This window comes from Hippoglossus stenolepis, chromosome 15 (genome assembly GCF_022539355.2).
Source record: "Hippoglossus stenolepis isolate QCI-W04-F060 chromosome 15, HSTE1.2, whole genome shotgun sequence".
NCBI classification, from domain to species: domain Eukaryota; kingdom Metazoa; phylum Chordata; class Actinopteri; order Pleuronectiformes; family Pleuronectidae; genus Hippoglossus; species Hippoglossus stenolepis.
In genome coordinates, this window is record NC_061497.1 from 15787670 (window position 1) to 15930559 (window position 142890).

The 142890-nt window shown below is 41.5% G+C and overlaps 2 protein-coding genes and 2 long non-coding RNA genes across 5 annotated transcripts; 2 read left to right on the forward strand and 2 right to left on the reverse strand.

Annotated features, from left to right (window-relative positions):
- Positions 1-19659: 19659 nt before the first annotated feature.
- LOC118122652 lies at positions 19660-20542 on the reverse strand. The gene is made up of 2 exons (XR_004698485.1): positions 20403-20542; positions 19660-20176 (listed from the first exon to the last, which is right to left on the reverse strand). It is a non-coding gene; the product is annotated as an uncharacterized LOC118122652 (long non-coding RNA).
- Positions 20402-52570, forward strand: cpeb4b (cytoplasmic polyadenylation element binding protein 4b). 2 transcript variants are annotated; one of them, XM_035179513.2, is made up of 11 exons: positions 20402-20540; positions 21411-22648; positions 33355-33445; positions 38439-38489; positions 43227-43250; positions 44524-44694; positions 44929-45018; positions 45339-45457; positions 45604-45718; positions 46585-46766; positions 47802-52570. In XM_035179513.2, exons 2-11 carry the CDS (start codon positions 21458-21460, stop codon positions 48027-48029), a joined length of 2262 nt encoding a protein of 753 aa, XP_035035404.1. In that variant the 5' UTR covers positions 20402-20540; positions 21411-21457; the 3' UTR covers positions 48030-52570. The 2 variants fall into 2 exon arrangements, with proteins under 2 accessions (XP_035035404.1, XP_035035405.1); XM_035179514.2 differs by lacking the exon at positions 43227-43250.
- A 1912-nt stretch (positions 52571-54482) lies between these two features.
- On the forward strand, positions 54483-89120 carry nsg2 (neuronal vesicle trafficking associated 2). The gene is made up of 5 exons (XM_035179327.2): positions 54483-54827; positions 55127-55302; positions 67436-67546; positions 84900-85010; positions 87703-89120. The coding sequence occupies exons 2-5, from the start codon at positions 55174-55176 to the stop codon at positions 87898-87900; spliced, it is 549 nt and encodes a 182-aa protein (XP_035035218.1). The 5' UTR covers positions 54483-54827; positions 55127-55173; the 3' UTR covers positions 87901-89120.
- LOC118122554 lies at positions 66980-69113 on the reverse strand. Its single transcript, XR_004698474.2, has 3 exons — positions 68985-69113; positions 68472-68693; positions 66980-68059 (listed from the first exon to the last, which is right to left on the reverse strand). It is a non-coding gene; the product is annotated as an uncharacterized LOC118122554 (long non-coding RNA).
- Positions 89121-142890: the final 53770 nt, after the last annotated feature.

Sequence of the window (142890 nt, forward strand, 5' to 3'; positions counted from 1 at the left end):
ATATCATTTAAAAAAAACCAATTATATCTATATATATATCTCAGTCTGGCAAATAAAGCAAATTACCGTATTTCGTAAAATAATTGATTTGTCAAGATAAAGAAATTGTAGTTTAAATATGCATGATTTATTTGATGATTACATATTGTGAAAAGTACTTAATTGCCCCTAAAAATAAGTAAGTAAATATAAGTATCGATTTTAAATAGTATCTTTGCACCATATACGTTTGTGTTGTGCGTCTCCTCTCCTCTCTTCCTTTCGACCCATTACCAGATGTGACCTATCACAGGCCCCATCTGTCTAATGCACCTCATATCTCCAGTGGTGCCATCTCCACAACAAAGTCCAGGCTGGCTCTCTGTCTATCTCTCTGTCTCTGTCTCTCTCTCTCTCTCTCTCTCTCTCTCTCTCTCTCTCTCTCTCTCTCTCTCTCTCTCTCTCTCTCTCTCTCTCCCTCCCTCACACACACACACACACACACACACACACACACACACACACACACACAAACACACACAAAAATTTGCCACTGATTACCCCTCACTATCTATTGTATCTCTTACAATCAGCTTCTTCAGGCGAGACCCAACATGTGCCTCATGTCCTTTCATATGATGCTGCAGTGATAGTGAGCCGGCGTCATTGTACATGAACATTAGAGGACATCACCTGAGTCTGTAACGTTGTGCAAGCTCACAAATTTAGCAAGTTTTCCACCTAGATGGTGTTTTTACTGTGAGGCTGGCTTCATTATTTATTTATAGGCAAAACTCAAACCTCGATTAGGACTGACCTACTTATCTTTTCGGATACCAAAGCCTGGCGTTTCCCTTCACTATCTTTCCTCGAGCAGACTCTTTCTGCAACTCCTCCCTCCATCCCCCTCCTCTCCTCTCCTCTGAATCCTTCCCCCTTTCCGCTTTGCGGGCTGTCACACAGTCACTTCTGTTGCTATGGTGAGGCTGTGGGTGCGAAGATGGAAGGCCGTGTATCCAAGACCACCACAGACAGAGAGGGGAAGGTTCGGGTAATAGTGATGTTGATGGTTAGAAAGAGGTGGAACAGAAAAGCAAAAAAATGGGGCAGGATGAGTCGGAGACAGCAGGAGGTGAAGAAAACAACGGAGAAAGAAAACCAGTCAGGTTTAGGGTGCAAAAGTGAAGAAGATGAGTGGAAAAAGTCTGTGAATGTGAAGGTTGCAGACGACAATTTAGTTCCACCTGTCCTGAAACCCAGTTTGAGGAACGTGAGGGCGTATTGCTCTCCTCTTTCTTCACTGCTGCTGACAAGGTGCCCTTGAGCTAGGCATCCAACCACGTGGAATGAGATGGTGTGTCAGCAGCAATGTGAATGAGGCTGATGCTGAGAAAGACACTGAATCCTCGGATGATGTAAGCCATGCCGCCATAATGTATTAGATTAAGCTCCCACAGTTTAAACAGCACACGGTGTACATGCTGGATAAGCATGTTAAACAGGAGGAGGAGGAGGAAAGAGGAAGAAGAGTGTCACTGTGGTGATTCATCAGTGCCATCACGTTCTTCTCTGCGGACTGTGTGGCCTCAGAAATAACCCCCACGTCCCTCCTTCATGTTGTCATGGTAATCCCTCCATCTTCTTTTTGATACCTATGGCAATCAGAGGCATCAGGACACCAAAAAGAAAACGAGGGACGAGGGAGCAAAGATATAAATTGTGTGGAGTCACATATACAGATACGCTGCGGGGGAAACTGCATCTCTGAGTGTGAACTGTACAGACATTGTTGGCAGAAGCCCGACTCAGAGAAAAACAGTGTCAGATGTTTTGAGTCAGTGACTCGTTCCTGCATCGGCAAGTCTGCCGTAACCTTGACACGCCGGTGCTGAAAAACAAAATGGCATCTGTGTTAGAAGTGACAGTGCAGTTTCGCTTTCACAAAGGAGCTTCTCAGGAAGTGAGGCTGGATGCAGCGCGTGTGCAGTTCTCGCTCTTTTACGGCCCTGCCCGTCTTCCCTCTCTCTCCTTCCCTCACACACATACTGCCCGTGTGTGTGTGTATTAATGTTGTCGGAGTCTGGGTGTGTTTGTGTGTTGTAGTTTTTAGGGGCTTCAGAGGCAATCCTGTCAGGTGCCTATGTGGGACAATAACCTCCTATGGGGCCTTTTTAGATAACCACACACTATCACATGCACATGCACACAAACACACACACCCACACACACACACACACACACACACACACACACACACACACACACACACACACACACACACACACACACACAAATGGATATGAACTGAAGTGGAACAGCAAGGTCACAGTTATTTTCCGGGTGCCGTGACACCCTCCTGAGAAGATGATAAAAAGCAGAGAAAGAGGGAGAGGAGAGAAGGGGATATTTCTTCATAAATGATGAGTTCTCCTTGACCCCAATTATAACAGTGGGATCAGGTGATTATCATTTTTCTGTGAGAGAAAAAAAAAAGAAAGAGAGAATGAGTTAGACGTCTGCTTTGCTGGGAGGGTTGCAGCCACTGGAGGATTATTAACTGACTGAATAATAGCGATGGACAGAGAGGAAAAAAAGGGCAACTGCTTTCACAAATATTTAAGTCATATATAAATTGTCTCCATTGTGGTGGGCTCTATAGAGGCTGCAATCACCATTATGTTTTCCTGATATTGGATGAAACAAACCACATTGTTACAGAGGCTTCATCCTCTTAGGACCATGCATATCTGCAGAAAATGTCATGACATATCTGGACATTTGTTCATTTTTCAGATGCCTCGTGCAAATGTTGCTCCAGGGAATAGCCTGACCTGATAATAATTGCTTGGCACAATCCGAATGGTCAGGACGTCACCAAAATCATTAGACGTCACTCTCTGGAAAAGAGGTGCACTCTTAACCTTTCACTGTGCTTATTGAATATCTACCACAATGACTTTGTGAAGTCTAAAAATGGAAGATCCTTGCTCAACATCTGCTTTTGGGAAGTCAAACGCTGTGTAGCCTGTTTCATGTAAAAAACAAACACCTTGTGTAACCTCAGAATGGCTGAAAGGAAGGACTTCTTTGTTTGCTTTGAAAAAGATAAGTTACGCAACACAGAACAACCTTGACGAGTTCTGGAACATCTGTAACTTGCTGAAGGAAAATAAACTGATAATAAACCGATTGCTACTTAAGGCTGTAATTTGTTTTTGTGAAATGATAAGAGTTGTTCTATAATAATTATTAATAATCACAATATTATGATATTTGTATTTGTATATGTACATATGTATATCTTTATATTTGTATATATCTATATGATACATGTTAGATGGAATAATTACTGTGATATGGTAATTATTTGTGGTATAACTACTATTATGACTATACCATTTTAAATACTACTATTCAGTATTGTATATTCTACTTATGTTTACCTGTATGTGCCTTCATGTTCTATGTTGTTCTATGGACTTAAAAAAACATTGTCATTAAAAAATATAGATATTTTTCCTCTTTTACTCACTATTCTTCTGAGATGTAGTTACCTCCTAAACTGAGACATCAAACTGACAATCCCAGAGAGAAGATGCTCAAACATCAAAACATCAAGATGCCACTGCTGCTGATAGAGACTGGATGGACATGAAAATATGCCAAATTATCGGCTTAAATCCTGCTCAGCATGGCCAGGCTCTGTTATACAAACACACCATCATCCCTTCTTCGTGCCAACCCTCCCCCCTACATGCGTGCAGATAAACTGCTGCCTTATGACCTTTGCTCCACTAAATGCTCCTTACAGATTACAGATCTGGGTGCTGCATTGTGTTATTTGACTTGTATGCACCTGCTTGTGGGCTTCAAACCGTGTGAGTCCACAATTTCTAGTTCTTTACATGTGTCACATCTGCTTGGAAGCGGCGATGTGTCACTCAGAGTTCAACACCAGCTTTGACAGCAGCATCGGAAGTGTGATAGACTAATTGGATGACAGCACATCTGGTGATTCCAGGCTAAATAAAGAGATGACTTATACATTTCAGAGGGATTTTTCGTCTTTCGGGTCCTTTGAGCAAGATTTTGTACTTTCCCATTGCAGAAGAATAGAGTGACTCAGTGACTGAACAGGCAGCTATTAGAATCACTATAATACAAGAGTCCACAGCCATGATAGCAGCTCTGTGAGGCTGCACTTAGGCACAGCACTGCCTTCGAGTAAAATACTAACCCTGACAAAGGTAATGTGCTGATGTTTAGCAGGTAACATTTAGCACGTACAACATCCTAGTTTAGCCTGCTAACATTCGCTAATAATCACTAATCATTAAGTACAGGTGAAGCTGATGAGAATGTTGTCAGTTTTGCATTTAGGATATTTAGTCACAAACCAAGGTTTTAGTCAAATTAGAATTTGGAGCAAATGATGGTGCAGACAATATGGGGAATTAAGGAGTTCATCCTCCAGGGACCATGAATGTCTTAACCAAAGTCTGATCGTTTCAATAGCTGTTAAAAACTAGACTGTATATAAAGATGGACAACAAGTCTCCACTTTCTCCCACTTCCCAGAAACGAAGACAAAATTTCCTGGATGCAAACGCTGCCATGTCGGGGGATGGAGCGGTAGTATCGAGGTCTCACTAATATGCCGATCGACCAATCGTGAGTCCACACAGTGCCAATACTGGGCCAAAGCCAAAATGGATGTGCCAAAACTGGACCAATCAGGAATCAAACATACCGGAAAAATGAACATGTAGATATACATCAAGAAGTACCTGAAATGACAGACACCATCTTTAAATTTATTTAACATACTTTGACTTTTTATTTTTTTCCACTAACATGGAGGAGGGTTTTTTTTAGGACCTACTGTATATTGCTGCTCTTTAAACAACAACACCTCTAAACTAAAATGATTTGATGAGTTACGTTTAAAAAAGATGTATAAGTTTGGGGTTAGTCAGGGTTCGCGTTTGCATCATGCTCATTTCACCAAAACAATGGATGCTGTGTCTGTTTGCAGCACAGTGTCTGGATATGTTAATAAAAGCCAAACATCACCTCGTGCCCCTGCACCACCTGCACTTTAATGTTCAGCTGTTTCTGCATCGTTTCATCATCCACAACAAGAAAGTTGATGTTCAAAGGAAGAGTTACAAACATTGCTTTATAGTGCTAATGTTTATTTCTTTATTTATTCAGCATGGCAAAGAGGTGCCACAAGAAACTAACACAAGGCAACAGATCATGTTTGATAAAATTCTTCTGCTCCAACAAAGGACGATGCCTCTTACTTACTGCAGTCAGTGGTGTTAGGGAGAGAACTAGAGCAATCTGTTTGGCTCAAGCTTGATATGTAAGTGTTTGTGTTGGCAGTACTTGGCTTTAATAGCAGTGGTGGCCTGTTGAGTCGAAATATCTCAGAAATGATGAAATTGATGATCCACTGACTTTCCAACTAATGGCTTATATTTCCACAACCATTAAATGGATTGCCGTGCAATTTGGTTCACAAATATATGTCTCTCTCAGGATCAAGTGTAATAACTTTGATTACCTGACTTTCCAGACATGAAATACCTGCAAGGCTAACCGTTTTCACATTAGCTTCATCTGTAATTTGCAGCTATATGGTTTGAATTAGCAGAAGTTAGCATTCCGCCATGCCATAATAATGTTCACTACATTATGGTGAACAGGGTGAACATCATACCTGCTAAACATCAGCATGTGAGCATTGTCGCTATCAGCATGTTTGCCACATTAGCATTTAACTGAAAGCACAACTGTGGCTGCAGTACAGCCTCGTCGCAGAGCTAATAGCATCATGTTTTAATGTTGGTGCAAAGCAGGAAGTAAAAATTGCAATGCATCACGTCTGCAAGGATCACATCGTACTGTTAATTGAAAGGATCAACTCAGGAAATGATTTCTGATTTTAAACAAGGATCCTGGTGTCTGTGTCGATCTCTCTTATGCGTCTGTGCACGTGTGTGTTTGTGTGTTGGTGGTGGTTAAATGGCTGCCAACAACTTGGCAGAGCTCTGTTTAGACCTCGCTGCGCATCTCAATGACTGCAGACACACTGCAGGAGGAGAGCGTGGTCCACACTGGCAGAGAACTCAGACTCATCTCTGAGTTTGAGTTCCTGAAAATCAAGGTGTGTGTATGTGTGTACTTATATCTGTGAGGACCAGGAGCATGGACGTTACAGAGTGAAGACATTTTCGGGAAGCGAGGACATTTTGTCCGGCCCCCACGTACTCAAAGGACTATTTGAGGGTTAAGATTTGCTTTTAGGGCTAGTGATGTTAGGGGTTAGGGTAAGGAGTTGGGAAATGCATTATACCAATGAGTGTCCTTGGATAGAAGTGTGTGTGTGTGTGTGTGTGTGTGTGTGTGTGTGTGTGTGTGTGTGTGTGTGTGTGTGTGTGTGTGTGTGTGTGTGTGTGTGACCCGCTGACTGATCTCTGTGATATTCTGTGCCTGCTTTGTTCTGCATGTCCAATGTCATTATGGGTAATTATCTGTCTAAAACAAAAACGATACAGTGACCCACGCAGGTTATTAAAGGCCAGGATGTGACAATAAGCAGCTCTTCTCTGTGAGTGGGTGAGTGAGTGAGTCCATGCATGTGAGAGCAGACCCTCTCTTCGGTGTATGCATGACTTGCATTTATTCATGCTATGATTGTCCTCACTGTCCTCTGGCAAACCTCTTCAAATGTTTACTGCCTTTGCACACAGAATTGTACGTGACCCCTCACACAGCCCTAGCTGCGAGCCGTCGGGTCACGTTATCTCTGCTTGGGGTTGCAGATCATGCAGCAGCCGGCCTGCGTTTGCCGCTCCCAGGGGAAAACCTTTTACAACTTTAACAGTCAACTTTTGGAGACTCCAAGGCAATTTTCGAATAATAAAACATTATATGGTTGAGATTTAAGAGTGAACAGCCAAATCGAAAACAGCAATCACACATTAATTCAGTGTACGGAAGTAACCATTAAAAGTGAGACACAAAGACAAAAAGAAATGCTTTCAACCTGTCATCTCTTGCTGCATTTCAGAAACATTAACACCATCATCTTTTTTCTGGTCAAAACAATCCTCTCATATATCACTACAACATCCTCATTCATGTAGCGTTTGATCATTTTAAGGCTTGTTTCATTTTATGGTGCGGTGCCCGTGCTAAACATGCCTGTTTGGAATGGGCCATTTACCTGTGGTATTGCTGATGGCTGCTTTATTGAGCAGCAAAAGTAACCTGCAGTTACTGAGCTGTAAAGACTAGCTGCAGACATACTGTAGGTGAGGACATGATGGACTCAGCGCGGCTGCACACAGATCTATCCAGCTGTTAACTCAAAGTGTGGTGAAGCTCAACTCCGTCTGCAGAACCCTCAGCTGGTGAGTTCGTATTTTAACTTCAATACTCGAAAAAAACTAATACTGAATTTATCTCCAACTGGATTAGGCAGTTAAAGCAAGGGCTGGCAATCATGGAAAAGCTAGCTAGAGCACTTTGATAGGTGGGTGGGTAGTACCTACAAGTAAATGCATATGTACAAATTGCATGACCAAATTTTCTAGTGTACTTCCTTGTTCCCCCCTAGAAATACACCTGCCACATTTGAAGTAGATCTACAGACAGACAGACAGATTCCTCACATGAAAGGAAGATGCGTTGGCGACCCACAACAAGCCCCAGGCATCGCTGCAGTTTCTGTGAATTGGGAGACAGATTTTCTCTCCGATCATAATCCTGTAAAACAATTATTCAGCAGAAATTCCCAGAATATCACAACCTCCTTTCAACGTTCACGTGTGTCTATGTACTGCCTCCTAACCCACCGGTTATGCGTTCCAACTGTGAGTTAGACACATGGACAGATTATCAAACGTGCATTTCCAAGATGGCACCCATTCATCCTACTGAAAGTTGCTCACCCACTGTGCACATCAAATAAAAAAATCTCTCTTCCTGGTTTGCTCCCTCGTTCACATCCTGCACATCCACAGCCTCTTCTTCCCTCAACCCACCAGGTGACATTTAGCCCACCTTAGGCCAGGGAACGTTTTTACAAACATGTGAGGAGAAATAATTGAATTTGTTTCCAAGTATCCTGTCAACATTTGGGAGTTGGGAATATCTTTTTTTCATCAGCTGCTGTCTCAGTTATTCACCAGAACAAACTGGCAGCTCTTGAGGTAATAAAGCCGAACTGAGAGCGAGGGATTTGTCTCAGCGTCACATAAGCTACAATAAAGACTAAAACATACAATATAATCTCATGATCGAAACCAACGACTCAAACATGACAACCTGGAATGATCCCTGAAGCAGGTGGCGTTCTCGTTTTCCGAGAATATGCAAATTCATGATAAGAAAAGCAGCGAGCATGATTCGGTTGAATATAGAACAGAGGTGAAGACAAGCTGACTACTGCGTGGCTGTCATCGAGGTGGCTGTGGTTGACTTGGCAACCAAATCTCTCTGGGGCTTGTTGGGATAGAAACAGGCTGATGATTATTTAGATCTTTTTTAACTTGAGCATCTATTCATCTGCAAGCTCATAAGTATATATTAGGTTTTCCCTGCTTGAACATATCTTTAAGTGTGTGTTTCTGCAAAGATTGCCGTCAAAATACGATATTTTGTGACCAGAGGAATTGCTACATCAAAATGTAATATGTTTACCTGCTGAATTACATTGTTCAATACAGCTCAGCATTTAAGAAATGGGACTTTTGCTGCTGCACTTTACCTGAGCATCCACCCACGGTTCTGCAAGTTATATTGGATATATTTTCCATCTAACAGTTCGCTGGATGTTATCGTCATCATTCAGTGGGTGCAAAACCCTGCTTGTTGTTTCACTAAAAGCCTGAAGGACATCGTTGCATGACATCAATTTCAGTTCCTCCAGCACCACCGCGTCACCTTTCCTCTGCTTCCTCCTCCTGCTTCTCTTCTCCCCCGCCCGCTAATCGCCTGCGTTTCTCCCTTACCATCCTCCTCAACCCTGTCATCCTCCTCCTCCTCCTCCTCCTCCTCCTCCTCCTCGTTTCATTCTCTTGCTCTCTCTCCCTTGACTCATCATCCTTGTCCTCCCTTCCTCTCTATCGCCCTTCTCCTTTTGTATGAGATATAGGACCTCGGGGACTCGAGGCTGCAGTAAAACAAGTCTGATGCCTTCAATATGTCCTGATGAAAGTCCTTGAGCAGCAGGATAACAGAGACCCACCTTTGGGATGACGCACATGCGTAACATACAAGATCGTTTTTTGCTTACAAATTTACCCGGTCAGTGCTGAACAGTGACGGTGCCATTCAGACCTCTATCAGTGCCCCATAACACAATCATTAGAAAACTGCCTTGCTCTTGAGCTAGGTCTTTTTCATTTGAGTGTATGTACATGTGGGGGTGGTATATGGGTGGACCTCTCTGATGTCAGGCAGTGAGCGTGTTGAGGCTGCGTCTGTGAGGTTGTAAATGTTTGATGGGGTTTGATCCCACCATCTGTCCACTACTGCTGGCTCAGAGAAAGAGTGTGCGGAGAGACTGGGTTAAAACCGGCAGCACGAACACAGACAGCGATTTAAAATAAAACAATGTTAGATTGTCATCGTGTGAGCAGAATTACAGAGGACTGGCCGCTCATCTTTAAATGTGCGATTAATGCACATGCAATGCAAAATGCACACAGCGAATAAGCCTCACGATTTAAGGTGGCAGGCCTGTAACGTTTGCATTTTGTATCATTTACGTCCTTTGTCGATGTACAACATGAATAAACATAGATCGACAGTACAGAGGAAAAACACAAAATGCTCTTTGTCTCCCTTAACACCACAATAGAATCTCATTATCATGTCCTGTAACGAATTCACATCAACTCCACAGAAAAAGATTTAACTCTGCAAAGCTACGTTGCCTCGATGCTTATATCCAGGAGAGTTTCAGGAAATTTTGGGGAGCCCAGTAAAAAGGGCCCTATGTCAATTTATAATTTCAATGTTCCAATGATTGCTTCTGTATCAAAATGATAAACAAATGGCAGACTGTGCATAAACATAAATAACAGGAAAGAAGTCAAATTTGAGTGCAAACCTCCACCCCCATCCCAGGCCCGTCAAGCACACACATTTAGATGCTCTGGTTTTCAACCAAACTACTAAAATTACAAAGCTTTTGAAAGAACGACAGTGGCATGGGGCCTCATGGGGGGGGTTTCCGACCATGGTTTTTGTCGCAGCCTCCTGCAGACAATCATAGATTTTAAGGGGCTTCTCACAATAGTGTTGTCCCTGTGGATTAGCCATTCTCTGGGACTTCCTGTCATCTCAAGCCACCAGGCCTGCTTTGCTTACCTTGTTGTTACGCTCCCCTGTTTATGTATAAACCCTTTAGATGCTTCAAAACTGAATCCTCAACCACATAAGAGAAAACACAAGCTATTGTGTTTTAAAGCAACATTCAAACTATGATAAAAACCAAACATGTGATCACGGCTTTAAACCTAAACCAACTGAGGAGATCACACTATAACATTTGCTATCGATCTACAGTATCTGCTGTCAAATGTTCTTCTGATATCACCATTGCAAATGACGGAAAAAATATTCAGACTCTCTGAGCAGTTTGTTTAGAGAGTGATTTTGTGTGATAAGCAAATATGCATGAACGCACAAAAGGCCATTTTGTTTGCATGCATGCAGGAAAGCAGTCACGTTGCTGTGTGCCTCCCATGACCCCAGAGGCTGGTGACAGGCCGAGCTCCCAGCCACTGCGATTTTAACAGATTGATCATCCATGTGTTATACTCCAATCAATGGCTCTAACTACCAATGGGCCAGATTGCGAACTCTTTATTCCGAGGTCAATAAACACAACAGATCCTGGGGGGCCCCGAGGGGTTGGGTTGGGTCGAGCTGGGTTTGGGGGATCAATCTCTTCACTAAAGGCCTCTGCCTCATACTGCAAAGGTCACAAAGTCTTTCTGCTTGATAATAATGCTAACGCAGCTTGTACAGCAATCATCACCAGTCCAGACATCAAATAGGATTAACGAAATCCTGTAAACTCCTGTGACCTCATCCGCATCCGCGACCTTCCTCTTACAGTAGGCCTTCCTCCGATCAGTTTGGGAACCTCCCAGTCTGAAGATATTGTCTGAGATCAGCGTTTCGATGGCAGATTTAAGAAACCACATGCACCTTGTATTATGCAACTTTGACCTCACTTTCAGAAAAGCCAGCAATGAAAAGGAAGCACCGCTCTGCCACACTGCTGAAATAATGTCAGTGATCAAGCGTTCTGGTGACAGTACTGACAGGGAAAAACTTCAATCCAACTGTCAAATCTTTTATGAGCCAAGTTTGAGAGAAAGTTGAGCGAGACTTCCAGTTCATTATGACCAAGAGCGATAACCTCAGTTAACGTTTGACTTGAAGGAGCTCTAACGTCCAAAGGGACCGTGGCGAGGAAAGAAACATCCTCGATGTGGAAGAGTAATTAACACAGAACAGTCTGGCTCTCAGCATATAAATCTTTGACAGAACGAATCACTTCTTCTTTTCCAAGGCTCTTACCAACCTCCCACTGATTCCTAATATAGACGACCATGCCAAATGAACCTGATAAAACTCATCACATTAAAATTTCTCGCCGGGCCTGACAATTACCACAATATGCATTTATGAATTTTCTGCGTTAATATTATTAACGGTACATAAATCTTTGTAGAAAACAGCTTCAAATGAAACACTGAAGGATTTCCTCATGCGACAGAGGAAAGAGGAACAGTTTGCTTCATTGAACAGAACAAATAAAAAAAATATAAGATAAGAGCAGAAATGAAATAATATTTAGCATGTAACTTTTTCCCCAAAGGATAATAATTCATTCATTTTCATGTTACTTTAATGATTCTGCCAACTGCCGAGTTACAATATATTCGAACAAAAATGTAGCGTTGATTAGAAGCACAATGTAACAATCCCAAAATTAAATAGATGGGGAAATTATTAATATTCTTCTTTACCACTGATTACAGTGATTAAGAAGGGAATGTCATTTAATTCCACAGCTCACTATTGAGGTGAGTAAGGGGGTGATTTTGGATTGTCAAATGAATCAGTGGACAGTAAATGTTAAATGTTAAATCTATAAAGAAAAAAGGAATGATGGGGAGCCGGATTAAATAGGTGAGTGAACAGAGGCTTGGGTTCTCTGCAGCGGCCGCAGGGTTCCAAACAACCCGGCTCTTCGCGGCATGTCTTCCCTGCTCTCTCTCCTGCTTTCACGTTTGGTTTCTCTCCTAACGACAAAGGCCGACCTCAAAAAACAGAAAACAGTGAGTGATTTAAGGACACATTACTCTTGAGGCTTATCAATGTTTTGCATACCACAAACAACATCTCGTTCCATTTGGGTGGCAGCGTTATAGGTCAGAGGCAGACGGCTTACAATCAGGCAGTGGCTTGATTCCACGATTTGATGCAAGTAGAAAGTATACAGTTTATGATAGTGTGACGTGGCCCACATACATATAGTTACAAAACAAACCTAATTAAAGCTCACAAGTGATGAGTTGGATATCAAAGCAGTGTGTAGTTGCTTTGCTTTTCCTGCATGTGACATAAGGCTCAGTCTTAAATTCTTTAATTCTCAACACATAGTTGAAGAAACTAAGATTTGGAGGATTACAAAATAGTTGGAGGGAGCGACATATTGTCTCGTCTCGAAACCTGATGCACTAGATTTAGCTACATCCGTTGGCTGACACACACTCACACACAAACAAACACACACAGACACACACATCACAGTACATCACAGTATCCTCGGAGGGACATCTGTGTCAACTGATAAGAGACACTTGGAGCTCCACCTTAAAGTTTAAATGATGTGGCAAAAAAACTCAAGAAACCTAAACTAATTTTTTCAGACACACAGTCTCTCTATAGTTGTGAGGACACTTCTCATTGCCTTTCCTCACACCCTAACCTTAACCATCCCAACTAAATGCCTAACCCTTACCTTAACCTAAACCTAATTTAGTGTCTTAACACATGTCTGTGTGTGTGTGTGTGTGTCTGTGTGTGTGGGTGGGAGTGTGTGTCACTAAAATGTCCTCACAATGATGGTATTGAACCATAATTGGCCCTCATCACTATAGAGAGACATGCGCGCACACACACACACACACGCAAAGGATATGCTTGATATCTTTATAAACAAACAATCGTGACACAAGCACACATTAATTTTCTTTTTAGTGACCCACACTTCCACCCACACACACAGACAGACACACACACACACACATACACACACACACACAGACACGCACACACACATGACTTGCAGGGCTTTAGGGAGGACTTTCCATTATTGATGAGGCCACATGCTCTGTACCCTTATTGGGGTAGGGGGTGGCTCACGTCTGCTTGACTCAGCATTCCTCTGTCCATTGGTTTTTATTTTAGCCTGGGTCAGCACTGCAAGTGTGCATGTGTGTGTGTGTGCGTGTATGTGTGTGTGTACAGACACACAGGAAAAGAGAAAACAAGAGGGTTAGACACACACAATGAACCACTCCAACGCAGACTAGACAAGACAAGAAACAAGCCAAGACAGAGAGCAGCTCACAGGTCAGTGGACAACAAACAACAAGTCTGATGTGAAGATCAAATTTCATCCTCAGACCCTCAGAGCTGAAGAGGTTCAGGGGATCAAGGCCTCAAGCAGCCTCAATACACAACGTTTTCTTTTTAGAGTGAGAGTTTTGGTGAAAAATGTTCATTGTCCTGGTCGTTGGGCTGAGTCTGAGAGTTGTGGAATTTCTCCAGCCGCACTCAAACAACGATTTCACCATAAACTCATTGATTCTGGATTGTATTATTACATTACAATTCATATTACAACACTTTAGTAGAGATTTGACTTGATATGCGACCTGAACGTCACATTTCAAATACAAAAAAGCAGCTGAAGACAATCACACCACCTCATCCACCCGGCAGCTGTTGTCTGTTGTCCTTGCTCCTTTCAGCCTGTCCCTCAGCCAGACTCATCAGCCATGGAAAAGTGCCCAGGAGGTAAATGAAACCGCTCCTTCTTTACGGGCACGGTCCCTCAATTGATTCCACACACATCTGTGCACATTCTTTAATTACACACACAAACACACACATGCACACACTTTATGGCCCTTTGGCAAATCAATCGTTTCCAATTGCTTTTCTTGCAATGATTGATTACAAAAATAAAGACCCAAATATATGAAAATAAGCGGAAGAAGAGTCACTTTCACATGTCACGAACATTGAATGAATGAACAAGTAGTGCAAATGTGACATTGCCATGGCAACAACAAATTCATACAGAGCAGACTATGTGTAGATATGGATTCTCTCAAGAAAAAGAAAGACATTCAGATACAGTTTCTGTGCATCCTTGACCCAGTTTCTCTTCGCAGAAAGATCAACGACATTTTGGGTAAAACAAGACACTGTGTTCTCAGATTAATATAAAATCTGCTTTCACATATTCATCCATGAAAGTTTGGCATTAGTATGTGGAGTTCTCATCTGATTGTCATGGTTACCACCAGGGCAATAAAAGATTAATTTACCAGCACTATGTTTTTATCCCACTATTCTAATTTTGACAATTTTCTGTTTAGTGCCACTTTAAATTTCATATTTTTTTCACAGATTCAAGTTAATAAATTGTTAAGTGAGTTTTTGAAATACAAATTTTCAATCTCTTGTCCTATTTTCTTCTATGAAGATGGGAATCAGACAGAAGTGAAGAACCGACAAAAGAAAGAAAGAGCAGATTTCCCAGTTTTGCTCAAAAAGTACAAAATGTTGTAATTTTAAATATGTGTCAACTCACATAACCACATATTTGCTCAATTTTGCGCACACACACACACACACGCACACGCACACGCACACTCACACTCACACTCACACAGACACACACACACATACATACACACACCCGCGCATGCACGCACACACTAACACACACACACACACACACGCACACACACACACACACACACACAGACTGCCACATCACAGACCCCCAGCTGCTGCTCTGCTGTAATTTATTATCCCTTCTGTACCCAGCGGAGTCATGAAATCAGCCTGGCCTTTATGACACACACACACACACACACACACACACACACACACACACACACACACACACACACACACACACACACACACACACACACACACACACACACACACACACACACAGAGACACTGTCTTTTTCAAACAGTCATCCTGGCTCGCTACCCAGCAGAGACCTCTGTGACTTAATTAGTATAGCGTCCCCACAGAGACCACAACAGGGCAAAATGCACTGGACGGATGAAGGATGTGAACAGTGTCAGGCTGTCAGAAAAAAAACCACTGAGGGGAGGAATTGTTCTTTAATATATGGATAATTATAATGAAAGCTTTTAGTTTATATTGAAAATTATTTTATTCAGTTATGAATCAGTTAGACTGTGGTAGAAATATGAGAAATCTCACTAATCGCCTAGGTTTTTGTGTGCAAAGGCTATAAATAATAGTCTTGAAAATAAAGCTCAAGATCATTTAAATCCCACCTATATGTTAGTGATACTCACAAGGTTTTATTGTAGACATTTCAGAACAATTTACATGCTTTTATTTGTTTTGCATCCATCCCTCAACCATGTTTGCCTACTCCACACCCCCTCATCCTCCTCTCACATATTTGCTTTTTGCATCATCTAATTCAACCCCCCCACCTCCTGCTCCACCTTGTACTCAGAGGTCTTTGTTGTGTCCCAGAGCCACCCAGGAGCATGTCCGCACCGTTTTGTTAGCAACATGAACCATCTCTGAATATTTCATAAGACATAAACACAACATACAGCAGCACATCACAAGGCTTTGTTCCATCGTTCAAAACTATATCCCCCTGTAACGGCAAACGTGCAAAACTCCAGATAATTTGCACAAATACAATAACTGCGGGGTCAGGACCTCGTATTTCCCAAATGTCAAGTTAGACAAGAGTTTGGCTCGTCGCGTGAATAGGCTGCTCAATTTCTATTCTTTTTTTTTATCCATCACATTAGCAGGCACATGTTCAATTGAAATTTTAAGATATAGGCCATAAACATCGCATCTTATGAGCTTAGCATGTGCACGTATGCATTTAACAGAACACTCGCACCCACAAAACACACGCACACACACACATGCACTCTGGGAGGAATTGCACCATAATTATGCCTAAGGTAGAGTCGATTAATTTTTTAATGGATTCAATGTTTTATTCATAGCACCTATCCAGTCTTGGATATGGCACAGAGCACACACACGCGCGCGCGCACACACACACACACACACACACACACACACACACACACACACACACACACACACACACACACATGCCCACACACTGCCAGAGAAAGAACACATGGTAAAACTTGCTATTAGCTATTTCATACAGTAGACAAATTACACATCTCAGTAGCATCACAGAGTACCATTTTCGACTGAAAATGTAAATACAGAAAATGTACATTCCATTAATATGTATCCCTTTTCTGCTTTGGGCCTTGTTTTCATGTTGTTCTGGACACGGACGATTTGATAAGACGTTTGTGAGACAGCGAGTGAAAGACAGACAGCGAGCAGAACGAGGAGAAGGTGTTGTCTCCAGAGTTAGGCCAGTCAGACCGGTTATTCTGTCCCAGAAATCCATTTACAGTACAGAGCTCTCCGTCTAATCATCCACCCCACTGAGAGATGAATACTGTGCCCTATGCAGGAGACAGTGTAGAGCTGGAGCACATTTACGACTATCAAATGTTGCTCCTTCCTCCTGCTGCTTCTCTCCCTCCGGTGTATGGTTAAGAATTCACTTGAACACTTTTGCTTGTTGAACAGAGATTAGAAAATGAGGAGAGGAAATGGAGGTCACACAAAGGAATGATGGGAATGAATGATATCAATGTGGAGCTGCTATGCAATAATAATTATAATGTGGAACATAGCTGCTGCATTATTACATAATTATGATTAGACGATTAAATTATTTCACTTTAAATTATATTAGTCCAGAGAAAATAAAAGGACAGGAAATTTTGCACTCTAAAATCAGAATTCAGCCTCATAAAAAAGGAAATGATTCATTTGGAAGTTAAAGAGATTTGGGCTGATGCTGCTCCTTGTAAAACGTTTTCCTTCCACCCAATAAAATCAAATTGGATTCCAGATTAGCCCAGCCTGGTATCACCAAGAGACATAAATAACACGTACTTTTCCTTCAGAAATGTTGTTTGTTATCGCTATTTGGGGATTTTTGGTGTTTTTTATGTCAAGGTCATAGACGAGCATCAAATGAGGAATTAAAACCAAACTTACTGGAAAACACTTGAACAAGCATCAGTATTGTGAGAATTAACTCAAATGACTGACACCAAAAGAAAATGTTATTTGATGTGTCTTTTCACTTTTTAGTTTGGCGCATGTCCCATCCACTAACATGGAGGAGTTGGGGTTTATGACAGCCAGCCACCAGGAGGCCATTGAGATACTTTGGCATCACTTTTAGGATGTTGATGATGTAACCCCTAACCCTTCCCCTGTACCCTGTCCCCAACGCTAACTAAACCAAAGAGGCGTTAAATCAAACGTGAAATGTATGTAATTCCATGATATGACGTTAGGTGGACAAATTGTCACGTTTACATTACTTGAGGTGACTGTTGCTGGGGTTTAGGGAATGGTCTGTCTTGGGAAACAAAGGACGTTAACACAGAAACAAGATCAAAATGTGAAATTTGTCCCTAATTAGAAAATGTACCTTTATGTTTAGCATCTAATTGTAATTGTCAAAATAAATGACCCACTTGTGAGGCTACACGTTCCTCCAAATTCTATCTCATGTGTGGCTATTTGCACAGCTCAAACCAATTTGTTGCTATCAGATATCAGTAATCTATTTTTTTTAATCGGATTACTTCAAGCCGGTCACTATACGGAACCCTGCCAATACCGGCCCCCCCACCCTGCCCACCCTTTCTGTACACAGCCGAACACTACAGATCCCCTAATTTATCACCGTCTCCCAGCTGGACTTGAAGTGACAGATTTATTAGATAGCCATTTGCGGCTGCATGTAGCACTGCCAGTTGAGGGTCGGTGAAACTGACGGAGTCAAAGCTGTTTGATGACCTCCAAGTGATAATGACCGTACAGCGGAGAAGGACACAGAGGAGGACAGAGAGGGAGATAAAGAGATGTGCAGAATGGTGTGGGCGGGAGATAAAGTCAAAGGGTTGGACAATCAGACATCCTTCTGAGAAATCGAAGATGGGCAGATCTCTGAGCTGGGCTATGTTGTGATACACTTTAGTGAAAGTATCGTGATATATTACATGTTAAACTATTGTATCAGCAAATGCTATATGGGAATCAGAATAAAGGATAAGGAATAATATCAGATAAAACGCTCGGATGGTAATGCAAGTTTTTAAAGGAGGTTATCGATGGAGAGATTCTAGGGGGAGTGTGACATTTTAGGGAAATCTACGTAGATTTGTACCGCTCTCCTGTGTGTCCGTTACATAAAGAGGTTCAGCCAGCAGGCAGTTAGCATAGCTTAGCGTAAAAGACCAAAGAGGCCCATGGAAAGAGCTCGTCTTACTCCGTCTAAAGAAAGGTCAAAACAAAGGCACGTCTACAGCTCATAAAGGCCTCAGTTGTTCTCCTGTGTAGACACCACAGACTTGCTGTTCTTCAGTTGTACTAACTTCGAGGATGCAGAAATTCTTCAATAATTTAGGCTCATGTTTTTTCAATCAGATGGAATAACATGAATGACGTAATCTTTCCATTATCCTGGAAAGGACCCGTAATAATATGCACATTGTATATTGTGTATAAATTGTATTGTGCATTGTATACAATGTAATACGTACTGTCTATATATTGTATTGTATGTCTACATTATCTGTACTAGCAGAGTGTCACCATTAGCTGTAATCAAACTTCTTGTGTGTGCTAACTGGCCAAATAAACCTGATTCTGATTCTAACTGCGCTCACACCGCACACGCTTGCGCCTCTATGCTCTCGCTCAAGGGGCACGTGACGACACCAGCAATACTCAGCAGTAACTACAACTATGCAGCTATGCTACTGGAACTAGCGATGCTACCAAAACTAGCGATGCTAATGCGCATCTTGGGCGAGAGCGTGTGCGCAGGAACGCGGTTCTCAGGCAGGAGGATAACAATGGACATTGGGGCTTAAATCATGGTCTAATTGACGCCAATTCCAGGCGAAATTTGAATGTCGGGCCTTACAGACACTTAGGCGACACCCCAGAAGCAGTATGAACGCATTTTATGTTTTTTTTCTGTATTTTCTTTTATGTTTAAAGATGTGGTCACCATTTACTTCAATTGAATTGGATTTGGCTGCAACGCTGTTATCCATGAAACTCCAAACCTGTTTTGTGGACCCAAACATGTCACCCACCCCTCCATCGGCCGAGTGGTGAGTAGATAATGACTGATCTCTCATTTTTGGCTGAACTATCTTTGCGTTTTTGTAATGTGTTGTACGGAACAGAATGACAATGCTCAGACATTCCCCTTTATATATATATTTATTTTCTTCAAATCCTTTCTGCTGTGGCACACGGGATGCGTGCTGTAAAGCAGGTCATTCCCACTCGTGCATGGAGGGAGCCTGAGATTAAAACGCTCGGGCCCTGGTTGCTCTTTTCCATCCTTTCGGGATGGGAGGTGCAGATCTCAGCTTTCTCACGACCTGGTACCGGCTGCATCGGAAAAGCACACGACCGTGCAGCAGCAGCGCTTCTCTTTTTCTTTTTTTAACAATGATTCCGACCTCAGTGGGCGGGGCTTACGGATGACACGGCTGTGCTATTGGTGCGCGGCGGTGAAACGATGAGGAAATCGGGCGAGGCTGCCGGCACGCCGACCAATCACACGCCGAGGTGTGGCTCTCCGGGGGCGCGGCCGCGGTGAGAGGGGGCGGCGCCAGAAGCGGAAGTGAGTCTCGGCTGATCTCTCGCTGTTATTCGGCCACGGTCGGTTCCAGGAGAGAGGGGCAGCCAAGAAAACGCACCGGGATCGACTTGGCTCTGCGGGATAAACGACAGAAAAAAAAAAGAATTAAATCAAACGAACAATGAACCGCATCGAGTGAAGGCTCGTGACAGACCCTGCGGCCGAGTTGATTCCACACACTGCCACGTTAACAAAGCTGTTGGGTGATACGGTCCAGATCTGAGGCTGTGTCATTGAGCAGGCAGGACACGTCAGGAGAAAAGGGAGAGAGAGAGAGAGAGAGAAAAAAAAGGAGCTGACCGACTGCACTGTACGAGTCAGCCTTCAAATCCGCCCGTGGAAAGCTTCCCCTGCCTGTTCCACGACAACACCTCGCTGTCAGCCGGAGGGAAGCGTCTCGACAAAGACATCGCCCGGGTCGAAGGTGGTGATCAGAAGGTGAAAATCCCATTTTTTTCCTTCTCTTCTCTCGCCTGTTATCCCAGGCAGGCTGTCCGGCTAGCTAGCACCCGCGCTAACGCTTAGCTAGCTAACGATCACGACGGGTGGACTCGCTAGCTTGGCATTTAACTCGCCTCGTTCGTTTTGCGAAACCCGCTCGACTCGACTGTTCGCCTCATGAGAGAAATGTATTTATGAATAACGTGGCGTGACACCGCGTATTAGACGCGATGCGAGTAAAGCAGACGAGTGATCGAGCTACATCGGATCAAATTTGAGGTTGGACCGGCAGCTGTCAAACAAGGTCGAGTGATTCCAGTCGGAAGTGTCGCTGTTCAAGTCTAATTTATTCGAGGGTTATTCGTATTCACAATCATTAGACGTTGTATTGTGGGGGATGGCTTGTCTGTCAATTGGGTTGCGTTAGGAAAAAAACGTCTCTGAATGTGTGTGTGCATGTGCGTGTGTGTGTGTGTGTGTGTGTGTGTGTGTGTGATCTCGACACAGCAGTGCTTCTAGCTCTTCTGGTGGCTGCCAGCAGCTCAGCTGTAGTCGAGCTGGCAACGTCACGGGGTTATAATTAGCTAAAGATGCGATGTTAACTGGTTTGCTTTTGTCCACGGCTCTGCAGTAATAAGGTTAGATTGTTCAGAGCAAGAATGATCTCATTCATGACAATGTTCTGTGTGATTATCATATGTCTAGGGAGCCTCTGAGGGAGTCGAACAGACCCCAAGAGGTATAAATATGTATAAAATGTCTGTGTCCATGACTTGGTTGTATGTTAACGCCTTGATCTGAAGGGGGGACAAGAGGGGCCAGTTGCTAACTCGGTGCATGCCATCCTGTGTGCTCTTCTCTCAATAGGACCGAACGATCACGGGATAGCATTTGTGTGTGGGGGGAGAAAACAAATGGGGGATTACGGGTTCGGAGTCCTAGTTCAAAACAACACTGGCAACAAGTCTGCATTCCCGGTCCGAATCCACCCGCATCTGCAGCCCCCACACCACCACCAAAATGTGTCGCAGAGCCCTGCTGCCTTCATAAACAGCACCACAGCCGCAGGGAATGGCACCACGGGAGGCTCTCCCTGGCTCTTCCCTGCCTCTGCCACCCACAACAGTGTGCAAGACGAAATCCTGGGGGGGCCAGAGAAGCCCAAAGCACAGCAGCAACAGGAAATGCAGGAAACGCAAGAAAAGCAGCAGCAGTTGTCCCCTGGGAGTCACCAGGAGGGTGGAGGCGGTGGTGGGATCATTTCAGAACTGGAAAAGGCCCGGTCAGAAGAAGGCAAGACAGACAACGGCACGTCTGAAGGCAGTAACGGAAAGGAGAAGCAGCTACGTCTCGAGTCTCCAGTCCTGGCAGGCTTTGATTACCAGGAAACGTCTGGTCTCGGGGGAACCGGGCAAGTCCAGTCCAGTGCAACCTCGTCATCGCTCACTGGCTTCAACAACTGGTCGGCTGCCATCCCACCGGCGCCATCAACCATCATCAATGAGGACGTGAGCTTCTTCAACCCGGCCTCTGCCAACAACGGCCCCCTGCTGTTCCAGAACTTCTCACACCATGTCAGTCCAGGGTTTGGTGGGAACTTCTCCCCCCAGATAGGACCGGCGGCGGCCTTGTCCCAGCACCACGCGGCTCCCCCGCCCCACCCCCACTTCCAACACCCTCACAACCAACACCAGCAGCATCGACGCTCCCCGGCCTCTCCACACCCTCCACCGCCCTTTCCGCACAGGAATCCGGCTTTCAGCCAGTTGCCGCATATGTCCAACAGCCTGAACAAGCCCCCGTCCCCCTGGGGTCCTGCCAGCTACCAGAGCCCCTCTCCCTCCCCCGGCTCCTCCACCTCCTGGAGTCCCGGAGGAGGCTACAGTAGTGGTGGTGGTGGCTGGGGAGGGTCTCAGGGCAGAGATTATCGCAGAGGTCTGAACGGTGGGATGACCCCCATCAACTCTATCTCTCCACTGAAGAAGACCTTCCCTAACAACCATGTGGCATCCCAGAAGTACCCTCGAAACAGTCCCGCAGGCTTCAACCCCAAGTCCTGGGTGGACGAGGGAGTTGGCCGCAGTGATAACATCTTCCCCTTTCAGGTCAGTTTACCTCTGAATAGCCTCATTGTACGATTTAGAAATAATTCTGGTATAATATTTCATTCTATTCTATTTGCATTTTATTCTATTCTATGTGCTTATTATTAAACATTAACATTTTATTTATGTTAGCTCTTAATTTTATCACCCTATGCACTGTAAATGCTATTTTTAGAGATGGGGGAGGGCATGGATTTACATGATGCGTTTGTTTCAGCGTCAGCGTAGAAAGGCGTCGTTGGGCTCTGTACCTCCACAGCTGTATGTCCCTGATGATGACTAATGTGGCTCTGTCACTGCAGTGGTGTGTGTGTGTGCCACGTATACAAGCCGGGGGGCTGGAGGGAGGAGTCGGGGTGTGGGGAGTCGAGGAGTGATGGAGAGAAAGGGATGGGGAGAAATGGGGGAAAGTGAGAGAGGGTGCGAGGAGAAGGATCCCGGGGATGGACCACGTAAAAGACAGACGCCGAGATGAAAAGACAAAAGTAGATGAACCCGGGAACAAGAAGACACCATTATGGGATGTCCTTTATTCCATTCAGAAACAAATAGAACGAAATAACAGAGGTAATATTGTAGATTGAAGGACCAAGCGCTTTACCCCTTCAACGTAACGGGGTATCAATCCATTCTATTCAGTGAAATGGAGCCTAATGATTTTTCAGGATGACCACTTAATAAATAACCCAGGTCAAGGCAATGCCTAGCAACTCGTTTTCAAGAATACCACCCTGCACATACTGTAATTTTGAAAGCTGGAGGCCCACACAATGAAGACGGCGCGAATAATTGTATCGTCACATGTAGAATCCGCTGATAGAATTGATTGAAAGAGGTAAAGGGAGCACGGATATGGATTCATCTTATTGATCTGGCTCATGATTAATTGTGTCGGTCGTTACAAGGAGGCGGGGGTGAAGAGGGTAAGGTTTGCTATTGGCCAAGCTCAGCCTGTTGACTTAATGAGAGGTTTCTTTCAGTATCATGAATATTCTCTGTCTTTTTATCTTCGGACAATGTGTCTATCCATTTGCTTAATTTAAGGTCAGTCATAGCTACGTGGTCACAATCAATTACTCAATGGGATCTTGGGTGGAGCAGATAGTGTTAAATTGTCTGAGTGATTGCCTGCCTCTGTTTTGTCAATTTTCTATCAACAGCTCAACAACATTGGGCTAATTGGGCTTAGAGACCACCAGTAACAGGTATAGCTTCATTTCCTGGCCTCCTCCATCCGCGGAGGAAGTCGTAATCTCTGGTTTCAGGGAGACATTTTCTTCAGGAATAATAAAAAAAAATTCTCGAAACAAGCAAATTATCTCAATTAGAAATTTAGAAAGCGATGCTCGGTTTGACCTTTTCAGGTATTTTCTTATCTTCACTCGCAATTACTGACTCAGAGCGCAGCACAGGCCAAGCAGTGAAGGACTTTGTACTGACATGTCTTGACATGCCCTGAGTATTTTGTGCTGAATAAGTAGCAAAGCTTACCTCTGAGCAGCAATTTACCAGCAGATAACAGCCTAATTACTGTTGGTAGTCATGGGGTTACGATCATACCTAATGTGTTTTCCATTATTTAGGTCTCATTCATATTTATATTTTAAAGTCATATTATCTCTGTATATTTTGTCAACTTTGACAAGCATTATATTTAAATATAGTTCAATAAAAATGTAGCAATTAATAATTGTAGATGGGAAATAAAAAGGGCCTTCAATTTCCACCTTGCTCACATATTTGCTACAGAACCATGATTCTGCATCCATTTTGAGCAGCAGCAAGTCCCTTCTGTTACATCCCCATATCAGATTTAAGCTTAAGCGAGCATTACTGTGGCTGCAGCATGTTGCGCTCCCTCGTGCTTCAATCAGATCAGCTCAAGTAGCATTGTCCCTCTGCCCCCTTGATACAAGGGCAGATGGAGGATGGGCGTAGAATGACCTTACACTGCTTGTGTGTGAGTGTCATTGTAGTCTAGCTTAGAAAACAATATTAATATGAAGTTTTGTCTGTGCATTGACATGTAGCCCTAAAACTCTTAGACCTGGGATTGCTGAGTGTGAGGTGATAAATAAGTTCCATGATTTAGGATACACACAATTTTCTACACAGAAATGCCTCCGGCGGACTGATTTTTAAAATTCACCAAGAACTCTACTCTTTTAATTTCCCTACAAAATCCGACATCTCTGCTCCTGCATCTATGCATGTGTGAAAGAGATTATCAAATTAGCAAATGTGTGCACATTTGCTCCAGTTGAATTTTTTTCAACTGGAGCAAATGTGTTTCCACATCACTGTGTGCTCCCAAATGTGTTTCTCAATCATTTTGCCTACAGTATGTTCACATCTTCCACTACCGTCTGGATTAATGTCACTTTTAAATATTGACTCACATCATACAATGCAACAGCTGAGAAGCATTTACCACATACACTTAAGAAATTAGGGTTTGGTCCAACTAAGGTGTCGATGAAATGTATAAAATTATGATCGATATATCATGTGTTGACAGTATTGTTATTCTCTTCTGTAAATTGATAGAAAAATGTGTCATTTTTGGTCCGTGCAGACATTGATCGTGTTGCAGCATTGAAGCCGTTACTGTAGAAACCCCTGTTAAATTATTACACAGTCAGCCAGTGTCAGGTTTGTTCGTCAGACGCCTCCTCTGTAGTTCACTCTGAAAGATATCTTTGTCAGGGTTTGATTTTGACTTTCATTTTCTGGATCTGTATTTAGATGTGACATGAAAATTGCCACGTCTGTGGGACCAGTTGACTTGGGCCATTTCCTCTTTACTCACTTCCATTTTACTACCACTGCTGAAGAAGGGTTTCAGTCAAAACTGTTTGCTCAAGAGCTTTGTTTTACTTATAAAAAAAAAGACGGCAGTCAGTGGTGCTTGTCAATGTTTGTCAGAGATCATGCACTGTTCAGATGACTGATGACACATGTTGCCTCACACAAGGCAACCCCCCCAGGTTTGGTAATTGAAATACCGTCGCTCCTGTAACTCTGCACTAAACACACGCCATGAGGAACTGTTGTCACACTATTCCAGTAGCCGGCTCCAACTGCCTCACATAGTTTCCATTTTAGCACTGACACAACAGATGAAGGCTCAGTGGCTTTTGACTTAGAAGCCTAATTGTTCTTCTTATGTACCATCAATGTTAGTTCATTGTAGAGTTTGTTTATTAGTTAACTTTTTAAACAAATGTGATTGCAAAACACAGCGTTAAATCCGAAAGTTAACCCGCATATAATTGTACCTCTGAAACATTGCCATTAAGATGCTGTTCAGTAGATATAAGCGCATTTTAAAGGAGACATTATGCCTACTTGAAAAGGTTTACATGCTCTAATATTAAGAAAAATACATCACTTTCCTCAATCTGTCCATTTCGGCTGCCCCTCTTTTTAGCCTTTGTCTGAAAACGTTTGGTGTAGCTCCTTTCTCTTTAAGACCTTTTGGGGTGCAAAACTTCCTTTACCATGGACTTTGAGGCTTCTTTTGCAGAGCATTTATAAGTACGAAAAGACGCATATAACATATACTGATATATATATATATATATATATATATATATATATAACATATTAATATGGTCACTGTGCTGCTGTATGACAGTGCCTAGCTGCTAAAGCTAAGATCCCTCATTCTGCTAACCTTCAGGAGGTTTGGCATCAGTGATTTGTGTGTAAATTAGCAAATGTGTTTAGACCATTTGGTGGGTAGTATCCAAAATGGTGTACGGCACCATGGCACATGTATGTGCCAATGTTCCAGCACCATTGCTGCTGCTGCGAAAAGCCCTGCAGTTGCCGTATTAGAGCAGCTTTAGCATTTACGTTGGGCTCTTGGCCAAACAGTCTGCCACTAAGTGCTAATGCACTGGTCAGCTGGTAGTTAGCTTTAGATCAGAAATGTGTACTTTTTAATGCCAGGAAACCCTGTTCCACACCCTCCTGTATCTTTCTCTCTCCTTCTCTTCTTCCTCACCTGTGATATTCACAGTCAGATGCCTGCTGCTGTGTCAGGTGTACTAGGCTGATTTGGATTGGTAGATTTGGCCAGTGACCATGGTAAGACCTGCAGTGCCTGAAGGCGAGTAAGCCAGGACAGGATATTGTCTCAGTAAGCTACCTAAGTAACCGATGGTTACGGCTACATCCTCACTGTTTCTGTAGCTTACATATACATACACCGCAGACTTATACAGGGCCGTTCTATAAAGATATGTTATTAAAGTGTTTCTTCAGATCTGCAGTGGAAACACCTGCTGTCTGAATGCTTTACCATGTGTATCTGTAACATTACTCTGTCACAGATACACATTTCCCGATCAGATCACAGTATGCATGGTTACAATGTCTTAGTTCATACATGTGCATATATTCCGAATATCTTTGCTGACGGCTTTCAAAAAGAGCAAATTAATTGAAAAGCTCATTTATTTTCATAATCAGACCTGCCGAGGTTGAATTATCATCACGGGAATAGTCAGTGAATAAGTGGGAAAGTTGAACAAGAGTTAAGCCAATGTTCCCATTAGCTGTTAGGCTGGTGAAAAAATGTTTACATTTAATCAAGGCGCTTGATTCCTTTCAGATATACCTCCTTCCCCTCATTTATGATGTGTACATGCAAATTCTCTTGCTTACATGCACATCTACCAACACTCTGAACCATTATGAGGCCGGAGGTTTCAGTCATTACCTCAGTGGTGTTAAATGAGAGAAAATGTTTTTTCTTTTTGGACTAATGAGCGGCCCAAGCTGCGCTGGCAAGAACACAGCTCTGCTGCGCATACAGCCTCATTGTGCCCTTCTCACACCCTTGACGCTCTGAAAGAGAGATTGTGTGTGTATGTGCACATTCTCATGTTTGCACGAGTCCTAATTAGTCCCTGGCCTATGTCATCCCCACATGTGTCTTAACAAAGGTAGAAGACAAAGCACAGTCCAAATGGAAGTGTCATAATGTATTTAGCCTAGCTCATTGCATACAATAAAAGAGCCAGTTCAGTGTAATTCCCAGGCAGTGCAGATACTGCTGGAACCCAGGCCTCTGTCACTCCCCAATTGTACGCATGTACACACCGTCCACCGCTCCATTCAGCTGCAGCACCAGGCAGCAGGTTGTTTTTGACAGTCGGGGGTATTTAATGTCATAGCAGGCCTTTGAAATACTTAGACCAGGAAGAAACATTATCACAAACATCAAAAGCTCAACCTGCTTCCCTTTCCTGCCCCCTTTTCTTCTTAGTTTTTTTGTACTGCCTTGCTTCAATACCCGCTTTCCCTCTCTCTATCATCCATTTTCTTTCATCGCCACTTTCCTTTTCCCGTCTTTGCCTTGGGCTTCCTCTCTCCACGACGTCTCGGGGATGTGATCAGAAGCACGGAAATGTAAGGCGCTTTATTCCGGCGATGAATGTTACATGGATGTCGAAAAAAAATCACACTCCTTTAAAAACCTCCTATATTCTTTACATCCTTCACCCCGTTACTTTCCCAACTCTTTCACTTTCCCTCGACTTCCATTTTTCATTAACAGGCAGGTGACACGGAAGATTAATGTTGGAGTTAATCACCTACAGTATGCTGTATTTAATCATGCTTTGCAGCGCTACATGTCATCAAAATCAGTTGGAGGTTGTCCTGTCTGTTTTATGGTGCCTAAGATTAAAACCTGTCTGAAGGAGCCAATTTGCAGTTAATCTCATCTGCTTTGTTACTTCAAACATTTTCACTTTTATAGAAAAACACAAACCACTACCTTGAGTTCCCTGAAGTTTGGATATAGAGTTATCTGTTTTTTTATTGACGATTAATGATTTATCGAGAAAACTACCAACAGATTTGCATAATCCAGGGACATAAAGATTAGTTCGGTGCACATTTAATGATTCTGGGTAAAACAGAAATGGCGACAGGGCTCGCTGGAGGCTGCATAACGCCAATCAATGCAGACAGTCACAGGAAGAAGGTGTTTTTCTCGCCTTTTTGATCATTTCACCTTCAACCAGACTGTATTATGCTCAGTGTTGTGTTTATCCAGGAACACTGGGCTACATTTCACTGCTGCCTGTAAATAATATAGTATGTCATGCCATGTTTTCTTTGTTTATACCTATGACCTTGGGTTCATATGGGCAAGCTTTCCTAGGCACACAATGACATAGACTACCCCTGTAAATTGTGTGTGTGTGTGTGTGTGTGTGTGTGTGTGTGTGTGTGTGTGTGTGTGTGTGTGTGTGTGTGTGTGTGTGTGTGTGTGTGTGTGTGTGTGTGTGTGTGTGTGTGTGTGTGTGTGTGTGTGTGTGTGTGTGTGTGTGTGAAGGCCCAGCAATCTGTCGGGGATGAGTGCTTTACTGGTCAGCTGGCCAGTTGTTGAGAGACGGAGAGGGAGAATGTTGGATGACTCTGATGATTAATCACCGTGTGCAACTCTCCAGGCTAATGCTTAGCAACTGCAGAGCTCCAGCCAAGCTTCCAGCTCGCCATACTCGGCCCATCTCTAGCACAAAATGAATTATTTTTCTTCTGAAACAACACAATAGGATTACCCTGCAACACTTAAATAAACTGGTACCACAATCTGTACAAAGGCTGCAGATAAAAGGAGAACTGCAACTTGCTGTGTCTTTTTTTTGGTATTTGTTTTGGATTACGTGTTTTGTGTGCTTGCCTATACTAAGATATACTCTCCAGCTGGGTGTACTTGCCACAATAACCAGTCCTTCACTTATATCTGCTTTGCCCTCTCTTTGAATGTTTAGTTTATTTGACCCGCAGCAATAACCTAATTCCACATATTTAGGTTATTATATCCACAGATACTGAGGCGGATATGAGAAAATAGTAGACACAGACTGGCTTATATCCCTGCGTTGATATTTGTTTTGAGGGAGAGTGATCACTGGGTGTGTTCTTCCACCATGCCATCGCTGTTCTAGTCGGTTCCTTCAGTCAGTGTGGGATATCTACGTCAGTGTTTTTTAAATGCCTCTAAAACACACGTTTGGTTGTTTTGGCAGCAATTGTGCCAGACCTCCATCTCCAATCTGCGGTAGATGAGATAGCAGAAGGAGCTATTGAATTTGGTGAGCCACTGTAGACGGCACGCAGTAGATACCTGCCGCACCATTGTTCATATGCTTCACTGATGCAGATCTGTTTTGCTGATCCCTGTAGCATTTGACTCCGTGTTCATGGTGTAACATAGTATGCTGTGAGCTTTTGTCTCCCAGCTGGTTTTTGCTTTTCGAATGATCTCCTCAGACGCTGGCCTACAGTTTGTTGCGAGGGTGTGACCTGACCTGGGCGTTGGACAAATACTAGAGGTTAGGCCCAGATGCAAGACAAAGCAGTGCCTGACAATACAGATTACTAACAGGTTGCTTACATGTTGACAGGCGATTTCGGTAACTCTTGTGGGCCAAGGCTCGTCAATTATCAGTCAGGCCAACGGCAGATTTGATCTTGCAGTCTTGGTCTTAGGGAGTGTTTTCTTTCAGACATTTCAGGAGAGGTGAATTTGACTTAAACGATTTTATTTTGACTTCTCTCCCCTTACTTTAATTGACATGACTTGCACAGTGTCATGGTTTATTCCTCTTGTGTTTTGTCAATGTGTTGGTTTTAATCCGGGAACCTGAGCCCACAGTCGTCACTGTTGAGACTGCTGCACAATAGACAAACAACATCTCTCTTTAACAATGAGGTCCCCACGTAAACGGTTGCTATACTCACTGACAAATAGGCTACACCATTACAGAGTGATGCTCTTAGTATCTATATAGTTTGTCCACAAGTGTTCATGAGGCTGTGAGACTGGCTTTGATCTAAAAGTTCATCTCACCTCTCAGATTTGTCTGTCAAGTGTTTTTTTCCCCTAAGCTAAACCAATTCTAAGTGAATGTTTTTCTGATTTAAATCTGATTTTAAAAAACTGAGCTCATGGCTTTCATGGTGTCAGGTGACATGGCTTTTATATTTTTTAAGCATACATCTTTTTAGTTCCGCAGCCTTTCTGCGATCTGATCCAAAGCTAAATGTGAATAGTCTGGGGTTGACATTATGTGAAATGATAATGGCTGGTTTAGACAATTTCTTTGACGGTATCTCTGCAACTTGTTCCTACAACTTAGTATCACTTGAAAATGTCAAAAATATATTCTGCTTTAAGGTGACACACATCGGAGAATGACTGGAAAAGAAATGGGGAAGAGACAGAGGATGGAATGAGACAGTCAAACACGTGAAGTTTAGGGCACATTTAGCACAGGGAAGGACTTTTTTCCACCAAGGAGCACGAGTTGAAAAATTCAGGAGAACATTAGAAACTGTAGGAGTGTAATGAAAATATATTAAATAATTTGTTATTGCTTAAGAAAGGGATCAGACAAAGAAGTGCTTTAAACTGTATAATCAGAACGAACAGCTCTATAATAATTCGTCCTTCTTAGTTCTTAACACCAGACAGTCTGTGCAGTCCTTTTAGACTTTCAGGACATCACTGGTCCAGCAGCTGCTTTTTGTAAACAGGTCATCTGGCCTATTCTGCGCTCAGCCAGTGCTTCACAGCATGACTGGGATCAAATCTGTGTACTGAAGACCCCTCCAAGCTGATCTGCATCAAGTCCTCTCGCTGTTTTGGACCTTTGCTCTAACCAGTGGATCAAGTGATTTAAAAAAAAAAAAAATATATATCCAATGGACCACATTGGTTCGTCACAGTGACTTATCAACTTTTTTGTTGAAAGAAAAAAAAAAAGCAGCTTGGGATGAACTTTATAATACTTTGATACTACGAAAATGTTCTCCAATAACATTAAATGAACGTTAAACATTGCAAACATCTATTTTTGGTCACAAATGAGTTTCGAGCCCTGTAGCATCAACTGTAAATGTAAATAAGTAGGGTAGAAATTCCAGCAGCATTGTCTACTGTGGCTGTGTAGAAGGAGCCCAGAAGCTTATTAGTTTGTTAACTAGCTGTTGTCAGTCAGTGGCTGCATTTTGTGGGGGTTGAGGTGGAGTCGAGTCAGAAGCCTTATCACCAAGGCACTTGGAGAATGTGCGAGCGTGTTTGGGTAAGGGCACATGTTTTTGGTGCGTGCGCATATTTTGTGTGTACACATTGGCTGGGTGTGTGTGGTATGCCAATGATGCCCTTGTTCTAGGTGACAAAGCTGTCCCTCAACAATTGGCTTGGCTCCTGTTTGTTTCACTGTTGTCTTCTATTATTGTGCCTCATTGGATGAGTGAGTTTGTTGCTAAGATAGAGAACTAGTCAACTTAAATACACAATACAAAAGTGAAAAGGGGGATTGTGCTTAGCTAACAAATCGGCACAAACCAAAGAAACAATGTAACAGTGACAACAAAAAAGATATGTACCCAACAAAGAAACCAAATACAACATTGTTGCTGATGCAGCAGTATAAAAGCCTATGTTTAATTTAAATGGTTCAGACACAGGGCACCCGGTGGCCCCCTGGTTGTACGGAGGCTTGAGGCCTCCTGCAGCGTCCGCAGGTTTGTTTCCAAGCGTGCCCTTTAAAGTGTGTCTTCCCCAATGTCAAAAATAAACACAAAAAAGGGTTCACACACCTGTGCCACAGAGATGTCTGAGGTATTGTTTGAGCTCCTGCTTTGTGGCGTGTCAGAGTTGGCCAGAGGCCCAGACAATTAAAGCAGAACAAAATAGAATGTCACTCAGTAGAGCGCATAACTCCGCAAGGCCCGACAGTCCCTTTAAATCAAATCAAGCCAGACAACATTTCACACACTCATGGATATTAGTCCTCTAAATGTGCCCGAATGATTCCCTGGGAAATCTGTGAAAATGTCCGAAAATCTCAAAGAAAGGCATCTGCTCCTTTGTCTGGATTTCACGCAAAAATTGAATGAGTTTTTTTAGGCCCATGTCTTGTCCTTCAACAAGTTTGGTGGCAATCTGTTCAGAAGTTTGTGCGTAAACCTGCTGACAAACATCTAAAGATGTAAAATAAAAACTGTCTGTCCCAGAAGCAACGTCTTTTTATAAGGTTGATCTAAGTTTTTTTTTCAGTTTTCATGATGCAGAATATATGATTACTTTAGAATACCAGTGATGCTTATGTGAGACTGGGACCTTCTCATAATGTGTTTTGTTTGTCATTCTCACGATGTAGGTCAATGCTAAAAGGGTCAGATCTTAAATATAGAGGGCAACGTGCATTTAAACCCTCACAGTATTCTGCAGTACTTGCATGGAAGCAAGGTAGAGAGAAACGCACACTGCCATAAATGAAGCAATCTTTTGAGTTTTGTATTTTTCTCTGAAACAAGCCCAAACAAGAACAAAGTACAAACCCATTCCATATGAGGTGGAAAGCATCTGGGTTTATTTATTTTATTAATGGCTCTATTCCTTGGTCATAAATATCCAGGCTTGGCTTAGAGTGAGAAGTAAATGTTCTTGTAATAATGAAGATGAGTGCTGCCTCTTCTGCTTGCGTTGGTTTGCTCCTCGATCAGCTTTTGTGAACTGAACCGGTGTTACATTAAAACAAGTAGATAAATGTGCCTGCCCCAGTTGTTCCCGTGGAGCTGCTCCGTGGCCACCTGGAAAAAAAACGGTTAAATTGACTTTGAATCATGTGCAGAAAAATTTGAATGCGCTCCTCTTCTTTATCTCCTCTCTTCAGGAACGCACCAGGTCCTTTGACAGCTTCAACATGAACACTCTGGAGAGCTCCCTGATCGACATCATGAGGGCCGAGCAGGACACCCTGAAAGGTGAGCACGTCAGCCGGCAGTTAACAACATGAAACACTAAGTAGTTTTTATATACAGTTAACAACACACATGTAGTGATCAGATTCAAACATCAGTAAGAGCAAAATAAAACAAGATTTAACAGGTCATGCATAAACTATATTTATTATCAGACAGGAAATAACCAAATGTATTTAGATGTCCCTATGTTTCATACAAATTTATTACATTATTATTAATAGCACTCTTGCACCTCCCACACTCATGGTTCCCACGCATCTGGAAATAACTGAAAATTTAGAGTGTCCTTTAGTCATGGAAATAAATAAGTTGATAATCTCAGACCTATCCAAGATGCAATCGACTCCTGCACTTTGTGTGACCAATTTCTGACCTGTATCGCCAGGAAAGACTCTTGGAAAATGTCCTGGAAAGAACCACAAAAACGTTTTCCTAAAAGGAGTGGGAACCCTAAATATTCATCCAAACTATGTCAACTCATTCAAGGTGACTTTCAAAATTTAACTGAACCTCCAGAATGATAATAAATCCTCCAGAAATAACCCCAAACACTTTTAATAGATTACAGAGAATTATGGCAAGAGACACATATTGAATTGTAAACTGAGCCTACGCTGATAAAAATATAAATATAAAGATGTGTGTCACAGTTGTCTCTCACAGGCCACGCATCACGTAGGAGCGTTACGCTTGAATTAGAGCCGGTAACCACACACACATTCACACTCATTCACGATCTAACACCTCAATTTTTAGCAGAGGAAATCGTCCTCCACACATCAGACATTTTTTTATGTTATGATCAACAACAATGAAAAAGGTCATTCTGTGCAGCGCGCGGCTCACGCCTCTGTCCTCCTCCTACTTCCCTTCCCAGTCTGAATTTCAAAAGAAAAACCACAACAAAAAGTGTTTGCTCACTTTGACTCATTTTGAGAATCCACCTGAGCACGGTTTATGGTAGGAAGAATACAGGGCTGATGGCTGCCGGGGCCTTTGTGTTTAAGAGGAGATTTATGTGAGAGATGGAGGGATGCCAATCCATCTCAACTGAAGTGGTTGGCAATCATTAGTTTCTAATGATCACAGCTGCTGAGCCTCAAAATCTGATGGATGATAAGTTTTCTCAACACAATGACTAAGTTGTTTCTGTCTAAAAAAAAAAGTCTGACAGCTGTGATATACATAAATGCACATTGTGGTTGTTTATCCGTTAACATCACGTCACCAGAATGAAGATATTTTCAATTACAAAGAAACATCTGGTGTGTTTGCAAGGTGCAATCTTATAGCTTTCAGTTTCAAGTTTGTTTTGTTTCTAGGTGAAAGTGAATCACTCTTCACGGGCTCTGAAAGTCGATCCAATGTGGATTTAATGAGTACTGATGAGCGTTTATAGACATGTTGAGTATGTGTGCTTTATATTACAAAGCAGAGTCTGACATGGAGCATAATCTATTTGAAATTGAATTATAACCGACTTTGGTTATTGATTAACAGAGACAAGCCAGTGTTTGTTATTGGCTGAAAGGTGTTGGGCAACACTTGCTCAGTGGTAACCCAGAAATAGGTTATTGAATTCAGCAGGTAGCCGCTGTTGTTTTATCGTTAAGTGTTTACAGTAATTATTGACTGACACTGAGCATTGTGACCAGGGTTATAAGCCATTGTTCGAGGGGGAATTGCTTGTCGGAGTAGTTCTGGGAATGATCATTGTTTGATAAGAAACACATTTGATTTCTCAAGGGTGGGGCGCGGTGCTCGAGATAGATTTGCTACAGATTAGTTTAAGATGTCTGCCATATTTCTTAGGAGTTTCCTCTCCTAATCCTTGATAACAAGCGATGCACAGAAATGTTTTATGGTGTGGTTGTCATAATCTATCAGCGAGCTAAAGCACCAGAAACGATTAACTCGTGTGTCTGTGTGAGCTCAAACCTCAAAATGAAAGATCTCAAAATGGCAGTGACAATAAAGTTTTCTTTTTTCTCTTTCTGTTTTGAACATTGAAATGTTAAGTGTCCAGGAATGGAAAATCAAAGATAGGGCCCCAGAACTCCTTTACTCCCAATCTCAGTCACAAATTTTAGTAAATTATTACCTGTTTAATAATGCTGCCTCTATGTGTTCTACAAAAAATGCGTAGACACACACACACCAGTTTCACTACCACAATACCATGGAGAGTGAAAAGTCCGAGACCTTGACACTTCACTGTCCTATTTATTTCAGCCTCACACCCACCGAGTTCAGCCACGTCCAGCTGTGAACTAATGTTCCGCTGTCAAACATTAGTAAATCTTCCCTCAATATTAAGAGAGGAGGACTGAAGTTAACTCGCGAGCCACGTTCTTTGGTATCCTAGATCCAACTGTGCTGGCACAGATTCCAGCGGCTGTTAGATCTCAGAGCGGGGCACCAGGATAAAAAAAAAACACGTCTTCTCAATTGAAAGCACAAGCTTGAGGAAAAGACTGACTTCTCTGTTAGCGGTTTATCTGTGACTCATCATATCAGTTTGTCATTTTTATCTTTTCAATCACTCCTCATTTGTCTTGCTTTTTCTCCATCTTTTCCTCAGCCATCGCTCCTTCAGATTTGTTTCTCGTGCAGCACCTCATTCTTTACTGCATTCACATGATGCATCATGCCTGATCCCCTTCCAGATTCCCTTTTGTCTTGTAGCCTTTGGCATGCTGCAAAATATTATACTATTTATTACTCCTTTTCATAATTATAGTCCAGACTTGGCAGTGTAGTGTAGCTCTGACTTCAGTGAGTTCTTCCCTTTATTCCCTCACAGCGAAGTAGAAAGAAAGACATAATTACACCACATTTTCTTTGAGCGCCGACTCCTCTCCTGGCCGACTGACTCCTGCTCTCTCTCTCACACACACACACACACACGTACATGCACGCACACAAATGTAACAAACAAGGACAGTGTGAACACACGGGAGCAAATTTTTGATGCACATAAGCGAAGCACAAATTTCTCCTTCCAGCGGAACATATTGAACAAAGTGAGAGCGATGAGGCCAGGGAAATGGGCGAGACAAAATGTCTACAGTAGAAGTGGCTTTGAATCGCTTCCAGCATTGTCCTGACTGACAGAAAGGATCTCTCTGTTCTGCCACCACACACACACACACACACACACACACACACACACACACACACACACACACACACACACACACACACACACACACACACACACACACACACACACAGTCACACACACACACACACACACAGTCACACGGCACTGTGTGGTGTGTGCTTGTGCATGCATGTGCTTTAGCTGTTAATGTACATGTATGCAGCCAACAGCATGCAAATATGGTTCACCGAGCGGGCACGCACAGCCCTGCAGACACCCGGGGATGTGCTGTGCTCTTGCGCCTGAACATAAAAGCCTCTCAAAATCCAATGTGTTGTGTTCTGCCCAAATGGACTTTGATTCTCGGGTAGTGCACATATCAGCAAATATAACTGGACTGAATTACAGAGGGAGATAAAGTGGTGAATTCTGCAGTGCAGTCGGAAGGAATTGAGCTTATCTTGTGTTATCTGGTTTTGGCTGGAGTCCGTGATTTAAGCTTGATTAAGCCAAACGTGCCGGTAATGTCCATATTGTGATGACAGTGCGTTAATGTATGGAAATCTGTATTGTAGTATAATAGCTGATTGAGCCACGGGTGGTCTGCCCTGGTTTCTGTTCTCTGTGAGTCCCAGTTCTGTATTATGCACCACATCTACTGATGACTGTGGGGCTCAATAGACAAGGTGTGGGGGAGGGGCCAGCAGATTTCCATGTGACTGAGGCACTGGAATGCACCAATCACAGGGCGGTCCATACCCGTACAACAATGGTTGTACTATTTCAGCTCTTTCATCTCATTATCCCTCTGCAGCAAGCGGGCCTTGCATAACTTCGAAGCTTGTTTGGCATCATAACATGTATTTGTGTGGGTAAGTGTGTGTGTGTGCGTGTGCGTGTACGTGCCTGGCAAATAGCTCCATGTAAAATGTATGATTTTGGGCTCAGATGAGGAGAGAGAGGCACAGATAGGGAAATGGAGGTCGATGAGAGGGAGAGGGCTTGTTGGTGTCCCACAGATGTAGCCTCTAATGAGATTGAAGTGGAAACAACACTCGGCTCTCTGCTGCCACAGCCGCACACATTCTGCATTAGCACTTTAATACATGCTTCTATATAAGCCAGTTATATAAAACTCAAATCGTGTCATTTTATTTTGGAGAGTGTATGACCTGTGCCTATCAACAAAGTCAGTCTAAAGGCACCAGGACATGAATAATCACTTAGAGCACAACCAATTGAAAATCTGCCAGTATGAGCATTTCACAGACATATCAGTGTATATATATATATATATATATATATAAGCAAACTATACAGTAATAATAAAGGGCTTTGGTTTAATAGTGTTTTCTTTGTCTTTATAGTTATTTATATTAATGTTTATGGTTAAACTGTAAAATATCAAGATTCAATTATGTTTACATGCCATACAGGCTTTTTTATTTGACCTAACTCCCAACATATCGGTATCTGAAATTTTAACTTCCTGATGGTATTGGCATCGGCCCCTAAAAATCCATAATGGTCAGGCTCTATTAACAAGGTCACAACCTTTTGCCCAATTGGGAGCAGGCTAATTTAAAGTATTACTGGTTCCATGCCTCAGACTGTTTACCTATGATTAATGTGATTTTCATTTTATTATTTGTTTTATCACAATCATGGACTCCATATAAAAATATGTGTCTGCATTTCTCCCACCCTGAAATAGAGATTTTTGTATAGAACAAGGTTTCCGCATAAAAAGTTTCTTACGTAAAAAGGAGTAAAGTCAAAACTTTCCTAAAATGGCTTTAAGGCTTGTTATTATGTCAAAACTCATGTATCACATTTAGTCATGTGTTGGCTCCATCATCTTAAATATTTGTGCTCTGTCTCCCTGTGCAGGTCGTCTTGGGTTCCCTCATCCAGGCGGCGACAACCCTCTGCCCCTAAATGGTACGTATGGTGACCTACTCACGTGGCCATTGACGTTATAAATTAGAAATTAAAATCATAAATTATGTGAAAACTTAGATAGCTTATTTTTTTGTACAAATTAAATTGAAAATGATCAGAAAATATTTTTGAATAAAGGTTAAGCAGTGTCTGACCCCCTGTGCCCATGAGCTTTATGAATGTCTACATATAAGGAAATGGTAGTTTTTCACATTTGCGTGATCTTCAGTGATGACCTTTCCCTTTGTTTTGTAATGTTTGTTGTGTCCTCCCCTTTCATTTGACTTCTGATATTGCTTAGTCCCTGGAACGAAAGAGTAGATGGGGAGAGGATCTAGTGATTTTTTGTTTGATGCCAGCAAATGAGTAGCTGGATTTTAGGGGGGCGGGTAGGTTGGATTGAGGGAATAGAACTCGAAAGAAGAATGGCCTCAGGATGGGACTCGCTGTATGTGCACTAAAACCGTCTTTAATGTAAATACCGTGTTATTTTGGTTTTGTGAGACATTTGCCTTCATTTGATAGACACAGTACAGAAGCAGACAATAAGTATTAAGGAGATGATGATGATGATTCAAACCTGGGATGTTGTTTGAATTTGGTCTGTATCTTAGACCACTGTGCTGCTGTTAATCCCTTCATTATAAGGGTTTTTGATGACCTCCACAGAGGGGGCTATGTTTTCGCCCTTGTCAGTTTGTTTGTTCTCGGTTGGTTGGTTTGTCAGCAGGATTACGCAAAACCTACTGAACAGATTTCCATGAAACTTGGTGAAAGGATGGGACTTAGGCCAAGAAAAAAGTCATTCTATTTTGGGATAGATCCGGACAAAATGTTTTTATCACTTGACAAGTAACTTTTTTTTTGGGACATTTCACCAATTTCCCAGGGAATAGTTCATGGATTTGGTTGAATAAATCAGGCACATCCAATTGAATTTAAGTATGTGCCATCCTAGAAGCGAAGGTCTTCTGTCCTTTGTGTTCTACTTTTGAATACAATCATCCGTGCCTCTGTTAATGCAAAATATGATGAGATATACAGCCCATTGAATTTGTGATAACTCACTCTTTCAACCCAGGTAGTGTTTCCTCATATGGTCAGGTTGCACTGAGCGAAAAAAGCCTCTTAAATCGCATATAAATATCTCTGCCTCTCTGAAATGATTGGAAAAAACATTTGCCAAATCCCCTTGACATGTGCTGCGGTTTCCACAAACAGCAGTTTAATATTCAGCTACCTCCACCGTGCCCTTGCGCAATCTCATTCTCTTTATCGTTGTGTAATTGTGTTGTTGTCGCTTCTGCCTTCTGGTCTCGGGTCAGGATGTAAAACAGGAGAGGCCAGTAGTTTCTTCACAAGATTGCTGGGTCACATGGTGAGATCACATGGTCAGGAGCTGTCATCAAGCCCTGAAACAGATGGTGCCAGCGGATAGAGGGTTGTGCACACCGCTCTTTCTCTCTTCCTCTCTCTCCTCTCTCTCTCTCTCTCTCTCCCGTAAGCATACACAGATTGCATTCCCCATTCTCTTGATCTCTCTCTCGCTCACTCTCATTTTCTCTCACCCCCACACAGCTTTTTATCAGCTTGTTTCTTCATCTCTTCCAATCTATTTTCTCTCTCTCGCTCACTCGCGCACGCACACTCACACACACATCTTTTTATAGCACCCTCTGCTCTCCTTCAATCTGCTTTCCTGTCTCTTTCTGTCCGTCCTCTCTCTCTCTCTCTCTCTCTCTCTTTCCAGCTCTCTTTGACCTTCTCCCCCAGAGTTAATGTCCATCTGGGTTGGAAAGTCCACGGAGGGAGCTGAGGATTATTGCTTGTGTGTACTGGCCAGTTCTTCATCCTCTCCGTGTTCTTATGCGCTTTCAGCTGGGTCGATGCTTTAGTCTCTGCAGCGTCCATATTATAATACGTTTCACTTCGGCCCTGTGCAAAGAGAAATGATTTCCCAGCGAGCGTATTAAGTAGATTCAGTAGAAGGAGCGACTTTCTGTGTACGCATGTCACATTGAACCACATAGTGTGATGACATGTTTGGAGGCAGAAAAAAAGAGTCGGATTTTTGCAGGAATCAAACAAAAAAGTGTCCGGGTTCTTGATATTGATTCAACAAAATGTTTACCCTTAGTAAGGAGTTGTTTTTTTTTTTACTCGTGTGTCTGTTTATTTGTCAGAAGGATTATGCAAAAGCTACTGAACCGATTTTCACCAAACTTAGTAAAGGGCCTTCGTCTAACAACTTGTTAATCTTTGGGGTGGATGAAGGCATTTTGTTTACTTTCTTTAACATTGCGAAATTACACGGCATTGATCAAGATATCCATTAATCCTCAATATAGCTCTTTATATTTTGACTATAGGAACTGGACAGTCGTGTAGGGTTGTTCTGCCTTGAAAGATGTATCTGCTCTACTCAGAGACATTTTAGTTCCCTACATAAGAAGGTTAGGTTTTAATCTCTGGTGGTTTCTTTTGTTGTTTCTTTTTAGTCTGCACAAAAGCTGTTGGACAGATTACCACAGAACTTGCGTGGTATGAGTGCCACACTAGTTTTTGAAACACATCACTCTCAGTGTACAGAAAGCTGTGCACTAACTTCATTTTCTCCTCAGATCGAATGCTGTATAGATTTAGGAGATGCCAGGGTTCACGACTGTTTTCCCCCAAACGCCGCCTCTGGTTGCCATGATTACAGGGCGAGCACACATGGAGCTACCTGAGGAAAGATCAAGAATCCTAATGTCAAGCGACAGGCACATAGCGTCATGTATGTGGGGGTGGCCCTCACTTTGCCTGCTGCCCCTACTGCCTTCCTTGGCCACAGGGCTGCTGTCATGTTTACTCTGCAAACAACGGAGGCTACAACGGTCAATGCTCGCTCACTGTCATAGAGGCTTTGTGTTTAGGCTTTAGGAGAACCAAACTTTAACTTTGTGGATCGTGACATAACAACTCTTGTGTTATTACTTCTGTCAGCCCCATTAAGTTTCTTGTTGGATTATAGCAACTGACTCTGCTGTTATCTGGGTTGCATATAGTCTCTGTTTGTGCTATTTGAAGCATTAGATGCTGTGTAGTGTCTTGGTTCACTGAAGCAGAGGGTTATTGGTTTTAATTTGACTCAAACTGGGTGAACTGGATACGTTTCACAGGTGTTTATTCAGTGTTACGTACACTACAAGCAATTCTCCTTGTAACTGGCCCTGAGCATGTTTCTATGCATGCCTCACTTTTTCACATTTCCTCTGCAGGGCCCGACGCACGTGACCTTGACTCTAAAATTCAGCAAGTCAAGCCCCTCTTGAGGAACTTGGGGAATTTGTTTTCCCTTCGTTTACTTTAATAACTGAAATGCATTTCTCATCTGCAGCTATGTTGATTTGAATATTTCTGTTGTGGATCTGCAGCGTTTAGATCATGTTGTTTTTAAGAACGGAACGTAAGAGTAAATGCTTTAAATCCGTGACATATTTCCAGTGTTTAAAAAAACTTTGTCGTGGTCATTTGTTTTCTCCTTGAGAAGCCTGCCTGCTGCATGTGAGGAGTTGTGTTTTGCTGGAGTCGGCAGCGTCATGGCTATTTCTTATTTGCCGGGTAGAGTTAAGGTTACCGTGCTATTTCTGTCAAGGTTACCAGGGTTCAGAGCGGCCTGCTTCGGGGAACTCGGTTCAGGAAAGTCACAGCACCAGTATTTTTAATCTCCTCGGAAATCTATTTCCTATTTAATTTATTTCAGTTCTCACTTGCCCTTTCTAATGTTTGTATTCCAATGTCTTTTTATTGTTATGAAAATGATTAATTATATTCATTATTGTTACTATTTTCCTCAGCTTTGTTATACTGATCTGTCCTTTGTCATCTTTGTTTCTTACAGTAGTTTATTTTATCTGTTTTGATAATGAAGCAACTTTATTTGTATATATTACATTTTATTTATATCATTAATCTCTGTCCTTATTTGAATGGGGATTTCATGGGGTCTTAAATTTGAAAAAAGTCCTAAATATGTTCTTTGAATGCTACTTCTGTCACACTTATAAATTCTGACATGTTTTCGAGATATATATTTTGGTGGCTTTTATACAGTTTGTCATGTCTCCCTTTATTCTAGTTCTTTCTCAATGATACAGATATTAGCATGCTGTAATAAAACTAAAAACAAGACCAATGTGGAACTGATAAATGATCACAGATAAACACCCCAGTCAGAATTTATACACTTGGCTTGGCTGTAAGAAAGACCGTGGATACCTACTGTCTCTTGCCACGTTTGCAAGATAACGTAGCGTATCAAGGGTTATCTTCAATTATAGGCAATTGTAAGTATTTCCGGGACTCTGATTACTCCCTTCATATCTTTCCTTCTTGACATGGGTCTTGAAAAGGTTTTAAAAGTCTTAGATTTAACTGGTTGAAATATGCCGGAGCCCTGGTGAGAAGCATGCGATAAAACTGTGGTGTTGACATGTTCAAGCTGCAAGTAATTCACTGCAATGTCCCGAAAGCAGAAACTGCACGTCATCTTTATGCTCTAGTCAGTAAAGCAACATGTTGGCAGTCGCACGGGCGGATAATGATTCACAGCTGATTGGTAGAACAGAGGACAGGCAGGCAACGGATCATCCCTCAGCTGTTATGAACCATGTGGCACTTTTATTGGAGGTATAGTGTATAACACGTCTTTTAATAACCATACTCTCCTTTGGATTGTCCTTATTCCACATGCAGCCAGGAATTATAGCAGGAGACGAGGTAACATATAAGCATGGATATGTTATGTCACTTTTTGAGCATTAATCTTGATCTGATATTTTTGACTTATTTTGTCATGTTAAAAATGTTGTGCTGTTTATGATTTCCTTGGTTACCGGCCATTGGTTTTGCTGCTCATATGAATTTTGAATGGCCCTGTGCTTTTGTTATTGTACAGTGAAGTGAAGTTTGTCTGCATGATTGTGTCGAGCCTTGTCACGATGTCGTGAAACGATCTTTTGCATCTTTCATCCTTTTGAACTTGTCTTTTCTCGTTCAGCTTAAATCTGAATCTTGTCACACGCACATTTTTTTGCAGGATTGTTAATTCAATGCAAGTGGTTGCCGTCACATTTAGCTGAAAGTTAATGAGGCACACACAGTGTAGTTGGTGATTTACACACACATGGCCGACTGGACACACTCACACACATCACGTACTGTAAGCTGAGGCTAACTCCCTTGCATAAATCTTTATAAAGCAGCTCAGAGTGGGTTGGTTGGGAGCAGGAACAGGCCAGGGAGGGCTTAACCTCTCCACACACACACACACACACACACACACACACACACACACACACACACACACACACACACACACACACACACGCACACACATGCACACACATGCACACAGTCCACTGTGAAACTATTCACACTGCCTCACTGAGATGACTACTGTGTTTGTCCAGTTCTCCAGGGACGGCACAGTTGCTGCGGCCATGTGTGAGTCATGTCACCAAATTAAGAAAACAAGACATTTAGTCAGAAAAACACATAACATGACATTCTGTGCTCTTATTACTTTTAGTTTTTTTCGATCCATGTGAGTGCTTATGGTATGACTCTCAATACAAACTGTAAATTCTCAATGCTACAGAACTGGATTTTACTCATTTTTATGTATATATCAGTTTCTCCTGTGTCACTCGGCACTCGTCCAAAGTTTTCATAATAGTACATTTGCAGATGTCAAAGAGTGGTAGAAATATTGATGTTGTGGTTTTAAAGCCACACACTGCTAAAGGAAATAGACAAATGCTGTATGTTTAAATATGGCCCCAACAATGTGCATTACATAATACAATTGTTGTTGAAAAATCTAAAATAAAGGCTTTGCCTGTTCCCCCTCCACCTATCGCTTGGTGACAACAAGTAAAATGAAAGTGCGATTGCACAGGTGTCGTTGCTGCCTAGGTGTTACCATGACAACGCCGACCCCACCATTACCTCAGGAACTAAACCTCTCCTGCTCTCCTACACTCTCTTCCAGGCCACTCCTCTCTCTTCCCCATGGAGGATGGTTTCCCCGATGACGAGCGTGGTGATCAGGGTCTCGCCGGACTCGGATCCCCACACTGCTTTCCGCATCAGAACGGCGAGCGCGTCGAACGCTACTCACGCAAGGTCTTTGTCGGAGGACTGCCCCCAGATATAGATGAAGGTAAAGTAAACTACATCCAAAAGGATTTAATTGATATGCCACACCAGTCAATATTTACAATGATTTAAACATTTAGAGATTGGGAGAGGACGGCACAATATAACACATCATCTAAAAAAGGATCTTACTGTAAAATGAATATAATCTTGAGACAGGACTTTGCATTTAAATCTTCTTCTGTGCTTCCTTTTAAAAACCTGCCTGTGAGTAAACCTTCTGTTTGCTTTATTTCAGATGAGATTACAGCCAGTTTCCGGCGTTTTGGACACCTGTTTGTGGACTGGCCTCACAAAGCTGAGAGCAAATCCTATTTTCCACCCAAAGGTTTGTGATATCATGAAACATAAGATCGTCAGAGCTTCTTCATAGTGTCTGTGTTGTGTATTGACAGAACATCTTCCTTCATGGGAGGAAGACGGGCAGATGATATAACATTATCAACATGTGATACATCTGTTCAGTGTGGTTCTGTTTCTGAAGCATTTGTTGACTGTATCTGGACTGTTTGTCTGTAAAAGCTCATGGCCTCATTCTGTGAATGCAGAATGTCATGATCTGTCACAGTAATCAGTGCACAGATATCATGATTCTTCTGGTCCCTGGCAGCATGAATAACCCTGCTGTATTTTTTATTTTATCTCTAGGCTATGCCTTCCTGCTGTTCCAGGATGAGAGCTCAGTGCAGGCTTTGATCGATGCCTGCATCGAGGAGGACGGCAAGCTGTACCTCTGTGTGTCCAGCCCCACCATCAAAGACAAGCCGGTTAGTGGAAACACACACACACTAACACTCTCACATCTCTGGCTATTTCCACTGAGCTCTGTGAAACTTGCGGCGATGACTTTTACTCTATTTTAGTTGCTGTTCATTTCTAGAGCTGAAACCTGTGGGTTCTGTGTGTGTGACAGGTCCAGATCCGCCCGTGGAACCTGAACGACAGCGATTTTGTCATGGATGGATCTCAGCCTCTGGACCCGAGGAAAACCATCTTTGTGGGAGGTGTCCCTCGTCCGCTCCGAGCAGGTAACCTCCACTTTTATATGTTGATCTTTTTACACAAGAGTGTATTAACAACAAATGTGTTTATAATGACAACAGGTTTGAAGTATAGTGTGGATTTCTGTGTTTTTTGTTTTGTCATTTATCTAAGGCCTTAAAATGTTATTTTGCCTTATTTTCAATAACCCTTTCCATTAATCTCTACTTTTTTATACTTTTGCAAACAGTATGTTTATACACAAATAGGCCACACAAAGTAGCCGTCCCTCACATCTTATGCCTCATTTCCTCCCAATCTTTGAAGTGGCAGCTGTGGGCGAGATTCTTCGTCCTGTAGGACGCTGCAGTGTTGATCGGCTTGTATTCATAATAAACATTAGATCTGCAAGAAATTTGAGCTTAAAGAGTGGCTGACCTGAGCTGGTCCTAACAGGAAGTAGTCCGAGGCCGACTGTGCTGTGCATTTTATTCTTATCATGCGTAGCGGGTCTTTCCTGCTGTGTAGAATATTTGAAATATATTGAACAAAGAACTTCCATTTGACTTTGTTTTTAACAAATTATCTCCCCTCACTTTGAATATTCAGCTGCTGTAAAGAAAAACACAAAAACTTAAGTAAATACATTTGTTTGAATTTCTTGCAGCCATTTTAGCAGCTGTCTTCAATGCACCACCCTCATGTCTGCCCCATCAAACAACCCTCATAATGTTCCCGTGTTTGTGTTCACTGGCTACACAAGTTTATGTGTAAGGTCTGTGTTTGTGTGCGCACATTTTTGTCAAATTTTGCCAGAAGCTTTGTTGTTGCGCTCGTTATTCCCTCTGTGCGTTAAACTTGTTTTTGTGAATATCTTTGCTCATCCAGTTTTTAATTTTTTCCTCCTGTGCAGTGGAGCTGGCCATGATCATGGACCGCCTGTACGGCGGAGTTTGCTACGCTGGCATCGACACAGACCCTGAGCTGAAGTACCCCAAGGGAGCGGGGCGGGTCGCCTTCTCTAATCAGCAGAGCTACATTGCTGCTATCAGTGCTCGCTTTGTACAGCTGCAGCATGGAGAAATCGATAAACGGGTGAGCAGAAAGAAAAGAGAGCTCAGTGTTTTTCAGTTCCCACACTGTTTCTCTGAAATTTCAGAATTTAATGTCTCCCTCTTCTTATTTATTTTCTATCTAAGCTATCTACAGTTCAAGTTAGGTTGGATGAGCATACATGAGAAGAATAGGAACACACAGTGTTGTTAGTGGCACAGAATAACTAAGATTCAGTTAAATACAGTCGGATGATATTTGGGAACCGTGCTGAAATTGTTCTGCAGCAACATATCCATATTTTTCACAGAAGACATGTTGACTTGTCATAGGGGAGAAAGCAAAGCTCCAATACAAACCACATGGAACTGAAGCTGCTGAATGGAAATCATCCATCCTTCATTTAATTATTTACACCCGTGCTTGTCTTACATGTCAAAATGTCCTCTGTCAAAATATCCACGCACTCCGCCGCCCTCCCCGGTCTGCTGCATGCACTGACCTTGCAGTCACACACACAGTACAATCAGTACACACAGTATTATGTATGTGCCCTTGCAAGCTAATGCTAACAATGACTTACGACACACTGCTGTCAGCAGCCGAGGAATTAAAGTCATATGTGCAGGTGTGTTGGACATCTTACAGTGGCCTGTAACCGACCCAAATATTGTTCACATTTGCATAACACGACATTGAGCCTGTTAATAAGAGAACGCTGCCTTTTTCAGTTACATAATTCATGTACATATGTGGTTGACTGGACGTCTTGCCACATTCTCTGGCTAATAGCAGAACCCGGCTATGGCCAGCTATGATGTCTCATAACTTTTAAAGAACAATTCCAGTAGTATTCTATGTTGCTGGGCACAAAAAAGAAAACGTGTAAAATGGTTTTGGAATTCGATTTTCTACCTCCAGGCAGCCATCTGTTTCATTTCCTCATTTCCTCAGTTTTATTTCTGTACATGTGCTGAACAACACCTTGAGACATGGAATAGAAGAACTGCAGGATACAGAAGCAGGGAGTGCTAAGAAAATAACATGGCTGATGAAATGACTCCCTCCTGATTGCAGGTGGAAGTGAAGCCATACGTGCTGGACGACCAGCTGTGCGACGAGTGCCAGGGAACTCGCTGCGGCGGGAAGTTTGCACCGTTCTTCTGCGCCAACGTCACCTGTCTGCAGTACTACTGCGAGTACTGCTGGGCGGCCATCCACTCACGTGCCGGACGGGAGTTTCACAAACCCCTGGTGAAGGAGGGGGGCGACCGACCCCGTCACATCTCCTTCCGCTGGAACTGAGCAGACGACAGAGAGGGAGAGGCAACAGGGGAGCAGGAGGGCAGGTAGTGCAGGAGTCGCAAATCATTGTACAAATAAATGCACTTTTCTGTTGCTGGTTCCTTTTCGCTCTAATTTTCACCAAACCTGTTTTTATTTCTCATTTCTCTTTTTTAAGTTAATATATATCTATATTTTGAAGATAGAAAAGAAAAACTGGAATTATACCCGAATATGTCCAGCAAGGAAAAAAGATGTGTAACATCATTTTATTTATGCGTTTGATTTTTGAAATATTTTTATTAGTTCTCAAAAAAAAAAAAATCATATATAGGAAGGTTTGAGGTGTGAAATGGTACTCTGCTATTCAATTGGATTTTTTTTTTTCCTAAACTATGTATTTGATTTTGATACAAGATGTCCCGAAAACAAATACTCTTCATGTGACATTTGGTTCTTTTGTAGCAGAGCTGTTGCTTTTTGTTTTGTATCGAGTCTCCGAAGCAGCATCTCATTGGCTGTTTGATTTCTGAGAGGTGCGATTACGTTTTCTATTGATACAAGAGGCTCCAGAGCAAATGTGAATTGAAAAAAGGTGTTGCTAAAGAAGAGTGCACTTATTTCCAGTTTTTAAGAGTGCAGATACACTTTATGAGACCCTTAGTTGTTTAACCAAAGCTGAATCTTTAATTAACTTTGAAAAACACAGAGGGGCCCACTGCAGAAAAAGAAATCCATTTGTTTTCTCTCTCCCAAATCAAAACGTTTTTAACCTCTTTTTTTTAATTTTTTATTATGATTTCCAAGTCCATACAGATGTTTTGATGTTACTTGAAAAATCGCAACAAAATTTTTAGCAACACATATTTGGGTTTTGATCTCCATTTTGACATGCAAAAACTAATACCTCAAACTCAGCTGCTAATGTGCCGAATACAGGTTAAGAAAGAACGAAAGAAGGAATGAATGAAAGAAAGAAGGCGAGCATCATCACCTGCTGCTGTTCTCCTTTCCTCAGAAGCGTTAATCACAGGGAAGTGACGCAACAGGCAGTGTGACGGGACTGGTACCGTTTTGTACTCACTTGCTTCATAACCTCCTTATTTTTGTAATCAAACCAAGGGTTGTGCGAGGGACTGAGCAGAGCATCGTACAGCATCCAGTGTATTAGGGGAATGTATGGCGTAGTGAGGCTACAGGAGAAGACAGGCTAACTGCTAAACAGATAAATCCAGCCCCACTCCCCCCCCCTCCTCATGTCTGCCTGTGGCCTCTGCTGCTAAGCTAGCAGCTAACAGAAGGTAGGGCCTCGTTCGCGGATCAAAACCCACTTTCTGTGTCTGCACACAGCGGAGCTCGGATACAGATCTTTCAGGACTGAGGTCAAGGTAACTCCTCGACAGGGCCGGTCAAATGGCCGCCTTTTTATTGCAGTTTTCACGGGGGAGGGGCCGCCGCCAATCGGTAGTCGCCTTTCATTATTTTTCTTTTTTTATCCATTTGTGCAATTCTCCCAAGTCTTTGACAAAAAAAAACAAAAAAACATTCTAGTGCGCATCCAACAGTCAGCTACATTTAACGAAGGAAGCAATTCAAACTGATTTCCAAATAGTCGGCACACATTTGAGTCATGGAGGGTTGTGGCCTTTTGGGGCGAACCCTCTATCCTTTCTCCTGCCAAGTTAGTCCAACTCAGCATCCAGTGTTTTTGAAGCATAAATGAAGATAGTCTCTGCAGTGTGCTCTGCTACTACACGTGCAGTCCGCTCTTGATAACTATGTTGCAGGTCCAGTCGGTTGTACCCAGTGGCTTTTGGGAACCAAAGATGGCTGTGCAGTAGTGGCGTCATACTGTAGCTCATTTCTTGTCTAGATTTTTACTCTTTATTTTTTCTTTTTCATTTCCTCCAGGAGGTTTTTTTTCACACAAACCTTTTTCAAAAAAAATATGTCACTTCTGCCCAGTTTTACTTCGCTGTCGAGCCCTGATGAAATCCAGCAAACCAAAGATTGGCCTTGGAACATGATATATTTATATATACACACACAGTATATATGTATTTGACAGTGCAGACAAAACCCATTAAAACACCAGAGGAAAACCACACAGGGCTTGCAGACACACACACACACACACACATAAGGCCTCACACTCTCCATAGCTCAAAGTGGAGGTGCACACCGGTCGGCATAAGTTCCTTTTTTATTTCAAATAGATCTGCACGTTTGGGGCAATTCAACATCAAGTGCACATTCACGCAGCGAAAGTAAAAACCAATCCTCACATTCGTTTGACACGTTAGGTCACTCAGTGGCATCCTTACTAGCCGAGCATTTAAACATGTCAGGGAGTCAGTACAGAAACTTGATAATACACACTAGTGAGAATCCTCATATCGGCGTGGTGTCGTCGCACCAGTTTTGCACCCTGGACATTAGTTTTGTGGGTGTGGTGGGTGAGCATTTTAGAAGTTAAAACACTTTGTGAAGAATTTGCTGTTAAATGAGATGAAAAAAAAAAAGATTATTTTATACATGGCCTGCTGATTTTTGGTACAGTGTTTTCTAGCTAAATTATTTTGTCATGCACATATAAACATTTATTATGCACTACTTTTCTAAATATTTTTTCTTTTTCCAACAGTCATTTTAGGCACATTTTTCACAAATGGGGAAACTCCTTTTTGCAATACCTCAATTTTTCACATTGTGAAAGGTAGCTTTTGTACTTTTGTTACTGAGAGATCTGCATATATGGAAATGTTCATTTTAAGAAAAAAAAAAAGTTGAGTGATTTCAATATATATTATTTTCAATTATGCTTTTTATACATTTCAGTGCTGAGGAATCTTTACAACTAAGTGCGCACTTGTGTTGATGCGACTTCAGATCTGCAGAGGAGAGACCAAAGTGTATCGCTGTCTTGGTCTTAGCTTTTCGTACGCTAGATGTTTCCAGTCAATCTGGTCAATAACAGCATGGCGAGAAATATATAAAGGAAAAAAAAACAAGTTGTAATTTGAAATTGATGTTAATGTCTCTAAACATGGCTATACTAGTTGGAAATGGTAACTTCTGTCTTGGTTTCCTCTCCATAGATGGAGCATAACTTATTATAAGGAGAATGCAAATTTGGTTCACGCTTAACGCTGAATCTCGTATCACAAGGATGGATGTTTGGTGTTTAGATATTTTAATATTTGAAAAAAGTATATATATATATATATATTCTTGAACTTGCCAACTAGCACCTATTGTAATCCGTAGCATGCATGACAAAAAAAAGAGAAAATGACAAGTACATGAATTAGCTATTAAAATTAATTGTTGTGGTGTGCACCAAATGTTTCTCAACTATTAAGTTGTTAAGGACACCCCACCCGATCCCACTCTCACCTCACCTCACCCTCGTCCCCACCCGACCCACTCGACCCCTGCTCCCTTTCGACACGTGTTGATCTCCTCTCCCCCCCAATCGCAGACCTCTGCAGGATGCACATGACAAGAGATAAGATATAAGACGAGAAACAAGACAGAATCTCACTTTAAATCGATTTTTTTGGGAGTGCATGACTTTGAGCATCCTTATAAGAACACTGTTTAAAAGACTTGAGAACTCATCCCCGCTGTCTGTCGAGGCGATCTTATATAGACCTATCTGGAGGAAGGGGAGCTTAAAGACTTGAATGTGGTAAATGTTGCAAGTTAACTTCAAGTTGTTATGTGCAATACTTCTTTTGAACCTTTTTCCAGATAAAGACTCTTTGCAATGTAATTCTTTAATGCCATTTTTAATTGCAGACATTTAATTAAAGAAGATGTTAATATGTTTTTCACAGTCATTTTCTACTGTTATTGTAATCCTTTTCATGCTGGTGTTTGTAAAAAAGAAAAGAAATCAAACTATTTGTACTAATATAAATAATTGAAGTTATTTTTAAAACATTAAAAGGTTTTGTGCTCATTTGCTTATTTTGTTTATTTTAAGCTACTGTGATTGATTGCATTGTAATTATTAGGTCAACAATGTATTTAGCTGTTTATTGGTATATTTTTAATTGGAATGTATAATTGATTTTTATAATTTTGATCAGATTTTTGTTATATTTTTGAGGTGAAGCTTTTAATATGTTAAAGTGTCTAGTTTTTACTAATTGCTATATTGTGCTCCACAATATATGGTTCACATTTTCTGAAGGAAAATAAAATATTTAAATATTTGTCTGTTGTTACTTAATGGCAAGATTTCAATAGTTTTTAACTGTGTATGGGAAGGTTGTTGTATTTATTAATAGCATTTTTTTACTTAAGATATCACCTTAATTTTTATTGTCATTTCACTTTATAAGTTCCTATTTTTGTATTTTCATTTCTAATTAAGTTATGTAATACGGATATGTCCATATTTCTAGGAGTTGGTCTGTAGAAGTGCTAGTGAAACGAAAAAGAAAAATCTAATGTTATTTAATTGTTTGCAGCCAACTATTTATAACAGTATGCATAATTTTTAAATATTTGTAATGTGAAATGTTGAATGAAATAAATCTTAACTGTGATGAAAACTTGTGCTCGTTGTGCTTTTTTTATTTGCTAACTGCGACAGGACCTATCTGTCTGTTGTAATGTTGTGTAATATTAACGTATGAATGAGCCGTTTAGACATTGACACAAATCTAACGGTGCTCTTGCACGTATGCGCTGGAGGTTGGGGTGAATTAAGTGTCATGTGTTACAGAACTGCATTGTTACTTGTAGAAGTTTCAGAAAACCTCAAAGCAACAGCCAAACAAATCCAGTTATACAAATGCCCAAGCACAGCCATGGTAAACCACTAGAGGTCAGCAAAAGCAAAGATGGTGAAAAGTAGTTCTCTGAAACTAAATCCGCTCTCTTTTAATTAGGCAAGTAAATCAAATCCAGTTTAAACTTTATATCCAATCAATTGATTCTGATTTCATTCTTCACTATGGAAATGTTATAACCATAGTAATAGTCAGAAGTAGAAAACAATAATCTGACCTTTCAACATGCAGTTCACATTCATATGTAAGTTCTGTAAATATGTGTGCACTCCGCTCAGTGGAGTAAGAAAATAAATCAATAACTGATAACCAGGCATGTGAGCTCTCATTCAAAGTAAGAGTGCAGACTGGGTCATGTGTTGTTGTTTTCTCCAATTCCAGGAAAAACAGAATAAACTGAGGGAGGGCTCAGTAGCACCACCTCCTGGCTACATCTTGCACTGTGAGGGATATTTCATTTAGCAGTAGAGTCTATGGGAAGTATTATGTTCTCTCAAAGAAGATGAAGAAGAAATGCAAACATCTAAGATCCAACAGGTGGATCAACATTTGTGTTCCGACACTTTTGTGCAGACCAGGTATATTTGTCTCTAAACTATTACTTGTTTTATATTGTTTTGATTTTAATTTTGAGGATTATGACCATATAACATCTGAACTGAGGGCGTCACATTAGATACGATTGATTTTAACATTTCAATACTTGTGTTTAAGGTCCTACATGTCTTTTTTATGAGCTGTGAACCTGCTGTAGATCCCTCAGGTCGGCTGGAACAGGTCGGCTGGTTATTCCCCAGGTGACAACTGGTGAAGGTGCCTTTAACTTTTCTACTTAAAGCCAAAGGAATATGTTGCCAAATCACATTAGAGGTGTTCCAACACTATCATCGTTTAAAACTAAATTGTTAACAAGCTTTTCGGGTTCAGCTGGTTTTAATGTATCATTGTATTTCAATTGTATTTGTATTCCTTTCATTTGGTTTCATGCATGTTATTATTTTTGTCCCTACTTTTTTATTTGTGTTTTTGTTTTTAACCTGTGTCTAATGTTTATCTTTCCACTTTCCCCAGTTTTTTGAGTAAAATTTACTTCTGAGGAAAAGACAAAAAACAAAAAACAAATATCAAATAAACTATTGATCTCTCGCTATGAAATCCCAACAACATTCCTATTTCTCTCACGTGCACATCTGTCTTTTCTATTGTCTGAGTCACAGGTAATCGGATTATAGATAAATATTTTTTTATGCAGACAAACAATGTTCAACACCAGCTTTCTGGATGCGTGTTACTAATCAAACCGCCAGATGGCGCTGTGGCACCAAAGAGAGTTGTTTTGAGTGCCATGTGTTTCACGCTGCTTTCAAGCACTGTGGGAAATATCGATTGTCTGACTTGTTAACGCATGGAAAAACGTGTCGGGCGTGAAGTTCTTACATTTGCTGAGCCAGAAATTAAAGACTGATTAGAGGAAACAGATCCGTTTTATTATGGGTCGTTGGGAATTAAATTTACTCATGTACCTCACAGTTAAATTTGAGAAGCAACACAGAAATCTGCATGTGTCTTCTATCTTTCAAATCACAAAGTAACACGATAATAAAACTGTAAACAGGTGTAAATAGGTGTCTACATCATTCCCCCTAGTGGCGGCTGCAGCTGCTGGGTGTAACCGAGCAGCACAGAGGAGGAGGCTGTGTTGGGATTAGGGGGTTGGGCTGCCTGCTGGTCGGAAACCTGCCGCCACACTCCCAGTCTGTCTCCGCCGGAGCAGCGTCGCTTTCCCGCAGCATCAGCACCAGCACCAGCACCAGCCTCCAGCAGCAGACTCCAGCATCAGCATCAGCACCAGACTCCAGCATCAGCAGCAGACTCCAGCATCCTCTCCTCCTGCTTCCCACACACACACACACACACACACACACACACACACACACACACACACACACACACACACACACACACACACCCACACTGCCGCAGCGCACAGCAAGCAGACGGACAAGGACGAGCCTCTGTGAGTAACTACTTTTAATCAATCCCTATGTTATGAGTCGTTCCTCTGCGTGATTGATTTAGATTCCATCGGAGAAGGTTGTTTTTTTTGGTTGGATGGCAAATAAAATGTGCTTTTTGAAGTGTTTACCTCCTCTAATCAGACGCCAGTTAACCAAAACAGTAATTTCACAACATGTATATTGTGCTCGCTGTGCAGTTTGAGGCTAAAAATCATCATTTAATAGATCTGTCTTTAGGTGTGCCAGGTTTAAGGCTCTGAGGTAAAATCCTTTTTCTCCAAACACCCCCTCTGTTCAGGAGCAGTCTTCGGGGAAATAAGGGAGGATATATAAGGCCAGTGAAAGATGGTGAAACTGGGGAGTAATCTTCAAGACAAAGGGGCCAAACCTGTGAGCGTGGAGGACGGCTTTCAGAATGTGCCCCTCATCACTCCACTGGACGTCGGCAGCCTGCAGAGCCAAGCACCTGACAAGGTGAGAGACCAGAGAGAGAGTTCCCCCCCGCGTGTTTGTGCAATGGGTCTGCTGCTTTGTGTCTTCCTCTGTTACTGTTTACTCTGTGTTGTCGACCCACCATCCTCACATACTTTTATGCTGAATAACACCCCCCACCCCCAACACACACACACACACACACACACACACACACACTTTGAGTCATTCACACACTCATTCATCTGCGCCGTCCCCCAGCCGCGTCCTTTGTTTTCCTGCTGAGATTAGGAGACAGATTTGGTGCCAGACAGGCTGTCATTTATCATCTCGACATCCCATAGTAAGTGCACCGCCGCACGTTAATCCAGTTACCATGGTGGCTCTGCAACATGGAGAGCTGACTGATGTTTCCATGGGGTCGGGACAGAGAGCTGCTCTGATTGCACATTATGAAAATGAATGGATTTGGACAATAGGCTCTGCATGTGAACATATGGAATCTTTATTGTTCACTCACTGGGTGACAGTGTTTGGCTGGTTTCAGGGAAACAGTCATAGTTTGATGATTTTACATCCATATTTCTACACTGAGCTACTGACTGATTATTGTAGGAAAAAGAATCATAGCATCACTGCACAGGTTAGTTGGTTCTCGTCTAATTCATAAAACAGTATTTGAGCCAGTGTGCTCGGCCTAGAGTCTAATTGGACAATGGATCCATTTTGGTGAATCAACCCCAAATCCTGCCAGTCAGTGTTTTTACCCTCACTTTTAGCTTTTTGTTAAACTGGATTAATTCAAAATATAATTTTTGTTTTGGTAGGAAAACATGTTCAGCAATAACTTGAGATTTGCTGTTCGCAAGAAGAAATACAGACCAGAACTTCTTGTAAAAATCCTCACTTCAACAAAGCTTCCATGATATTGCAAAAAAATGATCAATTAATTGATTAGTGGACCATCAAGTGATTTATCAAGATTCATTTTTTTCTAAATTCAGCTTCTTAAATGTGAAGATTTACTGCACTTTTTCAATTCAAAGGAATCGTTTGACATATTTAGAAATATGTTTTTTTCACCCCCTTGCAGATGAGAAGCTTCATATCTGATCAGTAAGTATTGGCCCCTTGTTTCCAGTGTGTATGCTAAATGCTAAGCTAACTGGATGGGGGTCGTGGCCTGATATTTACTGTACAGATGATGATGATGAGAGTGGCATCAATATCCTCATCAAAATCTCAGCTAAAAAAAGATAATGTAATGTTGAAATGTTCCTTTATATGTATTTGAGTTTTGGACTGTTGGGCTTTTTTTCTTTACTATTTTCTGCCATGATATAGACAACAATCAATCACTTGATCAAAACAAACCTTTACAGAATAATTCACAATGAAAAGAATAGTTAGTTGCAACCCTGCATCACTATTGTTCCCTGAAAAAAAAAACAAGAAATACAACACAAAAGTAAAGATGTAATCCTGCAGGACTTTTTACATACAGCAAAACTCAAAGTATAAAAGGCTTTTACATCATTGTGTCAGCCGAGCACCTGGGTTTCCGGCCTCTGAGAAGCACAGCAGAGCAGGGTCACGTTCTTTGTGTGACGGAGACCAACTGTTAATATGTACCGGAGCTCTTTAAGTGGTTTTTATTGTCGAGGGGTTCACAGTGAAGTCTTAAAATAATCCCAGAAATGTTCGTTCACTGCAGAAAAACACAAAGAACATTCGGAACGCTTACTCTTGTTATTCTGCTGACAGAGGCACAGTCGCTTTCTATTTCATATACCTGTTAAGTGGGGAGACTTGTCATCCACCACACACACACACACACACACACACACACACACACACACACACACACACACACACACACACACACACACACACACCACAATGTATCTTGCATTTTTAAGGAGTGTGTTGTGTCCAATGCAGGCGTGTGTGTGTGTGTGTGTGTGTGTGTGTGTGTATTCATAGAGCTGTCAGTCAACTTACGCTGATTAAATCTGTCCCAGTAGACACAAGAACAACACCACATACTGTCATCACAGCTACACACACACACACACACACACCTATTGAGTGATGGCTCAGGGGTGTGTTTTGGTTTTTACTGATATACAGAGAATAAACTTAAGGCAGGTAGTAAATACAATTTATTTGCTCAGCACTTTTTACAGATAAAAGTCACAGTGCTTTCACAGAACCACATAAAAAAAAGATAAAATCACAATAAAAAAAAGTCAATAAAATAAAAAAACACAGACCTAGGTGTAAACAGATTACCTCAAGGCTCGTCTGAACAGATTTGTCTTTATATGCCTTTTCAAACACTATGGGTGCAGGCAGAGCAACAGAGCTTAGGTGTCACGGCCTCATGAGCTCGGTTACCGCGGGTCTTTGAGCGTGTGCGTGGGACAGACACTGAGTTTAGCTGATCTGACCTAAGACATCGAGCTGATGAGCGAGGACGGAATAAATCAGCCATGTATGCAGGAGCCTGTGCAGACCTCTGCAAGTAAGAGTGAGACTTTTAACCTGGATCTTAAATGTAACAGAGTCAGTGAGGAGATGTGAGTAGAGAGGTTAATGTGAGACTGTCTATCTGACCTAGAATTTAAAGTGATGCCCTCAGGCCGAGGGTTGTAGACTGAATCAGTAAAATAACTCATCATCCCATCTTCCATCAGGTTACCGCCTTGCTTTCAGTTGCCCCCATTTCACATGTGAAGAAGAGCATGTTTTTTTTTTTTTTTCTGTTGGAGCTTTAATGTTTAATGTTTGTTCACTTGCAAATATGAGACCACAACACAATGAGATTTAAAGGTTTGAATGCAAATGGATGTATTGGATGTCGAGGACACTGGGGGAAGGAGTTGAGGTGAGGATGGGTCTGGGAGGATGCAGTGATGAATGTGGTGGAGGGAGACTCAGAGTGGGGGCTAGTCTCGGGCATGGCTAGGGATGAGGAAAGACAGGATGAAGGGATGTGGGCAGGGATGGGAGAATAGAGGATGAAGGGATGTGGGCAGGGATGAGAGAATAGAGGATGAAGGGATGTGGGCAGGGATGAGAGAAGAGAGGATGAAGGGATGTGGGCAGGGATGAGAGACGAGAGGATGAAGGGATGTTGGTATGGATGAGGGAAGGAAAGGAGGGGATGTGGGTATGGACAAGGGAAAGAGGATGAATAGACGTGGGTATGGATGAGGGAAGGAGATGAAGGGATGTGGGTAGGGACGAGGGAAGGAGATGAGGGGATGTGGGTATGAACAATGGAAAGAGATGAAGGGATGTGGGTATGTACAATGGAAAGAGATGAAGGGATGTGGGTATGGAAGAGTGAAGGAGGATGAAGGGATGTGGGTATGAACAATGGAAAGAGATGAAGGGATGTTGGTATGTACAATGGAAAGAGATGAAGGGATGTGGGTATGTACAAATGAAGGGGTTGAAGGGATGTGGGTATGGATGAGGGGAGGAGGAAGGGATGTGGGTATGTACAATGGAAGGAGATGAAGGGATGTGGGTATGTACAATGGAAGGAGATGAAGGGATGTGGGTATGAACAATGGAAGGAGATAAAGGAATGTGGGTATGAACAATGGAAGGAGATGAAGGGATGTGGGTATGAACAATGGAAGGAGATGAAGGGATGTGGGTATGTACAATGGAAGGAGATAAAGGGATGTGGGTATGAACAATGGAAAGAGATGAAGGGATGTGGGTATGTACAATGGAAGGAGATGAAGGGATGTGGGTATGAACAATGGAAGGAGATGAAGGGATGTGGGTATGTACAATGGAAGGAGATAAAGGAATGTGGGTATGAACAATGGAAGGAGATGAAGGAATGTGGGTATGAACAATGGAAAGAGATGAAGGGATGTGGGTATGTACAATGGAAAGAGATGAAGGGATGTGGGTATGAACAATGGAAGGAGATGAAGGGATGTGGGTATGAACAATGGAAGGAGATGAAGGGATGTGGGTATGTACAATGGAAAGAGATGAAGGGATGTGGGTATGTACAATGGAAGGAGATGAAGGGATGTGGGTATGAACAATGGAAAGAGATGAAGGGATGTGGGTATGAACAATGGAAGGAGATGAAGGGATGTGGGTATGTACAATGGAAAGAGATGAAGGGATGTGGGTATGTACAATGGAAGGAGATGAAGGGATGTGGGTATGTACAATGGAAAGAGATGAAGGGATGTGGGTATGAACAATGGAAGGAGATGAAGGGATGTGGGTATGTACAATGGAAGGAGATGAAGGGATGTGGGTATGTACAATGGAAGGAGATGAAGGGATGTGGGTATTCCCTGCAGACGAAGGTCCAAGCACAGAGAAAAGTGCATAATCAATACAGGTTGAGGAAAAATCTTGAAACTACAGATTTCAGATGTTGCTTAAAATGTTTGTTAAACCACAAGGACTGATCGAACCCCGACATTAGTTGGAGCTGTAAGAAACTTCCTCAAACATCCATATACCTGGAGCCTGAGCTCCTGCGATGTTACAGCCGCTGACATTTGAAGGCACAAGGGGTCGTTTGAGGTTTGCTGTTCCGTTGACTATCAGTGAATTTCTACATGCCTCAGGAGACGCAGGCAGAGAGATTGTTGCTGCTCTTGGAAAACACTCGCTGAATCACATTCTGGTGTTGGTGCTGCGCTCACAGGGCCGAGAAAGGGGTTAGTTCAGCAACTGTGTGTTCTGGCACATGCACGAAACTACTTTTTTCTTTTTCCAAATCATTATGCAAATGAAGATGGGTCAATTATTCGTTCTCGAATGGGACAGTGTGGGAGTCGCAAAGGTCAGTTCGCTGCAGAATCTTTGCATTTGTCTCCGGCTGTGAGGCTGAGCATTCGTCTTCCTGGCAAGTGATGCATGAAGGCAACAGAGGCGAAGAGAAATAATGAAATCTGTAATTAAACATCAGAGCGCAGAGGGAATTGATGATGGCGAGCACAGGTCGCTTAATTGAAATTCTACACGCAACGCTTTTTTCCTCGATACTGTATGTGTGATGATATTCCTGTGGCTTTTAATAGAGCCGTGTTTTGCTGTCATTTTCATGCCAGGTTTCAGAATTATTTTGTAACAACATGGAAAAGCTATGATTCATTTTAATTCAGATTGTAAGTACCTGAACATTAAACAGTTTTCATTGTTAGTTTCCCAACAGTCAGCTGCGTCAGAGCTGTATTAAATTACTGCTGAGGATTCTTATCAAACACATTCAACGCAAACAAAAGCAGTCATCGGAAACATTAGCGTTGATACCTCCAGCAAGGATGTTATGTTTTTATTGTTAGCGTGATTACGCAAAAACGTTGGGGTGTGAGCTAAAGAATAATCCATCTTCATTATGCTTCACACAAAAGCAAGAATACATAAAAACATTCATAAAAGAATAAACGAAAAAGAATAAAAACAGCCATAACACAACTAGAGTTAGAAGATGCAACCTGATAAAAGTATATTTTAAGCCTTAATTTAAAGAAAGTTACTGATTCAGTCATTAGGATAGCTTCATTATTTACTGTTTAACCTGCTTTGTTAATACCAAGAAGTTTTGTTTTTAACCTGTATTCATGAACATAAAATTTAGCCATAAAGAAAAAAATATAGGCCTATATTTTAATTTAATAATTTAGGATTTATCTTCTCGGATGTTAAACAGTATATTTCTAAAAGACCAGAACTTTTCAGCAATGCAGTTGTTGGTAAATATAGAAAACGGTATTTCCAGTTCCAGTCTCAGAAAAGAGCAGTGGAACAGCTTGGACTTAAATCTTAAGGATTATAACTTCAGGGGGAAATGACTGTGGGACAGTTTTGTGTGCGACGCCAAATCTTAAAAGATGTTTCACCTATAATATCCCTGTGATGCAAAGACAGGTTGTTTTTGCCACTGGCCTCACGCAGAAGTAGTTCAGGGTTAATCAGCTTTTATTTGTCCTTCAGGATCTGACGTCAGACCAGTTTCTGTGTCTCCGTCCTTCAGCGCTAAAGGGAGGTTTATCTGGTCATGTGACCTCAATAGTACCCCAGATCAGCGGCCTGGTTCTGAGCAGCTTTACAAATATGACCCCAGCGATTTTTCAGCCTGGACCTGCTGCGTGACCTCCCGACTACAGGTTACCTAGGGACATTTGCAGGGGAGGGATGTGGTGATGGCAGGGTTTGAAGCAAAGTTCACACACACACACACACAAACAAACACTCACACACGCAGACACACACACACTCTTAACAATGCTGCTGTGGCCAACAGCGGCTGAGGCATTAGAGAGGTATTAGATTTGATTCCATCTGGGCAGGGACGCGTCGCAGCCACCGCTGGGTCACCAATATCTTGATTGGATTGCCGGTAGTTTGAAAAAAAAAAAGAAAAGGAAAAGAGGGTGGAGAGAAAGAGAGAAAGATAAATAGACTCACATAAAGTCAGCCAAATCTTTTCTCTCTCCGTGTGTCGTTTCTCTGGGAACAAAGCCGAGGTACAAAGACCTGCTTCAAAGCCCGTGATAGACAAATGGAAAATGGACCGTTGAATAATTTCGTACGTGTTGTGATGACGCGGGGCCTCATGACGAGATGAAACATCGTCAGCGGTTAATTTCACAAATCACCACAAATTATATTTAAACTTTTTATAGAAGTTATCTGATCGGCTGTGTACATGTGACTTCTGAAGAAAAACAAATGTATTACAGAATCACTGACACACTGGTTATGAAAGCCTGCACACAGATAGAGCCTTTATCTCCTGAGATACCAAGTGTTATTGTTAAGGCTGCATTTAGTCATGACATTTATATACGATATCCTAGTTCAGTCAGTCTATTATAGATAGTGATTATTTCCATTATCGATTAGTTTGCTGAGGATCTTCTCTACTGAGCGATGAATCATTTGTCAAGTTTTGAGTGTGACGTCTTCAGATGTCGTGTTTTGACCTTTGACCTACAGTACATAATCCAGTTGAGAGGCTGGAACTGGGAAGTTACCATTTTGTTTCTGTTGATCGACTAATTGATTGGTTAAGTCTTCAAGCAATGATAATAAATATTTCCACTTTAAAGGCATGTCCCTTCTGGGAATGAGTGCAACAGGAGTTTAAAACAGCATGTTTTATGCAGGAAACTGAAGGAAATTGAGGGATAGCTCCAACAAGAAAAAGATCCAGATTGTAATGTAATTTTCTGCCGTCAACATCTCCCCTGTATTGTTTACTGTGTAATTCAATGGCATTTCATTGCTGTTTATTGGTTTTCATTTTAGCCTTAGTACAGATTGATTTACGCCTCAAATGATGGGGGATGCAAATAACTCAATATAGGTAGAAGTGCTGCTGCCTTTTAAAGTGGATTGGAGGTGGCTCTCTGATTGGTTTATTGCATGTTTGCACATTATAGCCAAAAACAGAGTCATTACAAGACTAAGATCAACTTTTTTGAGCCATGCAACTTTTTTTTGCCTTTAAACTAGAAAATTCAGTTCCATTAATGCAATCACACAATAAGCTTCAGATCAAACACTTAGATAATTCAAATAAAGTCCATCACGTGCACAATAAAGAGAGTATGAAGGTGATTGACTCAACTTTATTGCAGACATAGAAACCTAAATTCCCTGAAATGGTATTTAAGTGATACAAGTGATATTTAATGGTTTTAATATAAGGGTTCTGATTTCTTATTTTGCAAACTTTGCCCTGATTTCTTTTTGTCGAGTCATTTCCCACCTTGGAGGTCTGCGTCTGCAGAGCTGTCTGAGTCCAATCAACCAAATATCTGAACACTAAGAGAGAAGTCGATTAAACATTTATCACCCTAGACTATATCCTCACTTCATCTTGTTAGAGTTCACATCGTACCCGCACATCTGCCGCAGGGATACGGCTCTCCTCTGCTTTTCCTATTGATTTTATTCACTGTTTTATTCACGAGGAAACACTGGAATCAAACATGTCAAGGAAAACGTCTGGAGCTGCCTCCCGTGCCGAAAACATCCCCCAAAAAACCCTCTCCAGCAGCGCAGTCTTTTGGGATGAAAAAATGAAATGATAGTGATAACAGGTTTGAGGAATAACGGGAAGACGGCGAGGAAAGAGAAGTTCTGACAGCTGTTCTACAGAGAGTATAGAATAAAAAGAAATACTGTGATTTGAGAAAGAAAAATGGAGAAACATAAATAAGGATCGACAGGCTGAGTCTGACAGGCTTAAATTGTCTTTTCTGAAATGTGCCTCACTGGACCTCTCCATGCCTCGCTCATTCATTTGTTCATTCACTCAAGTACATAAAAAACGTGCTGTTACAAAAGTGTAAATCAAATCAAGTATCAAGTCCGGTTGACTTCAGAAACGTCACAGGGCAGTGTGGCAGCAGCCGCGTCAACACACACAACTAAACTGTACCGCTTCATTACAGATCTAAAAGCAACTGTGTCAATCAGAGATATTAACAGGTCACAGTGAATCAAAGTGTAGGCTTCAAATATAAACGCGACTAATTGAACAGTCCCCAGAGGAAACTGCGTCTGTGTGTTTGTTTCCGCTTGAATTACTAGCCAGCCCGTTACTGCTGTAGAAGTGTTTGTCCGTCTATAGTTAACAAACTTTAGGGTCACGGGAAGTGAAGAAGTTATACAATTATGACAATAATGAAATGTCTATGTTATAGATTACTGCTGTTGATGTTTAAACTTGTTAGTTCCAGTTTCTACTGAGTTTATGCTGAATTCTGCCTGCCTGCCGAAGATGGTAAAATCCTTATGGATGTTTAAACGGCCACCGGCCATCAGCATTCCGGTGCCACTGTTGGTCAGTGTGACAGACAGTCAGTGTGTTTGTATGGAAGAGAGGGAGAGCGAGGAAACGAGTGCCGTCCTCCTGCCATTTCGACTTAAACTGTGGACGCTGAGATTTAGTCATCAGCATCGACTACAGCATGTTCACCTGCACAAGCAAATTCTCCATCTGCACACACAGCACTCTCCTAAGGGATGTGGAGATGGCTGAGAGGAAAAGGCAGAATTGACAGATTATTAAGGGGCATGGATGTTGGGTCATTTTTGTTTAAATCGCCTCCTGCTACAGCCAAACTCTGTGAGGCAGTAATGCTGTAAACTGTAAGATGAACAAAAGTCGAGTCAGGAAATTTAGAAAAATCTCTCAACACTTGACAACAAACAAATGAAGGTGAACTAAAAGGGGAAGTGAGGCTAATGGATACTGTTCAAATCAAAGAAACAAATCACCAAAAGAGGATTCGAGAGAAGCAGAGTTACAGTTGCTTAACAAATAAAAAAAAACAAATATAAAAACAAGACATAACTGATGCCTCCGAAAATCGTTGAACAAAACCAAAAGCAGCCAAACAGCACCCGTGTTCTTAGTGAGTCTGAAACTAATCGTTCTTGATGTGGATGCACAGATAACGACTTTGTCCAATTCATCCTCTGGGAACCATGAATGTCTCAACTGAATTTCAAGGCAATGCAACCGACAGCTGTTGAGCTATTTGAATCAAACCAATGGACCAGTTGACTGACTGATGCTGCCTTTTATGAAGCAACTACTATCTTTGGTTAAAAAAACAAACTATACTTGACCAATTGAAAACATAAATAGATTCTGTGGAGAAATTACAAATGAAAAATTTGACTTTATCTCGTTGTAATTAAGCTGTAATTACATTTTCATTCATCCTGTCGTGACTGTTCCTGACTGCATCATTTATATAATGTTTTATTTAACATCAAACTTTGTCGAACCCGATTTTATTGCTCGTGAATTAATGTTTTACCAGCGAGTATCTAATGAAAGAAGGAGGCACTTTGTTCCGTACAACTGACTCACAGCTGTATAGACGAGCCAGCGGTTGATTGATAACCACTTCATCAAGAGATATCTACTAAAGGAGTTAGAAGAAGGACAACCCACGTAAAGCTCTGGTGTATTTAAACCTCGACATCCTGAACACGTAACTGGGAAATGAGTCAGAGAACAAGAAAGTTGAGGCAAAACAGAGACAGTAGTTATGACGAAGACGAAGAAAAGCCACAGGGCTCCGGAGCATTAGGGGGTCCAATCAAAATGCGCTGTCTTCACTTCACTTCAACTAAGATAAGTGCTTTCTGGAGCCAACCGGCTGCCTTGCTATTCAGATAGTGGAGCCGTGATGTGTGCACAGCAGTTTGTGGTTTTGTCCCAGAGACAGCGGCTAACAGGCAGCACAATTAGCCACAAGGACACAGAGACATTGATCTTTTCCTCTCCCTTCACCTCTGCTCTGCTGTGTCGTCCATTCACCGTCCTCTGCGTCTGACATGTCCTCTGGTGCACATGAATATACAGTGAATGCATAAAACAGCAGGGACACTTTCACCTTATTTTAAAAAGTTGAGGGGAAACCTGGTAAAAACTATTCCTTCTGCCATTTGTGTTGGTGACGTGAAAAGGAGATTCAGAATCAGAATTTAAAGTTTATATTGTGAAAATGAGGAGAAGTGTAAGTTCATCACTGTTTTTAATCATTAGCACAGTTTCAGTTTGATATAAATATAAAAATATATATTTATTTGATATTAAGTAAAGACTTTTAAAAATGCATTCAGGTGACACAGATATGATCTTGCCTATAGTATCTACCTGATACAGGGAAATGCTGCTTTATTAAAACCTGAATCTTAGGCTACATCCACTCTACTGTGTTTTAGTTTGAAAGCCCATCACTGTTGCCACGTCGACACCTGTTTTTGAGCGCCTGACACTAAAACAAGTTTGGAAACGCCGCTGGCCCTGTTTCAGTTTGAAAAGCAGAACCTGAGACATTTGGAAACAATGACGCGTCACGACTCGACTGGAAAACCAGAAATACCCTTTAGAAGAGTTGACGCTTTGCTCAGTGGAACCTCAGCTGCAGTTGCTAAATTCATGTAGAAATCTCCTCCACTTTCTCTGTACTCTCTGATTTTGAACCCTTTCAAAACACCAGTATAGAAAGAAGGAGAGAGTTGAGGAGAGTTCCACGCCGTCTCTTTTCCTCGTGTCCTCCTCCTCCTCCCGTATTTTGACCGTAACTCTAAACCTGTTTGCTTGAGGAGCTTTGGACTGACAGTATTGGGGCAAGCCTCTGCTGCCCTGACTCTTCCCCCATCTAGCTGTCGGCCCAAAGCAAAGTGTTTTCTCTTCAGACTCAGGGTTTTGGATTGTGGGCACCAGACCTTATTAAGATACAGTGGAGCTCTAACAGATGCCTGGCAACAGTGTCTCCAGCAGGATATGGCTTCTAGCTGCGCTGGGTTTCATACTATGCCCAAATCAGGATTTCCAGTACAATAAAGAGGAGTGAACTTGCTCTGGAGAAAGATATATCGACAGTCGTGTTATTATATCTGCCATCTGTGCTCAATATCTGTTTGTATCCTATTCTTCTATCCTAACTTACACCTTTGGGTTTTGAAATGTGCCCTTTTCTCAATCTCTCTTTATGACATTTCTGGGCCCCTGATGTGCTTCTAGTGTCGTATCAATCTGTGAATGTGAGACTGTATGCACTAAAGGTACAAGTAATGCTTTGTTGCTTTATTACTGTTAAAAAAAAAGCTCAGAAGACAAATGGAGATCTCTTCAACTTTTGAATTCTCTGGACAGCTGCAGCATAGCAGAGAAGGTTGTGCACACTCAGCTCCAATGCATATATTGAATGTGCGGAGATACTGTATAGCAACAGATGACCCGTGTGGCGCTTCTCTATTCATAGGCATGTGACTCCCGTTCTGAGTAAGATCTTGTGGAGGGAGGCAAACAAGACTGAGACTCTACAGATTCCGACAATGTCAGAACGTTGTCTGTAGGATGCATTTCCACTGAGATACTGACAGAAATATTTATTTATACGCATGGACAGATACACCCTTAGCCTGTGCAGTCTTTTCTCATCTTCATATTTTATTTTTTTAGGTCTTCTTACTCGGCTCATAGTGTCCTGGACACAGTGTTCTCAAATATATTCCATCATTTATGTGCCTCTGCCTCTTGTTTTCTACATCTTAAACATTAACGCCTTTTAATGCATCGGTCTAAGTCTATTCCTCACTGCAGCATCTCTCTGTGTCTCACTGCTTGAACCGGTTCTCCCTCCTGCAGGTGGTGGTGAAAACTCGCACAGAGTACCAGACAGAGAAGAAGAGACTGAAGGTTCCCAAGGTGGAGGAGTTCACCATCAGCTTCACTGACGGGGTGTCCGAGAGACTTAAGGTAAGAACGGACAAATTCTATTAACACAAAAACAAAAGCTCTACGTGATTATATAGTTGAACTTCTTTTTTCAGTTTGTACTGAGGTCATTTCCTGTTATCATCGTTCCAATTAGAAGCAAGATGTTTATTCATCTGACATTTCCTCCTTCAGTTCACCAAAATTAAATCAGCGTGACCGGGTCGGCTGCCAGTTTGGTTTAGAAATATTCCGGCAGCCGAGTCTGTTCACGATGCAAATATTCAGGAGGTAGACATGCGAGCAGAACACTGGTAACAATATAAATATCCCATGCAAACACAACTGTCACAGATGATAGATAAAGGAGAAGTATTCACTGAAGATTTTTGCAACATCATACTATTTACTCCGCTACATTTATTGGAGAGATAATATTACTAGCCACCATTAAATACTTTACATAACAAATAACACACTGTCAGAGGTTCTTGACCTTTAGGCTTGGGTTCACTTGAAAAAGCTGCAGTTTGGTGCCTTTGCCTCATTAATCACCTGTTGGAGATCAATAAAGAACAAGTCAAAGAGATTAGAACAGTCAAAGTAAAGCAGAACTTAGTTTTTCTCTCATTATTCATCTCACGACCCCTTTACAGACATTCATTAAGACTGTTTAGCCTATTTTGAATGAGGTTTGGCTTTGTGACGGCTGCTCGGACAGAGCTCTGGATCAGCTGATGTTGAGTGGCGGCCGATAGTCATGCTGTGTGGGACATGTAAAGATTGTGATCTTAAGTTTTTCACTCCTGTTGCTACTGGCCAGTCGTCCAATGCATTTATAAGTGTAATTACTCTGATGAAACCTTATGATCCGTCCTGACAGTAAAAGACTGAAACAATCTGTTCACATTATTGGAAACAATCTTCACTTGGCTTTTACTCGTAATGGAGTATTTTTACATTTGACCTTGGTGTATTGGTGCCTTTTCTTGAGTAATAGAGCTGAGTGCCTCTTAGGCCACTGCACTTCCTCAGCAAAGGTTAGGACAGGGGACTTCAGCTGCGTGTGCACCGTCCAACAGCATCTCCATCTCCGAGGCGCTGTCTGTTCCACTCTGCTGTCGTTAGGGGAGACCAAAGAGAGCCTACGTTGTCATGGCAGCAAAGAAAACCTCGGTCCATGGCAACCCTGACAGAGAGAGAGAGAGAAAGTGAGAGAGTGAGAGAGAGAGAGAGAGAGAGAGAGAGAGAGAGAGAGAGAGAGAGAAGGTTTGCAAATGTCAGTGTGTGTGTATAAATGGGAGGTGTAACACGGGCGTGAAAGGTTCTTGAAAGCGGAGGAGAGCAGGATTAGATATCGGACACCAAAAGAGGCTGTCTAATTGTCAGGATGACACACACAACACACAACACACACACACACACACACAGAAGCTGTTTCAGAGCACTGCTGCCAAGGTTAAGTAGAAAACGGCATCACCTGGACCTCTACACTTCAAAGCGATGCAATGAGGTCGGTGTCTTGGAAGTGGCAGCGGTGGACCAGCGTGTCAGGCACCGTCTGTGTGGAGAAACTCCTCGTCTCGTCCACGGAGTCGACTGAGACCAGCTGAGCCCGTATCGATTTCAAATGGCAAATGTAATGTCAGCCAAGTGTTCTGAGCTGGATTTGTGATGACACAGGTTAAACAGGGACAGCAGTGGTCAATGTGGACACAATCTTTTATCACAGTATATTTAAAAATACACTTTTTTCAAATCACATTAATATACACTCAGTTGGCGGTTTATTAGGTACACTTAATGCAGTCTAATACAGCAGCCCTACAACAAAATATCATTATAATGCTCAGTTTGTATTTTTGGGAAATTTAGTGAAACCTTTAACGAAAGATAGTAAACAGATGAGAACATATTTTTGATTTATATATATATATATATATTTCCTTGAAAATTACTTCTCACTGATTTGTGGAGTTGCTCACAAAGGTCTCACACAATAAGATCCAGATTTTTATCTGGATCTGCAACAAATTGCACACACTCATAAATATCAGTCCCTGTCAGATATTTTTTTTTCACCAAGATCCTTGAATTATTTCCTGGGAAATGATGGAAAATGTCAAAAATGTTGCACCGTGATCTGGACAAAAATTTCTAAGTTCTTCCCTGACTCATACCACATCTTTCCTCCAAGTTTCATGGTAATCCGTCTTGTAATTTTTGTGTAATGCTGCTAACTAACAAACAAACACAGATGTGAACAAAACCTCCTTGGCTGAGGTAACAAATACTAAAAGGAAATGTCGACCATTTTGTCACGCTCATGCTATGATTGGTACGACAGGTGTTTTGTCGACTCGTGGCTCTGGGACAGTTGCAGTGGTGGAAACAAATCACGACACAGCGTTGACAACTTGCCAAACAGCGGTGTTGCTTCCCAGAGTTGTTAAAAATATTGCCACAGACTTTCCAATCGAGTCTTGTTGTGTCGCACATCAGCAGCTTCTGTTTGGCAGGAATTAATTTCAGTCCCTCAGTCTTTGTGATGTCGGTTGTTTTTGGGTTCTCGACCGAAGCGCTTGTTTTGTTTGACTACTAGAACTGATTCTGCAGACACCCAGGCATGTCCCCCCCCCCCCACACACACATAGCAGAGTACAGCATGCTGTGCAATGCAGAGCAAACATTTCTGGCTGAAAAGCTTGCACATCTCTTCTCTCTTCAAAGCTTTGCAGATTGTGTTGATGGATGAAGAGCTCAGAGTGTAAAACGTTCTCTAATCTGCCCTCCCTCACTGTCTTACTCCTGCTTACCACTCTCCATCCTCCTCTCCTCCACTCTCCTTCCCTGCTGCTGATTTCTTTCCTCTCTTTGCATGTTTCTGCTTACTGCAACACTTTGACCCCTTTTTGATTAAACTGCTTTATTCTGAAATGCAACACAGCATCACTTTTAAATGACATTTCAGGCATTTAGCTGCAGCTTTAATCCACAGTGACAAACGTGGCCATGAAGTGTTCTTGTGATACAGAATCCTGCAAACATAGCAGATAAAATACATGAGCAAGTGAAATGGAAAGCAACTGGAGGTCAATGCATATCCTCCATCACATGGCTTATATATCTCCAATCAGACCATGGTTACTTTGTATATTGTGATAATGACAGCACTTTATGACGATATCATCATGACAAATTAGATTTATCTAAATAAACTGTACAACTTGTCTCTAATCTTATTGGTTATAAAGGTTAATGCATTAATACACTATAAGATGACTTTATTATGTAATTTCTCCCATATTATCACAAGTTATTGTTTTTTCTCCACTAACTGTTGTCGAGTCCAATCAATATATATTGATACATTGATACAGATTTCTTTTAAGGGAAATGATTGAAGATGATGTCATCAAACCTTATTAGAAAGTAATTGAGGTTTGATATTTTACAGTGTAAATATAAACTTTATCATAAATAACTATAAATGAAAAAAAAAACACACAAATACAACCAGATATATGATTTTTATTTAAGAAGATAAACATATTTGTGATGCAAAATGCAAAATTGTGGTTTGTGAATATAAGCTACACAAATTAAATTAGATTGATTGCAAAAAATGTTGATGTAATCATCAAATATACCATCATTGAACGCAAGGAAACTCTCAAGAATTAACATTGGATTGGATTAAAAAACGAATACAGGTCTGGCTCTAATGAGAAGGATGAAATTGAGGAAGGAGAAAGGTGTTGAGATGCTGTGTTTCGGTTCACATTCAGCTAATGACCTTTGCTGCAAAAGATTTCTTCTACTTCTCTTCTGTTTTTTCCCCCCCCATCACACTCAACGGCAGACTTTTCTAATAAAGAGTAAATGCCACGAGGAGCATCTGTGAAAATGAAAAACCTGGAGGAGAGGATTAGCGTGGCTCAGAGGGGCCGGCTTTGAGAGAGAGATGCAGGTGTAGAGTGTGATGAAGGGCAGATTTAATTCATGTCGTCCTGCTCGCTTTCTGGTTGGGCGCCCCGTCCTGAGAACATGGTGCACGCCCCACTCCTACAGGCCTGGCTGGAACCCTTACACCCCCAAACACATGCCAACACAAACCTCATCTCACACACACACACGCACACACACACTGACCTCCTGAGAGCGCCGTGACTGCCAAGCTGAAGTTAGCAAAGCCTGTGCAGGTAGCTGTGGGAGAGACAGCCACCGTCCAAAACAATTATCCCATTATTACCTCCACTTTGCCTTCAGATAAAAGCTTTACTGCAGTCGGCCGCCTCCACACAAGCCCTACGCTGTTTGTCAGGTTGGAGGTAATTACTGCTGCGGCTTGAAAACCTCACACAACCTCACTGTTCCGCGCATTGTTCCTCCTTGTTTTGTATGGATGACTAATGGTATGCTGATTGTAGGGAGAGTTTATAGCCCAGTTGTCTGCCCTCCGTTAAACACCCACACTGATGCACACACACACAAACACAGACATTTAAATGCACAATTGAGGGAACAATTGATTTACCGTCAGCACTGGTATAATACTCTGAGCGTTGTTTGCTGTTAGCGGAGGGAGAACATCAGAGGGAGGAGTCAGAAGTGGAGCTGCAGTCCAACGCTCGACGTCCCGACATCGATATCCTTTAGGGAGGATGTTTTTTATGTTTCCCCCAGCCTGATAGAGATGGCTTCTGGGTCTAACTTACTTAAAGTGCATTTTGTTTAAACCAAAAAGTTGTGTCCAAACTTTATAAACAGCTCCACAACCAACATGACACATCATCTTGTAACAAGAGGTCAAAGTGTTTGTTGTAGGATGTTCTGTCCCTCAGGTGTAGTGCCTGAATCTGAGTATGTACTTATAAGAATATGTTTGGTCTAATGTTTAGGTTAAAATATTTTATTTTGTGGCCTCATTTTTATTGTTTTTTCTTTTTTCTCCTTTTACATTAATTGTGAGGTAGGTTACTATAAAGAGAGGATACATGCAGATGCAGTAAAGATACAGATTTTTTTGTTTTTTGTCCTGTGACAAGAGGCTTGGTTGAAGAATATCGGTGCAGTTGCAGTCAACCAAGATTTTCTTTGGTTGACTACAGCCCGTTTTTTAAAAAGCAATTCACAAGAAACCTTCAGGTGTGTGCCAGAAAGTTTCATGTGTAACTGGTGTATCCGTTGAGCAAAGACGTTCGGAGACAATGTGACGGTGACGACTTGCAAGCAAAGACAGTTTCATGAGGAAGTCCGAGGTTGAAATATGACACGACTAATTTCCAAATGGAAACATAACAAGCCAAGAGGCAGTAGGTGACTGTGTGTCCTCCAGCGTGTGCCAGAAATCCTCCTGAACACGTGCGCATTTGAAAGTTAGTTTCTGAAGCACAAACAAAACTTTCAGACGTGCACCAGAAAGTTACATTTTTTTTTTTTTGCCTACGTCTGATTGAGGGCTCTAAAGTAATACTTTTTTGATATCTATATTTTAAAAAATTACGATAAAAAAGCCAACTGTTTTTAGTGTGTACAGACTTTCCCTCAAATATTTAGCAGAATGATTTTGAAGCACCACTGAATGCAAATCTTGTTGATGGATGTTGTTTCCTGCTGCAAGAAAAACTAATGCCCACACATTACTCTGTGATAAAGACAAGTCGGAATATGGCTCCATAACCAACAGTGGAAAGTGTTAAGCCTCTCCTCCTTTTTCCTCACATCCATCCCCCTCTCTCTCTCTCCTTCACCTTCTCTCTTTCACCCTTTCATCAAACTCATCGCTGTATTTTACACTTTTAACACCAACACCCTCACAGCTCCTGTTATAACTGTGCCAGCTTCCGTTGGCTGATATTCAAAGACATTGTTCCAATTTGGCTTCTGATAAAATGAACCAGCCAGATGTGATACCTGGATCTTACAGCCTTGGCGCGCACGCACACACGCACACGCACACACACGCACGAAGTCCACGCACGTTGAATTGCTGACTGTCTTTGTTGAATTATGAATTGGCGCCAGCTGAAGCGCCGCGTTAAGATCTCAGCTGGATATGTTGCTTGTGTTGGCCGACCAGGAGCAACAACACCAGTTATCAGTGCACAACAGGCAGGAAGAGGGTGCTGTTAACAGGCGGAAAAATCGAACAGTGTAAAAATCTGAACCAGCGCACGACTGGATGGTTCCACACGAGTATCTTCACGCTCCGCTGAAGCACAAACACAATCCCGGTGAGGTCAGTCCGCTGTCCCCACAGCATGGAAGCCGACTCAAGTTTGAGTCATTTGTCAGTGCAAAGAGGTCCCCTGTGTCAGCCGCCATGTGAGACACACTGACAGACGCTCAGACAGGCTGACAACCACAGGGACAGACAACAGACGCCGCCGCTGTGTGAGGGATATCTGGGATGATTTATATGTCCAGATGGCTTCTGTTCTGCTCTACTTCTTGCCTCAGATCCCGTATCAAACAGCACCTCAAAGGACAGCAGACTTCACTCACTGTCTGCCTATCATCATCAGCAGATGTGAATACACGGGCATAAATCATGTCGCGATACGAGGAAAAGTTCAAATTCTCACTGCGCGTCCTATTTTATCTCAAAGGTCAAAGCGCGTTGAGAAAATCCAATATGCAATCACAGAAACAGGACGTGGAATCTGTCTGAGATCTGTGTCTAGTTTTTATACGAGGACGCGGAGGCAGCTGCATCCAAACTCTTTTGTTGGACTTCGTAATTAAGTTGCCAGCCGAGAGGTTGCCAAGACGGAAAAGGATTTCTGAGCCTGATCGATGGCCCAGACGTCCGTGTGACCTGACAGCTTTAAATCTCTGAGCTCACATTTTCATATGCAGCCGGACTTTTGTGAAAATATATCAGATAGTTTTAAATCCTCCACAGCTGAGGGCACGAATCATTACTATGTTTTCCAAATACCTGTGTTTTTCTTGATGTCAACACTGTCGACTCCACTCGTGTTTTGGATATTATTTAAGTCCAGATTTCTTTAGGTTTAAATTGGTTGATTGGTTGATTGGTTGATATTTCTTATATTTCAATGTTGAATAGTAAAAGGACTGTGTTTATATTGAGCTTTTCAGTACAAGTCACATTCACCTGTTCATACACACATTTAAACAGTGCTTCTATAAGTGCTTTTTTCGTTCAAACAACATTGTGTATACGTGTGTATATGAACAGGGTGACTTAAGGTTCAGTATCTTGACCAAGGACACTTTAGAATGTGGTTGGGCATCGAACCAACCACCTTCTGGTTAGTGGATGACGCTTCCTCCTGTCTGGACTGTTGGTGCTGATACAGTGGTTTTTAATGGATTGTAATAAGTACAAGTAAAAGTAGCAAGATAACACTACATGGACAACAAGAAAAAAGCGTTTTAAGGGTTAATGATATTGATGATAATGATAACCAGCCACGTTCATATGAATATTAGAATAAAAGTCCAAGAATTCAAACGTTGAAAATTTAGATAAGTCAAATACATATGAAACAAGAATAACTTGTTTTGTGATTTATAAAATTTGGGGTTTCTAAAGAGCTTCCAAAAAGAATCTAAATCAAATGTGTCAAACCAAGAAAGGGAATATAAATATACATATATATATAAAATTAAAACTAACATGTTTACATTAGTATTTTCCATCACTGGGGCAGACATTTGATTTGATATGATAATAACAAGCTGACATAATTAGGACAGTAGGAGTAAGCCCCGCCCATGACACAAATACCAAAGGACTAACTGAAATTAAGATGTCAATTTGTTTTAAACAATATTACAACACTTAGCATTGCACACACACACACACACACACACACCCACACACCCACACACACGGTGAACATATGCAGGAACATAAAAAACACCCATGAGACTGAGCTGGGGAGACATTAGAGTAATCAACCTTGTCTGGTGATGTAAACAAGTCTTTAGAGGTGTGCTCTGAGTGAGTCAGAGTGTGTGGGTCTGTGTGTGTTTGTGTGTGTGGGTGTGTGTGTGTGTGTGGAAGGCGGATCCCATCATTAATAATATCTCCCTCTTTTGCAACATCTTCAGGCAGCAGAGTAGAAGCTGATTAGTAAATCTAATCCAGATGTTTAGTGTCTCCTCAGAGAGCTATTACTGATTCACAATTAGAATCTGCTTGTGTGTACCAAGATGCTCGTGTGTTCACGTTATCGAGGAAGAATTGTTATTCGTTATTATTTGAATTTGTTCGTTGTTAGCGATTTGTGTTGTTTATTTTCTCGGTGCAGATCATAATTTAGGAAGGAGTGTCGTCTCGTCTTTGGATTTCAGGGGTTTTGCGGAACACGATGATGTTTATTCATCGTGGCCTTGTTTATGCATGTGTGCCTTTGTCTCTTTTACCCTTTCTGTCACTTTGCGTTTCTCATTTCTGGCAATATGAGCCCACCTGCTATTTGATTTGGAGTCTACTCCCCCAGAGCACATTCTCCTCCGAGCGCAGTCTCCAACCAATATGACAGTGTGCTCGGGAAACCTTTGAAGTTTTGTCTCCATAGAGACCTGGTTTAATTGGGAAACATTAGCATAATTAGCGTCTATCTCCTGCAGAACATGCACTGTCTTACGCCGTCGTGAGCTTGTGGATTCTGTGCACATGTGAGAGAAAGACTTTTGATGTTCTTTAATGACAAGAACAGTAAGTGGAAATTCACAATGATGCATGCTATAATTTATTTAGACACACACACGCCCAGTCAGACAAGATAATTCCTTCACTAAGCACAATATATGATATAAGGACTGATTTTAATCCAAACTTTCCCATGAAAACTGCTTTTGAAAGAGTCTGCACTTGTCTCCTGGAAAATAGGCCAAGTCACAACGGACAGTCAGCGAGTTATCTCACAATTCAAAATCTCCCATCGCCCACAGAAGCAGCAGAGCAGCCGGATGCTTCGAGATAAGATCAGAATAGATTGATTACTACAATTCAAATAGCCCAATATTGCTGGGATCCTGTGGTTTAAGACGATAAATCCAAAAGTATTTGAACTAAGACGACTCTAATCTCCATAAATAAGTTGTTACACGTGTACTTTTCATGTGCATGTGAGGATTCTAAATGTCCTCCGGTTTGTTTCTGGCAGGAATTTGTCCCATTTAGGTTGAACACATAAATCTGTAAGAAGCAGAGCCCTCGCTTTGTTTGCAGCTTTCCAGTTTTGTTCGCCTAAAAAGGAAACACAACAACTGCCACTGTGCTTTACGGAGGAGGCTGCAGAGGACGTTCAAGTACAAAGTGTTTTGTTAGTCATTCACCTCTAAATGTGCACAGGAATAGCTTTTTTTTTTTTTACCCTCAATCACTTGTGCATTATTTTCTCTGTATGTGACAAAGGAGCTTTAAATCTGTCTTAATCCTTGAATTCAGGGATCAAACCTGCAGTCATCAACATATGCAGCTTTACTGAGGACAGCGTTTTCTTTATTGCATCTGAGTGACCTTTATTAGAGATGGTGGCTCTATAATAAAATCACCTCACATGCACAGGAATAACAACAAGGGCACAGATTAAAGATCCACAAGGTCCCGCTCTCTATTCGTTGTTTTTTTCTTTCGGCAAGCAATAAGACAATGGATGTTTCGCGGCTTGTTGTGTTTTGTCGGGTTAACATTTTAACACGTGGCGTTTTCCGATCAGAGACGCGATGCAGCATCTCCACAGTGGAGTGTTTGCACTTTGTTGGCACACCACTGCAGCCGCGCTCGTTTCAACCGGATAGCCAGTCCCCCAGAGCCCAAATCCCCCAACACGGTCTCCTTGACATCCCTCCGCCCCCGTCTCAGATCCTCCGCTCTGAGGTGGCTGGCTCCCTCGAGCGATCTGAGCTTGGAGAGTTTGACTTTGGGAGGAAGGACAGTGTAAAAGAGAAAATACACGAAAACTATGTGCTTTTCTCAAATACTGACAAAAATAGTTCTGTTGGGTAGAAATGTCGAAATTACTACTGTACAGTATTATTTTCAGGCTTTTATATCCCTTTGCAGTGCTACTTTACTTTACCCATGTACTTTATACATTTATGTAACTGCTCCAGTTACTGGTTATGGTTCACATTAATATTTTATTATATTTTAATATGTATGCATATAATCCCAAAATTTGAATTTCCAAACAGTTACGTCTGTTTCAAAAAAGTACTCAGTTATTAGAAATTCCACTAAAGAGACATTTTACCTTTACTCCGCTCCGATGTTTTTCGTTAAAATAACTGTGCACAGCCTAAAGTCAGTTTAAGTCTGTGAAGATTTGAGGAAAATCTAATTAATAAATTGATTTGAAAGACCCGGAGATCACATATCTCTGTTGTTTTTGTGTAATCCACAAACAAACCAATGCTGATGAAAATCTACTTGGCAGAGATATTGATTAAAACCCTTTCATTATCTGTGTGTGTGTGTGTCTGTCTGTGTGTGTCTGTGTGTGTTATGGGGGGGGGGAGTGGCCATTATGTTAAGAAACCACTGGACTAAAGTGAAGAAGTTTAATTTAACTCCAACTCAATGGGAAAATGCTGATTAGGCATTCAATCATCAGTATTAATAATGTACAAAGAGAGTACTTTCACTTTAATATTTCAAGTACTTTTAGCTTTCAGGACTTCTTTATTTAAATGAAAGAATTCTTCATCTGCCTCTGAAAAACCACAAGATATAATAAAATGTGGTTTGGAGCTAAAATGGCTGCTGTTTTTTTTTTTTTTGCTTGTATATAACTTAAAATAATATTCCTGAACATGTATATTCCATGTACAGTGACAGGGTAGATAGGGGCTCTGAGTGTTTTGCTCAAGGATACAAAGGGATCAAACCTGTGACCTTTCGGTTATCACTGCCGGTTTCCACCCACTTGCCCCGACAGGTATGTGCTGTGACCCACTTCATTTATTTCATCACTGCAAAAACTTGCCTTAAGAGGATAGGAGAATATTTCATTTACATTTTTATGTAGCGATCTGATCCCTGACTTAGTCGCTTATACATGTGACAAGTGGGAGAGGCTTAGTGTCTCGATTAGACACTTCAGCAGGACACATTTCCATCTGCACCGCTGAACCTCCAGGCTACAGACCCACCGGCTGGTTTGTTTCCAGAGGGGATGACAGAAGAGGGTTTCTACCTAACTGTGCATTTTAATATCCTGAGCTGCAGCTGTTTCAACTGTAACTTATGATATAGTTATAGTTACTAATATTTATTTTACAATAATTATGATCCACAACATATCTTAATGTGGAGAGATGCTGTCAAAAGCCTTTATTCAATCCTCGGCCTTCTAGCTAATCGCAGAAGGACTAAGTCCGGGGTCTGAGCTCACGTCTATCGATCAATACAGCTTTAGGTCCACTGCTCCCCTCGCGCTGAGCCCCCAAGCTCGTATTAGCCGCAGGAAGAAGCTGCATAAGCTGAGACAGTGGAAATACCCAGAATGTAGGTGAAAGAGAAGGGAGAGAAACTCCAAGTTCAACAAAGTTCAAATCCCAAACAAATGTAATTTACAGTGATATGAAAAAGAGAAAATCTCCAAAACCAATTAAAGTGAACTCAGGCCTTAAGTTTTTCCAATGTTTGCATCTGTTATGATAAAACATGACCACATTTCTAAAAAGAGATACTCACTTTAGTTGTTTAGGTGAGGGGTTCACAAGCTTTTCACCCACGACCCCAAAAGTAACACTGTCAGATGCTTTTTTATTTTTTTTACCTTTTTTACATGTCGTAATTTTTCGTAAGATTATCTGTCGTTACCACCTAAGGGAGCAAATGGGACTGAGAAGGTAAAAATATATTCAATGTTCTAAATTCAACTAAAATGTGCTGTTTCAATTTTTTAAATTTCATTTCCTGCTAATCATCCCCTGACCCCTAGTTTGGTAACCAGTGGTTTGGGCGATCAGACAAATTGTAACAGTTAGACTATCAGGTTATCAAAGAGTAAGTTCACTTGTAATATTGATGAAACATACAGCACTAAACCAGAAAACTGTGAATTTGGTCTTCAGACTTACAATGGACAGTTTCTCTCTCTTTTATTGCCTCCTGTGATTTTTTAGTTATGATTGAACTGATGGACAAAATGTTGACAAGATCCAAATGGTATAATTTCCCACAACTATCGTTTTAAGGCCCATTCCGGACTTATTGTCCTCAAATGTTAGATGTTAAATATACGTGAACTGGCTCTCACTGCGATCTGACCTTTAAAGGGTTATTATTATGTTTTTGTTAGGGAGTCTTTCTCTCCGTGCGAGCTCAACCCGTTATGCTCATTAATTTCATTAATCAACAAACTTCCCTGCAGGCATTCAACGTTATTACAGCCGAGATAAAATGAATTTAATGTAAGAACTTTTCACATTTGATATTAATAGCTCCTTTTTGTATTTTGTCGTGCGGCTCGGCTCATATCCTCCATGTGCAGCATGAGGCTTCGGTCACAAAAGAGCAGAAAATAATCCGGGAAATACTGGTGTACTGAGCGCCCTTTATGCTGCTGTCGAGAAGCTGTCAGAGGAGTAATATGGAGGATAAATGAAAAATAGTTGTTTATGCTTCAACTGATATCCCACTGCGTCTGCTGCCCACTCGCCTGTCTGTCTGTGCCACCTGCTAGCAAGAGAGGGACCGACATCCTCCATCTGCCCCTGGATCTCGCTCGTTTGCTCGTTGCTCTCTGCCTGCCCCCTCGCTCGCCGCTTTATTGTCTCTTGTCATCTCCTCCTTTATTTCTCACTTTGCTCCCTCTGTCACTCTGTTATCCACTTTTATTAGCGTCATTTTTCTCTCGCATCCCTCTCCTGTCACACCTCCCCCTCCCTCTCTCCCTCTCTCTCTCTACATATTCTCCTCTTTTCCTTGGGTGAATGTGAGGAGGTGTCTGCCTCCCCATATAGCCTGTCAAGTTCCAGCAGTGAGAGTGTGGGTGGTGTGTTGCAAGCTTGGCGTTAACCCCCCCCCCAAAGAACAGGAGAGAAATCATATGTAGAACGGTGGTTAAATAGGCCATGAAAAAGCAGATCCACTGAGGAGACTGTCTTTGACCTCGTCATGCACCGAGCAACGATAAATAATTAACGGCAAATGTGTTTTGTGGAAATCCTAAGAGACGTCTTTTCTTCTCAGATTCAGAGACAGTCAGTGTTAAAGCAGGTGGTGTGTGTGTGTGTGTGTGTGTGTGTTGATGGAAAACTGTGGGTAAACATCAACAATAAGCAAAGTGTAAATGCTTAATCTGCAGTGGGAGATGAGAAAGCCGGGGAACAGAGAACAATCCTCCTGGATCTTCTGTAATCTGCTTTGATTGTTTGTCTTTGTCCATAATACACAACTGTCTACAGCTGCAGCTGCCTGTTGTTTCACTGACACCGCCCTGTGAGGCAACAACGACAAAAACGGGACAAGTCATCCATAGTTCAGTTTGGGAGCACTGAATCGAAGATTTGAAATGTTTGATGAAAGTGGGCGTTCAGAAAATGAGATTTTCATTCAAATGTTGTGGTGGATAGATTGTATTCGGTGTATAGTTATTTTATTTTATTCATTGTTTTTAAACTAATGTCAAAGGGAAATTTGGGAAATATTGGGAAATATAGTTGTTTACTATCTTGCAGGGATAGATGATGATCATGTCTCTTTACACTAAATATGAGAAGTTAGTTGAGCATACAGACTGGAAACAGGGGGAAACAGATAAGCAGCTGCATGGGTTTGTACAACATGACAAAATCCACCTACCAGTACCGTTTGTTTATGCAAAGTGTAAAAATGACAATTCACAATTTTAAAGGGTTTTATTACCACATGTCTTCAACTTAACTGGAACTATACATTTGCCGGAGGGAGCTTCTCTTTTTTTTAAATTTATGACATAAATCAACTGGGAGCTGACATCATTCAATCAATTTGTCCAGAGTTACTTCCCAAAATGTCAAGTTTTACAATTATTTTCATCCAATTACAGTATTTATCTTGTGAGATTTGATTCACAATGTTAAATAAAAGTTGAACCTTGGCATAATTTCATTTTAGTTTCACAGCATAATATAGGATGAGTATATAGGCTACAAGTCTTGTATAGAGGTAGTTGGCTATGGGATGTGATCTATATGTATTTTCTACATATTTGTGTGCGTTTCATAATAGCAATTTTATTTATGACTTTATTATTATGTTTTATAATATTTATCTCAGGAAATTAGATTCGAATGTTGAACCTCTGAGGTTTCACAGAATAATATACATTTTCTTATTTCTTTATCTGTATTAAATGTTGGTTTTGTCAGTTGCGGTTTCATCTGGTGAAACAGAAGGAACAGCATGCTGTCAAAATCCATTTTTTGCATCAAAGACTTAAATACAATCGCAGTGTTTCTTATTTTTCAAAAAGGGTTCAATCAGCCCTGAGTGGCTTTGGGGGGGGGGGGGACGATTAAAACCCAGTGGGCACAGACACCTGCCACAAAGTCAATCCAATCTTCTTTACTGATGCAGCCAATTCTGACTCAGGACACATTGTTCTCGGTCCAAATTACAGCCACATGCTGTGAGTCTACCTACATCCAAGGGAAACAAACGTCTGTGTGTTATCTATGTCGCACAGCAAACAGGATGATGGTTGTGCTGGTGGTGATAGTGGTGTAGGATGGCAAGTACTGGTGCAGTGATGACACAACATCCGCATGTGTGGCGGGGGAAGATGCCATGTTGGGAGATATCGGAGCCGAGTGTTGACCAGAAAGGGTTTTATTTAATTTTATTCTATTCTGTTCTTATGCTCAGCGTGAGAACAGGGGAATATTACATCAGACCGACGCTGCCAGACAAAAGTTATGAATCCAGCTCATGCAAGGAGGAAGTCTTCATCGGTGAGCTGGTGCGTTGCCCGGACGACCCCCTATGGTTTACTGCGGATTTCAGCCAGATTATGAATAATGGAGAAAGGTCAGGGTAGATTTTTAATGGATTTATACGCCACATGGCTGCAGCTGCATCCACATCATTCTATTACACAAAGGCCATGTTGTTGCTCGAACTATTGCTCATGTTCACAAAGGCTCTGCTCCTCATGCCAGGGTTAATTCCACTAATCGGTTTCATGCCCTGTATGTGCAATGTCAAGACCTAATTTGAAGTATCATTAAAGAGTGGTCAGACAATATATTACGCAGGAGGCAGTTTTATTCAATAAATAATCCGCTGGATGATTATGTCAGTGTCCAATAAATGCAGACAAATTTACTTCCCTTTAGATTCTGTGTGTAAACAAGCAAATCTCTGTAGTTATTAACTCCAGTCTTTGCTTCATGTTTCAAAGTGTCAGAGCAAAGTCTCTACATGCACTAAACACTGATAGCTCGCGTCATGATATGGAGCTTTACAGTAATCCCTCTTCCTAATAAGCTGTTATTTATGTACATTGCTATTCAAATAGGGGTCAGGGTCGGTCTTAATCAGTCATTCCACATCTGTTTCCTCTCCAGAAGTCGGGTCGCTGTGACTTTAGATGCGTCCTTTTGAACGTACCGGGAGATGCAATTTAAAAGGATGTCAGCGGCGACCAAGGCTGAGAGTCGTGTCCCCCAGTTGACACCAAGTAAACAGTCACTTAACTTGCGTGTCCCTGTCCGCCCCCACAGCGCTGATGGAGACTGATGATCACACCCCTGTGTAATTGCTCCGACGTCCCGTGGTAATACATCATACTCAGGGCGGGAGAACGAGCTTTAACGCTGGACTCTGACTAGAAATGGAAATGGAAAATTAGAGATATTCATCCATTACGTTCCATTTTCAACTTAACTCACTGGGGTCAATCTGACTTTTTAAATGGCAAACGGACTCATGCAGGAATATGTATGCGCCGCACATACCCACAGTGGCATTTACCACTTGGCAGACAGGACCATTTTTAAACACTGCTATCCCTTCTGCTTCATTTGCATGAGTAGGAGGAAACAAATCCTTTTATATGTTAATCTGCTTCGCCACGACATTGTCTGGCCTGCCAGCCAAATGAATATTTCACACCTCAAACAAGACAGAGGCATCAAAATGCAGAAATAAATGCATCATTTCCATCACTTTAGATGAGCTCTGCTTTTGACTGCATTTTTCACACTTTATGTATTTTAACTCTGAACAAATGCAAACACAATGTAACAGAATGTAACAGTTCAGACTTCCTTGTTGAGGAAACTGGCTGTAACATTTTGAGTGTGTCCCACTTTATAATTAGATATCTTGTATAAAGCGATTTAATGGCTTCATTTTGCTCACGTAAGGGAACTCAGCTTTATGCAGTGTCAGGAAACGCAGTTCATAACGATGTTTGCCAACAGTGAGAAAGGGAAAGAGATTATATTTTTCTGAATTTGGCAGGAAAACAGTAGGAAACAACGATTTCTCTACTTGAGAGACTCTTAAATAAAATGCTCAACAACTGAAATCAACAGCAAAGTTCAACTCAGTATGAATCGTAAAAGTTTGATACATAAAACACATGTATTCGTCTTGAGGGGCCTTTGAGTTTAAATTGCCTTTTTATTACCTCTGCCTGGGGGGGGGTTATGTTTCCACCCCTGTCTGTTTGTTTGTCGGTAGGTTGGTTTTGCTTGTCAACAGAATTAGACAAAAACTACTCTCAGTGAAACTTGGTGGAAGGATGGGACATTGGTAAAGAAAGGAACCGAAAGGGGCAGATCCAGGATTTTTTATTTCTTAAATCTCTGTCTTTAACATTTCAATTTTACCGATTTCCCAGTCAAAAAATTATGGGTTGTGATGAAAAAATCAGGCATATTCAGGGCACTGATTTATCACCAAGGGGACTGTTAGCCGTTGGTGGAGGAATAAGCTCTGCTGAGTGCCATTTTACTTCTTTTGTGTTTTGTTTTTATCCTAAGACCTTTACTCGGAATAGTCATTGCATCCTTTTGTGCAGCATCATTAAAATGCTGAACACAGATCAGTAGAAACCTAGAACAGCATTGTAATTATTCTCATGTTCCTCCTGATTTACGTCACTGACTTGATGTCTCATAATTTTCCAAGCAGCGCCGTGTCCATGGAAACAAAGTAGTTTTTAACAGTGTCACAACCTGAGTCATTCATCACCCAGCTCCGCAGGAACACCTTGCCTGGAGGAGCCATTGACCTCAGTCAGCAGCGTCTTACCATTTATTATGACTGCACACACACACACACACACACACACACACACGAAAAGACACATACTAATGCACCATAGTCCATCTTCCTCGCTGTCTAACACTAATTCTGTCTCATATATATAAACCATACCCTCAAATTACTGACCAGCATTTGTTCTCCCTGCAGGTGACCATCCTGATCATCCTGGCACTGGCCTTCCTCGCCTGCATCGTGTTCCTGGTGGTTTATAAAGCCTTCACCTACGACCACGCCTGCCCAGATGGATTCATTTATAAGGTAAGACCCAGAATTCAGTAGTGACACAACACATCTGTGGGCTGCTGGATTGTGCAGAGAGTCATAGGACATCCTCTCCACTTTGTGACTAGTAGGAGCGGCTGCATCTGTGAGAGTTAGCATAAGCTACAGGTGTCTCTGGAGGAAATGGATCATGGGAAATGGGAACACAGACTGTCAGACCTAAAATAAACAGGACAATGTGAATATACTGCAGGGATTTCAACATCTGAGGGCAGGACGACAAGAAGAAGTGGCTTATGAGTGCACGGTAGCATATAGTAGCTAGTCTACTTATATGTCCCAATCAACAGGGAGGATGAGTCTCAACAGTTCTGAAATATAGTTTTATTAAAGGGGATGGAGCAGGAACCTGTCTGTCTAAAAGCAGACATACATCGCTAACCGTAGACTGTGCATAAAGATGGACGACATTAGAGGTCACCAATAGTAAAGCCAAAGCATCTTGGTTGCCACCTAGTGGCTGGCTGCAGTATAGGTCATAAATCTTGCCTCCTTCATGGTAGTGGATGGGACATGGACCAAACTAACAGGTCAAAGTACATGTTAAAGAAATCTATACAAAAAAAAAAGATTAAAAAAAAGATTTTGGATAGTTCTTATTCAGTATGTTCAATTGTCAATTTTTCCGGTACGTTTGGTTTTAATTAGTTATTTGATGATATAAAAACTGGGCGAAATGTCATGACTGACAGCTGAGACTCCTGTGATTGGTCAAGCGCATATATTGGCAGGACCTGACTATCATGGCTCCATCCGCTGATCACTACTGCGCAGACCCTTGCTCCAAATGTGCAAGAAGGCAGCAATCACACCTGGTACAGTTTGGCTTATATAGCCATAGAATCTATGACATAGTCCATATACAGTCTATGTCTCTAACAAAACCCACACATTTTAAATGAAACCCATAAATGTTTTGTTGTTTTGACTGAGAAGTGACTTAAAGGGTTAATGAGCTAACTAATAATTGATGTAACTAAACAATCACTTGCATTTTTTCTGCAACTTCACCAAACATCCGCCTCGCAGAACTGCTGAATCCTCTCGATCATTCACCATCTCCTTCTCCATACGTTTCCTTCTTCCTGTAAATCAAAACTCAAAGATGAGTTCATCACCCATTAGTCTCTTAAAGGAAAAGAGAAAAACATAAAAACACTCCCATCCTCCTTGACTCATCTCGGCCGTCATTACAAGATGAAGCTAACACGTCTTATCAGAAGAGCGATCATCAATCAGTGATATCAGGGCTTTTATCTTGACCTGTGTCATCAGCTGTAATTGTATGTCTTTGTTCCTTAAAACTAAAGATGAATAAAGAGACTCCATTGAAGCCCATAGCAGACGTCATTAGCCGGGCTGAGGATTAGATGAAAATGAGACAAATGAGACTCACTGTCTATTTCACATTAACGACCACCTTATAACTCCTGATCCACATTAGCCTGCACCGACAGAGGTATCTCCTTTTGGAAATGGGTCTTTAACCTCAATTATTAGCATTTGTGGAACAGACCTACAACCAATCAGAGCAAAGGAAATATGTGACGTAGGACAATGAGACAAGAATGCACACAGACTACAACACGCAGCAGTCGTCTTTATTTTAGAGAAAATACTCCTTTTATACTGTCTTCATAGATCGCCACCTCCATGTTAGTGGATGGGACATGGACCAGACTAAAAAGTTAAAGTACACGTCAAATACATTTTTCTGAAATTTGGTTTCTATCATTTTAGGTAGTTGTTATCACACTGATGTATGTCCAAGTGTTATTTTTTCAGTTCAGTTTTAATTAGTTATTTGGTGATATAAAAAATGGGTGAAACCTCACGATTGACAGCTGAGACTGACCCACGATTGGTCAAGCGTGTGTTTTGGCGGGACCTCGCTACCACAGCTCCACCCCCGGACCAGTGCTGCTCAGACTGTCTCCAAATGCGCAATATAACAGTGCTCATATCTGGGATAGTTCGGCTTTATCTCTGGATAGTGGGAGGAAGTGTCCGTTGTAAGGTCTATGAATGAGAGGAGGGCCAGACCCATCTGCAAGAGCAAATACAAAATGAGCTTGCTGATTGGTCTGCTTTCCAGGCTATATCCATATGGCTGAGGTAGTAAAACACGGAACAATCTGCTGTTCACGTGCTGTATCACAGTTGGATCTTTTAAGTTTTACAGTGTAGGGATGCAGTTTCTCTCGGCCTCTGCTCCCCGGTATAGATTTCCACTGCACTTAAAAGCTTCACGGTACTTTGTGCGCGGTCACCTTGGAAGTCTGTGTCTCTGGTCAAATCCTTTTTTTTTTTTTTTAGGTAGAATAAATCTAGTTTGAGGCTTATAACCTCTGCAGGCGCTCAGACTGCAGTCAGCAGAGGTATTATTAGCTGTGTCACATGCACGTTCACCAGGTGCAAAGTTGCCGATGGAGAAAAACGCACGTGCACGGGCCTGCACGCAAAGTGGCTCGCACACAACGACAAAGTTATAAATAAACAAGGCATTAGAGAGCCCTCATTGTCATTTCAACAATAATAAACATGAACACTGACAGAATTGTACAAATCCTATCTTGAGAATTGATGATTACAAAGATGCTACGTATTTTACTTTTAACAGTGAATGACTTGATGAATCGTCTCACGCTGTTCTCCTTCTCGATCGCAGCACAAGCGCTGTATCCCAGCCTCTCTGGAGGCCTACTACGCCGCCCAGGACGCCAACTCGAGGGGCCGATTCTACACAGTGATCAGCCACTACAGCATGGCCAAGCAGACCACCTCGCACTCCGTCTCCCCCTGGCTTCCTGGAGGGGTGGTGGGGCAGCAGCACGACGCCAAACCCCCCGGCAACGAGGGCCACTGAGTTAGCTGCCATAACAGATGTTGTACAAACACATACAGACAAAACGCAGACGTGACGACACACATACAGACACGGGCGGGTGCACACACAGACGCACACACACGTAGGGAGAACATGTAGAAACGTAGACAAAAGAGGTGCACACGAACACAGCAGCTACATATGTAATGCCAATATAGATTGAAGACGTGCATGCAGACATGAAAACACACAAGCACATGCTAGGCCATATTGTCTGCCCATTTCTGTGCTCTTTCTCTGGAGAGCTTTTTCCACTGATCTTTTGCACTCGTGGAAACATCGTCATCGGCTGATATACACACACACAGACACATACACACAGACACACACACACACAGTCTGCTCTGTCGTTACCTTGTTTACTCGCCTCCCTCTAATTTATTATTTATTGACTGTCATGATATATTTATTTTTTACTGTACTGTATGGATGTTTTCTATGTGATTACCCGGCAACTCTTTGTACAAAGGCACGAGCCAATGCTTAGCTCGACGCTTCTTCTCTGTGAGATTCACGTTCAAAGTGTGTTTACTGCAGAGTTACAGTACAGTTATTATTTCTTACCTTTCTTGTCCAAACTGTGCAACTTTAGGCATGTCTTTCAAACACCACACACACACACACACACACACACACACACTCACAGATCCCATCATACCCCAATCCAGAATAAATCAGTATGGTCTTGTATTGCTGTAACACATTTTATATAGAACATTTCAGTTCTAGGGAAGGTTTAATGTCCACATCCACAACAAATCCTGATTTGATTGAATGATTTTTTTCCCATCATGGTTGTTTGATAGCTCACATTCAATGACATTTCCAATGTGCTGTGTGATACATTTTAAATCCTCTAGTGACCCAAGCTGTACATAGAACTGTGAATTCAGGCTAGTTTTTTGGTGTGTATGCATTGTAGTAGCTTTTCTTAGGAGGTTTTCCCCACTTCTATTCATTTTTTTGTTTTGTTCGGTTTTACAATTCCTCCGTGCGAGTTACTGCTTCAGCTGCTAGACCTGTAGCTCCACCGAACACAATGTTGCAGAGAGAAAGAACATCGCCATCTCTTGCCAAATCTTATTTTCCGCTGTTTTGTTAAGTTTGTAACGTTGGATCTGCTGTCAAAGAGCGCTTTTACGAGATATTGTGATGTTGTTAGTTAATATGTAGCGATACCTGGTGTAATTGATCAGTGTGCATCCTGTGACCTGTGCCGAGCGTGTCTGTCAGTCCCACCTACCGCCGCGTCTCTTCAGCGCCTAATGCAGCCCCGGGGCAGAGCCACGTGAATGACAGTGATGACTTCTCATCACGGCGCGTTCCGCTATTCACACTTTCAAACACACCTACACACATTCATATTACATGAGTGATGGTCTCCGCTGTGTGTGTGTGTGTGTGTAACTTTCCGAGCAGTGGAAAGCAGGTTTGTGGGCTGTAATGATGTGAGCGCCTGTGATTGACAGGGAAAGGAAAAGAAGCAGAAAAATACCTGTATCTGTAATGGCTGCTGAATGTGTTATTCATGTGCAGGGTCTGCTGCAAATGACAGATAAGGCCTTTGTTTTTCTTATGTGTAGCACTTACTACAGTGTCCTGCAGTGAGTGACATGAATAGCTGAACTGCCTAATTAGAGGCTCGTATTCTAATGAATCCGTCAGCTCTCTGTGTTTTCACCCACTAAGGAGCTAAACAGGAGCTGAATGCACCAGCTTCAACATGACTGAAACGCATGAGGATGAAAAGGCATCAAATCAGGGCAATTTATGTCTCCATGACACAGTAGCAGCAGTAATACCAGCTAACACTAGAATCGTAGTCAACACTTTTTTCTTCGCGGTTTCCACCCTGATCCAACTGCTGCTCACGCTCAGTAATACGTAATATGTTGTCGTCTGGCATAAAACCAAAGTATCTCCAAACAACAGATGATCATCCAGTCGTAAAACTAACTGTGCTCGCATTAAGACCGAGCAGACAGCATCTTTAATCTGTGCTCATGGCCATGTTTTCTATAATTAGTTCACAATGGAGCCATTAAATGTTTCTCTCCTTTTTCTGCCAGAATTACATGCTTTCTTATCTCAACATTAAAAGTGGGGTCACTTGCTGCTCAGGGAGAATAGAAAGATGCACATATAGAAACAACATATCATGGTATGTTGAATAAAATTGTCAATCACTATCTGCATATAGTATTACATGATAATAAACATTTCAGGCGTGAATACCTGAATTTGGTTAATCAAGCAAACAAATGAAAAACTAAAGATATAATGATCGAAAAAACATAAAAATCTAATTTTGCCATAAAATGTTTCATTGATTGTCCAAAATGGAAAACTATACCATTTACATTATTAATATCATGGTGGACAAATGTTCTTTATCCTAAATCCAACTACTGCTTATTCAAAAGATACAAACAAGGACATTTATAAGTCATTGACGGGAGTTGACGTTAGTATGTATGTTAGTTAGTAAGATAATAGGATAAGGCAGTCAATGCTAATTAAATAAATAAATACCTAAATAAAAATAACCAGGTTTCTCTCATTTTGTGTTGTATCCTTCTGAAAAATGATGATATAAAAACTGGGTGAAAAGCACCAACTTCAACATCAGGTTCTTTCTGATTAGAATAAATATTTCATGTGATCTTTAGCACATATTCACTTCGAACCAGTAACTGTATAAAAGATGGATGATATGACGGCTGGCCAAAAGTGAAGTCAAAGCATCTTGGTCGCCACCTGGTGGCTGGGGTGTAAATACAGGTCATAAACTCTGCCTCCTCCATGTTAACAGATGTCACAGGGACAAAACCAAAAAGTAAAAGTACACTTCTTATCAAACAGATGTATGCTCAAGTGTTCATATTTGGTTTTAATTGGTTGTTTGATTAAACGTCATGATTGACAGCTGAAACTGTCCCCAGATCGCTACTGGACAGACTCTGGTTCCAACATGGAGGCGTTCATATCCGCGATCTTTGGGCTTCATCTGTGGATAGTGGGAGGAGGTGGAGACCCGTCATCCAGCTTTACATTCAGTCTGTGCTCTGAACAAATGGTGCATGACAGCCGAAGTTACTTGTGGCTCTGTGCATCAACATGCTCACGATCACAACGCAAACTTGTTGGTGTTTAGCACATATTATTTTTCACAGTGTCCACCACCTCAGATTACCATTTGCTAATTGGCACTAAAGCACTGACAGTGATGGGAGTGTCACCGTCACGTAAACCAAAGTGCAGGACATTCAAATCTACGAGTTGCTGGATGTTGACAAGCGAAAGACGTCTTTCCAGATGTTTGCCATTTTCTTGACTTCCGTGTCGATTACACAACACAACTGACTTGGTCTTTTCGAACCGGACAGATGGTTTGCAGCGCTGACACGATGCTAACACAACGCTGGCATGTTGTGACTGAAGGGGAAGCAGCTGGTGACTTAACATGGATGACAGAAGGTGCACGTCATCCATTTCCTACAGGTTGAATCGACAGTGACTAGACCGAGAAGAAATTTGTTGAAAATATGTGAAAAGTTAAAGAAAGGACAGAAGAGGTTGCAGATGCACGTCCTCTTTTGACACCAGTAGAGGAAGATCACTGATTTTAAAATCCACTTGCAAACAATCCTCACCGAGCTTATTAGACCATTCATTCAAAAATACCTTTTTCAGAGCAGTGGTTTCACTCTGACATGTCAAATGGCTTCAGAACTCCTATACGGCCCTGATTACTTACGAGGGACAATTGGCCATCAGATATGGAATGACCTGTGGCCCCATCCTCTCCATGACTCTCTAATTATAGCAGCAAATAGCTTTCGGCGGCACAATTCATGCTAAACTCCTTCCAGCGCAGGATATTAGATGTGGAAATGAAGAAGGGCTAATTGTTGCAGACAGGTCATTGGGGCTTTTCTCAAATCAGCCATGGTGTCGGAGGAAAAGGGGGAAAAGGTAGAGGGAGGTGGAGAGAGAGAAAAATTAAGGTTCTGCGTTTTCTTGGCAAAGACAGATTGAGACCGACAAGTGGAAACCATACTAGGAGTCTTGGTCGCCCCCTGGTGGCTGGCTGCAGAGTAGGTCATAAAGCCTGCCTCTTGCATGTTATTGGATGGGACATGGACCAAACTGAAAAGTCAAAGAAGACATCAAATACATTTTTCTCAAAAGGGATTTTTCTCTCATTTTAGATAGTTCTTATTACGCTGATGTTTTTCCGAGGGTTAATTTTTTCAGTCACTTTAGTGATGACGCTATACAAACATGGGTAAACATCATGATTGACAGTTCAGACTGACTCGCGATTGGTCGGGCATGTGTATCGGCGGGACCTCGATACTCTGAGCAGACCCTGGCCCCGAATTATGGCTTTTTCCACAAGCCGGCAGCATTTGGGATATTTTGGTTTAATTTCTAAATAGCAAGAGGAAGTGGAGACGGGTCGTCCATCTCTATTTACAGTCTATGGTGGAAATGAACAACCATACATATACATCCTCTTTTTTTTCACTACACAATAAAAGGGCTTGTGCTTCTCAAACGATTTGGACGTGCTGTGTTGGACTCCTCTACAGAATGACGAGAACTGCCTCTCTGTATTCGTTGAATAATTTGTATTCAGAGTATCATTCCCCTCGTGTACATTTCCCCCTCACATTTGTCCTCTTTGTTTTATCTTGAAACTCTCTGTCTCTCTTTTACTCACCCTTCACTGCTGTCATCTCTCTTCCCCCTCGACTCTCAACTGCTGTTTGCCTCCGTCGAGGATCCGTCTCTGAGCCAAACGTAAACGAAAATCAATACTTTACTGGTTTCATTTTTTTAAGCGGTGGAAACATGTTCTGTGTCAGTGACTGCTATCATAGTTTAATGGACCATAATTTACAGATGTGCTCACAAACAATTGAAATTAAATTAATAACTTATTGTGAAGACTTTAGGTTGAAATGTGCAAGATGGCAGCGTTCGTATCTATATTTTGGCTTCATGTCTGGACAGTGGAGACACGTCGTACATCTTTAAATACGGTCTATGTCTAGACTCGTATTTTTTTTTCAGTTATCATTAAAACATTTACTGCTCTCAACAACACCTACCTGCTGCAGCTACTGCGTCAAACATTGTTGGGACTGATACAACATTTGCTTCCGAGCAAAATGTAAACACGGTTACAAGAAGTGCATCAACTCCCTCCAACCAATCCCAACTCAGAAGTCTCAGTGGGTGTGGTATAAGATTCTTTAAGCACAGGGTAGTAAAGCTCTTCATGTACATCACCAATCTCCTTAGTCCCTGTTCTTCATCCACACTCTTCACATATCCTGATTACAACTCCTCACCATTCTGTGATTCCTGTTAAAGTCTTTAGTCTTTTTCATTCATACACCTTGATCGCCTCCATGGATTTGCCATTTTTTAAATCCCAGTTTCTTTCTCTTTTCAAAGCAGCTTTTGAGTCTCAGCTTTTGAGTCTCAGCAGTTAATAATAATATGACTACAGGATTTCTTGATTGCTTTCAAATACCTATTCATTCTTATTATTCAATTACATTAAAAATAATGTATGGAAAAGACTATGTTTTGTAAATGTGCTTGATAGAAATTGTCGAATGTTTTTCAACAATGGAACTAAAAAATTAAAAAAGATTAGTCAGTCCTGCGTCCAACCTCCTTCCCACCCACACACTGACACACACATGCACAGAAAATGAATATGTACTCAAACATACACACTGGGTAATATGTGCTGTACCCCTCCATCTCTCCTGTCGGCGAGCTCCCCTGCTGTCAGAGAAAGGCTGCCTCTCAGCAGTGGGCCCTCGGAGGAAGGAAGAGAAGGAAGAGAAGGAGGGAATTAGTGCAGGAGGTGGAGAGAGTTAGGGGGAGTTAGAGAAGATTCAGGTAAATGGAAGTTAGCAGCAATAGTGCTAAACAGACCTGCACATCGACAGGTGTTGACATTTTTTGCATTCAGTCTTAAAGTCAATGAACACACAATGAAAGAAAGACGAAAGAGTATTTCCCTCCTCTTTCGGCAACATGCCCTTTTAATTGCAGCTCTATTTGTAGAGATGTAGGATGTGTTTTTATATAAAGTAATGTACAATCTTTCATCTGGGAAACAAAAGCCACGGAATAAACAGCCTGTTTGTACGACGGATTACACACACTGGAGAGTCAAACCCAAACAAACAGCACTACAGTGAATCAGGATCTGATAACCATCCATCCATTCATCCATCCATCATCTATACTGCTCATCCTTTGAGGGTCGCAGGGGAAGTGGAGCCAAATCCCTGCTGACATTGGGCGAGAGGCGGAGAACACCCATCGCAGGGCCAACATACGTAGACAAACCACCACTCACTCTCACTACAGTCATTTTAGAGTCTCCAATTAAACTAACCCCAATCTGCATGTCTTTAGAGTGGGAGGAAGCTGGAGAAAAATCAGTCCGGAGAAAAGCCTAATACCCGAACAACTGACTGATTTATGAGAATCTTGTCATCTCACTGAGTGCGATCGATCATCACGGTTAAAAGGTAGATGACTCAGCAGGAAACAGGATGTGCGCTGCAAATTGATGTAAAGATTGACACTTTGACCAAATTGTCAATAGCACCACATGTTTCCAGAGGTTGTGTGGTCGAACTTCACGATGCATGCTGCTCTCTTTCTTTTGCTGATGATGAGATATACAGTTTAGGTCAAACTTAATTAGGATAAGATGAATCTATAAACACTGTCACACCCTTCACCTCACACTCAGTCTGTTTTCTGACCTACTTATTGGACTATTGATGATGCTGGACGGCCAGAAGAAGATATGCAATGCTAGAATGTGTAAGTGTGTGTGTGCACTTTTGTCCATTAATACTATATTTTAAAGGACCTACAGTTTTAAAGTAAAATATTGTAAAATTGTTCCATGTGTTCCCTATTCATGACAGGACACACTGAGGTTTTTAAATTGACTCTCTCTTTCTGTGTGTGTGTGTGTGTATTTCAGAACAGAACAAAGTACTGTATATCAATGATTATTGCATATCTACAGAATGGACTTTGTATCCATAATGAATGTATAATGTATCTAAGCATGTGTTCCCTTGTGTGTGTGTGTGTGTCAGTGTGTGAGTACTATGTTCTGGCCTACTTTCTCCCATTAAGGAGGAACCAGCTACGTTCACAGACCCGTGCCTCTCCCAGGGTGCGCTCTCTGACTTTGGTTCATATAATATTCAAAATATTCAGCACAGTTAAATTATTTAGGGAAATGTCTGGGTTAAAGGATGTAAGTCTTGTCTCTTTCACAGAGCGGCAAAAGAGGTCACATGATATTTAAGTTTCTCTGCTGTATTCGTTATTGCACACGACAGAAAACATAGCTCTGGTCTTTGGTTATAATATTTCAGATCATAGGCGTGTAAATAAATGTGACGTATTTAATTTGTTTGTCTCACATCTGCAGACACACTTGTGAAGACATACAGTGTGATCACACAGAATAAAATGAACATGTGAAGAGATTTATGCTTGATCATACTTAAAAAGGCACACTCACACACACAGATAGGGACTGATTCAGGCAGTCACACACACACACACACAGACACACACTCTGATCTCTGGGAGTGCAGCGCCGGGTCTGTGCAGCTTATTTACGACACGGCGCTCTCTGCTCGCCAGTCCCAGTGAAAGTGGGGCAATGGGATAATCCCCCGGTCAGATGTCAGTCATATTTAGGAGCGAATGCCAAGACTGTGTGCGCTGCAGACTGCAAACTGTGCTCTGTGAGAGCGGGGATTACTAAGAGATAATGTTAAATACCAACCTGGATACATTTCATATGTATTTGCCGACTACAAGTGTGTCAATTTGTTGACTGATGTAATTCGGTCTTTTTTTCCTGAGGAGACTGGACGCACCAACATGGGTTTGTTACTGTTAATTTGTGGTCATGACACTAAAGCTCATTGCTCCAGTGGCTGGTCCACAAAACTCTGATCCCACACATGATGAGTTTCGGAGTCTAGCTCCTCTGAGGGGGGGGGAGTCATCTCCATCCTGCGGATTTATAATTTAGGTTACTCAAGCCCAAAACATGAAATATACATGTGAGATGTTAAAATATCAATAATAAAATCTGTAACACTGTCGGACAAAAATCACGAACGGTGTAAAACTAACATTAATGCAACCCAGGACTAATCTGAGCCTTAAAGGTTATTTCAATCAACAATAATCAGCATATTTTACCATCTCAGCAGTTGTGCTTACAAGTTTTGCATATATTGAACACCATTTTAGAGATGTTTTATTTATTGCACAACTCCTGGAAGGGATTTTGTCACTGTATAACATGTCTAGAGTTGTGTTGAATACATTGTGTGGGTCCTTTTGAATACACAAGACATTGATGTGTGTGACTTTAAGATGAGATCTTCACATTAGAGCATTTATTACAAGCAGAACATAACTAACAGTGCATATTATTACATCATTATACTACTAAATTACTATACAGGATTACCATTATTAATTTTATATTATTTTGTATTACACATTATTAAAATCAAACCCAAAATTAAAAGGACTCATAAAACATGAAATCAGAAATTTGATCAGTCTATATTAATAAAAACTTGAGAAACAGAATCACCTCATATTTGAGAAGTCGGAACCAACTAATATTTCATATATTTTCATTTGATCAAATCAATGATCAAATTTGTTGTTGCAGTTTTCTTTCAATCGACCATTAAAAGAGTCATTTTATTAATGTGATTAAACCACTGGAAATTCTTGATGTGGCTGTTTCGAGAAATAATTGAGGTTTTAATAATGTTAACATTTTCAAGTGAAGAAATCATGACTCACGCCGCCGCCTCTTGTCCGCAGGCTCATTAAAAGTCAGAGAGTTTATTCTGAGTTAATATTCACAACTTTCCTCACCTGTCCTTTCTCTTTCCCCTCCACTTCCCTCACTAATCATCCTGTAATGGCCCTTCACTCTCAGACATGTCCGCCTCATCACTCCTTCACCCGGCATTGGAACCTAATCACAGAGATGCACAGAGAAAGAGAAATAGTCAAGAGTCTTTATTCATCTCCTCTGCTTTGCTTCTGAACTTCCTTATGTGTTTTGTTGTTTAAAAATCAACTCCCTTCATCTCACAAACGGTCGGATCCTGCACCAAAAAGACGGGGGGAGCACTTTGTTTTTCAGCTGATCCTTTGTTACAGAAGTGAGTTCGTAAGCAAGCACATGACAGAAGGAATTCAGGGAATTAGACATGTGGAGCAGAAGGAGAGCAGGGTGAGTCACACACACACACACACTGGGTCTGGACCTTTTGCTTTTCACATATGAGGAGCTCAGCAGGAGATTGTGTGGATCAGACGCGTATGGCACCTCTTTATTGTTATTCTTCCAGTTTCTGATGTGTCACTTTTTAGAAACACCATCAATACAAGCCCATGGCATTTGCTGAATATCTTACTTGGGGGGGGGGGGGATATCCAGACTTCAGTGCATGTCTGCATTGAGCAGCTATTGAAATAAAGAGTTGTATTGCTTCAGAGGAGCAGCGATAGTTAGAGATGTAAAAGATCCTTTAGTTCTAGGGAGGCAAGATCGTTTCCTGCTCATGAAGTAAAGGTGATGCATGGAGGCGATAAAGAGGTGGAGAAGAGGGTGTGAAGGTGGATTTCTGTGCCAGGAGACACTGCATGCGTATATTTACATACTGTTTGTGCAGGTATTACTTTAGGATAGTTGGGTTTTATGGTTTAAAAAACTGTAAACACAGATATTGTCCTTTGTTTATTCCACACTCTTCTGGTGCCTACGTTACCAACAATGCAACACGACTGCTGACATTTCAGTCAGAGGTCTGAGTGCCTCATTCTAGCAGCAACTAATGGAGCTTTGAGCTTTTTAAGCATATAATATATTCTTTGTCTAAAATGAGTTTTTAAATAATTCAAGGCAGAGGGACGCTGGTGTAATGCTGCCTTCAGGTTATGTGACATTAGGTTACAAATAACAAACGGGCATTAGTTGAGGCCAATTTATTTCATCTATAATCACAAATTGGCCTGAGATGGTTTTACACTCTGTAATCTATACGACTCCCTCTGTCCAACAACTCCCTTTTATTAAGTCCATTACATCCATGAAGGAGCAATTAATGAGAGAGGGGAGTCAGAGCTGGAGCTGCACAGTGAGGGGAGTCGAGGAGGATTCTAAGGGTCGGTGAAAAAATATTGGGAGACATCTTCTTTCAATATTAAATTATTCAGAGAATATTTTATTCATGATGTACTCGTAAATTTGACTCTTTTTTTTCATGTTCTGGAAAAAAGACAACATCCAAAGAACAAATGTATTGTATTTACATGAAATGGTTCAGCCAAGGTGCAAAGAAAAATATGGCTTCCAGAGACAAAGGGAAAAAAGGAAGATAGGAGAGAGACAAAAGAAAGGGACAGCATGTTTGTACAGAGGAAGGCAGGTATAGTGTGTGTGTGGTTGAAATCAACCTGTTAGCAGAGTCAATAGTGAAATAGGCTAGTTTTGCTCCCCTATATCAATACATCAATATCTTCACAGACAATTAAGTGTGTACATTTCACTCCTCTTGTAGCCGACATTTAGTCGATGCAGGCAAAGCCTCGGAAAGTTGTTAAGAGTAAATCAGACAACTCTGCCTCTGCTTGGTGCCAGCATCTACAGATCCAGCTTCAGGCTGCAGCAACATTTCTCCCCTTCCTCATCCCCGTTCTCATCCCTCATCCCCGTTCTCATCTCCATCCGAATTCTCATCCCTATCCCTGATCCTCAACCTTATTCTCCTCATCCCTAATCCTCATGCTTATCCTCCTCATCCCCATCCTAAATCTTCATCCTTATCCTCCTCATCCTCCTAACAATGCTTTTCACTAAGGAGGTCAATGAGCAGCATTGCGTTGTCACTCTGTCATTTCAAGGGTCAATAAGAATTAAATTTTCCAGATAATAATCATTATATGAATCAAAGACTGATGCTATAAACACATACAGATACTTATTTTGTAGTTGGTGTATAAATATGTATTCAATATCGGCTGCTGATTATATTCTTTGTTTTGAAATCACTCTACAGATGATCATGCAAATGTATCTTAATTGAAGATATTAATCCATATTTAAGTTCATAATTTTAATTAAATGAATATGTGATTAACTAAACACTCAAACCCAAATCACACACATACAGTAAATTAGCAGTTGAAGCATTAGAAGCTAAATTATGAAACAACGTGTTATCGCTGCACTCTGGACTTAACAGGGTTGATGTTTCTGTTCTTACTTCTGCTTGAGTGCTACTAAATATATCGAGTCTTTTGTGGCATTTAATTGCATCTGCCTTGAAGACCACTTTTCTTTGTCTATTTGTGTCACTTGTTACGTCTAAATTAACTCAGCTGAACACGGACACTAAACACACAAACACTAAAGTGTCACTTCAGCAGGAAAAGGTGAAATTCAGTATTAATTATTATTCTTCAGTGTGTAGAACTATCGGCGCTCGTAGTCACAAGGTAGGAAGTGAGTTGTAAAGTATGTTTACGATGCCGACCGGCAGTTGCACATTGTTGCACAGTTTAAACAAAATCGGTCAGAATTGTAAATCAACCAGGAGTTCGCATGAGAAATGGCACATGAAAGAAAGGGCACGTCCCCGGCCGTCTCCCTCCGTCTCTCTTTCTGGGCCTATCCGTCTGATTTCATACTCGCTGCATGACAGGTTCGCTCCATCGAATCAAGATCCGCAGCTGACAGCCACAGTAACATGCAGTGGATACAGATATGTTCTGATTTGCACACAAAACACACACACACACGCACACACAGTCACACGCGGACCCCTCCGTCTGACTTCCTGTCTCTTCCTCTCTCTTTCTCAAACACACACACACATACGCACTCAAACAGAAATCGCACATGAAGTTCTGCTGTCGGTCCCACAGTCCCGAGGCTGACGTGACTTGCTGGATGGGAGCATCGAGGGGAAGATTGAAACAAACGCAGTCCTCAGCGAGAAAGAAATATTCCATCGACTTTTCATCATTCATCTCTCACCATTTTTTGTTCAGCCAATGAATTACACTACTGCATTGATTCCTGCTGCCCTCATCAAACACTGTCAGAAAGCTTCATAGTTCAATTTAGAAATAGAAAGAAGATAAGCACATAACTTCTCGTTCAAAACTTGACCTGACTGACAATGCCACAAAACTGAGCACAAGCCTCGCAGGGGTTCACGTCAGGAAGACACTTTTATGAAAATCTACTTCTCGTCTCCTGACACGAGAGTAAATCTCTTCTCCTTCCTCCATGAAAACAGAGGATGTGCTGCTTCCCCCACATGTCCAGACACATAAACTAACCACTGGGGGCAGTCGTGGTGTTGTATATCACAACTGAGACGTTTACACTTCTCTCTTACTCAACTCGTGAATGAGTTCCGACCGTTGTTTGGGAATGTTTGTCTCCTTCCATCTTGTTCTCGGTCCAGCGTGTGCTCACCTTGTGGCGTCTGCTGCCTACAAGCAGCACGCGTCCCAAAACTTGGGCACTCAGGGTACATTCTCATTCAACACACACACACACACACACAAGCGCGCACACACACACACACACACACACACACAGAGGACTCTGGTGTCTGCCTGCCATCCCCAGGCTGACATCCACTTGGCAGATTCTGAACTGGATGGGTGCATCCAAGGAGAAACTGCTCAGCAAACAGTCCTCTGCTGGCATGTCCGATGCCGAGGGAGGATACAGGCAAAATCGCTGTCCGTACATTTATTCTCTGTATTATAATCAGTTCTATACCCAGATGAAAGGTTAGGCTCACTCAGTAGTTTACTACAGCTTAGATACACACAACAGCTTCAAACATACACACTGTGGTTCTCTCAGGCACAGCATATGAGCCTGGTTGCTTTATACTTGTCATGACAGAAACTGTCACACAGATTGTAGGCCAGAACTGTAAAGTGTGTATAAAGATGGACAACATGACAGCTTCCCCAAAGTGAAGGCAAACCATTTGCATCGTCCCCTGGTGGCTGACTGCACAGTATGTCAAAAAGCCAGCCTCCTCACAGATGGCAGATGGAACATAGACCAAAATAATAAGTGAAAACAAACGCAAAAATATATTCATTTTAGGAATAGTCCTCATCACACTGATGTTCAAGTTGAAGTTCCGTTACTTGGTTATTTGAAGCTGTAAAAATGAGACGTCTTGATTGACAGCTGAGACCGAGTTGTGATTGGTCAGGCGTGTATCGGTGGGACCTCGGTACCATGGCTCCACACCAGGATCAGTGCTGCACAGACTCTGACTCCAGAAGACGTCAAAAGCACAGGATGGTGGAACCTGTTTCTTGGATATTTTTTTGGAGATGCAGGATACAGTCTATGGCCTCAACCTAATCAATCTGTTACTCTCTTATGGGTCATGTAAGGGCGTAGGAACAAAGTATGAATGGTTAGATGGTTGTTCCGATTGGAAGAGTTTGATTGTGGACATTTTACAATTATGTTTCCTACAAAAAGTATTTGCTGTTTGACTTTACTCGTGTAGAAAACTGTTTCCTGGTGACGTGGTGAAATGATTGATCAGATTTAGAAATACTTTATTGATCCCAGGGGGGAATTGTGATGAACGTAAAGCTGCAGGGGCTTAGTGCACTGTATAGGCTTTGGACATGTGGTACAGACACAACTGACCAACCAAAGCTTTCAATGACCTGATCAGTCTCCACTTATCACCCCATCATCCCTGGATTCAGGTGATGACCCAAACATTTTAGAACTTTCAGAAATCACTGAAAGAAGTGAATTGAAAAGAAGTATCTCTGCTGGGTATTCGGTTCAGTGACTCGTTATCTTAATATCAAGATCCTGGAGTTATACCTGGCTGGTAGCCTCCATCATCTCACACTAGAAGTCCCTACTTTTGAAAAAGGTTTTTTTTCTGCTTGCCTTGTTGCCACAGCAACTCTAATGATGCGTCATATTCCCCACGAGGAGAAGAGAATGGCTAAAAGAAAGGACGGGACTCGCTGCCTTCTATTAAGCAGCTCAGATTTCATTGTGTTTTCAAACGTCTTGCTGTCATGTACCTTCGTGCCTGGTTAGTACAAAAGTCTAAATTATAATATGTGAACTGCTTTATCATTATTGTTGCTGTAGCAACTGTGCCATTCCAGGTTTAAAAAGACTTCCTTTTTATTAATTAATTAGCCATGATATGTTTTTAATCATCTCAGTTTTAATTGATTTCGAGAATAACTCCAGGCATCTTTGAATGGAGACTTGAGTGTAATTTGTGTGGAGCATGCAGAGCACAGGCTTTATTGGACCTGATTTCCCTGTTATGTAAGGTTTATAATGCAGTTTAAATAAAGTATATATGAATGTAATTAAAAAAATCTTTACAAAGCATTAAAACTGCCTATATTAAGTTTTTTTTTGTGCCTTTCTTCTGTACTTTGTCGTACAGCTTTTGTCATCTGTTTTCATTGGTGTGGGTCTGTTGGCAGTAATACACAAAAACTACTGAACGCTTTTTCTAGAAATTTGGTTTAGGGTGGTTCAAGGAGCAACCCAATAAACTTTGGAGCAGATTCAACACAGGGGACGGAACACTGCAAGATGTTTCTCCAAATTTTGTCAGTACTGCAGAGATCCTCAAATCAGACATGCGAAGAGTGCTACTATATTTGAACAAGTGAAATCTGGTGTGGATAATCTGGATATAGATAATCTCAATAGATGCATATATGCACCATGGTAACAAAGAGGCCAATCATCTTAAGTGGAGGGACGTTCTCTGAGTGCTCTTTCTAGTTTGTGCAAGTAAACGATCTGATTAGTTACAAAGGTCAAAGTTTGCAGCAAATTAAGTCCATCTCAACCCCAGAAAACATGGCTCCTTGTATATATAAGCCTTTTTTAAAGTATATATGCAACATACCTGAGAAATGCAGAAACTCACTGAACCATGGACATTTTACTATTTAAAGAAATTTCTACATTCATATAGAAATGACAAAGAAAACCTATATATTCTAAACATCACATACTTTTCCCTGCTTCATTTGTCCTTTTTATATATCCTGCTATTATGTTCAACCCTCCAACACCCACTGGTGCTGCTGTGCTGCACTCTGTGTGCTTTTCAGGAATTTGCACTTAATCACCTCAGAGATGAATGACACATCCAGGCACACTTTCAGACAATATATCAGACTGTGATTATTATATGTGGAGTCTGTGTATATGTGCAGGGAGGAGGGAAGGAGAGCTTTTTTAAATCCCTGTAAGCTGTTTACTGCTCTGCCGGAGTAAAATTCGGATATTTCCCTGGTATCAGGAAAACCTCCGTCATCCGTATGTTTCAACAGGACCACAGGCTCCTTTTTTTATTTTTTTTGAAATGCTGATGAAGCTAATCTCCATTGAACAACCGAACTGAACGTGGGAATGAAATATCAAAAAAAATTGTAGGGGTACAGATTGTGGAATATGGTTAGGAAATGAAAAATGTCTTTGTTGTTTATGCTATGAGCATAATATTGTACTCTGTTACACATTATGTTTATAGGGTTCGTTTGCATTTTTCTCCTCTTATTCTTAATTTCACACTGTGCACCTTGAAGATACAGTCCCCTACATATCCCTGATTTATTTCATCAAGATCCATGAATTATCTCCTGCCAAATCTGTGAAAATGTCAATTGCCCCCTTTGTGCAGATCTAATGGTTTCTTTCTTAGCCCATGTCCCATCCTTCCACCAAGTTTTGTGGGAATCTGTTGAGTAGTCATTGCGTAACATTGTTGAATAAAAAATAACAAACCAACAGACAAATAATTGGACAGGGGCGAAAACACAAATTCCTCACGGAGGTAATAAGCTCCAGCTTCGTCTAGGCTCCGTAAAATCATTCTGGTTCCCATCTCCCTGGACTCTACACTGCCCACACCCACCACTATTCATTATGGTTTGCACATTTTTGCGTGGTAATTTTGTGCAGCACTTTTAGTAAATTGGTTGTTAAAATCTTGTTTTTCTTGTCCCAGTTTCTCTGTTTTCTGCTTTTCAGTGTCAGGTACAGCCTCAACATTGTTGATTTGCAGAGGTTTTGTATATCAAAGTGAAAAATGAGGAGTTTGGAAGATTTATTCATGAAAAAATGTTGCCTTGCTGCCTTTGTTGTTGCTGCCTCCACTAGTTTACATGAGTATCACAATTTCCAACAGAGTGAGATAGTTCACAGACCTCAGCAGTAGTTCAGTGGTGTAACAGCCTATAAGCAACATCTGTCTCCTTTAAGATACAATAAAATATATCATCATATATTTGCCTGTTTTATTTACACCTTCTGCCGCTGCACTTTTAGTCTGGTTCGCTCCTGTTCACGTCTCATCCCCACTGTCATATCTGCTCTGAATAATGCCTCCTGGATTATCACATGAAAGCCAGAGACTGAAAGACGAGTGGTATCAGAGAAGCTGCACTGAAAACCGCACACAGAGCCGACACACGGGTAAACACGCACACACAGAAAGGGAGCAAACAGACTCTTCGAACAGGAACGTGCTTTGAGAACTGTTCAATTTGGGGGAAGTAGAAGTGATGGTGACGCGACTGCTGTAACAGATGGAAGGAAGATAAATTGTCAATAACACCACAAGGCAGCAGGTTCTGTTCTCTTCTGTTCTCTGTTTGTGAGGAGTCTGACTCATCTGCAGCGGTGCCAGGAAACCTCTGGGAGGAGCCCACATAAGCTAATAAAGATGCGTGGTTCAGGCAGAGGATCATTGCATCGCATCGCTCACGTCCTCCGCAAAGAAGATTACGCACAGGAACTGTAATACCGGTCTGAGATCAAGACACTTCACTTTACATTATGGAACATTTTGCCTTCGGCCAGCAGTGGTATTGTATTTGCACTCCCACTGTCTGAGCAATTTTCAGAGCCCGGCTCTTGTCATTCAAAAGCCGTCCGTCAGGAGCAGCCTGCAGCTTAAGGTGGAGCTGACTGGCATCCTCTGTTCTGTTGTTGCTGTGACCTCCCTGAAATCCGCAGCACTGGGATGGACAAAACTGAGCACTGAGCTGAATCACTCCCACATGTACACCCCTAACATCAAAACATGACGAATAGAGAAGACGATCACACATAGAACTAAAATAATAATGGAGTATTAGGGCCATTTAAAGGGCAAAACAACTGAGATTGAGAATAAAGTCATAATTTAAGGCCAGGTGTCATTTTAAAGGAGGAAGAGCAGAAATCTGTTTGTCGCCTGCATTTAAATGAGGAATGTGGAGCATCTTGTAAAGTTATTCTTTAGGTTTCACAAATAATGAAATTCATAATCTGTTGTGACATGAGAGCCACATTATCATAAATATGAGGACTCCGTAAAGATTGTGAAAGAAACGGTGTCTACTCTGAGGAAAGAACAACACAGACTTCTGGTAAAATGATCTTTTTATGGAGGAGGAAATGTCTGGCTGTGGTAGAATGTGAGGTTGTTAGTTACATCTGCATGTTATTAAAAAGGGTTCCATGGTTTCTAAAGAAACACTGAGATTTGTTCAAGATCTTGGATCAAGAAGGAATCTGCCTTTTTTTTGTTACAAGTATTTCAATGACAGGAACTGTGGATATCATCGATTTACAAATCTACATAATCGCTCTTTCAAAAGACACGATTTGCCTGAATAGAACATAGAGAGCTATAATAATCAATTACTGTGAGTCAGTCGCTTTTTTCTAAAATAAGATAAGGGAACTTGAAGAAACTTTTCTATTGACATACTGGTGTAAAAATGCATGAGTCCAATATTAATGCAGGGATCAAATAGCAGACTAGTTAAGAAACCAGCCCTAAAGTAGATTAGTGAAAAGTTTGACTTCAGGACTTATTATTAAGCTGTATTGGCAAAATGTTGGACTTTGTGCCTGCGGCTAGAATGAGAAGCCAGTTTTTAAGTAGCCAACGGCTTCAGAGGCTGTTTGTTATTTCCCACCACGCTTTCATACAGGTGGCTCCGAGTACAGATGTGGATCTGTGGGTAAAAATATGGATGCAAGTGTGCGGCAGTATGGTCCTCGATGTGTGCACCGAAACCCGTAATGATGATACCCACGGCTTGTGTGGAGCAGCGTGATGCTCAAGGACACTGAATCACTGATCTTTTTCTGAGATTCAGAGAAAAGTAAGATTCTCAAGTTCTGAAGAAATAACTTTTAAATGTGGTGAACAACAGTGGAGCAGTGCATCAGATCTGCTTAGTGGAGCATCACATTGACCATTCACCACCCCCCAAACTGTACACGTATATAAAGATGGACAACATTTTAGCTGTTAGTGAAACCAAATCATCTTGCGCTGCCCCTAGTGGCTGGCTGCAGCATAGGTTGTAAATCTCGCCTCCTCCATGTTTTTTTCTTTTGCTCTTGTCACACCTCCCGACAAGTTTGGTATTTATAAGTAATTTGATGCCATAAAAACTTTCCTTATTTGAGGTATCACTTTATTCTTTTCTTATAATTTTTCACCTTCAACTTTATTTATGTAACACTTTAAACACAACATTATTGATAACACAAAGTTGCTTAAATTGTGATTGTTCTGACTGGATTAATTACCTTTATGTCAATCATGGAGCATCAGTTCTGAAACTCCTGCCTGAATCTGGGGGGAGTTTCATTATAAGAGGGAATTAAAACCTCCACATCAGCCGGTGTCTATAAACATTGAGATTCTGTGTGTGGCCAAAATATCACAACACAGAGAAGAATAAATATTTCAGTCTGTGCTGCTCCATCCAACACCGAGAGAATAAACTGCAACCGGAAAATACTTCACTTAATGTGAATTGACAGGGAGGTAACGTGGAGCAGGGAACTAATCCCTTGTGGTGGATTTCAGACAACAAACAGAGAGGCTGACGACGAAACAGATTCGCAATGTATTTAAATTGGACTAATTAAAAGTGTGTGTAACAAGCAGAGAATGTAGCATAACAGACAGAAGCAGTTAAAGTCTGTCTCCCCAAAGCTTCCCCCCCCCCCCAACAACTGAAGCCTGAGCCAATGGAGTCTCCCTCCACGTCTGGACAGTACTACTGTAGAGTCACGCTGACAGGAGGTTAACCTCATTGTGTTTTCAGTAAACGCCACAAGAGCATTTCCCAGAATTGAGCCGATTGTTTGAGGCCTGGGCTCTGGATGCAAAGACAGTGCACGTGTCTCATTGTGTCGTCCTGCTCACTCACACGTAACACTCTTGTTTGCCTCTGTGCTTTGTTTTCCTGTTTCTCTGTTTCCTTCCTTCTCTTTATTAGCGTTTACATGCAACCATCAACTCAAAACTGCCACGCAACTAAACTTTTTCGTGCTTTATACGTAATTGTGACAGTTTATGTTGTTTTTTCGTCACAAATCCTGGATATTTGCCAATTTTATGGCATTTTAATCGCACAAGAACGAAAGAAAGGACAAACAAAGTAAAAAAAACAACCATGTCTGTTAATGCACTAACAAAGCTCAGCTGTTCCATTGGGGTTTCTGCAGATACTAAGAGTTGAATATTTCTTTTTCAACTGAATTACCACAAATCACATGAAGACACCCAAGGTCATTAAAAGAAGAAATGGTTGGTTCCGTTTCAATAGATGAAATCTGTGATTGTCTAAAGCTGCAGCGGTAAATGGCATAATTAGGGTGAAGGGATGAAAACCTTCTGGCCTCTAGTCTGGATGTGATAATAAGATCTGTCTCTCTCTCACACACGCACGCAGACGCCCGCACACGCACATGCACACACATACAGGAGCATTGAAAAAGTCTGAAAATGAAAATCACAATCATTGGCTCTGGCCGTCACATCCTCACTGGTGCTCAGAAGTTTGCATTATTTGAGCCGTACACCCTCTGCTCTCTGTGAAACTCAGTCAGATCCATGCATGATAAGGCGATCCATCACTTTCAGTATTCAAGTGACTACACTTCAGCACCAACGTGTGTTATCAGGTAACAAACCTCTGACTGTATAAGTCAGAATAAAGTGACAATACAGCTTCTATGAATTTACCAAAAATTTACTTTGTAGCTGCGGCTTCCCTCAAAACTTGAATCAAATTCTTATCCCCCTTAGTTAAGCAGGTCCCACTGAGATACACTATCTCTTCTGCCAAGGAGTCCTGGTCAAGGTGGGCAGCTTTAAAATGATAAAATGAATCCCATATAAATACAAGCAGGACAGATATAAAAATGCAGAAAATAGACACAGTAGTGGAAAGAATGACTTATATCAGTTCTTGGAAATAAATAATCAAAGCTGTAAGTCCATTAAACTGTGCAATGCCGTTGCCACAGAAAGAGAGGAGTATGTGCAGGAGGAAACTGATTGAAGAACTATTCACTGGAAAGCATTGTCCGGAAAACGCATTCAATTAACTGAGACTGATTCCCTGTGTTTATAAACCTTGTGAACAAACCTCTTTGGATCGGTCCAAACAGGCTGAATCATCCTGGGATCTCTGCTGGTTTCTATACTGACCATAAAACATGAGCTTCTCTGTGCTTCAGCCCACAGCAACATGCAGCAACATATAAAGTAGCAACATTTAAAAAATCCTCTCCTCAGACACAGATTTTCATTGATCAGAAACTAAGGGTCAGCCCCAAATATTTTCATCATCCACTCTGGAGCTGAGTTATACAAGAAAATGACACCATGATGATGTCAGTGGGATCAACACTTACTTGGACTTTATTATATTTTAGTGCTCATGTGGATTTAAGGATTTTTTTCTCAATTGATCCATGTTTCATGACAGATAAATCATTTAGGGTTATCAAAACACTTTCATTTTATATTTCAACTAAAGGAACTAGAATGTGTTTGTTTGGCCTTGGTGGAGGTGGAGGTGTACGCTCATACAATTTACAACATACAGCTTCATGGCCACACTAGTAACAGTTTTTAAAGGGGACGTCTTATGACTGTTTTTTTCTTTGCACTGGTGTGATTTATTTTTGATTGTGAACAAGTTCTGCAAAGATTAAAAGTCCAAAGTCTGTTGTAAAGGGAGTTTCTCGGTGCAAGATTAGTATGTTCACATGCTGTAGCTCAAACTAATGCAGTCTAATAGATCAGGGCTTTAATAAGACAAGACGTGTACCTGTTGGTTTGATTTGTGTCCTTCTTTAAAGCAGCGTGTTATTAATCACGAAGAAGTAAGGTAAGCTGAGTCACTGCCACCTTTAGTACATCCCTTATCGCCAATAAATCCTATGACGTCTCTGTGTGCAAACTTGCAGCAAATTGTAATTATAAAAAGCTGAAATGCCCCGGTACGCTCCATTGTGAGTTCTTATTATGCTTCGTATTTTCCATAGGAGGACATTGTCTGCTGTCGAGGTTATTATTCTCTGGCAAAGAAAGACAGAGGCCACACACAGTGTACGTGAGTGGAAGTGCTTCTGAATCAGTTCCCCTGAACCACGCACACACAACTTTATATTGAAAGACGACTATTTTTCATACAGACACCACAGACTTATGAAAATATGAAATATGAACTTCTGTGACCAGTTCCTAAAGAGACATAGTGAAACGTGGTTTTAGGTTTAACCACCATGTTTGTCCCGACAGCCCGAACATGCAAACGTGGGCGACGGGGAGCCTGAGTGGAGCCCGACGTTGGACGGGGACTTCATTAGAATGCATAAAAAGGGATGCAGGCCTTTATCTATTTGACGGATTGATTTGAGTGTTTTGTTACACAGCTTATGTGGCTTGTATGTGGTTTTCAAAAATTCTGCATGTTTGCAATGTTTCTCCAGACCTCAGTCCCCTCAGAGACACCCAGTGCTGCGATTTCATTCGTAAAAAAAAAGTGTGGGTGTGATAATTACAAGCTGCCAAACGAAGGCTGCAACCGAACATGGACAACAACTTCAAATTGCCCGTTATAATCCTGCTGTTTCATCCTGACGCCACATAATGAACACCTTTCAGTACACCCACCTTTCTTTCTTTATTTCACTCCCTGGGCTCCCCCCCACTATTTCCTTTCCCTCTTCTCTCCCACGTCTGTTTTTGTCTCTTCCCCTTGCTGAGTAATTACCACTCTGCTGGAGCCAGATGTTTAAAAGAGCAAAGCTTATCTTGTCCTCCATGCAAGTAGGGATGAAGCATGAACTTATTTGGGGAATCTTAAACAGGAAGGACATTCTTTTAACTCCCAAGTGCGACCGTGTTTTCGAAGGTTTTACAGAGCAAAAAAAAACAACAAGTTTAACGACGGTCGTGCTACTTTGATTACTAGAGTGTAAGAAGTGTTTTCTCGCATTTTATCCCAATCAGAAGGAGATGGATGAAACTTTAATGTGGCCTGGGGATACGGGATCATTGTAGCTTCGGGACACACTCAGAAATTAAATTCACAGATAAATATTGGATAAAACACTTTACAGTACTTACATACAGCATGTGCATCTAAAGATCTGGAAGTATTGGGTTTATGAAACAGCCTAACCAAGCTAAGACTGTATATAAAGATGGATGACATGAGAGCACCGCAAAAGTGAAGCCAAAACATCTTGATGTCGGCTCGCTGCGGCGTAAGTCATAAATCCCACGTCCTCCATGTTAGTGGATGGGACATGAGCCAAACTAAAAAGACAAAGAACATGTTGTAATGTAGAGTCTGAGACATTTTGGATTAAGGTTTGAAACAAAGGAGGAAATAGAGACCTCCCTTATGTACAGTCTTTGTCTTTCCCTGAAGTATTTGTTTTCCAATTGGGGCTTGGGAACTCTAACCAGGCACACATATGATTATAAAAGGTCCGTCATGTCATGAAACCAGATTATGTCAAAAGATGGGGCAAGATGGCCGCATCTAATTCTGAAATATCTTCATTTTTGTACACTGGGAGGAAGTGAGGATGCATTGTCCCTCTTTTTTATAGAAAGTATGATTCCAAATCATTTGGATTTACTCTGCAATATTTGTTTGAGTGTGCAGATGTGTACATTGACAGATGGTTAAAACTTGTCCCCAGAGCTGGAATAGGCCGATACCTCTCCACACTTCAGTGACAATGATATTTTCACTTGTCAAGACTTTCATAACGAATTGTGTACAGAAAGAAATGCATAAGAATATATTTACCATCAAAATTGTAACATCTATAGTGTGGTATAGATTGCTGTGGACTACGGAATAGAGAAATCAAGTATCGAGGTGTAGACAGAGACACGGAGTGTGGCCGAAAGCCTTCGTGTAGCTGGAGGGAAGTTGTTATAAATGAACACTTGAAGCACTTCTTTGAACATGTACCTGCACCAGCTCACTGAAAAGAGGGTGGGAGGTTTTATACCAGATAAATAAATCATCCACCGCTCCGCTGGTACCTCCAGGGTGTCTGCGCTCAGCCCTGTGACTCTGCCTGCCTCGAGTGGACCAGGTCGATGACCAGAATACTGACGTGCCCTGTGCTGCTGGTGGGTGAGGTGGGGAATGTGAAGCGTTTTAAGAGTCAGGCGGGCTGCACTAGGATTTCTGAAGTGCCAAACAATATTCCTATGGTCTGGTTTCTAACATATATTGGGATCAGTCCAGAAGAAGCCTTAAAGTCTAGAAGAAATTAAAATTAAAATAATACAAAATCAAAAATTTCCTTCAGATCAACAAAGTATCTTTTTATTTTTCTGCTAACTCTTAAACTGAAACGGAGAAATGGACGAAAACATAACCTCCTTGGTGGAGGTAATAAACTCAAAGTAAAAATAACTGCGACACAAATCCTAATACCAAACATAAGGCGAATTTAAATACAGAAGACAGATCACAGGCTCCAGACTGGAGCAGAATTGTGACACTATTGTTAAAGGGAAATAACCAGCTGAGCAGCGTTCGTGCTGTTTCACCATCTAACGTCAAAGAAAACCAGAGTCAGACAATATTCATGAAATTTTACACATGAATTTAAATATTTTCCTTTCAGAAGTGTTAAAGCCCCTGGATTGAAGGTGAAGAATTCCCTTAGTGTTTCAGATTTCACATGTCATCCACTCTATCATAATCCTGACTCTCTCTCTCACACACACACAGGTTTCTATACGTCTCCCTGTTCTGCATTTGATAAAACAACAGGGCAGATTCCATGTGACCCAGAGACTCAGAGATAATGACAGCGCTCTCAGTTTCAGAGAATTGCATATGTGTAACGTTTTTCAATATATATTCATAGAGGAGAGCAGCTGTGGTCATGAATAAAATAAAAAACATGCAAATCACTTGCAGCTGAGCAAGACACATGTTATTTTCTCAGACGTGAATGGACCCGTTATTGTAAATAAGTATTAAGATGTTTTAGATTGGCGCGCACGTGAATCCTGGAGAGACAAACACAACCTTTGATGAACGAAACACAAGCTCACGTGTGCCACACACTATCGGTGCGAGCGCAAGAACATAAAAGCTGTAACTGATTCAGTTTGCTTATGACCACATTGGTTGCCTGTTACTTTGCACGTGTTAGAGAGACACACGTGAGCTGTGACTCATCGGGAACAGGATCCGCCAGTAAACGGCATTATTCCAAAATAAAATGGCCTAAGTTCATCACCTGCATAGAGAGATGGAGAGATGAGGTTTTGGATGGATGGATAGAAGGATAGACAAATAGATAGACAGAGCGATAGAGAGATAGAGAGAGATAGAGATAGATAGGTGTAGATAGATAGACGGAGGAGGTTTTAATCTAGTCTATTAGTAAGAAAGAAGTTGACATTGACGTCATGTGGGAGAAAGTCTCCTGCACACTCACTGGAGCACAGGAAACAATATTGATCTCCTTAATTGAAGTGAGATGTGAGGGGGATCGGAAATGAGGCGAGCTGCTGCTGCGTCGTCCTCCTCTCTCTCTCAGGGGACTCTTGTTCACGTCTGACTCGCCCATTTAAGTGCAACGGAAGCCGGCAATTTTATTCACAGTCAATCTAAGCAGATGAGGTTGCTCTTTTTATTGCTCATCTTAAACATTCTTGAGTTTTTCAATATAAAGAAACGATAATTTCCCACTGGTTAGCTGTGCCTGCGTAATGGTCTCACATACTTGAGATCAGATTGAGATTTCACTTGCGATGACATGTGTCACTCATATAATTGAGTTAACTAGTGCGGCGGCCTGTCAGGAATGAGCTGATTGCTTTGCCTGTGGTAATGTTTTCTTTGTGAAACCGTAGAAGAGACCGACCGACTGCTGGAGTCCACAGAACCCTGACGCTGCACCACTGCTGCAGCACAAACAACTGCTTCTGTTCTGTTCACCTGTTTATTCAAAGTTTATTAATATTGAACATATCGAGTGTCCAAATCGCACAAAACTATACACTGCACTTCCTTTGGCCCCTAAAAACACACATGCCAAGTGTGAAGCCAATAAGATGAAGGGGTCTGAATGAATAAGATAGATACCACAAGTGAGGTAAAATCACTTGGATACTGGAAAATAGGTCAGTGAACATCTTGATGTATTAACAGTGATTTTCTCTTTTAATGAAGTAGTTGCTCGTTTTACCCAAAAATCAGGTCGTGTAACTGAAAATCTGCTGAGAACAAGATGCTCTCGCTGATTTGATACGCAAATATTCACTCAGTTCACTCAATCAAGAGACATGGAACAAATACATTGTGCCCAAGCTTAAATGAAAAGACAAGAAAAGATGGAGTTTCTCACTGGAAGAGAGAAATGTACATAGAAGCCTAAATCTCCCACAGGCTAACCAGGAGTTTCAATTTGTCTCCTCACTGAGACAAAGATTTACTTCACTTTTTCCCGCCTTTGGAAGAACCTAAGAATGATCCATGAAATGTTTATTCCTCCCTGCAGCATCGAGCGGAGGATTTTTCATGCTACGTTGACTTTGTCTTTACTACATCACATCAGACGATCCTCTGCTTCAGCCTTTAGAGCATCTGTCACATTCGGATGCACAAAGACTCTGCCATCAACAGCCTCCTGTGCCTGAAGATGAATGGGCATCAACATTTATTCTACACTCTTTTTGTTCTTTTTCCACTTCTCAGAGTGATATGAAGTGAATTAAGTTTTATTCTTGAACACACACACACACACTCACAGACACACACACACAGACACACTTCCCTAGGTTGTGCTTGACAACTATCACATCTGACACATTTTCCAAAGTCACAGCTACAGACAGTCACATACGCATCACCATGTCATCCTCAAAATCATCAACACTTCTTGGGATGAGAAGGATGAGTTATTCAATCCACTTTATATCATGTGCGTGGATGTGCTATCAATAATCATTAATATGATCTGAAGATTTAAGTGAGTATTTGTGTTTTTTACAATTTATTTTAAGGGTCTTTGTTAGTGTTAGTAGAGAGATGATAGGAATCACGCCGCTTGTGGACATTTCAGTTCGTGGTCGTCATCTTGGTCCCTCAGCTGCATCGGTGGCTCCCTGGTGCTTTGTGTGTATTGTGGTGTTTATTCTGTGAAAATACACAGATATATATACCTGTTATAAAACCTGCCACTCTCCACTATAATGATTCAAATCACCAGTAAATCCCCAAACAAGCAACATACACTCCTGAGCTGGAAAATAAAACCTGTATCTAATGATGTGGTATAATGATGCAGACACGATATGATGCCCTTCTTAAGGTGTTTCAGGTCGCTACGGTGATTCTGGGTTGTTGTTACTAGGGTAACCATGTGTAAACAGGGTGATTTTTTAACTCTTTTCCCATTTTTTTTATTTTGTGAAAAATGCGGAAACATGAAGCCAAGACAGTTTTGGTGAATCCATCTAAAAACACATGTATGAGCAAACCTCAAATAAAAAATACACGGGGGCTTATGCACGAAATGTTCTTTCATCAGTCAGAAATATTCATATACTCCCATGTGTTTAGTTATTCTTGGCAAATACAAGATGCATTTAGCAGTCCGAAGATAGAGAGATGAAATAAGAGGCCGTAGCTTCAGAGCTTGCGAATGGAAACAGGGAGAGAGGAGTTGTCGTGTTCATCACTCAAGGTCAGACCGTCGCTATCTGCAGTCTCCCTGAGTGTCAAGCAGTTTACTCCCTCGCAGTGTGGGGAAGTAAAAAACAAGGGAGGAAGGGAACAGTGGTCTGTGGGTAACTGGCGACTCCAGGCTGCAGTTACAAGGAATTTAATGCTGCCGTTAAGAGCCTGGATGTATCCATCAAAATGTCAATATGGGACATAACACTTAAAACTGCAATAACTGCAAACTATGATGATTGCTAATAGACGAAACCAGATATTATATTGCACCCTGATAAGAACACTGAGTTTCAGAACACTGTTAAAAATAGTGTCCAAGATTTTTTTGTAACTGTGGGTAAAGTATATTTCTCAGTGCAGCCACATTTGTCTGAATTCATTTTCAGACATGAACTCTGGAAAATGTCCACAGAATTAGGTCTGGACATTTTCTGGAGTTTGCTTCAGAAATATGAAGAATTAAACAGGAACATTTCCAGAACATTCAAGCGAGGGGTGATGCCTGTATGCCCTTCCAAGTCGACATCTTTGTTGGTGTCGGCTAAGGTTATGACCTGAGATATTTGTATATATTTGTATTTGTATTTTCGTTGGTCAGATCAAAGCCCAGATTTCAGTGCACGTCTGAAAATAACTCAAGTTTAACTAACGCACCAATTAAGGTGTCATCGGGGCGACGAGAGTTAAAAGATATTACACCATGTAATAATCTGTGAAATGCATTTGCCCGGCTTCAAACCCAACTTGACTTTCAGAATATTGCACTCTCTTTGTAAGCTAAAACCTCTCAATCCTCCAATAATGAGAAGTCTCCTCACTCTGGGTGTGGAGTTGCTGACACAAAGCTTCAGAGTGATACACGGCTTATGAGTGTGTGACTAACAGAAATGGAGGGATAATCCCCCTCACTGCTTGGGTCTGCAACTGACTGGCTTTGGAAGAAGAGGAGAGAGGCTGATACCCGGGCCTTTCATCCCCGCAAGATAGACGAAGAGAGGAGGGAGAAAGAAAGGAGGAGAGGGCAAAGGAGAGATGAATTAAAAGAAGAAGAAAAAAAAAAAAAATCCCTTGCAGCCGGTTCTTATTGTAATCACCATGGTAACGAGGAGGAGGAAAATGGCAATGGTTTCACCGTGCACCCCGAACTGTGCTTTGCTCATGAGTCAGGTACTAATCGGAGAAAACCTGATGCCGACTCTGGGAGAAAACTCACGAGGAAGAAACGTGTGACTGTTGTGGAAGCTGCTGTTTATTGTGTGGGTATTAACCGCAACAATAAAAGCACTACTTGTGACTGACCCCAGAGAATTGTGTTGTGTTGGCACAAGAAACAGCATCTGAAGCCATTGATCCCATGCTGGAATAGAACTAGCTTTTCTTAATGTTTAAATGTTTGTTTAATATCGTTGTTAAAAAGGCTTTAATCAACATTTTATATCAACCATGGATCAAATGGAATATGAAAAGAGTTGGTGTTATTGGGGTAGAGCAGCAAGTCTCTGCTAGAGAAACTTTCAGAGGGTCACAATTAATTAATTTATGGAGTTTATTTATTTCCTTTAAAGGTACCTTTCACCTTTTTTCATTTACTTTTGTCTTGTAAAACCTGCGGACATTTACACTAGTTGCAAGTTTTGAGTAAATTGCTCCTTGAATTAGCAGCTTCAGTCAGATGGTTGTTAATCAGGCTGCTGAAACACACACACACACACACGCTAAATGAAATGTGCAGTTTCATTTTGCCCCATGTGGGTTTCTGTTTCTGTTGGATGGAGCCGGTACAGTGTCGCCTCCAGGCTGACGGGCTGAGGATGTCAGGCCGAATATCTCTGGATCATATAGCGCCACGACTTGAGAACATACACGCAGGCTAGAAACTGAAGAAATGTACAAACCAGAGGAGTGAATGTGCTCGTGAGGGTGTGAGGAGGCTCCTTTGATCAGAGCAGCCACTAATCCCGAAGACATTTCAATAATTAACTAAGATAATCTCACTGTGGCAGAGACATTAAAAAGGCTTCCATTTACTTTTCTACACTCCGGGTAAGTAAAAAAGAAAAATCTAATTCCTTATGTCCTTGTCTAATTAGATCTCTAGTCGAGCTTTGCTGGGAATTATGGGATGTTGCATACTATTAAGAAGGATGGCAGTGAAAACAATTTCCCATCATAGCAGGTTCAACACAACCACCAGACACATAGATCACAGACTGAATATAAAGATGGACATTATGGCTCTGAAGCCAAAGCATCTTGATCGTCCCCTGGTGGCTGGCTGCAGTATAGGTCATAAATCCTACCTCCTCCATGTAAGTGGATGGGACATGGACCAAACTGAAAAGTACAAGTCAAATAGGTCTCTCTGAAAGAAGGTTTTGGTCATTTTAGGTACTTTATGAATACAAATAATAATAATGAAAATAATAAACTGTATTTGTATAGCAAATCACACTGATGTATCTTCAAGTGTTTCCAGTAAGTTTGGGTTAAATTAGTTATTTGATGCTAGCAGGACTTTGATCACTTTTGCACAGACTCTGGCTCCACTGACACAAGATGGCAGCGTTCGTATGCACAATATTTTGGCCTCGTTTCTGGATTATGGAAGGGAGAGGAGACATGTTGTCAATCTTTATATACAGTCTATTGGGCAGATAGGTTAATAAAGGCTTCATGGGAGACCGTAATCTACAGATCTATAGAACATTTGCATTTATTACATATAAACAGGTTAAATTCACTTCCTCCTGCGACTTGAAGCATGAAAATCCGCTCTGCAGACACATTTGAAGCCAACATGTAACTAACTCCACTGAAAACAGTTGCAGTAGTGATCTTCTTTGTAATGAACTGCCTCATTATAATACGCAAATCAAATTTGTCACTTGCCACAGCCATCTGCCGGTGCGCCGCTAAATTCATTAACTTTGCCAAAAGCAGCACAAAGGGGACGCATCAATACACACGACGGAGAACAAAGCAAATCGAGGCACACACGTAGAGATGCATAATTTAAACAAGGAAGTGTCAGAGGTGGTCTGAAAACGCATCGATCTCAAGTTTAATTGTTTGACAGAAAGAAAAACAAGAAAACCTTCAAACCTCTGCGATTCTTCAACTTTCACAACTGCATCCTCCTCAGTGGTTCACTGACTTCTCTCATCTGACATTTCAATGCAATTTGAAAACAACCAAACTGTTTGTTTTTTTGGAGCTCAGCATCATCACCGTTCACCCATAAAACAAACCTACTCAGCTTTTACACCCTGGACAGGTCACTGGTCCGTCACATGGCTGACATTTAGAGACAAACAACGAATTCACGCTCACATTCACACCTTTGGGCAATTTAGTTGTCAGTTAAGCTACCCTGCATGTCTGTGGCCAGTGGGAGAAAGTCCCAGTGCCCAGGGAACACGCCCACGCACACACACTAAACCCAGAGCTTCCTCCTGTGAAGCGACACCACTGCACCATGGTGGCAGTGTCATGGTTAAAATGGGAGATGAACAGTCATCTCCTGTGAAAAAGAAACTGTCACAATCCCCAAATTTTGTTATTCTTCGTATCACGTTGTGTGATGTTAACTACAGTCAAACAATAGAGAGAACAATAGCTATATGGGTGGGAAAAAGCTTCTTGGTACAGACGACATATTTGGTTGAATTCTAAAGGACAATAGTGTTTTGGGTATAAAACTGTACACATATAGGAAACTGATTGGAATTAAGGAAAAACATATTTATTGTAACTTTACCTATTTTACATTTACAACATTTTAATACTTCATGCATGTTTATTATGAAACATGCACTCGTCAATATTAAATCTAAGCACAATCAGCCCTGTGCCATATGTGAGTTTCTATAAGCTGGACGAACAATGGCTGATTGTGTTGGTTTCATGCTGTTGCAATGTTTTTTCTAGAGTCTGCATTGTTTCGATATGTGATCGTTGCTGTGCAGCAAGCGTTTTCCTCGAATGGTCTGTGAATCAGCAGGAAAATTCCTGGGAAAATGTCCTGACGCTCTACGCTCGATGCAAGATGTGAAACACACAGTGACACCACACACAGGGCAGACATTAGCAGGGGAGCATTTTCACTGGAGCTCACTGAAGGAAACCAATTAATTCAGCAAATATAAAAAGTGGAATCACTTGTTCATCTCAGTCGAATATTTGGATCAGCTTTATTGATCTGTGTTTACAACAACAGTATGATATAAATACATATGGTATAATAAAAAGCAATGATGGATAAATTCCATTTACGTTCTTCTCTCTCAGGGTCCTGGCGTCGGCCATATTCACAGCAGATGTTTTGAGGAAGTCCAGATGTTCCTGATAACATTAACCACGACTCTCTTCCAGGGATTCATTTCAACATTTACACCTGTATGTTTCCGGCTGTGACATGTCAAAATGTCTGCAGTTGAAAAGGTGCATTGCACGTACTACCTCATTGTCACCAAACTCACTGGTATCATTTGCAAAGTCTGCGCTTTTCTTACTCCGACTAATCTGCTGTAAAAATGCTAATGCTTTAGTGCACAGAGCAGCATTGTCCTTTTTTGACCATAAAACAAATCTAAAATCCATCTGATTACTCGTGGGGGAAAAAGAATCATTATATTGTAATAATATTACTTCATAATGACATCATAGGATATTGGGTGTAAAAGCATTATTTCATCGAATAATGTCATTTTCTGACTTAGTAATGTCATGATGATGTCATTCTAGCTTATGTTCATGAATTACATTTACAAAGTTTACGTCGTGTCCATAGTCCCACAGCAAAACCTTAAGAAATGCATTTGAACTAAGCATGAGGTCATATCCTGATTTCTTTCTGACCTCTGCATGACATCATTTACCATATGATAGAATGTGATGGAGAATAATTTTCTTATATGAGCTTCAGTTTGTCTCTTCAGGCCTATTATATGAGGCGAAAGCTTAGAAAATATGTGTTTATGTTCACCTTGACCTTTGACCGATCAGCTCCAAAAGTTTATCATGTAGAGATAAACTCCCAAGTTATATTCATACCAAGTTTAGTGAAAATCTGTCAATGTGTTGTTGAATGATTGTGTGCACACACACACACATATGCACAGCTGTTAATACAGGGTGAGAAACTTCAAGAATGCCAGTTAGCTGGAACTGGAGAAAAGGGGTTTGCATGATGAGGGGGAATCCAAAACAGCAGCTGACAGTTTGACATGCACTTGTGTGCATCACAAATTCAGCCCTGACAAACAAGCATCGGCAAATCTGGCACATCCCCATGCCTTGGAAAATAATGGAGTTGGGCATGCACACTTCACTGCACATATCAATATTCCTATAAGCTGAATTGGTCTGTTCAGCATGTAAAATATGTGCACGATCAGGGGAACATGCAGATATATTGCATTTTCATCAAAAGTGTTATTGAAAACTGCAGCCGAGGTTCTGTGATGATATTTCAATGCTCACAATTAAGTGCTAGAAAATGCATTTACCAGAACAAAATGGATATCGTCACTGTATTAAAATGCTAATATGTTCCTGACCTTGTGAATGCATCTTAAACAGGAAATAGGGGTAGAACACATCATGTGCTGAGCAGATCAGTGACAGCTGTGTGATGCCTGTAAACAGCAGTGATTTATCTCTCCCTGTGTACTCAGACATCCATTCATACGTTTAAACTGTGCATCAGATTCCACTTTACTCACCAAGATGCCGGCCAATGGATCCCTTGTTCAATGTTTCCACTTATTACTTATAGAGGCAATCAGCAAAGCTCTGGAGAGAGAATGAAATCAATCATGTATTTATTCTGAAGCATCGCCGACAACATCTAAATGTCTTATCTCTTTTTCGAGTTTTTCTCTTTCTCTGGTATTCACACACAGAGAAATATGTGTGTGTGTGTGTGTGTGAGTGTTCGTGCAGGGAAGAGTGAATTGTGCTCAGCAATTAATCATTTTATACCCATATTGTGGTCACACTGTGTATTTACAGCTGCATGTCCTTTTGTAAGTGAGTGTGCGACCTGTATCTGCAGAAATTATGACTGAAGACACACTCACACACACACACACACACACACACACACACACACACACACACACACACACACACACACACACACACACACACACACACACACACACACACACACACACACACACACACACACACAGAGAGAGAGATCCTGCAGCCAGACGTGAAGGAGTAAACTCTGAAGTACGTGGTCAGGGTATGAATATCTGCTGGACTGTACAGGCCTCAGCTCTGGTGCAGTGGTTGACAGCCTCTGCAGCGCAGCACAGATCCACCTGATAGGAGGAACGTGAACGCACCAACTCCCCATTCACAAAACCCAGTGTGAGTAACGCATATAATCCTCTTTCAAAAGCCAATAGAGTTGATTTCATTTCCAACTGACACTTTCATCTTCTTCAACATGTATAAACTGAGTATATCTATTCAGACATGTTCATATAAATTCAAAAAACTGCTTATTTTCATAAGAATGAGAACCAGCGGACATGCAGGAGATTAAACAACATCAATACTCAAACCGTACAATTCTCTCTCATGTAAAGCTGAAAAAACAAACTCAATAATTATTACAAATTTAATGCTGAAATAATGTATTTTTTAAAATATGACAGCTAAATTTATAATGAGTCAATCCTCAACAATTCTGCTGTATTTAACTTTATATATATACAGCATGTTGGCCCAGTCTCTCTCCCTTTGTTGTACAAGTCTCAGGTTTGATTATATTTTCTATTTTGTTGATGGGATCTCGTCTGTCTCGTATTAACATCAGAGGAAGCACAGTGACATCTAGTGGCCCACATGCAGAAGTCACACAGTGTCAAACATGACGTCTCTAGACAACCAGGACATCTGTACCTGTCACTTCTGTGGACCGCTTCTGTCTATGGTGACAGGTTTGTTTGAATAAACAGTCACTGAGATGAACTACAAAAAGGCATCAAATTAAAATGTATAAAATCACCTGTATCTGACAATGTGAACATGATCATTCTGACACATAAAAGAAGTTTCATCGTCTTTTCTTCCCCGGTATATAATCAGATTGTGATTATAGACCATAGACTGTGAATAAAGAAGGACAACGCGTCACTTCCGTCCACTATCCAGAAACGAAGCCAAGACATCCTGGATACGAAAGCTGCCGACTTGCTCATAAGGATCCAGAGTCTGCGCAGTAACGAGGTCCCACCGCTAAGTGCACTTAACCAATCATAAGCCAGTCTCAGCAGTCAGATGGGGTTTAATAACCTATACTGCAGCCAGCCACCAGGTGGCAATCGAGACAGTTTGGCTTCACTATTGGAGAGCTGTCGTGTCGTCCATCTTTATATACAGATATATATATGTTCAATGGATGTGTTGAACTGTATTTTGCTGCAGAAAATCCTTTCATGAGAATTTAGTAATGAGTGGAAACAGGACTATGCAGCGATGTGCTTTGCGGATAAATTCTCTCATTTAGCGGATTGTGGCTAATGTTAAAATTCTGCATGTATTTAAACTCATTGTGGGTGAAAAACTGGTAATGTTCAGACGAGTGAGTCTCAGATCTGATAGCAGCATTTGTTCTTTTCAATTATACCTTTATTGAGTAAAACTGAATAAAAATTACTTTTGAAAGTAAAGATTACTTTTAATTCAGCTGCAGTTAATTCCTAGTCTTCCAGAAAGTACATTAAAAAGAACAATCCAACTTATAAGTCATAGTATCTCTGGGAAAGCACAGAACAAACTCCATATTAATTGAGTATCTGTAACTTCAAAGCACATATTCTAGTAGCATAAAAGACTGTTTAGTCCAGGATAATAAAATCATTTTCCTGGAGTTATCACTTAATGTTTCCCTGGAAGCTTCCAGAGCAGCAGCAAATAATTTCCACTCTATATCTAGCCATAACTGCCTTGTTGTGTCACTGCCAAATTACAGTGGCTTACAGTGTAATGACTCCCTGTTACAGCAGGGTCTGTCAAACAAACACCATCTGCAGTAAAGACTGAAGGACACAAAGGATCCATTTATCTTGAACAGACTTCATCACCTTTTTGCAGACACTGGGAAGTTATAACATTTTCTCCGGAGAGGCACCGTTTATCTTGTCCGCTTCACAGGAACCATATAATCACTTTGATGGGACAGGAGCGGTTTCATTTTGTAAGTTACACTGCGACTCCTCAATAACACTTGACCCGCTTCAAGCCGTGAGATGACACCACCTCCAGTTCATCAGTGACAGAGCAGGGGAGAGAGACTCCATCAAATCAAATCTCGTCTATGTAGAGATGTTCGTGCAAAGTTGCAGTAAAGGGTGCTAACCAATAAAGTTAAAATATAACAATAGAATAAAACATAAGAATAAACCTATAGATGAAGCTAAATCAAATGTTTTCTGTTACACTGCAGGAAATCTAACACTGGCCTTCTCCACCAAACCTGTCTGAACACACACAAACTTAGAAAACCATTAAGATAAAATGCCATCTATGACTTTGTCTGTGTAATTTGTTTTTTACCTAGGACTCTGAGACAGACATAGATTATACACTTTGTGCGACGTGAGGCTGCACGGTGCCAGCGTACACCTGGTTTCCTCAAAACACAGACGTGCACTCCTTATGATGTCTGCCCCCCCCCCTTTCCTCTGGATCCTGATTTATTATCCCTCATTTCAAGGATCCTCCAACACCTTCTGCTTCAGAGATCAGGATGTTCATCACGAGGACTTTGAGTGAACGCAGCGATAAAATGTGAAGCATCAGGGGGCCATTTGTTTGGTTCGTGTTGTCAGTTGTACTTGCTGTGACACTGACAAGGACAGACTAATCTAACCTGTGAGAGCGAAAACAAACAGGCTGTGAGCACCGGTTGTATTCACCAGGGGGAGCTATTGCACTTAGTATTTTACTGCCCTTAGTGCAAAAAAAATACCAACAGTTTGGTGAAGATGGAAATACTAAATAAATCCTGTGTCCTATCCCTGTATGGATTTATTACCAAATTCATTTACGAATCTATAAATAAATACACAATGAAATAAATAATCCTCTATTTACTAACAATAAAAATATCATATTAATTAATGACTTTGTAACATTGACTGTTCAAAGATTAAAACTATTTAATGATGCATACTATCATATTAATAAATTAAATTCTTGAATACCATTCTGTGACTTTGTGGTTCCTTGTGCACCAGGAAATAATTTAGGTATTTTGGAAACACAACGATAGGGGAAAGAAATATCCACATATTCGTGCCGAGGGAACAATAAACAGACAAATGGGATAAACAATGTCTCTAATTTTCTAATTTGACCAATGGTCTTAAATAAAATATAATTCAGTCTGAGTGAAGACATTTGGATCACGATGTAATGTATCTGAGCTCTTACACAGATTAACAAACAATGTGATGGAGCTGATATTGATTTGACTGATCAATGGAATGATGGAGACATTTACTGCTCTTTGATAAATCCTGGAAAAAAGTCTCACGGGACAAATGGAAAGAATCATAGAAAAATGCAAAAGGCTTGAGGACTTGTTGAAATAGCAGCTGGTCATTCGGAACCAAACAGATATATTATTGTCTGTTGGACACGAGGACAGTAATAAGGGCCTCTGTCGCAGAAGCCTTTCAGTTTGGCACCGTAGCTGCAAGAGCGCCGCAACATCAGAAATATCAAAATCATTTCTTCTACATTTCCTTCTACCGCCAAAGTCGCTGAGACAGACAACAAAAACTTCAAAATGTCAAACCACAAAAATAAACAGTTGATTTTTGCATAATTTGAGGGAAGAGACAAAAGTATAGCGAAAAAACAAACAGGAAATAAAATTCAGAATATGTTTTAAACTGTCATTTTCCATTCCTAACCTTACCACACACCACAGACATGCACATACACAGTCACACAAACAGGCACACACACACACAGGCACACACACATCCTCCCTCCCCAGAGACAGCTCTAATGGGGATGAGCTGTGAACAGGTTAAGTGACAGACTTACAAAATCACAAAACAGGTTCTCTTGTTCCTAACTCAGCCGCGACATTTATGAGTGGATCCATCATAATGGAGGTGGATAGAGTTTCCGTGTTGTGCCAGAGACTCTGTACAACACAATGCGACCAAACTGACCTGCTGTTGGCAGCAGCTGTGAACAGGAACATGAGGACCGTCTCCACCGCTGTTCTGTCTCTATCTTTTTGATTCAACATCTCTGTCTCATCGCCGGGGGACATCTGATATCCTCCTTCAGTGCGTTTAGCCCAGAAAGTTAATGCAGCACGATGACAGACAGAACAAGGTGCAGAGGCATTTCCACACAGGTTCGCTCATAATGAAAGAGCCCATTGAATAAACACGATGAGGCAAGAAGGCAAAATGTAAGGATCCATACATATTATTATCTGTTCTCATCCGCATTGACTGACTAATTCATCTTTACCTCTGCCAAGAGGTTATGTTTTCACCTGTGTCTGTTTATTGGTTTGTTACCTCTGCCAAGGAGGTTCTGTTTCCATCTCCGATTGTAGTAGTTAGCACGATTACGCAAAAGTTACTCAACGATTTTCCCCCAAGGCCTGGGAAGATCCCATAAAATGTTGGTGCGGATGTAAATTAATAGGATGCAGGAATTTTTTGGGGATTTATGTTTTATCCATCCATCCATTATCTGTACTGGTTATCCTTATCGGATCAATGGGGAGGGGGGCTGGAGACAATCCCAGCTGACAAAGGGAAAAAGATGCTGGAAAGGTCACCAGCGTATAGCAGGGCCAACAAACACCTTTTCTTTTTTAAGATAGTTTGGGGCTTTTCACCTCTATTTTAGAGTGCAAGCGTAAAATGGGGAGAGAATAGGGAACACACAGCGAAGGTCCATCTCAGAACCGAACCTGCAGCTGCTGTAGACTACAGCCCCCACAGCGGGGCGCCCGTGCCAGGTGAGCAATCAGCCATTATCAAACACTGTTTTATGAAAAATAAATAATTTAGTGTCATTAGACCACTTTGTCTTTTATATTGACAAGACGTGGACAGTCATGTGTCAGGATGTTGATCCTTGGCAGAAGTATGTGCTGGACTAAGTGCTGTTCCGTTTTTAGTTGACATACATTACCTTCATGTTTAATTATCTTCCTCGGAGGTTACCTTGTAATTACAGAGACTCATTTTTATTTGACTACAATCTTTGTAGTCCAATGACTTTCTAACTACAGTCTACAAGAGCCTGGTTCCCAATTAAAGCATGTATGTAAACACTTTCAGTGCTGGTAGAGAATACAAGTACTAAGAAGCTTTTTAATCATGACTGTGGTCTTTTGTCGTATAATGGACCTACAGTCATGAGGGGCTTTTTCCGACTTAAGCAGCCCTGTGGCTTCACACCATCCTGGAACAGAGTTACATTTCCCTCTGTGCTTGTTTATGTGAAGATGAATTTTACTGCAGGGCTAATAGGGATGAAAGCTTTGGGGCCCTATGGGCACTTTGTTTGTTGACTTGAAAAACCTCTGAGCTATATGCCAGCTTAAAGCCAAATCTATATCTGTGGGAAAATGTCCTTCCAATAATCATGAGAATGTGATGTTGTTCTGGTTTCATGCTGTGAACATACTGGCTTGAATAAGCTCATTATCTATAGGCACAGTTTAAGGCCGTGACTTGGTTAGAATAAGTCAACATCCAGTGCCGTGTTGATGGTTTTATGACATTAAAAGGTCTTAAGCACTAATTATTTTTTAGCAGATGTCAGATGTTTGCAGTTTGGTAAGTCTGTCATATTAAACAATTTAAGACTTACAACAGTAAAAAGGAGAAATGTTGCTCCTTAATTTCCCTCAGGAACAATAAAGTATCTATCCATTTATCTATCAATCAATCTATCTATTGCATGCACAAGACAATGCGTTTTTGGGGTGAAATGAAGACATCCAAATATTTTCCAGCTCAGCCTCATTGAGAGTAATTTATGTCTTGTTTGTTGGCGGTATCAAATCCACAACACTTGTAATTAGCTACTGGCGGGGCCCATGCGTGCTGTGTTTAATGTCTAACTTTGACATATGACCTCCCTGAGTGCACCGACCATCACATTGACATAAAATATTAAGTGTTACAACATAAAAAGAGCCAAACTGCAGGCTTTGAAGAGTAATCCTCGTTTCCCCCTCGAGGTTCCCCTGCGTGAAATAGGATAGGGTTTTTAAGTCCTAATAAGTTCTTAATTTAGTGGAAACAAACAGGGGAGGGCTTGCACGAGCACAGACACACACACGCACACACATACACACAGACACAAACATTAGTGGTCAATAGCAGTTTCCCATCATGCTTGAGTTATTTCCCCACTAAATTATGGTGTGTGTGTGTGTGTGTGTGTGTGTGTGTGTGTGTGTGTGTGTGTGTGTGTGTGTGTCCTCCTTTGCTTGACACATTCTGGAGTCCAGTTTCAGGACATTTCAACTGAAGTCTTCACAGCCATCTGAAGTGCTTTAAAATGAAACACATGGGGATAATATAAGTTGTGATCCTCTAAACAAATCAAGTCAGTATAAAGTAGTGACAGTGGCTCATTGCGCCTCCTTTAATGCACCTCCTTTAATGTTGGTTCTGGGTGTCAACAGTCGGAGCGCGTCTTGAAAAAAAAAAACCTATTGAGGCTAGTTAATTAGAACACATGGAGACCAGGGGGCCTCTGCCATTAGACGGAGCGGTTCTTCATTTAGAGACAAATAAAATCGCTCTGGTTGATTACACTCCGCCAGGCAGCAGATGGGCACAGAGTGTCTTACAGACGGGAGGAGTAGCGGTATTTATTCACCTCCTGCTATTAAAGGTTCAGTGTGTACTTGTGTGTACTTTAGCGACATCTAGTGGTGAAGTTGCATGTTGCAGCCGAATACCCCCCACCTCACCCTTCTCTTCCAAACAGGAAAGACAACCTGTGGTAGCTTTCAAATGCACACTGTAAATTATTATTAAGCAGCAAATGGAAATACCTGCTTTAATGTGAAGTCTGGACATTTTCCTGAACTTTTTCCGGAGGTGCTGTATGTGAGAACACAAATGTCCGAGTCAGATGGTCCAGATATTTTCTGGAACTTTTCCTGCCAGCCCTCTGGTAAAATGTCAGAGTGAGCCGATGTAAGAATTCAGCAGCAAAAAAACAACAAAATAATACAATTATCCGGATGAAAAAAAGATGCGATTCGTGTAAAAGACACCAACAAAGTCAACTTGAAACTTTGCTTTTGGTGATAAGGGCCGGCGTTGGAGTTGATATGCCGTAAACAATAAACAACTGATTTTGATTGTAGAATTTATACGTCAATTTGTACCCTGACACTGAATTCTGCAGAGAAACACTGGAACAGCTCCATGCTAATGTTTCTATGGTTTTGTCTAAACACAAAACAGTGTGAATAATGATATCCGTCAGTCTTAATAGTAAAGTCAGATAAAGTCACAGTTGTCTGTGTGTGTATTTGACGATCCGTTTGTGCAGTGCATGTGCGCATGGATGAATGAATGTTTCCAATTACAGTTACAAAGTGTCTTCATGCACACACAAACGCACACACAATGCCTCTCGCTCTCTGAAGCAGACTCCAGCATGGTTGTCTGGCATTCCTCGCTGTTGACAGTTGACAGCTTTAAGCCGACAAAGTGTGGATTTCACTGGTGCCGTGTCAATTACATGTAATTGACATCCTGCTGCTTGTCAGACTCTTTTTCTGCTGCTCCTTCGATCAGAGCGCTGGTGCCTCATTCTCACACTAACAACAAAGGTCACAGGATGAGGCTTGGGAAGTTATTCTGTTGTTTTTTTTTAAGGCAGCAGTTTGTCCTTATGAATGTTTGTTTGCCTGAGAAGTGAAACCAGATCCATCTCTCAGCTCGTAAAGTGGTCTCAATAGAATTGTCTATCTCATTCATCAATTTAGCTGAAGTCCTTTCAAGTCCTAACGATGCTCTTGAAGAGAATCAGAATTTTGGTCACGGCATGAACCGGAGATTTACATGTGCTTGATGTAAATCCAAAGGTATCCATGCAAGAACAGAGTCAGGTGGATTTTTTCGGACATCACAACATACGCCAACGAGTAATGAAGAGTGGTTTGGCGACAGGCGTGGTTTACTGGTGATGGCAGGAAGTGTGATTTAAAGGTTCAGCGTGTAGAATTTAGTGACATCTAGTGGTGAAGTTGGATGTTGCAGCTGAATACCCCTCACCTCACCCTCCCCTTCCGAACATGAAAGATAACCTGTGGTAGCCTCCAGTTGTCATAAAAACACAAAAGGTGTTTAGTTTGTCCAGTTTGGGCTACTGTAAAAAAAAAACATGGCGGCCTCCGTAGAGAGGACCCAGTCTAAAGTATTTAAATATAAAGGGCCCATTCTAGGATAAAGAAATCAACAGTAAACAGTAAAACAATAGGATTATTTCATGTTCAATTTCTGCCAATAGCTTCCTTTCACCTAAATCTTACACACTGGACCTTTAATACAACAGCAAATACTTCTTCAACATCTACTTTGCTAGAAATATAACTGACCAACAACTAGTGGTTACAAGGAAGCCAAATAAACGTGCTTCAATAAGGAAGTCAGGGATTACTCCTTGAAATATATGGAACCGATAAAGAATGTTGAAAATGGCATGACTGGGGATATATAGCTGTGACCGCTTCACCAGTTGAATGGTTTTATTGTGAAGCAGCAGCAGAAGCAGATGTTGAGTTTGTATTAACAGTAAATTAATACTGCTCTGACACTGAGTGAGAAGATTACACAGGAAACAGCGACGCTACAATCAATACGATAAAATTACAAACAGTAAGAAGATTACAGGCCTGCGTCATTCCCATCAATCCTTAAGACAATCTAAATCCAGATCCTATAAATAGTATCAGTGATAATTTGAATGTGACATGGATCTGTCTTTTTTACAAGATAGTAGATTTAAATTTTGTAGATAAAAGAATCAACGCAGTGTTTAGGCGATCACAAGGTTAGACTTGTTTACACCGAATCTTGAGACCTATTGAATCATTCTCCCTGTGTGTGTCATAATGTGAATATATACAATAGTCAGAATGATACATTTAAAACAGCTGTGGGAATAAAGAGTATATACTGTATATGCGCACTGGGTTAAAATCTAATTTTACATTTCTCCTTTTGTCTAAATCGGAGTGATGGCAGTCAGGTTAAATTCCTGTAGGCAAATTGGTCGGCTAAAGTGTTGAGCAGCAAGGTGTCAGTTGCAATTGTTGCATCGTTGTACAGACACTTGAAAAATGGCTCGCCGGGGACAAAGGACCAACTTAGACTTAAAAAGACCATTAAGGTCGGGTCAAAGGCCTCGTAATTATACGGTGTGATTCAGCTCGGACAGATGTCGGGCCTGAATAATGAAGGGTGTTACTGTCTCACCTGCTGTCTGTGATGACTGCGTCACTTCTACACATGGAGAGACATGCTCCTGGTTTTGTGACATAATAGCAATGGGCCTGAGGTGTCATCATGGCATCAGTTCTTTTGCTGACTAAAGTTGAGCTTCAGCAGAGTACAACACAGAATAGAATACACATGCTTATACTACACTGTGATGTCAGGATGTATTAGAGCTATGTAGGCAATGTTGTATGAGTGAGCAGGACATGCTTTGTGGTGCCTATTTTTATGATCAATGTGATAAAGCATGTGTTCATTATCAATTCTGTAGTTAATATTTTAGGAAGTTTACTTTATGTGTCAATACAATGATTAAGCTAAGTACATAAACATCCTGAGACACCCACGGCATATGTCTTTAAGTCCGTTTTTACTCTATAATAACTTTAGGTGCAGTCTTCACAGTTACAGGTCGTGCAAACAGCATCATGGGAGCAGTAAAGGTCTTGGTTGATGAAAGAATATAAAAAGAGAGAAAGAGAGAGAGGGGGTAAAGAAGCAGCTAATCCATGAACTATCCACGGCTGAAACGGTAGACCGGGCCTCAGGTATTTCATGCACTTCACAGCTTCAAATTAAGAAGCAATTATATTCTCTCCTGGGTCATTACTAATCCTGCTGAGGTAATGGAGCCACACCTACAGTCTTAATTGCAGGGATTACAAGTGAAAAGGCACAATTTCCTTAACCAGCGCGTCACAAACAGAATCTTACCAGGGAGAAAGAGAACTTTAATACCTCATTTGCTAATGCTGAGAAAGCCCTGAGTGGTAATCAACTACTTATAATCTCTCTTTGAACCATGTCTTTCAAGCTTTTCTCCCTCAGCAACTTTTTCTTATTTTTTTTCACCTCTGCCAAGGAGGTGTTGTTTTTGCCCCTGTCCTTTTGTGTAATTGTCAGCAGGATTTTTGCAAAACTACTGAATGATATTTCCACAGAACTTTGTGGGGGGGGGGGCAGGACCTTGGCCAAGAGAGACCCCATGAAAGTTTGGTTTGAGTCTGGAAAAAGGGGCAAATCTATGATTTTATTTTTCACTTTCTTTAGCATTGTAAGATGCATTTTTTTCCCTTTACATTTACACAGGGAATAATTAATGTATCTTGATGTAAATTAAATTATTTTTAAGGGACTGATATCTACTAGCGTGTGCAATTTGCACTTTTGAGCTGTGGCAGAGGCAGGCTCTCTACTGAAGGCTGTTCTAGTTTTAAATGAAAAAATGCAGAACAAATTTTCCAAACACAGATATTAAATTATATTTTGGTTGTAGGTCCCTTGAGCTATAGAACCACTAAGGCTGTGAGACCTTTAAACTTTAAGAGTGGAGTCTCAAATTAGTTTCCCCCCCCCCCTGCACCTCTGAGCCCTGCACAAAACTGTTACAATGTGGGTGCACACTGGCATCCGCAGAAACACGCAGAGAGAAAGAGATTCGATGCAACTTTAACGGATCCCATGGGGGAAACTTTCTGACCTGTGCACACACGAGCCAATGAATTTCTTATAGTTTGCTGTGACCTCTCAGACACGGCAACTTGTTAAACCAGAAACAGGGAGAAGATAAGAGAGAGAAGACTACAGAGAGGGAGGTGATAGGGGAGGAACACGGGGGCAGAGGGACATCCCCTTCCCATTAACCAGCATTAGGCCTGACCTTGTTAAAACAGAAACATTCCCCGTTGTCACCAAGATGTCTGCAGGGGGTGGAGAGTCAACCAAACCCAATTATCAGCCATTTTTCAGAAATTATAGCCTGTCAAGTCCTGACGTCTGTATTTGTTTTTTTTATTTGTTTTATAATAATGTTCACTGAATAGAACCAGTAAGTACAATCACAAAGCTCCCTCTTATACAAGGAATTCTGGCAGAGATGTGACACAACACATTTCAGTCAAAGTCACTGGTTCATGTTTGCACAGAATAAAAAAAAGTGTAACACTGGTGAAATCGTGTCGTGTGAGATGAAAGAATAAATAAAGTGTCATGAGACAAAGAACACAAGTAGGTGTCAGGGTAATTTGGGACTTCTGGTGCCATGCATGGGTAAGCATGTTCCCGGGCCCTTAAATCACCTGAGCGGTGGTGTAATTACGGCTCTCTGGGACACCACGCAGCCCTCTAATACCCAGGGGGCTCTACGACGGCGCCACTTGTTGCGCAAGCATTCGCAGGGAGGAAGCTACAGGGAGGGAAACACTGAGAAAGGCGGGGGAAGCAGCTGAGGGTGGAGGAGAGCTGGGATGCCCTTTGGCAATTTGGAGGTTAATCTTCTAAATGTTGCCTGACAAAGCAATATTGTGGAGTGAGTGTGCGTGTGTGTGTGGGTGTGTGCGTGGGTGTGCGTGTGTGTGTGTGTGTGTGTGTGTGTGTGTGTGTAAGTGTGTGTGTGTGTGTGAAAAGGCAGCGAGGGGTGGGGACCGTGGTTTGACCGGCGAAGCAAATGAGAGGGAGAAACACAAAAAGCCTCTCACCACTTCAGACAGTTCAGCAAAGATTTCAAATTTGTTTGTTTGTGCTTAAAATTCCTGTAAAAATTTCCTGTTAAAGAAATGCTGCAGCCTAAAGCTCCATACAAGCAGAAGTGCCTTGCTCAAAAGACACTTCAGCTGCTGTCGACGGTACACATTTACTTTCCCTCATCTTTCACTTCTGCTTTAAGCTGAAGGATTAAGGTAACAATGTCTGGTCGGCCTCTGAAGCCTGCAGACGACTGGCAGCTCTGACGTAGCCATTGACATCCCTGCCACAAAATCCTCAACTCCAACAGAGCCAATCCCAAAGGCGCATTTACCAAAGCGATGATCCCAGGGCTAAGCTGTTGTTCAACTGATAAACTGAAGATAGCAATAATCAGTGACGCTCCACCTTGGTGAAAGCAGTGGTTTTAATTAACTCTAAGGATTTATGAGCTTGGTATCTGCAGAGTAATTAGCCGTGTTATCAATACGCGCCTGGAGGAAAATGACACGGCCTTTGCAGCTTTAACAAAGATAGTTGAGCCCAGACATGACATTTGGCAGTAAACTATCTGTCCGTCATCAGCGAGTGTATGAGTCTGTGAGCTTCTGTGAAACTGCAAATCAAGAGAACTGTGAAGGGAACAATCCAGCGAGAATGGATTGGCCTCCGTCTTAAATCATCAACATGTTTTTTCTTTCTCATCACAGATGTTTTTCTTTTTTCGTGTAAAGACTGCTGCGACTCAATGGCACCAACAGAAGCCGTTTTCATACAACTGGGTCCACACATTTCACCTTTCACATATGAAGAATGCAGCAGGAGATTCTCGAGGTCAGACATGTTCACAGCAACAGGAGAATCTGTGGAACGTTCAAATGAGGGCTGGTGTAGAAGAGGCAGGAGGCGGGACATGGCATGTTAATTCTGCAGAAATCACATGTTTTTCTTTACTCAACCTTGATTGTCCCAAGCTCTCAAAGCTAATTGTCTTTCTAAACTGACAACTTTGTGTACGGCTCCTCGTTTTACATCCTGAGATATTAGTATTCTTCCAGTTTTGGTCTGTTTCACACTCGCTCACTGCCAGAAAATGTCCAGAACAACAGACTTGGACTGTCCGCACAGCAGCGCATTTCTGTTTCCAAGTTGGCTTTTTGTTCATGTACAACCATAACTGTCATCTGACTCTTGTTTGGTGACTTATGTAAAGTGACTTGGTTGCTATAACAACACCGCCTCCACTGGGATTAATATGAGTAATACAAAGAGCGATACTGTTGATTGTCGTGAACTATTTTCATGTGCTCTAGATCTTTCAAACCAAGCATCATCACTTCGTAATATCTTCTTGCTTCAGTCGCGACACATACCCTGACACACATCCACGCATGACAGCTCAATGGCACACACGAGCTCACGCATGTATTTATTATTTTTCTTAACTTCCTTCACTTCTTCATCTACTTCACCCCTCACTTGGCTCAGACTTGACAGGGCTCCCAGTAGCTTGTTGAGGTAATTACCTGTAGACATGGTCCAGAACAAAGCGTTCAGGGAGGGTCCCTAAATGCGCCGTCTAGACTTGGTGTCTCGCTCGCTCTCCCTGTGTCCCTCCATTTATTGTTTGACCTGTCGTCTGACCTGATGGGGAGTCCACCTTTAACTTGAAAGAGGACAGATGACCCCAATTGTCTCCAGCTCACTACTGGTCATTTGTCCATCAGTCAGCATGAAAACGCTGGTCCAGAACTCCTAGGTATTGTTTTTCATTGCTGTTTCAACATATTTCAGCACCTCACATGTACAAAAGCCCAAAAATATCTATGGTTTCTGACTTGGAGACAAACAACAGGGCAGTGCAGTGAAGAGACAGCTAGTCTGACCCGCTGTAATGGCCCCGCTTTGAAGTGGTGAAGATAGTGCTTGTAATCAGCTTAATTGATTGTAACAAGGCTCCAGCACCCGGGAGTCAGATAGAGACGGAGCGCAGTGGGGTGGTTAAGGAGAATCAGTTGTGTTTGGGTAGAGTCGTAATTCAACGTAATGACAGCCATTACTCCAAAGGCAAATAGTGTCACTCACTTCTGCAAACTCAGGATCAAGCTGGCAGATGCAGCCACTGTACTAAAACACAGCCACAGGGGGAATTACAAGCAAATGAGCTTTAAGTACTACTCATGTGCTGTTGAATTGTGAGTAATAGTCGTTCAATTAGCTAAAGAATGAACTCATGTGCAACACAAACACCTTTGTGTTAAGGAGCAATTAACACCACATCAGGCTAATTCTGTACTTTTGTCAAAACAGAGGAGTGCTCTGATGTTACACTGTGTGAACAAGAATGGAATAATTGAAAACATTTACTTTATAAACTGCAAGATCAGTATCTTTGTGACTTTTTTTTTCTTTTCCTCCCTGTTTGTGTCTTTTTTCTCTCTCCCTGTGCTTGTCTCATCATCTGGACTTGATCAGTCCATTTCCTGGCCTCGTTCTGCAGTCAACAGTTATCTACAGATCAGCAGACAGCCCAACTTAAAAGGCTCACAGGGGCGGCACCGACATAGGACAAGTGAGCGAGAGAGAGAAACAATCATATTACATCGTGATAAGGAAATTATTATCTCATAGAAGTCATTATTGTCCCAATCTCCAGTTAAATCCTCGTTAAGTTGTAAACACAACAATGACATAATATTATCTCTGAAGTTTTGTGTGTGTGCGTACAGTTCTACACACACCCAGAGTTACGTTAGCACTCACTTTGAACCATGTTTCTGGTGAATGTGTTTCACCCTCCACCAACTTTGTTGAGCTTTATTTCTAAAAACAGCTGCATCTAGAAATCACACTGATGAGAGTGACGCAAATGGATCAAAACAGTTGAGTCACACGGAGGAACATAAAAACACTGAAGCCATTTTCAGATTTGCCTTTCACATGTGAAGAACACAGCCGGAGATTGTTGTTCACGACAACATACTGTAGATGAGTGGTGGCGGAAATCATGTGTTTTTGTTCATAACACAATACCACCAGGATCAGCCCTCATCATCAAAAACTTTCAAATCTCATCGTCTCTCCAAGTCGAAATCTTTGTCTGCATCTTCTACGTTTATAGGTTTTCTTTTTAATCCTGAGATATTTGCATACTTTTAGTTTTTTATTAGTTTTGTGTCATGTTAGAAAAATCATCAACCACTCGCTCGCTTGGAATTTTCCAGACATATTTTTGTGGCATTCTCACTTTGACATGTTTATCTGACAACTTACAAGGGACAGGCAGGAAAAGTTGAGAGAAACTGAGTCTTGCAATCAGTTTTGCGAAAACAACTGCATGCAGAAACAAACGTAGTAAGAGTGCTAGAATTTTTGGGCTTGGTGTGGATAACTACTGTAGGTGACCATGGATTTAGCCTGTCTGATCATCTGACTCCTGGGTTGCTCTCTATAATGAACTCTATTCTAGTAGTGTCCAAAGTCCGGCTTTCCCAGCATCTCACCAGCTTAATTTCAGATCATGCAGATTTGTTCTCTTTCCACCCAACAACCCCCTGAACCGCCTAATCCAAGACCAAACACAGCAACAATAGAATAACTCACAACACTGGCTTCTACAGTAGCAGCCAGTTAAACTGCATATCTACTCTCTGATGCCCATTATGTGATTAGATGACGCCCGCTGGGGCTGATGACGGACTGGTTCTGAGCTGGTTGCTGCCAATCTGTTTCGGAGCGGAGTGAAGTATGAAGAAAAACACACATTACTGCAGCAACAAAGCAAATAATGACAGACTGTGTTGAGCATTGAACACAGGATTCCCTTGCATAAATACAAAACCAATGAAAAAAGAATGCCGTGTGTCAGCCAACAATATCAACGTGGAAGATGTTGTCCCGGCTTGATTAAATGTGGTGTGAAGTGTTATAGACACTGCTGTCTCTACCTTTCACATCCTTTCCTGTGTTACCTCTGTAAAGTGACACAGATAAATTGGGACTAGCATCGTGGTAATTGCCGTTCAGCCACAAGCCCCTGTTGCTCCATTTCAAAGGGCGCAGGCACCTTTGACCGCGTAGGGCGGAGAAAGGGTCAATGCAAAGGACCCCAGTTCTCGCAGGGTTGAAGCAAAAGATCAGAGCGGTTGTGCGCTGGTGTGCTGGAGACCTAATGCCATAACCCGGCTCTGTCCTTGATCCTACTGCGACTGGCGTCTTTCTCTCATTAAAACAGCGGTGAGTCAGAGTCTTGACTCTGCATGCCGTCGCCCAGGAAGAATTTCATTAATAAAGAGAAAAATGTTCCTCTTTGGCGTCAGATCAATACTTTCTGTTTTCATTTCATGACTCTGCAGTCGCTCAGCCAGCAGCACAGCGAGCGGCCTGTCAATCACAGAGCCGCCCCACGATTGAGACGATCAGCTGCTAAATTAGTCAGTGGGCCCAGAGGTTATTCAGTCACCTACTCAGTCGTCCTTTGAGCACACAGGAAAAAAAAACGAGAGCCAACTAACCGGTGAGTCAGCGAGGCGGCCCGCTGACCTTTAAAACTGTTACGACTGGCTTTGATGTTCCCTCTTCCTTGTTTTGGCAGAGTGGCTGATTTGTTTATTCACTTAAGTGCTTTGTTCTTTATGACTCTATAAAAAGAAGCCCCCACTGCAGAATGATGGCTGCACATACTGATGTTACCTCAAGGTAGTTAAATACACACACACACGAACTGCAATATGAAACGATGAGGACCTTTAATTTTATACTATAAACCGTGAAAGGTCGGCAGGATATGGACAAAACATTCACCAGGCTCAAATTGTAAATGCAATTTGTTTACCAATTATAGTTGTTATTAAAGTAGCATTTGTGATCACAGTATAAAGCATAGATTGCATATAAGAAGAGTGACGCATGTCCACTTCCACCCCCTATCCAGAAATTAAGCCAATACATCACTGATACAAACACAGCCATCTTGTTCATTTGGAGCCATAATCTGCACAGTAGCAATCGGGGGTTGGAGCCACTGTTTGAATTATTAGTTTGGTCCATGTCCCATCCATAAACATGGAGGAGGCCGGATGTATTTCCTACAGTGCAGACAGCCACTAGGCGGCAATCAATAACCTTTGGCTTCACTTTTGGGGCGCTGTCAGGTCCTCCATCTTTATATCCAGTCGATGTTATGAACCATAAAATAACTATCGACTAAAATGAAAACTGTATAAATCTGGTTGGTGATATTCTTTGCAAGCTTTGGGGTAAATGCAGATTCACTTGAGATAAAGCAATAAGCTAAAATGGAAAAGCAAAGGGTCGAATTACAAAGTATGTCAGAGGATCAGCTGTACTATGTTTAGTCACATTAACCACTCGACTCAATAAACAGATAAATTTGTCTCACTTGTGTAACCGTGTGTGAGCAAATTTCACTGTCATAAAAGAGTGCGTGTAACGCAGTCATAACAGCTGGGAAGGTTGTGGCTTTTTTTAACCATAAAATGTTATTTGCAGTAATGAGGAAAAAAAAAATATTTTAAGGGGATTTGTTTTTGTGGTTTAAGTTGTTTGTTGTGTGGAAGGTGGATTTCCCCAATCTCTGGAAAACTTCCCAGAATACTGTGAATGTTCACAGGATCACATGCAACTCGCTCGCACACACACACACGGACACACACTTGCCCTTCCAGCACCACTTAAAAACAATTATACTATTTTAGTGCCTCTCCATAATAACACGCCTCCTTGTGATTTACACGGCCACCTCGCCATAAGTCCTACCTGTCAGAACTGATTAAGATATAGTGTGTCGAAGGGAATCTACATAGTTGTGAGAGGAGCAGATGGCCCCTGGCAAGTCTCTCTCGCTCTCTGTGGAAGTTGGGAGTTTGACAAGGAAACTGAAGTCACGAGGCCTGTGATGCACATTGAGTCATACAGTAAAAGTCTGATGATGGACCCAGTGTGTGCTGATGTTACTCCATGATTGAGTTCAAACAGCCTGAATGAGTTTCATAATTTCAATTCCTGGGAACTGGGAAAATGCCACATGCGATTTGTTTTTGTTTTTTTCCTCGCACATAATGCATGATCCTGCAAGATACAAAAGATTATGTGCTTGATGAGTAATCAAAATACGTTTAAATGACATGTGTAGAGCTAATGATATTGGCAAGGGTGTTGCAACAGGAGGGCAAAGCAGGTCGAAGCAATCCCCTGGGGTCGTGAGCTGGGGGAGGCTCAAAAATGGCTGAATATGTTTGTCCACAGAATCAACAATTTTCCGAGAACCCCCTTAACATCTATGATTAGCTCAGTACAGAAAACTGCAAAGACACTATTGTTTGAAAACCATAAACGAGTTCCCATGCCACTGGTTTTGTGCCTAAAGCGTCACAATTTTAGAGGTTTGGTTGATGACTATAATGTCTAACTATAATTGTCTGGGGTGGTGGTTGGGTTTGCACTTAAACTTGACTACTTTGCTGTTATTTATGCATATGCACAGTTTGCACTTTGTTTATACTTTTGATACCAAAAGCATCTTTTCACGATTGGAAATATGTGGTTTGGTATCATGTGTTTCTTTGGCTGGGGGAAGGGGTCCATTTTTGGGTTTGATATAGAGCTCCCTGAATCCCTTTGCCCCCTTGAAACACTCCTGGTATTAGATGTAACCTGCATAGCTAAAGAACACAGACCTATTTAAACTTTTATGGGGTGCAAGAAAGGTGAACAGGTGCCTGAGTTTGAATGCGCCCAACTTTCCAAAACCCTTCAAGGTGTAGTATTTTAGTCAGGGATTGACAGGAAAACCTGATAATGATGGGTTATGGCGAGGTGAAGCTATGAGCCCAAATTAGTGGATAAATACAGAGACACAGCGTTCAAAACGTCACGAAAGAGCACAACTCTAAATATATAATTGCAGATAGTGATTACTTGAGCAATTATCTACTTCAAAAGAACAGTTTGTTACACAGAGACAAAAACCGATGCATTCTGTTTGACATCAGGCTAATTTCTCTATAACAGTTCGCTGGAAACACGTGTACTGTCCTGCGTGCTCCCTGCCATCGACTTGCCCCAGATGACACTGTTGTGTACTTGTGACCTACTGTTGTGTGAATGTAAATGTGGTTTGACCAGAGGCCCAACAGTCCTCTGGTCAAACCCCATTTAAATTCACTGGATCCAGATTTGTATTGCTCCAGACCCGGGAAAACTTGCCCTTGCAATGTTTAGGAAAGTGGAAAAATGTATTGGTACTTTCCTGCAGTTTTCCACCAATTTTCGGCATTTCGTAATCCTGCTAACTAACAGACAAACCAACGAATGCAGAAGAAAACATAACCACCTTGACCGAGGTAATAGAGTTATTATGTGTTCCTTGACATAAACTGCAAGTATTTTGATCAGAGTACTCACCAAAGCCTTAAAAACGACATCATTGTTTCCCAAGATTATCAGCAACATCCTAATAATACACTTAAGGACTTTAAACTCAGATACTATACCAAAACACTTATGGTTGACAAATGTCTGTCTTCTACCATTATCACCACATTGCCCCACACCACTTACAAGCATACATGTCTATATGGTTATGTGCATGTGTGTTTTGATGTCCTCCATTCAACCCCTTTGGTGACTTGTACCTGGCTGCCAATTTTCTCTGGGGCCCTCCCTCGCAGGGTCACAGTAATCAGCTGACTATCCTGTAACATAGCCCCTGGGCTGAGTCCAGCAACAGATTGCCTCCTTCTCCTGTCATTAGCAAAGTGGGCAAAAGTGGGCATCAATCTTTCACGTCGCAGGAGGAGGCCTCGTTCTGCGGCTTCTGAAAAGATCTGTCTCCATTGTTAACAGCTAATTGGCCCTGGCGCCATTGTAGCGTTCAAGGTAGTTATTTAGGTGCATTACAGGCGGCGGTTCTGAGGGCTTGGCAATCTCGGGGAGAGAGAAACGAGGGAGGGGAGGCTGACATGTTGAGATCATTTGGATGCAAGTCAAAACAATGTGATTATGTTGAGTGTACATGTGTGTATGTGTGAGTCAGTATTGACAGCATGTCCCACTGGTTTGACCAGTTAGTAGTCGCTCTGAGAAGAACCGTGTGTGTACAGAATTATGCAACATGTGTGTTATTATATACAGCGTGTCCATACACGAGTGCGTGGACGTGTGTATGTGGGGACTGAGGTATAATTTCATTTCACATGTCAACAGAACAAATTCCTATCATGAAGCTATGATGTTATCATTTTTACTAAACAAATATTTATCAAACAAAATGCAATGTTTTACATTTGCTACTTTCATATTTTGGATAATGTGTTAATCATCCATATTGGATTTTGTATTGATATTGGCGGTATCAGGTAGCCCCATGCAACCCTTACAGGTACAAATGATATGATTCATATCATGATACTGATCAACCACATTCTCCAGCCCTCATTTGAGGTTTATTTTCTACTATTCTGCCAGAGAAACACACAAATCAATCAGCACTATAAAAATATGTAAACTGTTTATAACACACTATAAAGTCACTGTGTGCAGCTACAGCACTTTTTAAGTGTTTATTAATGTTTATTAATATATAATAAACTCAAATATGAAGCCAATTTTCATATGATCCCTATACTGTGTCTTCTGTCGAAGAACTGCTTTAATGTAAATGTATTGTATTATTGTACATTTTAACACCAGTAAATAGTCTAGTGAAGTAAATGTTATTTAATAGGCCAAAATCGAATACAACACCCTGTATCGTTATTTCAGAAAAGACATGTTGGATCCCCGGTCAACACCGTTCTCCGTCTTTCCTCTCACGTCTGCTCACATCTCTGCTGTGCAGCGTTTGATGGAGACGGAAAGGTTCACAAAACAGTACTTTAAAAAACTTACTGAAAACACATGTACAGTTCAAACGATGCACGGTGGATGTTTTTGTTTTTACCGACAGTAACGAGTTTTCTTCATCTCGACAGCCTCCGCGTCTGAATAAGGAAGAGTTCATCACAAATAACCGCAGCAAGAGGAACTGCCTATGGGGATGACACGACATGTCACATTTTTACATTTCAACAGGTTACTTCTTCGACTCCGCACCGGGGGATCACAACAGATTGTAAAATCTGTTGGCGTGATGGCATGAATGTCTGTTTTAATGGGAATGTAAATAGTATGTGAGTGCAGCCCAGCCTGCTGATTATCCAACCAAACATTCCACCACTTCTAAGTTCCTGCTGTAATTACAATGCTCTGAGGTGTACGCACACACACGCACACACACACACACACACACACAAAAACATGCTCAGACAAATTGCTTTTGCCATTATCGGGCTTAAATGATATTATGGAAAGAAGGAAGTGGGATGTGTGGGTAATTTTGCTACACCCAGGAGAGCACCCTTTCATCTACACCCCTCCTCCTCCTCCCTTTCTTCCTTGTTTCCTTTATACCTCCTTCTCTTGCAGTTCTTCTCTTCTATGGTCACACAAAGCTGTGGTTACATTATGTACGTGCCTAAATTGCGTGTTACATGCATATAATACACACAGTATGTATTTATATTTGTTCACTCGGAGTCACACATTCAGAGTGCACCTAGTTTCACCTCAGATTTTGGCATTGGGTGAGCTGGGCCTGACTTTGTTTATCGATGTGTTGTCAATACAGGCTGTAGCTGTATCGCTGCCAGATGGGTTGTGTTCTCCAAATACCACAATTAAATGCATGCCAGCTGTTATTATGATTAGAATTGGCAGGTTATGGTTTGAT

Excerpts from the sequence above, each read along its gene's own strand:
- cpeb4b (XM_035179513.2), top strand. The coding sequence starts at position 21,458 with ATGGGGGATTACGGGTTCGGAGTCCTAGTTCAAAACAACACTGGCAAC. Across the intron at positions 33,446-38,438 it reads CGAGCAGGACACCCTGAAAG|GTCGTCTTGGGTTCCCTCAT; the intron begins GTGAGCACGTCA and ends CTCCCTGTGCAG. Across the intron at positions 38,490-43,226 it reads CAACCCTCTGCCCCTAAATG|CCAGGAATTATAGCAGGAGA; the intron begins GTACGTATGGTG and ends TTCCACATGCAG.
- nsg2 (XM_035179327.2), top strand. The coding sequence starts at position 55,174 with ATGGTGAAACTGGGGAGTAATCTTCAAGACAAAGGGGCCAAACCTGTG. Across the intron at positions 55,303-67,435 it reads AGAGCCAAGCACCTGACAAG|GTGGTGGTGAAAACTCGCAC; the intron begins GTGAGAGACCAG and ends TCCCTCCTGCAG. Across the intron at positions 85,011-87,702 it reads CAGATGGATTCATTTATAAG|CACAAGCGCTGTATCCCAGC; the intron begins GTAAGACCCAGA and ends TCTCGATCGCAG.